The 132,147-nt window shown below is 43.1% G+C and overlaps 2 protein-coding genes and 1 long non-coding RNA gene across 3 annotated transcripts; 1 reads left to right on the top strand and 2 right to left on the bottom strand.

Annotated features, from left to right (window-relative positions):
• Nucleotides 1–25,193: 25,193 nt before the first annotated feature.
• LOC132570508 (uncharacterized) lies at nt 25,194–31,715 on the bottom strand. Its single transcript, XR_009555323.1, has 2 exons — nt 31,525–31,715; nt 25,194–25,555 (listed from the first exon to the last, which is right to left on the bottom strand). It is a non-coding gene; the product is annotated as an uncharacterized LOC132570508 (long non-coding RNA).
• Nucleotides 31,716–32,221: 506 nt separating this feature from the next.
• TMEM215 (transmembrane protein 215) lies at nt 32,222–33,743 on the top strand. Its single transcript, XM_060237169.1, has one exon. The coding sequence runs from the start codon at nt 32,762–32,764 to the stop codon at nt 33,482–33,484; it is 723 nt and encodes a 240-aa protein (XP_060093152.1). The 5' UTR covers nt 32,222–32,761; the 3' UTR covers nt 33,485–33,743.
• A 10,134-nt stretch (nt 33,744–43,877) lies between these two features.
• Nucleotides 43,878–106,761, bottom strand: LOC132570097 (atrial natriuretic peptide receptor 2-like). The gene is made up of 21 exons (XM_060236534.1): nt 106,637–106,761; nt 104,855–104,978; nt 100,767–100,871; nt 98,550–98,652; nt 97,219–97,364; nt 93,879–93,951; nt 91,966–92,122; nt 90,267–90,353; nt 88,444–88,587; nt 86,106–86,227; nt 85,231–85,372; nt 77,452–77,500; nt 68,459–68,560; nt 61,780–61,899; nt 60,713–60,806; nt 57,247–57,334; nt 54,105–54,244; nt 53,314–53,466; nt 51,220–51,318; nt 48,902–48,993; nt 43,878–47,031 (listed from the first exon to the last, which is right to left on the bottom strand). The coding sequence occupies exons 1-21, from the start codon at nt 106,759–106,761 to the stop codon at nt 46,897–46,899; spliced, it is 2,400 nt and encodes a 799-aa protein (XP_060092517.1). The 3' UTR covers nt 43,878–46,896.
• Between the last annotated feature and the right edge of the window lie 25,386 nt (nt 106,762–132,147).

Genomic DNA, 132,147 nt, shown 5'->3' with positions numbered 1-132,147 from the left:
CCTAAGCCTCCTCATCAAATTTATGAAGGGGTTAAATGGAGGACTGGAGAATGATGTTTACTGCCCTGAGCTCTTTGGAGGAAGGGTGGAATAACAATGTAGTAAATAGAGAGGGTTTCTGTGGGGGTACATGCCAGTACTAGGGATGCCAACCTCCAGGTAGGCCTTAGGGATCCCCCAGATCATCTCCAGACTGCAGAGATCAGTCCCCTTGAAGAAAACAGATGCTTTGGAGGATGGACGCCACTGAGGTCCTGGTGTCCCCAGCAATGTTCCCTCTAAGCTGCAGTCTTGTGAGCAAAAATTCTACTTTGTGAGCTACTGGCATTAAAGTTGTGAACTGCTGCATAAATTATTGTGCTCTAGGGTTGGTCATCTTTCATGAGCTAAGACAAAAATGTGTGAGCTGGAGGCTAAAAAACTGTGAGCTAGCTCACACTAACTCAGCTTAGAGGGAACACTGGTCCCTAGGTACCACCCCCAAATCTCCAAAAGTTTCTCAACCTGGATCTGGGAATCCTGTTCCCACAACCCCTGCTGATGGCTAGGGAAGACCTGGCAACCCCAGCCAGTACTGAGTAATGGCACCTTCTGGGAGGACTGTCCCAAGTCCTGAGGGGGAAATTGGTTGAAATCAGTGCAATCTTATATACGAGTACCAGAACACAAAAAAACCTTGAGTAAATAAATATATAAGAACTCTTCTTTGCTATGAGTTAGAATTGCCACCAAATTTTGCCTAAAAGACAGTTTTGCTGTGAATTTGGTAGGAACAACATCTGAGGAATTTTGTGAAAAGTAACAAAAAGAGAGAGAGAGAGAGAGAGAGAGAGACCTTTTAAACTTTAAATTCTTCTTTTGAATTCTAAGTTGCATCCATCGGGTTCCCGGGGGTCTCCCATCTAGTAACGTCTAAGAACTTAAGAAGAGCCATGCTATGTCAGACCAAAGGCCCATTTAGTCCAGCCTTCTGTTCACACACTGACCAACCAGCTGCCACTAGGAAACCCAGAAATAAAAAGACAGCAACAGCATCATCCCGCCTGTGTTCCCCAGTGACTAATTTATGGAAACGTACTATCCCTAGTACAGCAGGGTGTAGATAGCCATCATGATCAGTAGCCACTTACAGCCTAGAACTCCATTAATTTGTCCACTCCCCTTTTAAAGCTTTCCATGTTGGCAGGCATGACCACATCCTGTGGCAGCAAGTTCCACAAATTAACTACACACGTGGTGCATTCACACTACACTAAATAATGCATTTTACATAGATTTTTACTGTGCAAGAATAGCAAAAATCTGGATGTAAAACACATTATTTAGTGTAGTGTGAATGCATCAACTGTGTGAAGAAATATTTCCTTGTGTCTGTCCAGTATTTTCCATCCTTCACCTTCAATGGATGACCTCCTGCTGTGCATAATTTTATAAACCTCCATGTCTCTCCTTACTTGCCTTTTTTCTAGCCTAAACAGCCCAATCTTCATAGGGCAACTGCTCAGGCCCCTGATCATTTTGGTTGCTCTTTTCTGCACTTTAGCTTTAGAAAGATATCATGTACCTTCCAACCATACTCTGGGGCCCCATCAGATTCCCAGGTCAGGCCCTGTTCAGGCACTGAGCGGACCCCATACCTGTGTAGCTTTAGCAAGGTTGTGATAACCTGTGTCTAGGGCTGCTACATCATGCTTAACAAAAATTCTGACATGGTGAAGATCTGCACTTGGTCTCTTAAATGTATGCAAAGCACAGGGCTCTTGCCCTTTTAATACTTGTACAGCATAGGGAATTTCACTTCAGTAGGGTCAAGTTTTCCTCCTTTCTGTGTGAAATGCTACACCTGCCCAATTCCTTGGTTGAAGAGCTACAAAAGGCACAGGAAACTTTGCATCTTGTTACCCTGCTGAAAACGATGACAAAAAACATTCCTGCAATGCTTCATTGAACTCTTCCTGCCTTGTATACAAGACAGATTGTAAGCGCATAACCACTGACATTTACAAAGACTGGTGTTAACTCTTCAATAGCAAGAAGCCTGCGCTTAACAAATTCTGGCTTTGCCTTAACTAGGAGAGAAAGTAAGTTACCATAATTAGGAGACTTAAATAATGCACTGTTTGACAAAAATCACCTAGCCAAGGCCGGCATAAAATAGCAGCACTTGGAAAATTACAGCTTCTTATGAAAGGGAAACTACATAGTTCACAAGGACTGTTTCAGGAGGATCTGAGATATGTACCGGACTGGAGGATGCTGATCTCAGAGCCTAAGGAGAAGAGCAGAGGCCAGAGCTTCCCAAAGGGTGTGAGTCTCACAGCTTCAGCTTTTGAATGGTTGTCAAATGGATGAGTGAGTTCTTCAAAGAGGAGAAAAGAACAAAAAGAAATTCCCAAGGAAGAAGTAGTTCTTCAGTCAATACAAACTATGGAATATATTCCTGAAGGTGAGAGAAATCAAACATTTTCCTGAAGGTGAGAGAAATCAAATATTTGAATGCTCCTCCATGTAAAAGTAAAAAAAAAAAGTGCACATGCCGAACTACTATATCTGTCACTCATTTCTAGATGCTGGTTCTTATCTTTAAGGTGGGGGGGGCAAGGTACCTGAAGGCCTGTCTCCTCCCATACAGTCCAGACCACCTGCTAACATCGTCCTCACAAGCTCTGTTTTCTGTGCCCCTTTCAGAGGTCAGGGTTGGTGCTGAGCTGAGACACAGTCTATTGGTAGGACCTTGCCTGTGGAAAGCTTTATCCTTGTATCTCACCTGGTGCCTAACTAGTATCTTTTAAATGCCAGACTAAAAGGTTTCTTTTTATCCAGGACTTTAAGTAAGAGGGGAATCTTTTAAAATTGCATATACACTCTGCTTTGACTGAACGTTTGATGAGCCTTGTGTTAATCTTGAGTCTTGTTTTATATTATCTTTATGCTTTGCCTGGGTCATTCATATTTGAGATTTAGTGTTGGGTTTTAATACTTTATTCATTGTTAACTATGTTTCTTTTGTTTGTATGCTACCGTGAGCAGGTCCTCTGGAGAGGCATCATGGAAATCTTCTAAATGAAGAAAAAGTTACCCCAGCTTTTTTGTTTGTCATCATATTAGCATTCCAGCTGCTAATATAGAATGCTTGATCATAGTATTTTTTGCCTGTGGCTGTACTGCAATTTTATCTGCTTATATTGTTTCTCTCTTCCTTTTAATCAATGTTTATTTGTTTTTACTTATGTCTGACATACTGGTTTGATGTTTTAAAGTGTTTGTTTTTTATATTATTGTTAGAAGAAAGCACTCTCTTGAAAAATTTTATGCAAAATGTGGCCTATCAATAATCTAAGCAAAAAACTAAACAGACCATCACTGCTATGTCAGCATTATGGTCTCTTAGCCCCTCCCCCTGCAGAATATTTTATGCAAATGAGCCTGCTGACTGCTTATTGTCCCTTACAAGCATTTCCAGCTCCCTCTTAAAATTTCTGCCTTTGCCCAACCAACTGCCCCAAGAAGGATGTATCACAATTCTAAATTACTAACATCATAAAACAAGTCTGTAGGAGCAAGAGAAGGGGGAAGAACCTTCTGTTGGTGTGCTTGGCTCACCTAACACTTGGCTAGAGTTCTCATCTCCAAATCTGGAAACCCCTGCAGACGTGGGAGTGGAGCCTTGGGAGGAGGCATGGTTCAGTGAGCGAAGCAACCTCAGCAGGGTATAATGCCATAATCAATCATTTAAAGCAGGGGTAGCCAAATTTGCTTAACCTAAGAGCCACATAGAATAAACATCAGATGTTTGAGAGCTGCAACATATGAATATTACACACGTGTCTTTATTAAAACTCTTAATACTTTCTTTGCACAGAAAGATAGAATACATATATAAGCACTTAACAATATGACCACGCTAGGAGACTTCTAAAAAAATAACAAAAAAACAAAAGATGGGAATAATAGTCTCTATAAAACCAGCATAAGGAAAGGTTAGGGAATTATTTTTTGGCACCAGTGGGAGAAGGAAACATTCACGTACCATATAAATCACTAACCACTGTTTGCATCATTATATATATCTCTTTGCCTTGATACTAAGGTGAGCAAACACAGCTCCAATAAGAGCTATGAAACTACAGGGTACCCAGCCTGCACCAACCTCTTTAATTCCTTCCCTCCTTCCACTGGCTTCTTCAACTCCAGTGCTCTCTTTCTCACTCTAGATCTCCAGATGACCTCTGTGGCAGAGAAGAGCTTGCAAGACTACCTATTTTCCCCTTCCCCACTGCACACATGGCAGAAATAGTCACCTACCTATGGGTCAGCACTCAGAGGCTGACTGAGGTCCTGATGCTAAGCACGCTTACTTGAGAGCAAGCCAGCATTAAGTTCCTCCTTAACCTCCAGGCCACACAATATGTGTGAAAGAACCACATGTGGCTCCTGAGCCACAATTTAGCCACGCCTGCTCTAAAGCAACCATTTTCTCCAGGGAACTGATCTCTGTCATCTATGGATGTTGTAATTCCAGGTGAAAGCTGGCAACCCTACACCTGGCTCCTCCCTTCTTGAAATTCCTCTCCTCTATCAGTAAGCAGCAGGAGAGGGTAGCATATATTTCTATTTTATACCCCTTGTGGTTTTCTGTTGAAACAGAACAGTAGTGTAGTGGTGCACGTGTAAAGGGAGAATAATTTAATAATTAACATGTTTCTTAAGAATAGTATTATCTAGAATATATTATTTAATGTATCTGTTTATATAATATCTCTCAAGACTAAAAATATCCCCAACAAGTTTGTAGGTATTAGCTTTCTAAACTATCTGACAGTGAGCTGCCTCCATCATCTCTGACTAGGGACCCAGAGACTGGCATTCATTAAATGCTCCCCACAGAGAAGGCTTTTAAAGGCTCTGGATTAAATAAACTTTTAACATAAACTCCACTCTTGAGGCTATACTCTTTCTGTTTAAACTAGAAACTCCAACTGCGATTTCCTCAAGTTAGTCATTCTTTTAATACAGCTTCCTTCAATGTCTTCCTGCACAAATCTCATTTTTTTTGGTGGGGGGGGGTGGAATCCTTTCAATGACTCTATCAGAAGCATGGAACCTCACATTCCCTCAGTTTACCTGTTGCTCTTAAGAAACAAGAAATGTCTGCAGTAAGAGCCATTTGTAAGAGCTATCTGGAAGTCACAGAGCAAAGTTTAAACTGATGCAATCGAACAATAAAACACAAAATTACAGTAGTTGATCTTTGAGCCTAGCTCATGCCTGAGATAATAGTTACTGGTGGGCCTGAAAAGTTTATATTATTGAATCACAGCGTTGGCAGTGCTGATGAAATAATGCAATAAGATGAGGCACACAGAACAAAGAAGAAGAAGCAACAATCCGCTGACTCAGTGGTGACCACCATACTTTTTCAGCCTCCCTGCCAACCCCTGGTTCCATTGAAGGAGCAAAATCCCTATTGGCCTGGCCACATTTTCAAAATTGCATGATTATGTTTGGGGGAGAAATATTAAACTAAAATCAGAACATGTGCAATGTTTATTTATATCTTAGCTTACCCCAGTGGTACAAATCAGATATAATCTGCAGTTGTGGTTTCTTTTAATTAAAGTAAACTTGGAAAGCCAGGACTCACCTTGCAGATGATCACTCAAATCCTAGTTTGCATCAACAAATGCTGGTTCTGCTCTGTAGTCTGGTAAGGTGGTGCCCAGACACAAATCATGACTAAGCCAGCTGTGATTAAAAACCCAACTTCAAATCATGGTTTCAGATCCTGGTTGATGGACCATTACTAACCAGAGAAAATCACACTAAAAGAAACCAAGGTTTTGCATGACCTCTGAACTAAGCTAAGTTCCCATCAGTGGATGCAGTTACGTAAACAGAGGTATATGTACTCTCTGACCCTTTTCATTAAATGTGTATGGTAGCAGACAAGCATATGCTTATGTATGCCTGAGAGGCCCATTTATGTAGCAAATTACTGGATCATGGCAACAAGAACATACTGGGTCATGTCCTATCGTATTATGATAGGTGTTTTTAAAAATATAATCATTTTCTTGCTGAAATTGCTTTATAAAAATAGAAGTCTACAGTAGTTAGGCCTATCTGTGTCAGTACATCCAAAGCTACTGGCTCACCTGTGCGGTACCTTGTGAGACAAGAACATACCTCCTATTATTATATCAAGGTTATAAACCGCAGCATAACTTAACACCACCCTGCCTTGTTCATTTATGAGCACAGAGAGCAATAAAATCTAAGTTCAAGGGATGGGGGTAGACCTGGCTATTACCATTCCTCCTGCCTGAGAACTTACCTGGCTACTGTCAACACAAGATGATTGTCCAAATGGACTTTTGATCTGATCCAGAGAGCCAATTGCATTGTTTCTTAAATAGAACATTCAGGGGTCAAAATAACACTTTAATCAGACACTTCTGAATGTATAGCCTCCTACATATCACAAATGAAATGCTGAGGCTCTTTAGCGGCTCCCCACCCCACCTCATCACAACCCAAGGTCTTCCTACCACCACCATAACATAATGATGACGTTTGTACCCTGTCTGCTGTGCACTGTGTTCATTTACTGTGCAACAGCCTTGACCTCCATTGCTTCAAAAGCAAAGAAGGTGATTATTCTTCTAGCTGAAGATATACTAGGAAAACCTACCTGTCCTACATTGTTATTGGCAGTAACATCAGTCACTGTCAGTTTTGAAGTGGCAGGGCATGATCCAGATCTGTGGACAGAAATTGGTTTACTGTATATATTGTACATTGCAGTTATTACTTATAGAATAAATGTAAATAAATGACTATATCCCTCTCCATATCTAACACGTTTCTTTTAACGTTTCCATAAGACATTTTTGTCCCAATGATAAACAAGGATTGCCAATATACATAAAGCCGCTGTGATTTTTTTTTTTTGTATTTCTGTATTTATGTGTTTGTTAGCACCTGGAAATTAGGGATGTGCATTCGGTTCAGCCAAACCAAATAAACCCCCGAATCGCCCCTTATTCAGAAGTATATGGCACCATATATTCACAGCCATTACACGGGAGTCATATATGGCTCTCCGTATACTTCCAAATCGATATTCTGCACATATGATCCATACGTTTGGAAGAGATAGGCAGGCTTGGACCAAGGATCTTTAATGGCTTGCAAGATGACCTTAGTAATGGGAAGGGCTACAGCTGTTGAACTTTCCTTCTGTATAATGTCAAAGACTATGTCATCAATGACTGGTTGAGGCTGGACCACTGGAAGAGACAAGGAGTTCACCATTCTTTTAATTAGCTCCCCACAGGATTTCAAATCCTCGGAAGGAGAAACTGGAAGATCCTCAGCTATCCTGGATTCCGGTGATGACCCTTCTTGCTGATGACCTGACTTGCCTTCCTCATTGTCGTCGAAAGTCGATGGAGAGGAAGAGGTGCTCTCTGCAGATGGTAAGCCTGGGGCATTTACGGTAATCCTAGTCGAGGAGGTTTGCTCGATGTCGGGAACACTGGAACGTACTGGCTTCCTGACCAACTTCGGGGTTGAAGTTGGCATCGATGAATCCCGTCGACCTGGTGGAGAATGTGCTGAGACTCTGGAGTGGTTCGAGGCCTCAGAACGCTGATCCCAGTCTGGGTTCTGAGGAGGGTACCAAGGGTAGGGTACCCCAAACGGATAAGCCCATGGTCATGGGTCTCAGTTGGGCAGAGGATGCAGACGTCAAAAAGGGTCCAAAGTCTCCCCAAACCTCTCAGGCTGGAGCATCAGCGGCATCTTCGGTGTCAAGTGGTTCCTCGGCTGCAAAACTTCTAAGTCCAATGCCAAACTAGGATCGCCGCCCTCCTTCGAGTCTGCTGACCGTTCTGTAGGATCAACTTCCTGGTCAGAGACAGAAAGGGAGGTGTGCAGAACATCCGTCGGACCCGAGGGGCTCTTAGGTCGAATCAGTGAAGCAAGGATTTTTTCCGGAGGCTCCCCCGAAACGATCACCGGGTCCTTCGGTGGCAGAGAAGGGGTCTGCCGATCTTGGCGCCTCTTCTTCTCCTTCTTATGTTTCCTGGGCTCAGTGGAGTGAGAGTCCCAGACCCCTCTGGCCTTCTTGGCCAGAGTCGATGGTTCTGACTGGGATGCCGAGCCCGCACACTTGTGGGGACGGTCGGCTCCCTGGAGTAGTTGAGTTGGTTGGCTCAATAACGAGGCCAGAACCAATGTCGATGCTGGGGTGGCCATCGAAGTGCTGGTCGACACCGATGTCGACATTTGCGGTGCGAGAGCTGATTTTAACAGCACCGCCGAAAGCCTTGCAGCTTGGTTTTTTCTCGTCTGCTTAGAAAATTTCAAGCAGTGATGACAGGATTCCACCCGGTGACCTTCCCCAAGGCACAGCAAACAAAGAGAATGTCCGTCTGGAGGAGGAATCTTGCTCCTGCACTTCAGGCACCGTTTGAAAAAACCCCAACGATTTTCCATAGACAAGGAATGGTGGCAGGAGGGGGGGGGACCCCGAAGGGTTGCAACAACGAAACTAACAGTCTCTCTCTTTTCAATAACAAGAAACGAAGAAAACGAAGAGAAACCCAGAGAGGCAAAAAAGATAAGTAACTACCGACCAGAGTGACGACGAACGTGTCTATCCGATGCAGCGGTAAGAAGGAATTGATGGGATATTCGCACCCACTGGGTGGGCATGCGCACTGGGACTGTCATGCATGCCCTACCGTGGTCGAGCTGCAAAAAATCCCGGACTTTGGAGTTATCGATCGGGGATCGGTGCTAGCGCTTCATCCCATGAATGTGAAGTACAGAGACCATGAAGAAGATCCAAGCAATCTTGTTTCCCCTTGAGCACAATTTCAGGTAACGAAACATTCATGGGGAAGCTGTTTTGGTACATGAAAAAGCATGCTACAGAGGGAGGGAAGGAGAAGATCATCTGGTTCCCCCTCTGCTGGGGGCCCAGTCAAGATAGGGCACTTACTGCATTTTTAAATGGTCAAATTCTTCTTGAAATGGCATTGGTGACCATGGGGTTGACTCACAGCCACTGTAACATCTAGTTTGGCCCTTAGATCTGGTCTGCATATGCAGCAGAAGAATGAGGTGGCAGAGGGCTGAGACAGGGTAGAAAAGATTGAACCCCCTCAGACTATGGATAACAAGTGACATTTTTCACAGGTCTCTTACATTAACAATTCTTTAAGGGGAAAGTTAACACATCACACACAAAGGACTAGCCTGAAACATTCTTCCTCATGTGACCATTTTTATTTGCATGGGGTTTTGAAAAGAGGGAGTGTTAGAACAGGGACTTTCCCCACTTCATGCTCTACAAAACAGCAGGAGCCAAAGAGGTGGTGGGGGGGGACTGGTGTCGCTTTGATGCCACAACATCACACCCATTGTTCATGCCACAAGTTACTTGTGGGTTGAGGCACTGGTGCAACACCATTCATCATGACTTCCCCCACCACAGTATGGTAAAGCAGGGAAGAGATGGGAGGCAGGATTTATTTAAAAATATCCTTCTTATTGGGTCCTGGAAATGGAGGGGAAAGATCAATCACCACCGTGTAAGTGAGAATGTTAAATGTCTATAGAACAGTTGTTGGCACCATAAAAAATGGCTGCTATGGAAACAGAACCCATCACAAAATGGCTGCCGGAAGGGAACTGCAAAACGGCTAGTGGTTCTAAGCCGTACATCACCATATGACAAAGGCAGCTATTTCTGAATGAGCATTCCCCACCGACCCAAGAACTGAGGCCTCCTGGGCTCCTCTGAAGGTTGTCCACTCCAAGAAGGGGCAAAAGTCCAGAATTGGCACTTTGCTTCAAGGAAGCAAGTGGGCTCCAGGAAGCTCGTTAGTGCACCCCACAAAACTTGGGGGCACTACACTACTATAGAACAAGGACATTTTGTCCAATCCACTTGATACTGGTAGCAATGGAGACTTCCTTTTATAAGAGGTTCAGATCCTGATAATTTCACCCCTACTGAGGTGAGGGAAAATACAGGAGGAAAGGTGTTTCCTATTGAAACCATGACTGATTGCCCACTGACTTTAATACTGATTGGGATTCAGCTGCTACATTTTGAACCAGCCCGGAGACACTTCCAGTGCTCCCAAAGCTGCCAATCTGGACCCAGTCAATAACAGGCATTTTACTGGTTAATATGCTCAGCTAGGATTGAAGAGCCCAACAAATGTATGTTCATGAACAGCACTCCTATTGCTGAAGACTAATTCAACTGAAGACTGGGTTTATGATCACATTAATCCATCCATTCAAGGGTAGAAAGGAGGAAACAAATAGGCTACCATGTTGTGTTGGGTACTGGAATCCATTTGTCAGACACTAAAACAGGCAGTTTAATCTAAATGTCTCTGTGAATATTTTGTGATATCCTTGGCTTGTTTTAACACAGTGAACATTAAAATTACATATGCAAAGGTGAAACTAAACAGCACCATTTTAGAAGAGACAACTCCCGAATGGTTATAGAAAGTACATTGAGATAAACTGATGACAAAAGTGCCTGCCATTCACTGCAGAAAGAGATGCAAACAGGAGCACAACTGTGAAGGGACTAAACCTGCCTCCAGCCACTGGTGACCCCAGTATTGGTTTTCCCCTTTTAATAGCACCATGTACATTCAGTGAGCAACTCTGAGAACCAAGCCAGCCATTCTACCACTGTATATGCACATTCCTGTGCCTGTACATTCCTACTTTCAGGTCTTCCTTGCTAGGGGCCTGGGACTGAAGGCCTTGTCTATACACACAGCAAATTGATGAGAATGAAGTGAAAGACAGGACTGTACCGTTTCACATTGCTGGTAGGTGATCACATTTAGTAATTCATTCCTACATTCGTAACTCTTTATAAACAATGAGCACAGCAGGTTAAAGGTTCTGATGAACTCAAAATCACACACTATTATGGTTCTGATATAAAATGTTTTCTTGGTTTTTGGATCTTACTTTTGGACCAACACAGCTGTAAACAACCTTAATGATACCTGAATTCAGCTGATAAAGAGAGGTACGTGATTAATGTGCCTATAAAAATACAATGTGAGGTAAAATTTCCTAATCTGGCTTCAATTGACTTCTGCAACAGCTTAGATTTATCTCCTGACTAAATATACTGACTTTAAAGGGATTTCGACCCTTACTTTCAAAAAAAGTATTTTGAGTCTCATTGGCTTAGAGAGCTATAAAAGAAATTTGCTGGACATTTTTAATGGAGAGTAATTTCTCAACATGTTCTGTTTTTCTTTCAATGTTTTAAGACACCCCCCCCCCTCAAAAAAAACCCCTTCTAATTGCCTCAAGAGCTTCCAGCTTTTTTAATGCACTGATTCAATTCTTGCTCCCATAGGAAATCTATTTCAATTTTTCCTTGCCTGTCTAACATTTTCACACAGGTATATTTATATGCATGTGTGCTTCAGTCTAATATTTATGGCTGTGCAATGTTTTTAAACAGCAGTAAACCACATTGCCAGCTATTATAAACAGGGACAGCATTAGAGACTTCAGTTTTGCCTCTTACACCAGCTGAAGAGCTAATCCATTAAAGCCATAAATATTTTAGCCTGCAAAAAGTTGCAGAACAAAAGCAGTCCTTCTCTTTTCTCCCATATTATATCAGTCCAGATGTAGTGAAAGTAGTTTCAGTAAAGAGATTATTGGGGAGAACATAGCCTATGTATACGCTGCTGTTTTTCCTCAAATTTAAAATGGTTTGGGTCAGTGCACTTGGTCTGCATCCATGTATATTTTTTGTCTGACCATTTGCTCCAGAGATTCCACAGCCATTTATCAAGGGGGTATTCTGAGGAGACTGGTAATTGCAGACCGCAGACCCACAAAGATATCCACATTCCAAGTCTTCCCATATATCAGGCAACCACAGCAAAAGAACTAGGGGCTTTCTAAATGGTGTGCTTTGATTTGCCTGGGTGACAGGCTATATAGGTCTGGTGAGGGCACTGCATGAACTGGAAGTGTGTCCTAGAACCTTTATTTTTCTGCCTATCTACAGAACTTTTTAACTGCATTCTAAAGAAAGGCCCAAAGCAGTTTACACATCTTTTTAAAAAGAACAAAGACAGCACAAAATGACTAAACTCAGTACGATCCACACCAGCAGAGTGAAAAACAGCAGGATAAAAGATGCTATAAAAGCCAGCCAGCCACATACCCTTTCTAAAGGAGAGGACAAAATGACAGACAACAAAACAGAAACATAACAAAATTAATTCCCATAAACAAGGACATAACAGTACTATTAAAGGAATCCCTGGGCAAATAAAGCTGGTATACTTCCCAGCGGTTAACAGGGATAAAACAAGGCACAGGAGATTTCCAGTTTAACTTGTTTGCCACTGTTTTACCATCTTTGGATCTGACTGCCCAAATCAAATGATTCCACTCACCCAATACCACAGCCCTTTTTTCTAGCTTTTACTAATTATTACAATTCACGCTTAAGCAAGAGTAACACTACAACTGTTTCTTTGCTATTGTATGACCTAAATTGCCTGTATTTTTTTAATGAATTGCCCTCTTAATCACTTTACAATCAGCACCAAACCACTCCTCTCACTTTGTCTGGCCATATGCATCTCTGGTCTGCAAACTGAAGGTACAGTGTTTAAAACATCCTCAACTGTCTACCCAAAGTCAAAAGATTGTTCTTAGGGGTAGAGTAAGTTGAAATTGATATTTTAAATTATCTGGCCTCATGGCCTGTCATTAACTTCACCGCTTCTTTCTCAGTACCATTTTACAGGTCTGAGATTACCACAATTTTGACTTAGCTGATAATAAAAAGCAGATTGATAGCAGGAATGCATAGACATTCCTTCTCAGAACACTGCTCCAAAGTCCTGGTTATTAATAACTTGAAATCTAAAATTCTCCTTTTTAGTAAGAAACAACAGAACATAAAGTCAGCTGCTGGTCACAATATTGATCAGGTTGTGAATTTTAGATATCTGGGAGTAATGTTTCAGGCTAATTTTTCCTCGAAGATCCATCTAAGTTCGGCAATGAGAGCTGCTACTGGTTCAGCTAGAGTCATCACTATATCTATACCTATCTACATCTATACCTGTATCTGTATCTATCTATTTATCTTAATACCATGGGAGGACAGTATGTCCCAGCTGCAATTTGTGCCTTCAATGCTAAGGCTTCTGGACACTTGCCATATGCAGCAGGTGTTTGAATCACAGTAACAGAAAATACTGACTGCCCTTTGTTAAGCTTTTTACACTGCATTTTGGGAGCCCCAAAATGTGTTACCAGCATAGTTTTGAATGCAGAAATTGAAGAAATGTCTTTGGAGGCTAAAGCATCGCAAAAAGCCTATTTACAAGTGATATATAAATCCTTATAAATCCAATTGGGATAAGATAGTGAAGAGTAAATTGTTACACCTAAATACCACAATTTTGATAAAATGTCATTTGAAGGACCTAGACTACAGAAATATAACCACTAGAGCCCACGGAGTGTGTTCTACTTTTAGTATTGGCATTCCCCCTCCGATTAAAATGCCAAGGTATTTTCTTCTGCTAATGCGTACATATAGAAGGGCATTTATGTTAGCACAGTTGAATGTATTGCCACCTCCAGTTGTAATGTGAAGATCTCATGGCATACCATTCCTTGATAGATTAGGTACTGCAGTTCAGATCAAATAGACCATATATACAGGGTTGCTGGTCCAACTCAAAAGATATCTGGGGACTTTGAGGGTGGAGCCAGGTTGTGACAAGCACGGTTGAGTTCTGGCAACCACATTTAAAGGGACAGCATTCCTTTTAAATTCCTTCCTTCTAGGGATGGACATGAACCAAACCACGGATCAGGACTTGTGCTAAAAATGACAGATTGATGGTTCCTTCCAAACTGGTTCATCTGATCCTGCTGCACCTGGGTATTGACAAGGATCCAATGTAGCAAAGAAGCTTGGGAGGAAATGTTCCCTCTAAGCTCCACTGTGTTGTGAACAAAAACTCTATCTCATAAGCAAAAAAGAGAGCTAGCAGCATAAAAGTTGTGAGTGAATCTACATTTGACTATCACATAAATTAGTTTTTTCGATTATTTCCATAACCTTGTCAAAATCTCAGAATGAATTCTTTTAAACTATATTTAAATAATAATTTAAACATTATAAAACAGAACAAAGTCAAATTTCATTACAGAAAATGTCGTCCTCTATGGGGATAGAACAGGCCTCCCTTTCCCTTTCCACTATATTGGTATACCTGGCCTCTGGAGAACAGGTCTACCCACCCCTTTCCACCATATCAATAGATCTGGCCTTGGACCATTGCCCTATGCTAAACCTTAGAAGTACTTTTCTTGGGGGGGGGGGGAGCAGAAATCTTGCAATCTATTTTGGGCTTATTAAAGTGAAATATGACAAATTTACAGGTCAAATATAACAAAGGTGGAACAATCACAGTTAGAACTCTGCCTAACCTAAATGTTATCAATCCACTCAAACTACTTATTTATTCAAATATTTATATCCCACTTTTACTGTGACTCAAGGCAGCTTACAAGTCATACTGAAAAGTATAATAGGGGTGTGCAAAAAAAAAAATCATTTCCCCCTACTTCATTATAGGACCATAATAGACAATAGGCCCCATAGACTATAATGAAGACTCAATTCAGGGGTTTCTGGAGGGCTATTGTTTGAGGTAGAGGCACCAAATTTACAGCACAGCTGCTGGTGCCTCTCTTCAAAAAACACCCCAAGTTTGAAAAAGATTGGATCAGGGGTTCCAATTCTATGGGCCCCAGAATAGGTGCCCCCATCCAGTTTAGAATACTGCCAGATATATATTAACAATCTTTATAACATTAAGAACAAAAGAGGCTACTCTGAGATCTAAGTGGAGGGTAATAAATTGCTTATTGATGATAAAGAAATTCAGATCTTAAAGGATATTCACCCAGATACATCAGCTAAGGCAGGTCACTTTGGTTTTTTGAGAAGTAGAAATATATATTTGGCATATTCCTTTCAAACTTTCAAGCTCAGCAACTCTAAGAAGTTACAGAAAGCCTATCGTGTAAAACCCAATAATGTATCAAAGCTAAATTATTGAGGGTGCACTTCTTTATTATTTGGACTACAGACATTAAATAAAGCAGTAATGAGTTTTTCAAAGTCTTAACACTAAATGTTTTTTTTAATAACAAAGTTTTTATTTCGCAATATATTGAAATTTGCAATATATTAAAATTAGATTTTAACACTAAATGTTAAAGGGTTAAACTCTCCTAATAAAAGACATACTCTAGACTTCTTAGAAATGAACAAATAGGGGGTTTTTTCTCTCCAAAAGACACACATTAAGAAGATATTAGAAGTATTTGGGCTTGATGGGTCTAGGAACAATATAAGCTTTATCTTATATATCTAAAAAGTAAGGTATTATCATCATTTGTAACTCTTGGGTAGATGTGACTGACTCAATTATAGATAAGGTTGGTATATATATTTTGTTAAAATGTTCTGCGTTTGGAGAGATTTATATATTAGTTTGCATTTATGCTCTACGTACATGTCAGACTCGACCCACGCATCTCCAGGAATTTCCCAGCCTGGCACCTATATGTTTAATGGGGCAAGCAGCAGGCTCTAAGGAGGCCATTTCAAACTGGAAAATGGTGCAAACCTCCCACTTCCTTTTAAAAAAAATTGGGAGCTCACTGGTAGACCTCTCAGGGTTGTGTTTGGTTCTTAGCGAATGGCATAAAAAAAAATACACTGTGATGAACAGTCCAGGAGGTACCCTTGATGGTTTTGTAAAACTGATTTGCTGAACTTGTTTGGACCCTGTATGCAAGTACATGTTGCACACTTCCTATGTCCTAAGTCCAGATGTTTCTCATAAAATATCTGCAATAAGCCCTCTGGAAGAGACAAACAGGGGTCCCTTGGCATAAGGATCAAACTGAATTGGATAGCAGCAGAACCGTCTGACTGGCTGGATGCAATTTCCTATAAAGCAGAAGGTTTAGGGCACAACACGTAGATTAGGAATCCCAAGCTCTGCTCATGACCTGAGTTCAATCCCGGTGGAAGCTGGGTTCAGGTAGCCAGCTCAAGTGGGGCCAAAACTGCTTGGGAGAGGTAAGAATTCAAACCCTCCCCCCCATATGCTGTGCCCCACCACCTCCCAGTTTATATAAATTTGGCCCAAACTGAACTGAGGCATGCCATCATCAATGCTAGATGTGCCCCAATCCTTTAAATATTCATACGATCCTGGACTGGGCACAAGAAATTTGGGGGCGGTGGGGGGGAATCTATTAACAATATAATACACAAGAAGCTGCCTTGTGCTGAATCAGATCACCCATCAAGGTCAGTAGTGTGTATTCAGACTGACAGCAGTTCTCCAGGGTCTCAGGCAGGTCTTTCACATTCCCTACTACCTGATCCTTTTAAAACTGGAGATGCCAGTGAATAATAATATGAAATGCTGCCTAGAAAACAGCATCAGCTATCAGGAAAGTATACATGCAGGGACAGTTCCTGGAGCCACAACTCTGAGTACCAATCACCATTCCTGTTCGGCTTTTTGGCAATGCTGTGAAAACGGTCAGTAATGCAAGGAAGAATTCTTCATTGGAACAAATTAGCCCCGTACACAAAAATCCACACAAAGCAGTACCCAACCTTTGTTTTCTGAGAAGAGCTCCAAGAACTGCACAGCCTCCTAAGGCACTGCTTCTCCCCAAGGCCAAGAGTAAGATGAGATCTATTTTTAAAAAGACTCTGTAGTGCCCCAGATTAAGAAGGCATGCAGGAAAAATAGCTCGGGCTCAGGTGGTTTCTTGTGACTCAGCTCTGGTTTTTCAAAAGCCTTTAACCACTATTGTGAAAGTCTAAACTATGCCTGAATATTGTCCAGTTGCTCTTTGCAACACCCACAGGTCCCATTGTTGAGCAGCGCTTGCTCACAGTGGGCATCGGTCCCAAAATTTCTCTCTGTGTGATGTCACAGTGCTGAAATTTTTATCTTAAATGTTTCTAACATCACTGATGTGCTTTAAACAAGCATGTCTCAAGAAGCAAAAGCAAAGCCTCCTCTAGATCTTGGAATAAGTACATGTGGCATTATTCTATCTCCCTTGAACCTAAAATGACTAAATTGGGGCTATCGTACTTTGGTCATGTCACAAAAAGAGAAGACTCACTGGAAAACACAATAAGGCTAGGAAAAGAACAATAGGGCTAGGGGAAAACCCCAACATGAGATGCATTGACTCAATAAAGGAAGCCACAGCCCTCACTTTGTAAGATTTGAGCAAGACTGTAAATGATGTGATGTTCTGGAGGTCATTAATTCATAAAATTGCTGTATGTCAGAAGCAACTTGAGGGCATTCAACACAAAAACAACAAAAATAAAACCTATCAGAGATGGGAGGGCTTTAAAAAATCCAAGGCACCCAACAACATCTTAAGGAGCCAAAGGCTCTTTGAAAGAGCTTTGTTTTACATGCTTCCAATCGGTATGAGGCAATTTGTTCCAGAAGGCTCTTTGGTAATATTGAAGCAACCCCAGAAGAAACCTGAGAGTGTGCAGCAGTGGAATAGACCTTTTGCTGGGAATAACCAGGGCTTTTTTTGTTGCAGGAATTCCTTTGCATGTTAGGCCACATACCCCTGATGTAACCAATCCTCCAAGAGCTTACAGGGCTCTTAGTACACAGCCTATTGTAAGTTCCAGGATTGGCTACATCAGGGGTGTGCGGTGGCCTAATATGCAAAGGAGTTCCTGCTATTTAAAAAAAGCCCTGGGAATAACCAAAAGATATTGCTGCACTGAGCGAAGCTTCCACATGGGCTCATACAGGGAGAGACAATCCCTCAAATATGTAGACCCCAGGGCATGAAAGGCTTTAAAGGTAAGCACCAGCAACTTTAACCTGGCCTCATGTCCACATTGCAACCAATACTTGAGGAATTCTGCATTATTCTGTTTTTGGTTTTTAATGGCCATCCATTTACGTATTTCCTCTTCTCCTCCATTTACATTATTAACATTCACACCCACACTGAAGACGACAAAGATGCAATTCTATCCTTGGGTTTGTCAAGATGTTGCTTTGGGGTGGCACCGTACCAATGCACAGGGGTGAACATGCATATATCCCTGAAACAACACATGAAAGAATTCTTGATGTGCTGACATGATTGCATCAAGATACATTTCTTGGCAGTTTTACCAATGCATGCTTCCCAGAATTAATTTTAGATTGTCCTGGTCAAATCCCCAAATTTTGAGGGCATGGAACATAATGCAACCTATGAAGCACTAAGGAAACAGAATGAGAGAAATCTGATTACACTTACACACACAACCACAAAACCCAAGAGGCACAATCTCACCTTTGCTTTTGATGTGAAAAACAGAAGTTGGTAATAATTGCTGAGACAAGGGCATATGGGATGCCCTGAAATAACACACACAATTTTTACATCCCCACTAGCCTTATATCATATAGGCACCACCAGACAATAAAAGCCACAGGAAGCAAAGCACCCTCACTTATGGTGATTAGTGGAGGGACCATTTGCCATACTGCCAGGAAGAAACAAGATTGATTGCTTTGGGTATCCTGACCACAAAGGCCTTCAAAGGCAAGGGAGTGTCATGAACCTCATTGGTTAGATGTCAGCTGACAAAAAGGATGGGGACTCAGACCCCGTTTTCAGGACAGGTCAAACAGAACACCTCCCAACAAGGGGGGAAAGGGTTAAAACACCCACCTTGCCACCCACCCACTGCAAGCTGCACAAGCAAAAGGGGCTAGGAACTGAAGGGAAAGCTGTGCAACCATCCCAGCTGTCTTGAGCCCATTTCTCAGGGAGAAATAACAAGGTAAAATCAGTAAACAAGGAAATCTAGTTGGTGCTTGTTTGGGGTTCTTAGTTTTTATAACCTCTGTAGCCTTGTTCAGTTATGTATTTCCACTGCCTTTGTGTTCTTAGAAACAGGAGCACTTTCTGGTTATTTTTTTTTCTTTTAAAGATCTCAGACTGTGCCTAAACTGTTCACCCACAGGCCTAGCTGTTAATCAATGCAAACATCAAAACCTAGCTGAAATAGAGGGTTAGTAGGTAGGAAAAGAGAGGGATAATCAGAACTCCACTCTCAGACACAATGAGGGTGCACCCCCTCCACGGGTCTTTTGCCACTTGAAAAATTGCAGCGGCAGAGCTGCAATTGCCCTTGCAGCATTTAAAAATGACTCTGAAATGGCAATGGAGAACTTGTGACATACTCAGGGTGGCTAAGAAAGTGACCATTGAATAGACCAGTTACAACAATTCTGTACAAAAATCAGAACAGATATTAATCATAGGGTAGAGGCTGACTTACACTGTTAGATCACAACACTGCTCTCCTAAGCAGCAATAAAACTTAATATTTAGTAATCAGCATTTAATAACAGTACTAGAACTGCTAGTCTGCCAAGCTCAGTACTGTCTTATCTGGCTGACTGTGGATCTCCAGGGTCTCACACAGAAATCTTCCACATCAACTACTACCAAATCCTTTAAACTGGAGATGCCGGGGACTGAACCTCAGACTTTCTGTATGACAGGCAGGTGTTCAGCTGAGCCATGGCCCCAACTGCTAAAGCTCTCACTTGATGCACTACTTTCCCTCTGCAACTCTTCTCTTCTGGCCACTTTCCCCCTAGCCAGGTTCTGAGATCAATCAAATGGAGAAAAGCAGTAGGATAACAGTTGCAGTAGAAAATGAAGTGGGTGGGGAAACAGATTTGAGTCCAGTAGCACTTTAGAAACCAAGAAGAGTTTCGAGGTGTTAGCATTCAAGAGACAAAGATGCCTTCATCAGACAACAGGGACAAAGAGAGCTTTGACACTTGAAAGCTTACATCCTGGAATCCTTGTTGGTCTCAAAGGTGACACCGGACACATATCTAGCTGTTCTACCGCACACCAACATGGCTACGCTCTGAAACCGTCTGGGTTGGGGAAAACACACCTTGCTCCAACTGCCACTTCTTTCCTGAAAATGCACCCAGATCCACTTCACATGTCAGAGGTGAGGCACAGGTGAGGAATTCCATGCTTGCCACTAAGTAGTTATACCAGTCTGCACCTGCTGAAATCACTCAAAAAGCTCTGCACAGGATTCCACTGTGAGTAGACAAACAAATAAATAATAAATGTCTTGTTCTGACCCACCTTGCAGCCTAGTTTAACTCTCAGCATTATAATGAGGATGGAGGTGATATGAATGGAAACTTTTCAGGCACCCACACTGTACATCAAAAGATTCTAAGGAGCACAATAATAATAAAATATTCTAAGAGACAGGGAAAGGAAATTTGGAAGAAACCTAAATAAAGATGGTTACAAAGACATCAGGACCTACAGCATCAAACATTGCTTTTCTTCACAAGACAGCTACTTCTCCAATCCACAGCAAGGACATCTTTCAGAAAGGGTGATGTTCATCATGGAGGTAACTATGAACAAAAAAAAACAACAACATGCCACAGGAAATGGTCCTAAAGCTGAGGCAGATCATTGAAGCAGTGACTGTTCAAACAGCCAAATGATCCATGAAGTTAGAATCCTCTCACTACACACCAGAACTTCATAGAACATGACTTTCTAACACTACGTAATCACAGAGAACATCACTTCTTTCTCTGCTAGGTGAAATGTACAATCAAGCTTTGATCCTATGCATTTTTATTTAGAAGAAAGTCTCACTGCCATCAAGCTAACTAGGGACAGGATGGCAGATTGAAAATTATTGCCAGAATGGCAATAACTGAGGGAGAGATTTAAAGCACTGCTTAAACTCATGCAAGGGGCTTCTACTAGCCCAGGAGAATTCTTAACTGTTTCTTTGAGCACCTGCTCATCACATAATATTAAAAAGATAAAGGTAAATATATTTCTCCCTCCAACTCCTCCCTCGCTCGGCTAAAGTCTCTCGTTTAAGGTTGCAAACCTAGGCAACATTCTTAGGACTAACAGTGCAATCCTAAACAATTACACCCTTCTAACTCCATTGATTTCACTCTCTTCTGCATTGCACTGTAAATCCCAGTGAACTATGCAGAACTTATTTTCTTTGTAAACAAGCATGGGACACCTATTTCAGTCATGGCCTGTTGGGATATGATCAAGTTCCTTAGCTGATGTCATGAAAGAAGTAATGTTTTTTGTGTATGATAATTCCCAGCTAGTTAGATCAGGACCAATAGAAAAGTCTTCACGTGTCCTTACCTGGACAGCCCAGGCAAGCCCAATCTCAACAGATCCCAGAAGCTAAGCGGGGTCAACTCTGGCAAGTACTTGAATGAGAGACCTTGGAACACCAGGAGTCAGGAGGCAAGGGCAGGCTTTATTCACCACAAATATCCTCCAGGCCCCCAGTAGGGGTCAGTCACCAGAGGTTGCCATGACTTCCAAGTGCGCACACACACACATAAATACAATAGCACCAAAAAAGAGAAAAAAGTCTGCACATATCTCCAACCTGTGCATAGGTGACAATATGCATAATGAGTTGGTATTGCAATTGTCTATGGGCTAATCAATAGATTTGAGGATATCCCAGGGTGGAGGCCAGGAAACTTTCACTGTTCTAACTCTTGCCTGGGACATACTGAGTTACCAGAAATGCTTTGAGTCTCTTATTTTTAATGGGGAAATTAGCTAAGAGACTTGGTAGAGCGAATTAGAAGCGACGGATCTTTACTTCAATGATACGGAGTTCGGGTTTTCAGCAAGAATACTCCAGGTAAGTATATTTTATGTTTACTCAAAAATATGTAATAAAATAGATTCACACACACAAATACACAATACAAGCAATCAAGAAGCTAGGAATGATAGAGGTTATCGATAGAGACTTTAGGGATTGTTGAGAAGGGTAATAGCCACCTGATCCAGAAGAGGAGACATCCTTTTCAGCAGGAAAGTTGGAGAGGGACAAGCACGACCAGCATAGCAAGCCCTATAGACCCAATTACAGGAGTAACGGGGCGGTATGGACTGCAAATGGCGCCCTACAGAATGCACACTGAAATGGATTTCTAGCCCATCTTATAGAGTCCTAAAGGGTGGGAAACTCCTTAGTTACTAAGGAGTCCTTAATGGCCCTTTTGAATAGGTTTTCAGTTAGAAAATAGATTGTGATCTCAAGGTATTCACTAGAATGATGGGCTAGAGTGTGGCCGAATGGTTTGGTACCAGTTTGGGTTGACACTCAGAAAGAAACCTCCTAAGATAGACAAAGACTTTGAGAGACAGGGTGGGTCCAATCGGGGAGAAAAATAGAAGTGGCCGGGTGGGGAGGGCGTGTAGAAAGGACAGGCTATTAATCAATATTGGAGATTAAGGTGTGAGCAATACTTACCAGCAGTCCCCATTGTTACTATGTATCCTGTTTGGGTGGACATGGAGGAACTGGGTGGGGTTGCACTGAGAGGAGGTCTTCAGGGGATGACCAGAACAAACTCTCTGCTGGGTCCACTCCATTTTAGATGGAGTGTTTTCTTGGCCTGTTTCTGATCAGACTCCATTTTGTTTTTCAGAAATAGAAGCCCCACTCTCTCTCTCTAGGTATTGGGGTGCTCAGTGTTAACAGGCAGCACCTCTCAGTATCAATACCTTTTGAAGTCCACATTACTGTTTTCCTACATTTTTCCAAACAAGAAAATAATGTCTGTTCTTGTTGGGAGGGTGGGAGCACATGTTGTGATAACAAAGCATTGAGGTGTTCTTCTAACATACGGCATTCTAGAATAAATGGCCTTTGCTGTTGATGCATAACCTTGAATTCAAGGCTACTCAGGGCTGAATGTGAAAGAAGGGATTTTTTTTCCCTCTGGAGGCAGGTTTTGGCAAGATTCCTTACCAGCAACGTACCACTTACCAAGGCCCTCCCAGTATGTGCTGCCAGAGGGTGAGTGAATGAACCAATGACTGGGAAGTGAAGCTGAGAATGGGTTTAGAAGGAGACTCCTGCAAATGGCTGTAGCAGCTATCTGTAACTGCTGCTGCCATCTCACTTAGACTTCTGACCACATGAAGGATCTAACAAGGTCCTCTGAGTAAAACATGTCACCATTGTTCTACATAGGTCAAAAACATGCTGCAATTTTTGAAAGACCAGAAACCATGTTCTTAAAGCGAGGGGCGGGGGGGAGCCAATGGAATGTGGTTTCTCCACAGATGCTATGGTGTTCAAAAATGTTGGAATCACTCTCATGCACAGCGGCGGGCACAGAACGCTGCTGCCCGGCTGCTACTAGGGCTCCCAAGATGGGAGCACATTCGGCCGGGGCTCCGGGATCTGCACTGGCTGCCAGTAATATTCCGAGTCCAGTACAAGGTGTTGGTCATTACCTTTAAAGCCCTATATGGCCTAGGACCTGCCTACCTTAGGGACCGTCTCTCCCCACACGTTCCCCAGAGAGTACTACGTTCCGGTTCACAAAATCTGCTGGTAGTCCCCGGGCCAAAGGAGGCCCGTCTAAAATCCACCAGGGATCAGGCCTTCTCAACAGCGGCACCTTATTGGTGGAACCAGCTGCCGGAGGAGGTGCGGGCCCTGCGGGACCTAGGGCAGTTCCTCAGGGCCTGTAAGACAGCCCTCTTCCGGCAGGCCTATAACACCTAACTGATAATGAGAACATCCCTGGATGGAACAAAATGCTTTTATAGACCGCTGGTTTTATTTTATCTTGTTTTATTGATTATGGTTTTAATTGTATTTGTAAACGTTTTAAATTGAATTGTATGAACCATTATGTTGTAAGCCGCCCTGAGACACTTCGGTGAGAAGGGCGGGATATAAGTCCATTAAATAAACAAAATAAATAAATAAATAAATAACTGTATTTCTCTTTAGTTCTTTTCAGTTTAGAATGTTGTTTGTATTACTACCCTGTGTTCATTTTTTCATTATTTATGGTTTTCCTATACCGTATCTTCCTCCTCACTGTGCAGTCTAGACTGATGCCAGTCCCTGAATTGCTAACACATCCAGACCTGGAAAGTCTGCTGCCCCAGACAACCTTTCTGATGCATCATGGTGTACCCTATGAAAAGTAGTCATGACATTGAGACTATATTTCCCAGGGTGCACCAAAGTGTAGTGCCTTGAATGAATTAAAAAATGCCTAAGAAGAGTTGGTTTTATAACCCGCTTTTCACTACCTGAAGGAGTCTCACAGAGGCTTACAATTGCCTTCCCTTCTTCTCCCCACAACAGAAACTCTGTGAGGCAGGTGGGGCTAAGAGAACTCTGACAGTGAAGGGGGATCCCTGAATAATTAATGAATACCCCTATAATAATGAATGAAAGCATGTTTCTGCCTTTAAAAAGAGGGTGTCTGATGCAATGTTCCTTAGAAGCACAGACAGCCGTCAGTGGGTGTGGATACACAGATGTGTATTGGATAACACAAAGAGGCTTTACTGAGAAGCTTCTTGCTCGAGCTGATAACGCATAGAGACAGGAGGTATGGAAAAATACTAGAAGGAGAGCAAGGGGGGTGGGGAATGTTGAATCAGATAACTTGTAGAGCCTGCCTGCTAAGCTTGTTTTGTGCTTAAAAAGACGGTCTGAGGATCGGGGGGAGGTTCAGTATTTTTGGAGCTATGATGCTCAACTGGACCCTGCTTATGGTACCAGAAGTAAAATACCTTGTTTCATACCAGTAATGTGTGCAGCTCCGTTATTTTCCTGCTACAACAGGAGTCACCCAGCTGGCTTAGAGACTGATGTTCTTATACTACACTGGCTCTCAGATGTAAAAGTGTTGAGGGGAGGGTAAGATTCTCACCTGCTCACACTATCTTGGCCTAGCAACAGCAGCTTTAGGTGGCACAGTAAAATGGGGGGGGGGGAGATTCTGTACCACCCTCTATCCAACTGGGCAGAGACCACAGGAACAGCAGCAGCCCCTCCTACAGCCCTGACTAGCACAGTTAAGGTGGGAGAAAGAAAACAAGTTAGCTTTTCAGTCATCATTATTCATCTTTCTCCCTCCCTTCCCCGATATCCATGAGCTCTCTAAGAGACAGCCAAGCATCAAAATAAGGAAGTGATACAAATGTAAAAATGAACTAATATTGTTATTCTAAGAAAAGTTCAGAAAATGTTAACATTGATTTTCATTCATTCTCTAGTGATTCATACAACATCTGAATCCACACACACTTTTTCACACACTTTTTACTTGCCACATCAAGAGGCTGCCATATCAAATTTAAAACAGGGAGTAGAAGACCATGAATCTCTTTTTCTTGCTTCAGAGAGTTTTATGGCACTGCTGGCATTTGAGATAAGGGACTCCCATTGTGTTGCTCGTAGCTGTATTCTGGAATAAATAACATTTCTTGAAGACAAGGGTCAGCAACCACAACTTCAGCTTCCTGCCTCTCTCAGTTTCTCAGTGATCTCCCTCGGAAGAAATGCCTGTGAAAATTTAAGAAAGCAAATCTCAAGCACAGTGTGGGGGTGGGGAGAAAAAACAAGCTGGTGCATATGCTTCCCCATATGGCGACCACAGCTAAATAATTCTGCATTCCCCATGTATCACTTTGGCTTACATCTACAGCTTCACACTAAACCCAACCTTTTCCCAAGGTTGTTGCAATTTTCACCATAGATCATGCCCAAGACAAACTGCTCTCAAGAACAGATTCCCCCAGGGGCTAGCTAGTTTCACGGTATATCACAAAGCCAGAAGTACAAAGCGCAATTCCATAAATGAGAGGAACAAAGACCACAGCATATCTCACATTAGAGGCACAGTTCCTGCTAAGAAAGAAAGCCTCCAGAAGCTGCAGGAGAAGCTGATTATGTGAAGTAAACTATGGCTTCAGAACAAAATGTGGCTCAAAACAATCAAACATAGCTCTTTTAAAAATGAAATATTTACGTCAAGTTGTATTGGAGTAGATGGAATGAGAATGTGAAGCGACTGTCAAGCAAAGTCTTTTTTTATAACATTAAAGAGATTCATAGAAATGCTTTAGCAGATTTTTTTTAAAACACCATTTTAGGTGTACAGTGTTCCAGTTAAAGTTTACATAAGCTACACATAGTCCCATCTATGGATACTTAAATCTAGAGCTGTGCTGCGTCCACGGACAGACAAGATTAATCTTTCCAGAAGCCTGAGAAAAGCCCCAGGACTGCAGAAAAACTGGAAATCTTAGCAATAATGGGGGTGTTAAAACACTCCAAAATGACATCTGTAGCTTTAAGCAATAAATGCCCTCAGAGGTGGATATAGGCAACCACAAAATGATACCAGGCAACCACAACAGTTTTGCCAACTTTGGTTTTTGTCAGTAAAAGACAGGGAGCGGGACTTTCCCAGGGCAGTTCCAGCCTTTAGAGAAAGGACTCATTAGGACTAGGCCAGGCAGCAATCACCAGGCAACTTCCTACCACACAACGTCCATGACTCGTGCAGGCCAGCTACTTCCTACTGATCAACAGCAGTCATCCCAAGAAATCCAGTGTGGTATAGTGGCTACAGTTTCAGACTAGGACCTAGGAAAACCCACTCTGCTGTGGAAGCTCTAATCCCCACTCTGTCATGAAGTTTGCTAGGTGACCTTAGGCCAGTCTCACACTCTCCATCTAACATAGCTTTTATTTTAGACTTGAGGAAAACTGTTTCAATGTATTTGGTGATGTGTGCATGCACACAAAAGTTCATACTCAGAATTACATTTTGTTGGTCTTAAAGAACATAAGAGAAGCCATGTTAGATCAGGCCAATGGCCCATCCAGTCCAACACTCTGTGTCACACAGTGGCAAAAAATTTATATATTTATATATATACACACACACACACACACACACACTGTGGCTAATAGCCACTGATGGACCTCTGCTCCATATTTTTATCTAAACCCCTCTTGAAAGTGGCTATGCTTGTGGCCGCCACCACCTCCTGTGGCAGTGAATTCCACATGTTAATCACCCTTTGGGTGAAGAAGTACTTCCTTTTATCCGTTTTAACCTGTCTGCTCAGCAATTTCATCGAATGCCCACGAGTTCTTGTATTGTGAGAAAGGGAGAAAAGTACTTCTTTCTCTACTCTCTCCATCCCATGCATTATCTTGTAAACCTCTATCATGTCACCCCGTAGTCGACGTTTCTCCAAGCTAAAGAGCCCCAAGCGTTTCAACCTTTCTTCATAGGGAAAGTGTTCCAGCCCTTTAATCATTCTAGTTGCCCTTTTCTGGACTTTCTCCAATGCCATAATATCCTTTTTGAGGTGCGGCGACCAGAACTGCACACAGTACTCCAAATGAGACCGCACCATCGATTTATACAGGGGCATTATGACACTGGCTGATTTGTTTTCAATTCCCTTCATAATAATTCCCAGCATGGCGTTGGCCTTTTTTATTGAAAACACACACTGTCTTGACATTTTCAGTGAGTTATCTACTACGACCCAAGATCTCTCTCTTGGTCAGTCTCTGCCAGTTCACACCCCATCAACTTGTATTTGTAGTTGGGATTCTTGGCCCCAATGTGCATTACTTTGCACTTGGCCACATTGAACCGCATCTGCCACATTGACGCCCACTCACCCAGCCTCAACAGATCCCTTTGGAGTTCCTCACAATCCTCTCTGGTTCTCACCACCCTGAACAATTTAGTGTCATCCGCAAACTTGGCCACTTCACTGCTCACTCCCAACTCTAAATCATTTATGAACAAGTTAAAGAGCATGGGACCCAGTACCGAGCCCTGCGGCACCCCACTGCTTACCGTCCTCCACTGCGAAGACTGCCCATTTATACTCACTCTCTGCTTCCTATTACTCAGCCAGTTTTTGATCCACAAGAGGACCTGTCCTTCTACTCCATGACCACTAGATTCAAACTTCATTCTGTTGCTTCAGACCAACATAAACACCTCACAGTATTGTGGCAAGAAAATAAGTGAAGGAGAATAATGTAAAGTGTTTTGGATGTTCATTGTGGAGAAAGGTAAATGAAGTAAGTAAGTAATAAATACAGCTGAAGAATGTAAATGAAGTAAATAATAAATACAGTTGAAGACTAGGGGGCAGAAATAGGTAGCTAGGTTGGTGGATGGGAAGGAAACTACAAAGCTACGAAAGGGGAAGCTATAGGGGCTGACAGGAGGAGGGAAAGAAAAAATAATGTTAGGAGGGGGCACAGGGGCAAGTGATGTGCCCCCCACAAGTCCCTACTGGTTTCCCATGGTGAAGTGGGCCCAGTCAAGCAGAGCCTGCACCTTATAATTTGACCCAACCCAGTTTGGCAACTCATCAAAAACTCCCAAATAATAGAAGTAGCATCTGTCTCTTTAAGAAATGAATCCCTCTGAGATCTCAGTGGCCACTGTCAGGCTTAAAAACAGTCACCACCCTACAACAATTTTTTTAAAGTCCTTAAGCTAGAAGCAACCCCTCAGCCTGAATAAAAAGAAATGTTTGGGCTCGGCACCTGAAAGACAAGCTTAGAAGGAAAAGGCCATTAAAAAGTGAGATGCCACTATTAAAAAAGCCCCATCTCTAGTTACTGCCTACCTCACCTCTGCAGACAACCACACAATTTACCTTCTTTGCTGCCACTGACACCATCAATTTAACACATGATAAAGTTCAGTTGCCCAGACAGCTGCAAAAATAAGGATGCTGGTTCAGGAACTGGGAACCAAATTCAGCCCGGTGCAAAAATATGTGGATGTAATGATGCTGCTTTTAACCCCATGGTCAGCATACTTCCCTGCTTTGCAACAGTTCACGCAAGTCTGGCTGTCTTCCGAAAAACCCCTCAAGCAGCCTATAATATTCATGCATCATTGGACTTTGCTACAAAACAGGCAGGTGTATACATGCATGTTGAGGCTGCAAATCAAAAGATAATTCACATATGTAAAGGGTCCATCACAGGCATCGCACCAAAGATAGACCTTTCACATCTCATTTTGCAGAATTGTTTTTCAGTGCAGGCAGATTCAGAGGCTGATCATTCATATGTGCAAAGAATGTACAGTTAAGCTGCATTACCAGCACTGTTAACCAGCAAGCTGGGTTAACTAACATGCCAGACTGCAGCCTGTTATTGCGAGTGAACAAACATTAGAGGAGCAGACACCCAGTCCTAGCCATGAATACTGACAGCTTATGCTGCTGCCAAATGAGTGACACTGATGGCCTCAATCCATAGGGCCTAATTTAAAGGTGACACTAGGCATGTCTGTAAAAGAACATCAAGGCAGCATGCCACATTAATTGGCATTCCACTGAGAAAATGATATTGGATTTATACACCCTTCACTCTGAATCTAAAGAGTCTCAGGGTGGTTTACAATCTCCTTTACCTTCCTCCCCCACAACAGACACCCCTGAGGTCGCTGGGGCTGAGAGAGCTCTCACAGAAGCTACCCTTTCAAGGACAGCTCTGCAAGAGCCATGGCTGACCCAAGGCCATTCCAGCACCTGCAAGTGGAGGAGTGGGGAATCAAACCCGGTTCTCCCAGATAACAGTCTGCACTCTTAACCACTACACCAAACCTCCTCCCTTACCCATTGAGGCAGATAATCTCCTGACCCCAGCTCTCACTGCCCACTGGAAGGAAAATGAAATATTACTGTTGTCATGGCATCACATCACTACCAGGAAAAAAATATGGTTTTGGCATAGAGTTTGCAGCAACTCCTAGAGTGGAGTGATGTCACTTCCAAATTTTCCTGGAAGTGATGCAACACTGTTCACTGACAGCACCTCCCTCATGTCCCTGCCCTTAGAAGCTCCTGGTTGGCAACCCTACATGACTGACATTTTTAGGTACTGATGCTTATGCGCATGGTTTTAATGTGGTATGCAGCCTACATTTAGGCCAAGGACTCCTAGCATGCCAGAACTGCACATGGAGGTATTATAACCCAATTTAAATATGATTCCTGCCACCCATAACTCCACACAAGTTTTGTTAAAAAAATACACTCCTCACATTACTTTAAAATCAGGCCACTCGCTCATTAGGTGGAAGTTGTTGTCTCAAGATGTGGTGATAAGACTATGGATATTCTACAGCCTCAGAGCCTCCTCCGCCCCCTTAGCCCATAGCCATTGCATTCAGGTTAAAGCTGTCTCCCACAAAGTCCAGGGGCCTGACTCTCCGTCCTCACTAGTAACTTTCTGGGACGAAGGGACAATCATTACAAGAAGTGGGTATAACTAGAGCCAGATGAGAAGAGGAGGAGAAAGGGAGAATGGCATATTTATACCCCCTCCCCTCCCCTCCCGCAGGGAAACCCACCCCACCCTCCTAGCAGCTGCCACAGAAAGAATCACCATCACAAACAACTACTGTATACAGTACCAGTCTTGTCTAGGTTCACATATCAGAATCCCCATCACGCAAAGACATGTAATCAGAGCCACTCACCAGAGTTTATTTCAAATGAACTTGTCCTTGCAAAAGAATTAAATTCTTCATCTGCCCCAAACATTTCATTTAATTTATTTTGGGGAGAGAGAGACCCCTTTGTGGGAGCCATTTGGTGGTGAAGCCTGCTGCACTTTCTCCAAATTCCAAAGTTCAAGTTCAATAAGATTGGGGGGCCCACACCAACCTATCCAGAAAGGCTAAAAACCTATAAATGTCCATTAAGCTGCTATAAAGTCCATTTACTGCTATATTCCAATAAATAAAGATATATTCCAATATATCTTTATTTACGTGACTTATTTATATACTGCCTTTCTCCCCCAATAGTAGCTTACAGCGTTCTATTCTCCATTTTATCCTCACAACACTGTGACGTGGGCTGAGTGTGATTAGCCCAAGGTCACCCAGCAAGCTTCCACTACAGTGCGGATTTGAACCTGGGTCTCCCAGCTCATTTGGCACCATAACCAGTGCAGACATTGGTCTTTTCAACATTTCTTATATGGAAATTGAGAGGAGGATAAAAGCCACAGCAAAAGCAGAACAAAATTAACCTTCCCTACTCAGTCTCTTGTAAATCGAAACCGAGCTCTTCTTGTCCGGGAGGAGGAGGTTCACTGGCTCTCAAGAGGGGGAAAGTGTGTTTTTGCTCTACCAAGGCAAGAGAGAGAAATCTGTGAAATCATGGAGCAGGAACGGATTACTCCCATTCTGCCTAGCACTGGGGAGCGCAACCGAATTCCCACGACCCAGTGCCAATTTACATAGGTTTGGTTCCTCTGACTGCCGCTGGCAAGGGCCAAACGACGAGAACTCCTTGGTTTGTGCTTTGAGGGCTCCCCAGAAGCACCGGCGGGGGGGGGGGGGGGCTATCTCTGAACAGCTGGAAGGAAACAGGATGGCGGAACGTTGAGTATCTTTGTAACTTGCAACTTTCCAAATGGCAAGGCTCTTCCCTTGCCATTCCAACAACTTCTCTCCTACGAACCAATTAAGCCAGGTCGCAACGTCAGCAAGGCCGGAGAGCCTAAGGGCTACGAAAACAGCGCAGACGCTCTAGAAAGGCGGCTGGCGTTGGGCGCCATGTGCGGAGACGGACCAACGGCGCCGCTTTTGAGGAACTACTAGGCGGTAAATTGCTCCGAGGGCGCGAAAGGAAGAAGTCAGAACGAAGTGCGCGCGGCCCCTAGAGGTCACGCAGTAGCGAGCGCGCTCATGCTCGGGGGAAGCCGGTGGTTCCCGCAGCCCGCACACGCATAGGTAGGTACAGACGCGTGGTAAACCAAACACACATACACCTACAAACAGGTTCCTTCTAGTTTGCAGATCCGTACCTGCCTTCTTGCGAGATTTCCAGCCTGTGTCTTCAGAAGCAGAGAGGCGATCCCCCGCGGGATATCCAGTGCTGTCGGCCGGTGCTTATTAGCAGTCTTCGGGAGGGTGGTTCTCGCCTTGCCCCATCCCTCCCATGCACGTTTACTCCAAAGTAAGAGACCCTCCTTAGATTTCCATAGGAAATCTCTGCAGAATGCGCTCAGAATCAGTGCCGTCAAACCCCTGGAGTTGCGAGGGCTTGACTCCTTAGTTCAGGACTCGAGTTTTCACGCCCAGCTCTTGAAGTCTCTGTTCTCTTAAACTCCTCTTTCGACTTGAAGCCCATCCCCCTTTTCAGCGCCGGTGGCCCATGCGCGGTACTCTGTAACTTCCTCGCTGGCTGGCTGCTGGGCAGGTGGCGGTTGCTCTTTTGGCATGCAACTTTGGCCATGGCTTTTAATGGCTCTCCCCGCTCCTGGAGAGCTGGCTTGGGATCCGAAGCAGGGCAGCAGCGGCAGAGAGGCCCACGGGACTTGGCCGTGTAAGACTGCGAGACCAACAAGGCAGCTCGGTTTTGCCAAGCCGGCTTGAGCGGCGCGAAGAGGAGCGCGGCGGCGGCGGCGGCGAGCGGGGAAGGCGAACCTGCCTCGGAGAAGCTGCGGAGCTATGCCGGGGGGGCGCGGGCGAGGCGCGCTCCATTGAGCCGGGGGAGATCGCCGCGAAGGGATGAACTAGAGACGCCCGCTGCAAAATTTTCCTGGACTGGGAGTTCGCTTCTCCTCCCCCCCCCCCCCCCGAACTATCTTTCTCAGGAAAGGGAGCAAGCGTCGCTCATTCTCTCCGACCCCTCCCCCGCCCCTTATTGCTTAGTGAGGCAAAAAGCTCCAATGACCCGACCAGTTTAGCGAGCCATGAGACCCGACGACATCAACCCCCGCACCGGACTCGTGGTGGCTTTGGTCAGCGTCTTCCTCGTGTTTGGCTTTATGTTCACCGTCTCGGGGATCAAGGGGGAGACCCTCGGCGACATCCCTCTGCTGGCCATCGGGCCGGCCATCTGCCTGCCCGGCATCGCGGCCATCGCCCTGACCAGGAAAACCGACGGCTGCACCAAGTGGCCGGAGAGCCGATGTTGCCCCACGGGCCGCTGCTGCTGCCACAAGAGACCCAAAGACAAAGACGCCCTGGAGCTGCTGCGGACCCCTTCCGACCTGGAATCGGGCAAGGGTAGCTGCGATGAACTGGCCAAGGAAGCCTACGCCACCCTCGAGGGGAAAGCCATGCCGGAGGAGGGAGGAAAGTTAGGGGAGGCCGCCGCCGCCGCCCGGGAGGGCAAGAACTTGCTCAGCAAAGTGAACCAGGAGGAGATGCTCAGATACTTGGAAAACTGTTACCCGGAGATGCCTGGGAATGTGTTCGTGGCCGAGGGCGGCCCTTACAGTGCTTTGGACAAGCCGGACTCGCCGGTCTTGGAAGGGGCGACCGCCGGCCCTGATGTGGAGGACAACATGTTCGTCGCTCCCAAAGACAGCGTCATCGTCTGCTCCTACAAGGAGGGCAGCCCTTACGACAGGTACTGCTGTTACATCAACCCCAGCGAGGAAATCTGTTCGGATCACGAGACGATCGTTTGAAAGGACCGCTAGGCGCTTTCTCCCCAGAGAGAGAGAAAGCTATTTCATGTGCCCATGTACTTCTGACAATAATGGACGCTCCCAACTTTCGGCTCTGAAAAAAATATATATCTATTAAGTATTGGCTCGTTTTGCACTGCATGGGACAATCCTCAGCTCTTAACTTTCAAGCCTGGTATGTGACTGAAACGCAAACCTTTTGTGCCTGAAATACTTAATTCCCCCCTCCCCTTAAGTAATAATTAGCATGTTTAAAGAGGATAGGTCCTTTTGCTTTTTTAAAAAAAAAAATGATTAGGACAGTTTGTAGAGTTTGTGCTGCTTTTGGTAGATAATGTTGCAGGAATTGGAGGTGAAAATTCCACAATTCATGACGGTTCATACCATGGCAGACCAGAATTTAGGACTAGACTGCTGGAATTTCGGGACTGGGATGCCAGATGGGTTATTGGCTCTGGGAGAGTGGGTGGAGCAGTAGCCTGGATCAACTTTTGTTTCCCCTGCCCATTTCCCTGTACTATTCAGAAGCCCAGGCAGGCATGATAAGAATCACCAGACAGCACAGGGTTAAACAGACTCAGTTTAATAAAGGCATTCTATCTGTGCACCAGGTTACACCCACCCTTAATTTAATGAAGTCTCATTTTGGGCAGGAGCACACAGTTGCATAGCTCCAGAACCTCTAGATTTTATTGTGCTCTTTCTTTCTTACCCCCCCACCCCAATACTTGCTTTTGGGCTCCACTGCTCAAACCCCCTGTGAGAATTTTGCAGAACTCTTAAGATTTGACAAACTTTCTAATATTTTTCCCTGCAAAAATGGAGAAATAATCAAAACATATAAAGCAGACATAATGGAAATCTTCCTCATGCCACTATGGCTTCATAGGAGATAGAAATTTAAAAAGTATGATGGGAGTAAGGTTTTATTATGATGATTATAATTCAGGAAGCATTTTAAGGTAGATGTTGAGCTTATATAATTTAATATCCCTTCCAGTGATGTGAGAGGTATGTGGCATATGCAAATGAGTTGTGCTAATGAGCTCCGGCACCTCTTTTTCTACAAAATTACTCCTGATTTAAATTGCTTCAAAAACTTCCTCTTTTGTTCTTTTCTGTTTTTTTATGCATCTAGTCCGCTTTAAGTGGCCTGTGCTTAACCCAAGGCAGTCTAAAATACTGGCCTGAATCAAGAAACTGTCCTAACAAACACCCCATTTCAGCTCTCCCCAGCTCCTTGGTCCCAATCCGTATTGCCCCTACTTTGCCCATGTTTGCTTGCAAGTGCCAAATAATTGGTGTGAATTTCCAATCATGGAACTCCATTTCTTGTTGGAAAAGAGAGAGCTTCTGAAGTCTCCCTGTCTCTTGATTTCTGCTAGCAAGGAGAGGAGGTGGGTCACCATTTAGCTTTTTTTTTGGGGGGGGGGGCTGTGTGCTTATGGCTTGTCATTGGGGGGGGGGTGCAGCATGTATTTTTATTTTTTTATTTTTTCGTCATCTTAAAGATCAAGTGGGCAAGCTGAGGCGGCTCAACCTACATCATCCTGCAATAAGGTGGTGGTCAGAACTTGAGAAAACTCAAAGCAAACAGTAAAGGTGCATATTTATCCTCATCTCTTAAGGAATCTACCCATTTTGAAAAGCATTCCATGAATTTGGGATTACAAGTGTTTTTGAAGGTGTTCATATGTTACACCATTTTCGGTGATGGTCTTTCTGGAGGAGAATCCATGTGAGTCTGTCACAGCAGTATCAAGAATTCAAGTTTTTGAACCTTAAAAGCTAACATTTTATTTCCGCATAACCTTTCATGAGGTGCATTTGAGGATGCTGTGGGACTCCATTTTAACCATCACTTTATGCCATCATGTTGATTTGAAGTCCAATGTAACATAGCATTCACAATTTTAAATTTAGAGCAGGGGCTGACTCCATAAAATGGGAAGGGGGCATGGAGTCCATTGTATTCTATGGGACCATAAGATAGAATAGCCCATAAGGGGGCGTCATTTTTTAATTTCGCCCCCCCCCCTCAATAAACATATAGATCCGCTCCTGTTTGTGAACCCACTTCACCAAATGCATGAAGTACATTTACTAGAGGCTTAATGGGCAGCTGAACCTTTTCATTTCTTGGAGGGAAATAATGCCCCATTAAGCATCTAATGAAGGGACAGAACATTCTTTTCGTTCTCCAGGCATTGGGCACCCCCTACCATCAACTTTCCCCTAATCTTCAAAAACAGGCTACCTAGGACGGCATTCAGAGGTGGTTTGAGGTGGTTCATTGCCTGACTCTGTGCCAGAACTTTGGAGGTCTCCCACCCAAATACTAGGCAGGGCTGACCCTGCTTAGCTTCTGAGATCTGATGAGATTGGGCTAGACTTGACTATCTGAGTCATACTTGCCCCTTAACTGATTTTGCATGCCTTATTGCATCCCTGTTCTTCGCAACCTCACTGATTAGAAAATGTAATGTTTTCCAGGGATGCCTAGACCGACATGATTATCAGGACACAGTGAATTTTTTCCCTTGCAATCCACTTTTGGCACCCTCCCATGAGAGATTTAACAGACATATTGGGCAGTGAATGAAATACTGATTCTGCATTCTTTCTCCTTCCTGATAGTTCTCTTGGCCTTTCTTATTTTTAAAGCACCACATGTATAGTTATTAAATGAAAGTACACTTGTCTCCTCCCCCTTTAAAAAGCAGAGCTCTTAAAACATTACTGGTTCTGGGAAGTCTGGGGCATGGTTAATAACATTGCTGGTTCCTGGCCCATCAGAGCCAGGTACAATTTGCTTTTATGATAAACTCACACCAGTTTCCTTTAAACTCAATCCAGGAGAGAAATTTGTATGAGTAATCTACAAACCACGTTTGTAGAGCATGTGCTTCCACAGTATTGCTTGGACTGTGTCTGTATCTCCACAGTGTGTTGAATTTACTGCCACAGGATGTGATGACTGTTAGCATTTTTTGAAAGTATTAGAGAAATCATGAAGGACCAGTGCCTATTAGCTGGCTATTGTGGGACCTTCCATACCTGATACTGAGGAGCTTCAGTTGGGAGGAAAGCTATCATGTCCTGCTTCTAACTTTCCAGGACAATTGGATGGAAACAATGCTGGATATGGTTGTCAGACCCCCAGTGGAGTTGAAGGTCCCCCACCGCTGGGCCCTGCCCCTCAACCACCAATCAGCTGACCACAAAGGGGACCTATCAGTAGAAAGAGGAATGCCCAGGCCTTATTGCCTGCATTGTATAGGAAGTGATGTTATCACACCAGGTGACAGTCTGGTATTTGGGCAAAAAATCTATAGTAGAAGCTGGTTCTACCATAGAGTTTTTGCCGAAATACCAGAGTGCTGTGCAAAAGTTGTTGGCAAGATGAAAGGCCTGGGCCTTTCTCTTCACAAATACCCCCCCCCATCTCATTCCAGTTGCCGGGAGGGACCCTGCAACCTAATGTTAAACTCGATGGACTTTAGTTGATCTTGCAAGATAATAATATTCTTTTAAAGAAACGTTCACTGCACAAATAGAATGGCTAAAGTCAACTTTTACGGTTGAAATACATTGAAAGTGTATTAGTCTTTGTAGGGAATATTCATGTCTTGCATAACTATCATCAAAAAAATTGGGGACACTAAGTGGTGATAATTTGGATCTGAAATTATGATCAGATGTGGTATAATAAAACCATTGGTGTAATCCAACCAAAGTGAAGCGTTTTTTGGCGTTCCATGGATTTCAGTTCCTCTGTTAAATATTTAAATAATAAATGCTTAAATGTTTCCAAGTTGAAAGCAATGGAACTTCAAAATGTTTAAATTTTGGCTGGGCCATACAGCCAGATGTAGTGTAAAAAGTTAAATTTTGGCTGGGCCATACAGCCAGATGTAGTGTAAAAAGTAAAATACAAAGAGCATGGAGGCTGGCATTTTGGCATAATATATGTGACGCATAATTCTTTACCACTCACAATCACCATAACGAAAAGAGGGATTTTGTGATGACACAGCAGAAAAACAGATTGCTTCAGCAAGCCTCACGGAGACTGCAGGGAATGAAACTGCAAATTCCATGTACTTTGCGTTTCTGTCTCATATGTGCAATATACCTGTAATATCCTATTCGAGATTTTATATATGTTACATATTTAATCTATGCAGGAAGCCTTTCAAGGGTTAAAAGCAAAGAACAATATATTCAATAAATTCAGAGTAATTTGTATTTTATCGGTGTCTGTAAAATCTGTCCCACTTGGGATTCTGTAAATGACTACAAAACTCTGATAAGCTGCTTAATTTTAGAAATGTTAATATTGGCTCACAGCTTCCTCAAATATAATTTGTTCTAGATAGGTTAGTTAAACTGCTCCTCGTTCATCCCTACTGAAGAGAAGACTTATGCCAACCTTATGCCAATATTCAGGCTCTTTTGGGGCTGTCTTATTTTTGAAACATCATTAGAGACAGTTCCTTCAAAGGAGATTATCAAAGGGAGAGATGATAGTATTCACCATAGATGTGATTCCCCCCTCCCCTCCCCCAACGTGCTAACCATAAAATAAGTCTTGGCATTTAGGGGGGGAAAGGCATGTAACTTGCATGCGTACAGGGGATATTCCAGAAGAAAAATAAGGCAGATCTCATATAATCATCAAAATATGAGTGCTGGGAGAACTGTTAAAATAATTGGAACAAACCCATACCCTGCAGTGGCTGGATCTTCTATATGTCAGCACTCCCTAACATATATGAGAATATAGTGTGCCACAAAGAGCAAATGAGAACAGACAAGATGGACCTTCTCCCATCATGACAGAGTTCATACGAAGCTGCCTTATAACCATCGGTCCACATAGCTCAGAATTGTCCACATGGATTAGTGGTGAGTTTCCAGGATCTTTCTAAGTATACTTCCTACCTTAGGATCGTTGGTTGGAGGTGCTGGGAATTGAACCTAGGACCTTCTGCATCCAAGGCATCTGCTCATTCACTTAGCCATGGCACCTCAGTAGAAAGAGCTCTGTCTAAACAGACCCCCCAGGAACACATGCAGAGTAAAGACTTTTGATTCTGTGACTATACGGGAAACAGATGTGGTCATATCTTCCATGCAGCCGTTGTTCTCACTAGTACACAGCAGGGTGTAAACAAGGTGTTCATGCATTTTTGTTTTGGTTTGTTTTTTACTTTGTGTAGGTCAAGGGCTATGATGACAGACATAACACACGCCCATTCATTTTTGCACTGGATTACATCATGGTCCCATTGCTGGCTCAGCTCCCCTATCAGGTCAACATATGCCATGAGAAAAATAATCATTCTGACTTAAATACTTAGCAAAGAGAAACACCTCTAAGGCCAACAGTGCTTTTAGTTCTGGTTTAGAGAAAAGTCAAAATATGTCAGTGAAAACATTAGAATCTCCTATTGGAAGAATGACTCAATATATTGGAATCATTTCAGTTAGCAAAGTGGTATCTGGGAAAGAGAATAAATTATTGTCTTTTGAAATCTTAAACATGCTTTGCTGGTCAGCTGCTAGTTGTTTCTGTTCAGTTCAGTAGTTTTGGATCAAAGTGGGCATTCTGAAGAAATTTCTTGAGGGGGGGAAGGCATGAGGCAGGGGAAAAGCAAACATCAACATTATGCTTCTGATGTGCCAGGAAAGACCTGATGTTAAAGTGATTGTCATGACCATTCAGAAGTTTCAAAGGTGCTCATGTGTGTATTCACTTGCCAGCTAGTGGTGTAATTTCAGAATCTTATCAAAATCTGATTCAAGTGTACCAAATACATTAAACCTAGAAGGGTAACAAATCCAATCAGAGATCTTCAGTTTTCACAGGACTCACTTGCTGATGCTGTTTCTGATGCCATAGAGAGATAATGGGCTTAAAAAGGTAGTCCCCTGTGCAAGCACCAGTCGTTTCCAACTCAAGTGATGTCTCATCACGATGTTTTCATGGCAGACTTTTTACAGGGTGGTTTGCCATTGCCTTCCCCAGTCATCTGCACTTCCCCTCCCCCCCAGCAAACCTGGGTACTCATTTTACTGACCTCGGAAAGATGGAAGGCTGAGTCAACCTTGAGCCGGATACGTGAACCCAGCTTCTGCCAAGATTGAACTCAGGTCATGAGCAGAGAGCTCGGACTGCAGTACTGCAGCTTTATCACTATGCGCCACGGGGCCTAGATAATGGGCTAGCAGATACATATATATGGCAGGCATGCCGTGCTCTTCGAGAAGAAAAGTTATCCAGTTTTCCTGTTGTACGACTTTGCCCCAACTGGTGTTTGCACAGAATCCTTGGGAGTGCTGATTGTGCATGAGTGCTGTTCATTTACTTATAAGGTGGGGCTGGGCACATGGGTGTATTTTTTATATTTTAAAAAAACCTGCAGGTGAAGGGAAGGAATGCCAGCTGCACCACTTACTTCACTGTGCTCCATTATTTGGCGCATTTAATTTTCCGCAAGGAAGCTTACCAGCTACTTAATGGATATTGGGAAGATGTTAGGCAAGAGCTTGGGGAAAGTGCTGAAATAAATAAACTTAGCACAGGGCTACGTGTGTGCAGGGTTTATTTCTAAGAACACGAGTGCGCCCACATTTGACCCCTTCTGCTATTTAAATTGCAGGGGGGGGATATTTTGCTTCTCCCATGTTCAAATTGAACCCAGGATTCAGTGGATTGTATCCCACCAGCTTTTGCCAGTGAAACAGCTGGTTGGATCCAACCCTTTTACGTTTCTTGAGCTGAATCCCCCCCCCCCATTAAATGTACACATTTTTAAATGCCCTGTTTGTATTAACTGCATAGGAGTGGGTTTAATATAAAAATGGCATAAAGGCAACAAACAAATAAGGAACACCAGCAACAAGAAATGGGTAGAATGAAAACAACTCACAAGGAACAAAAAGCATATTTGTACATCTCTATTAAAAATGTATATTCCTCCCTTCTAGCATCAGGCCCTTTGGTGACAGGAAACATGAAAAACTGATAAGCACATTGCATGTCCTGCAAGTGACAGTTTTCTTAGACTGTAAAACAATGACCCTTTTCTCCTGGACTCCAATTTGGCAGGGAACATCCCCTGGGTGAAGAAGAGTATAATCCCAGTGAATTTCATCCCAATTGGTTGAGTGGCTACTTAGAAATAAACTGTATTTTCAACAGACTGTATAATAGGTAATTTAGTCTGTTTGCCTGAAATTTGGCAGGGATGATTCCCTCAGGTGATGGGAATGATCCTTTGGAAAACGATCGCAGTGGAGTAACGGAAGTTACTGTTTTTCTCAAATCAATTTAATCTGAAAGTTCAACGTGATGCTATTAAAGAATCCAAACAAAATGATCAGCACAGAAAATGAATAAAATCCAAATAAAACAATTGTGTACATTCCTAGTGCTGATTGCTGGGATTCAGTGCAGTGATTACGCATATCCAATGCAAGTAAATAAAAACTCTCCAGGGGGAGGGGGGAAATCAGGCTACTTAACAGTCACTCCCTTAGTCACAGCTAAGAGTTGTCTTCAGGGGACCAGGAGTTGTTCCTGTTTGTTAATGACTGGCAGTGTGCCACAATGTGTGCCTTCCAACAGCTGCATATCATTTTCAATGCAAATAACTGACCAATTCTGCATTTAGTGCTTCCCTACCTTCTGTGTGGGGCTCCTCAAGGAGGCTCTTCACCCCACCTCTGGATCCTACATTGGCATCTCTGGAGCGGGGCCGAGTGTTCTGTGCTTGCTCCCTGCCCCACACAAACTCGAGAGCCAAGAATGAGACCGGGACAAAGGTTGATGTGTGTTACAAACAGGGATGGGCACGAAACCGGGAAAATGCAGTTCGGTTCATAATGTGCCCCATTCACAAACCATGGACTGTCAAAAATCGTTAGCTGCCTCGTGAACCAGTTCATGTAGATTGCCCTACTGGAATGCTAGAGACATCAAATTTGCAGGGGATCTCTGGCTGACTCCTTTCTGCCCCCCAAGTTTGGTAAGGATTTGGTTTATGGGGTCCAAGATACAGCTCCTGAAGCAAGGTGCCCCCAAGGAAGTGCTTTCTAATGATCTAAGCCAGTAGAAAGTGTTTGGACAGACTTTTCCCAGAGCTGCCACACAGACTAAACCAAATGAAACTCTTGGAGGACTGGCTACATCAGGGGTGTGTGCCTAATATACAAAGGAGCTCCTGATAGAATTCCACCCCTGGGCAGCATAATTTCTCAATGCAGAAAACATCCAGATGTTAATACATCAGAACCACTTGAGATTGTCAAGCTAAGGGTTCATCCCGATGGAGGCATGAAGACATGCCCCTGCCACAGTAGCCACAGGCCCCAACCCTCTTCCTCCCTTTCCCACTGTCATGCAGCCCAGACCCCCACCCCTCCTTCCTCTTACTTTCCGCAGCAAGCCATGATGTACTGTGCTGGGCAGCTCAGGAGGGAAATAGGGAAAACCTCTTTAAAGAGCTTAATGGCATGCAACAGTAAGCTGCCCTGCACCATTTGGAAAGCAGAACTTAGCTCCACCCCCTCCCCATAGTGAATGTGGGAAGAGCATCCCCATGGGCGTTCCATCTGCAGTCACCTCACAGTTGTTTTTTGAACAGAATCAAAAGGAGGTTTGTTTTTAACCTGGTTAAAAGGGAAAGCCCCAGGAACACCATGAGCTGTGCTCAAACTAGAGAGCCAGTTCAATATAGTGGCTAAGAGTCTGATCTGGAGAACCAGAACTCCTCTACATGCAGCTGCTGGTATGACCTTGAGTCAGCCACAAGTTCTCAGCAGAGCTGTTCTCTCAAGAGCAGTTCTCAAAAGAGCTCTCTCAACCCCACCTACCTCACAGGATGTCTGTTGTGGGGAGAGGAAGGGAAGGAGATTGTAAACTGCTCTGAGTGAAGGGTGGGGTATAAATCCAACTCCTCTTTCTCTTCAAAATAAGCATGATCTGTGGACATAATGCAGGAACTCCTGCTCTCTGTGTGAGAAATGCTAAAGATTAAGGGGTAAGAGGTGACAAGAAAGTACCAACCTTATCTTGTCATGAAGCTTACTGGGTAATCTTGGTTAGTCACTATCTTTCAGATCTGCTTTCAGAGCCAAACAGTGATGGGAAGAGAATGGATGTTCTGCCCAAAGCTCTTTGAAGGAAAGGTTGACACTTGCCTAGTACCTAACTCTACTCTGCTTCAGACACTAGGCCAAAAAATTTCTTTTCACCCAAGCTTTTAGTTAGGGGTTTGACCTTCCAGTTGTTCTTACAATTTGCTTTTAGTCTGAGGACTGCTTTGAGAATTGCTGATGTTGCCAAATATTTTGTTTCTGGGTTTGTATGCCATTTTCATCCTCAGGGGGGGGGGGGGGGCTTTACTGGCTGGGATTTCAGTGGTTGTGGATTTAAATGATTATGTTTAAATTGTTTTACCTTGTTTTATATTGTGATCCACTTTGACCAGCTGTATAAAGTGGAAGCATATAAATGTTTGAAATAAATAAATAGGCAGGATAAAAACCACATTCCTCTATAGTAAACTCAGCATGGATCATCTCTTGCTTCATGCCAGGTTCATCTAAGAAGATTCCTATCATACCAGGAAGCTGACAGCACAGAAGCTCTCTTCATGTCCTCTGAAAGAGCATGCCATATCTTCTGTGACTCTGTTCATGTGGTATTTGCAATCCCTGATTGTAGAAAGCTGGACGAAGTCTCTAGTGAAACAAAGCTTTGGAGATTCAGGCTTGAATCACACACACTAAATAATGCACCTTCAATCCACATTCAATGCATTTTCCAACTGGATTTGCCAGTTCACACTGTAAAATCCACAGAAAGTGGATTGAAAGTGCATTATTTAGTGTGTGTGATCGCAGCCACGGACAGTTTTGTCTGTCATTTGTGCTCTGTCAGGTAGACATTTTATCTATAGACAGGAAAGTGTCCTCTGAATACTGCATCCTCTCTTAATGCTCTGCTTGTGAGCGTCCCTGAAGCATCTGGCTGGGCAAAGCAGGAAAATCAGGAATCAGAATACTGGACTAGATGGTCTTTCATCTAATCCAGCAGGATTCTTTTTATTGACCTGATAGCAAACTGCCACTGATGGAGCTTGAATAAGATCCCACCACAGTGGTGAATTCATGTGCTTTGTAACATAAGAAATTATTCGTCATAACAAGTGCTTTTGAATGAAAGAGCAGCTACCATCTATGAATGAAAGAGAGCTCGTGACAACCAGTAAGCACACAGCTATTGTTCTGAATTCCACAATGACTCAGAATGTTTTTGAGATTCTCTGTGAAAGGAGAATTCTGTTCTTTATGTAGCTAAAGGGATGCATCACTGAGGTGAATCTAGTAGGCAGTGCAAGGAACCTTTATGGTTATGCAAACACATGAACTTTCTACAAAATTCTATTTCTTTTTCTCTGTATCTTCACACTTTACATAGTGGTTACATAGCTCCTTCATACATTACACAATTCTGCCAGAGCTGATATTCTTGAGTGTTGGTTTCAGACTGAGAGATCTTTTCAGCACTTTCAGTATTCTCAGCACAACAGAGCTAGAGAATCACTCCATCTTTGATTCCACCATGAGCCAGTTCCTCAACAGGAAGTCATCTCAAGCTTTGCCAGTAGTTTCCATACATAGCCCCACTTTGCTCTTTAATTCAGAAACAACGTAAAGTGTTTGTGTAATTAACAATAACCCCCAAACAACAAATAGGCTGCCACATTTTACACTAATTGTTCTTTCCACATTTTACATATTTCATTTATTTAAAACATTGATATGCTATCTTTCTACTCGGCTTAGGGTCCCCAGGGCAGCACACAATCAAAATTTAAACAGCATTTAAAATAAGCAGATATAAAATATTTAAATAGTTAACTAAAATAGTTAACTAAAACTAAAAACCCATAAGCACCATAATTAAAACCCATAAGCACACAGACTCACAAACAGGGAAAGAGGGACAAAGTTAATGAGGGAATGCCAAAGGTAACAACAACAACAACAAAAAGTCTTCACTTGCTGATCTAAGATAGAGGGAGACAAATGAATCTTTCTGGGGAGCCAGTTCCAGAGTTTTTGCACAACAAATGAGAAGGCCTTTTCTCAGGTTGCTACTGTTTGATTGTGGGAGCACCCAAAGCAGAGCCTCTGAAGATGATCACGATAGTCTGATAGGTTCCTATGGGAGCAGGTAGTCCTGAAGAAGCCTACTCTAGACCCAGGACGGGTGAACAACTCTTGCATAATCTGAAATGGACAGTTCTTGAACAAAGCAATTGAACAGTGTCTGGTCATATATAGGGCTTTAAAGGTTTGCTTTAAAAGCACCTTGAATTGGCCTCAGAAGCAAATTGGGAGCCAATGTAGATGGAATAAGACTGGACTGATATGGTCCCTACAATCATTCCAGTCAGTATTCTGGGTGCAGCATTCTGTACTTACTGTAACTTCCATACAATCTTCAAGGGCAAGCCACACAGAGTACATGGCAGTAGTCTAATCTAGGTGTTACTAGGACATGCATCATAGTGGCAAGGCCACTACTGCCACCTGTTTATCCAATTGGGCCAATTCCAAGGGGCTAAGCAGCAGTCTCCCAGCACCACACTCAGAAACCTAGCTTCAGCATAAGACCAAAATCACTGCAAAATGTTCACTCCCAGTCCCAACCCTGAATGGCAGACCAGAAGCATAACATGATTAACGGTAGGTATCAAGAGCCATTAAGAAGTCTAGGAGACTCAAAAGGGTCACACTCTCCCTGCTCATCTCCTGACACAGGTCATCCACCAGGGCAAGCAAGGGCAGGCGTTTCAGTCTCATAATGCCTGAATCCAGACTGGAATGGATTGAGAATCTGCTTCATTCAGGAATCGTTGAAGCTGGCCAGACACTGTTTGTTCAATTGCCTTGTTCAAGAATGGTACATTTGAGATTAGGCAATAGTTATTCAACTCTCCTGGATCTAGAGTAGGTTTCTTTAAGAGTATGCACACTATTGCCTGCTTAAAGGCAGGGTGAACACCCCCTCTCTCAAAGATGCATTTTCTGCCTTCCTAGACCCAGTCCACCAGTCCCCACTCCATGCACACTTAAGCAGCCCAAGAAGTACCCAAATCGTACAAGCAGATAGTAGGCCTCAAGCTTCCAAGAATCCTGTCCACATCCTCAGATTGAATAAGCTAAAAGATATCCCACACAGCTGAACGAGTCAGCACTCTGAGACCATCTGATCCTGTCACTGCTAACAGAGAGTTCAAATCAGAATGGATGCAGGAGAATTTATCCACAAACTGTTGAGCCAAACAGTTATAGTGAGATGCAGAACAGTCTACCTTCTCCCATAGGCCCCTGATCAATCAGAAAAAATCCCATAGGTCTACACTGTGTGTATGTAATAGTGTTGGGAAAATAGTGTTTCTTTGCTGCCATGGAGTTCTGTACTGCAACTTGTTAGATTTGTCATGAGTCTTTCTCCACCATTATTCTAGCTGTCTCACTTGTCTTTTCATCATCCAAGTGGACTTTAAAGGCATTAAAGTAACCCAGCTGTAAGGTTAGAAAACCATGGATTTGTATAGCCAAGCTGGGTGAATCCAAAGGGAAAGAGTGGATGCATCAGCTATAGTTGTTAAAAGGTGCTTTGAGCAACACTGCTAAAGAGTCTTTCAGATTACAGGTTTGAATTCTCCTAACTCTCTGCTTTTTCTAAGAGTTTATAACAGTTTACTTCGTCTAGGGTTAACAAATTACCTACCTGAAGGAAATCAGCTTTAGCAGTCACCATCACCACCATCTTATCTGAATGGAGTTTCAGCTTTTTTTTTTTTATCTTAGCCACTTGAACCACAACATCAAGACACTGTTTCAGGACAGCAGCATCTGGGTGCTCAGACATACAGACCTGGATGTCATCAGCATATTGATAATACCCACCCTCACATTTTCTAATAATCTTATTTAATACCACTATATCAATATATCTAATTCTCAACATGGCCCCATCTGTGGATACTTAAATTGAGAGACTGAGGCCATAGACAATGCCAATCTTTTAACCAACCTGAGAAAAGTGCTAGGTTGGCAAAAAAATCTGAATTAAAAAAAATACAATAGAGGTTAACCTTACAGGACCTGTACATTTTAGAAATGAATGCCCTCTTCAGTGGTCACTGTGTTGTTACTAAGTAATGACAACAATATTGCCAGCCTTCAAGCCTTGGTTTCTACCAATAAAAGGCAGGGGGAAGGGGAAGGGGCATTTCTGGCCTCTTTTGGCATTTGAGTGAAGACTCACTGGGGCCAAGCCCAGCAAAAGCCACTGGCAGGCCCAGATCCTTTATGGTGGGTTTGTTCTACACAGTTCCAGGGATGAGATGGAAAGCATTTTGGTTAGAGGACCAAGAAGCTATGGAAGGACTTAGAGTTTTTTGTTGAATGGCACCAGTCTTCTTGCATTCCAGCCAATAGGTGATCATGTCACCTTTCCCCTAAAAAGAGAAACAGAATGCATATCAATAGTGACTACAAGTTTCCCTCAAGAATATTCTCTCTGTATGTCAGCTCTACAAAGTAATGGCTGCTTTAGTGTCACTATTTTAACATCATTAGCTGCAAGCTTGGTTTGGCAGAGTAATCAACCAAAATGGCAGTTTAACAAGTAAGGATTGCAAGTTAAGGACCAAAAAGATATCCCAATGATATTTGAGTTCTTGTGTGTGGCTGTGACAGAAAAGGTAAAAGGAAACATCAAAAGGAATAGAAGCTGTCCTTTGCTGCTTGCACTTCCTTTGTTTCAAAAGATATAACAAAATTACAGTGAAGACTGATCAACGAAAAGGCAAGTGGGAAATCAACTAAAACTTCCTTAATCTGCTGCTCTGGCTGGAACCAATTTTATTTGGTTTATTTTTTGCCCTCCCTTCCTCCAAGGAACTCACAGTGGTGCACATGGTTTTTCATAGTTCGATGTTATCCCCACAACAACCATATAAGGTAGGTTGCTTGCAATCAGAGAAAATGATTGGCAAAGGTTACCAATTAAATTTCAGGGCAAGTAGGGATTAATTATTTATTCAGAGGATTTATATTCTGCCACTCTGGAAAACTACCCAAAGTAGCTCACAAAGTAAAAACAATATAATCAACCATAAAAACCATAAGAATGACCTACAGCAAAAACAAGTTGGGGCTTAAAACTAAATGTTCAACAATCAATCCAGAAGAAGGCCATTAAAAAAACACACCAAAATGATGATGGAACTGTTTTGACAGAACACTCTTTCTACCCCTGAGCAGACCTTGGATTCAGCAGGAGCTCAAAGGAGCGCAGCTCCTGAACCTTTCTAAGGGTTCTCTCTCTTCCTCCCCACTTTGTCCATTGAACAGTAGGTGCAGCTCCATAACAATTCCTGGATGAGCTCCACTACCTATTTTTCTACAAAACGACCCCTGCACCGGAGTATAAATAAATGTTTTGGCCCCAAACCTGGCACCAAAATAACTGTAAAATAGGCACCAGATGTGCCTCAAGAGAGAGAGGTATTCCACAGGTAAGACACCACCACTGAACAGCCCCTGTCTCAGGTTACTACCTGCCTCACCTCTGCAGTCATGGGTACTGTTTCAGGCAGGGGTGTCAAACCTACAGCCCATGGACCAGAACTAGCCTGATCACTGTCTGAGACAGTGATGCTCTGTATTTTTGGTACTTGGGGGGGCAACAGTGGGAGGGCTTCAGGAGTTCTGGCATCACTGGGTTTTGGCTACTATGGCACTTGGGTTTTGGCCACTGTGTGACACAGAGTGTAGGACTGGATGAGCCATTGGCCTGATTCAATATGGTTTCTCTTATGTTCTTAAGGACAGTATTGTCTACTCTGGCTAGCAGCAGCTTTCCATGGTCTCATGCAAAGGTCTTTCACATGATTTACTGAATGATCCTTTTAAGTGGAGATTTTGAGGTCTGAGTGGATACAGTAGTGCTGGATCCATTTACACCTGCCTGGCACCCTAAACATTAACATTAAATCGTTAACATTAAACATTTCTCCCCTATACATTTTTTTAACCATCCAGCTTGAAGAAAGTTATAGAGAACTCAAAGCTTGCACAGTGTGTTGTACAATTTCCATTGGTCTTAATAGTAGGTATTACATGGATTTGTTTTCAGCAGTCATTAACCCAAGTTCTAGTTGTAGTAGAAATGCTGCTTAAGGAAGAATCCCAAACCAAGTGCTATATTTATGACTGAGATAAATGCTGGCATTTCAGGGGTTAGAATGGAAGCCTCCCAGGGGATTGTGGCTCATTTCCCCCCACCCCTCAGGAAAGCCTGAACACAAACACTCCCATATTTACTTTGACTTGCAAATTCCCTCGGCACACCAATATGTACTCTCCAATCTGTTCCAGCAGCTGGTATGTAGTTGAACTACATTGTATTTTCAGAGCTGAAGGGGAAAAGAGACAAAAAATTTTGAAAGATGCTATACTGCCCACCTCACAAGTCTGTATCCATTTTAAAAAGATACTCTAATCACAGAGAGTGACCACTTCGCTTGCCTCAGAAACAGTGTTGTAACACAGAGTACCCCTTCATGTGCTTACTGCTACAGCCCTGCCCATTGATCTCACAGAGGAGCCCCAAGATTTCTTCAGTGTCTTTTTGAGGCCTCTCAGAACATGCATATACAGCTATCAACAAAGTGTCCATACCATATCTCTCCAGCTATATCCTTGCTCCTTAGAGCTGATGACAAGTTAACCTTTCCATCTACCAGTGAAGACTCTTCCATGCAGTTTCCCTTAAAGCTGACAACTTTTCTACCTGCCCTCCTCCTCTTATTTTAGCAGCAGCCTAGCATGGAGAAAATGATAGAGCATAGCATCGTTTCTGAGTTTCAAGCTGCTGTTTAAACACAAGAGGAGGACAACCAAAAAAGTGGGGCAATGGCCATGATCCACCAAGAAGTTCTCCTGTGCATTCCACTGAAATTAATGGCAATTGTGCAAGATGATGGTACTTCTAATGGGACTTGAGCAGGAGCAGACTAGGCCCAATATTTTAATATTCTTCTCTGAAGTTCTTCCTGCTTCTGTGGGAATAGATGTTGGTTTGAATATGGTAAGGATGGCCAGCTGCCTACCCACAAACCCATTCCTGCCTCCATCCCTGAGCTACCTGTGACCTGCAAGATACCTGACAGGAGTCTCTATAAGCAGAAAATGAGAGGTGACTACTTGAAGTACTACTTACCACCATGTGAGGTGGCACTTGGCTTTTGACCTGTCAGAACAATTCACTGCCATTAATTTCAGTATCATTTAGGAAACAGCAGTGGCTGAATCAAAAGCAGCAAGAGAGAGGTATGCTGTGGCAAGCAGCCCTATGCCAGAAAATGGGAGATTGCCCTAAAGACCCCTGAACCATTGAAAAGGTTTCTCACTCTCCCATTTTCCATTGGGATGAGCACAGTGTAATCAAGTGAAAAGCAGTATTGCAGGAATACGAGTTACACTTTAGAGTCACAGGGGATGGAGCCAATGGTGCATTTCTGAGAGTGCGAGAACTTCCACCCATGGAATGGCTTCCCCTTTCCATGACTGCACCAAATAGTCCTCCAGGGAGCCGTGAAAGTCCCTGCAGCTTCAGAAACATGGTGTTGTTGAATCCAACCCATCCCATTGAATTTAATAACAATAAGGGAACTGGTAATTTGTGGGTTTGCCTTGTTGTGGAGCGAGGCTTAGAAGCTGCTGTACAAGATGTTTTAGTATTTGGTTTTACACTGAAGTTGTTTCAAGCCATTCCCTTTTCAAGGAGTACAAGGGCTGAGCAGCCATTATAGCCATGGGAGAATTTCCTGGGGGACCAAAGGCCTGCCCCCCTCCTTGGCCCATCCAACCCAGAATAAAAGGGCCATACGCAGTCTGGGGAAAGCAGCTGTCAGCCCTTTCAAGCTGCACCTGGCCCAGGGAAGGAGGCTTTCAGCCTGAACAAGGCATACCCATCTCACAAGAGATGCAAAGCATGCATATGGCCATGCCCAGACCTGGTAGAGTTGTGGGAGGTGCCTAGCCAAGCTGTGTGAAGTGTGGGATTGGCTGGCCCCTTCTCCCTCCCTCCTTTTGAGGGAGCGGGGCCCTCGTCCAGAAGTGGAGAATGAAGAATATATTTGATTAAACTGAAAATCATTGCTGTGAACCAAGGGGACAGTAAGCACCATCCAAAGAAAGCAAGAAATCCTATTCAATACTGTGGATCACAAAGAAGCTTATATGAATATGTTTCAAATACGGTATATTATCCTCAAGGATGCAGTTATGAGTGGAAGCTTGCATTTGGACCAGCTAGGTTGAACAACGCTGGTGGACTCAAAAGAGCAAATAACATGAAGATTTTTATTCAACCCTCCTGGCACTGCCTTACACTGGAGAAGAAAAGGGAGCAGCAAGTACATTATTCCCAGCAGTGCCTGAGACCACCAGCTGAAAGCCTAACTGGGGAGCAATCTGGTCTCCTCACAGCATGAAAAATATCATCACCCTTTAAAGCTCTAAAAATATTTCTACAGCATTTCTGAGATCTTTCCTATAATTGAATAAGAACTGGCATTGATGTCTTGACATTATAGTGAATCTATAAAACATGGTGATCTGTTCAGCAATGCCGTTACCTTCACTGGTAGACTCCATCCTGGAGGCAGTGTTGACGGTATCCCCAAATAAGCAGTAACGTGGCATTTTCATTCCCACCACACCAGCCACAACTGGCCCTGGGCAATGACAAACAGTTCAAAAATTTTTGAACGCAAGGATTGTTTATTGCAATTCATCACAATGTTGAATAAAATGACAGCTGTAGAGTGCGGGATATTGTCTAGTGAGAGGGTTCTCTGCATTAAAAAAAGAAAGAAAGATGATTTGCTTATTTCCCAATGGCCATCGAAAGCAGCATACACATCATTCTCCTCTCCTCTGTTTTATCTTCATGACAACCCTGTGAGATAGGTTAAGTTGAGAGTATGTGATTGGCCCAAGGTCACTCACCAAGCTTCCATGGCAGAGTGGGGATTTGAACCTGGATTTCCCAGCTCCTAGTCTTTAACCATGAAGAAAGATTGGAAAGGGTAAGAGGAAGAGTAAGGCCAGAGGATGGCAACATTTGGCATACGAGGGATACATATGTAGTGGAGGGAAAGACCCTCCTATATAGAAAGTGTCACCTCTGCATTGGCAAGCTATGTTTCTGTGCCTGAATCAGTTACATCTATTTCTTTCCAAAGCAATAATGTTGCCAACATTATGTTGGTCATTCCAAATGCAATTTTTGTACTGGAAGTAATTTCTATGCTTTAATTTCTATGCTTTAATTTCTATGCATTTCTATGCCTTGTGTTCCAGCTGTTAGCAGAGGGATCTGTTTTTACTGTCCTGTTTGACCTATAAATCTGGGCCACATACAGCCCATTAAAATCCTTCTGTCCCCCACATCCCCAAGCATGCACCAATAGCTGGGCTAATAGCCTAGCTGAAGGATAGAGTGAAGGAGCTATCATTGTAACCAGCAGCACAGAGAAAAGTTTATTGGCTCAGTTCTAGTTCCTGGGAGGTACTATTTTACTACTCCCCCCGCCAAAAAAAAATCCTTTAAACTTGATGTTCAAAAGCTGTCAAACCATGGAAGTGTCCCATCTGCAGAAGGAAACATTGTACTTTGCAAGTCAATTTTTAAAACTTGTCTTTTTGAGTTTTTTGAGAACACAAAATGTTAATATGCTAACATGTTAATTTCTGTTGTCAAATACTGATGGTTTCTAAAATGATTACATACGTTTCTTTAAAATCCTAAATGTTAAAAAAAATGGTGCTGACCACAGAATATAAGGAAGGCAGCAAGGCCTCTGGCAAACATTCATCCCACAACTCCCTGCCTTCAGTATGACAGCTAGGACTGCAATATGAATGCGTAGCGGACAAAGCAAGTGGCAACAGAAACCGGGGCAGAAGATCTGTTAATGGGTATCTTTCAGTCCATCATGAGAGGTGTTTCAACCAGAATGTTTTGTCAGCAATAGGAGTGCTTATGCAAAGCATCAGCACACACAAACACTTATAGGTGAATGGGAGACTTCTGTTTCAGTCACTGCAAGAATGCATAGACTAGCACAGGGGTGGCCAACGGTAGCTCTCCAGATGTTTTTGCCTACAACTCCCATCAGCCCCAGTCATTGGCCATGCTGGCTGGGGCTGATGGGAGTTGTAGGCAAAAAACATCTGGAGAGCTACCGTGGGCCACTTCTGGACTAGCAACATCAGAATGTGAGACAGAGTTGCCAAAAGAACATTAATGCCAACCCTTCTCATAATAGGAAGTTCTTAAGTTAGGTACTTCCTGTTGAACTTCCTGCTCCCCCCATCCAGGATGATATCTGGATACATCCTATGAGTTCAGGAATCCACCCTACTCTGATTCCTAATGAGTTAATCTCTAATGATAAAAAAAATCTAGGCAAATTGGAAATTTATCTAGGAATACTGGCCTAGATCAGGGCTTTTTTTTTTGAGCAGGAACTCACAGGAACACAGTTCCGACTGACTTGCTGTCAGGGGTTTGGGCCTAATATGCAAATAAGTTCCTATTGGGCTTTTTTCTGCAAAAAAAACCCTGTGTGAAACAACAGCATTCCACCTTTACAAGGTCAACACTTCATTACAGGCATTGGCCAGCTACCATCACGGCACCTCAACAGTTCTGCTGACGTTTGTACCTGAGTGTATTCCTGCTCTGATCTTTAGTTGCATACTGGGCTTGTGCGGAATTCTGAATGTCATGCACACTGAGACAAGGTCTAGAGCCATACTGGCAACTTCACTAGCATGACGGATTCCATTTTCCTTGGGCACTCCCGACACAACCATATCTAAAAAAAATTAAGGGAATAAATCAGTTTGATTATTGCAGCTACTACTCATGCACCAACTTTATTACTAGCCAGAAAGCCAACTGCAGTAATTAACTTGTAGATGATTGCACTGGAGCAGCTACCTGTGGAGTAATGAGTTTTAATGTAACAAAGCAGCCATGTGGACAGTCAACCCTGGCAGAGGGGGGAAAGATAGGCACCTGTGTCGTGCCAGTCTTAGAGGGGCTAACAACAGCTTGAGCTCCCTCCATCAGAAGAAATTCCATTGGATCCAATCTATTACATGAGCAAGTCTAGTAACTGAAGCCACTTCTATCAAACTCCATTAGACAGATATATGCTGGGCTAAGACATTGTGGTTTGCCTCATGTCACCAAGTTAAATTTGTGACTGGTAAGAACTGAACCAAGCATCTCCCAGCTCATATACTGAATAAACAGCCTACCCTAAAAAGGTCACTGGACAAAGATTATATTTAACCAGAAAAGTGTCAAATTTATCAAGCAGAGTTTGAAGTTCATTTACTGGTTTGGATGCTCATTTTGGGGGGGGGGGGGGGGGTGTCTTTCATCTTTCATTTTGAGTTTTACAAACAAAAACTTGGTTCATTGGAAGGGCTGATCTTAAGCACTCACAAGCATCTCCTATAGTTTCCACCTTGTAGACATCGTAGTTGTCTATGATTTCATCGAAGGCAGTGTAGAGCTTGTTTAGGAAGTCGACCACTTGGTAAGGTGTACTAGTGCTAGAAAGCTGAGTGAAGCCAACAATATCACTGGAAAGGAAGAAAGAACGAACTTAATAATAAAATGGCTAAGGAATTTTTTTTTAACATGTTTTAAAATACCAGCACACATTTTCTTTTTAATGACACATTTCAAAAACTGTGTTGAGCAATCCCCATCCATCCAAAAAACAAATCCTCAAACGATTCCCTACAAGGATTATTTAATTATTTTGAACCATCCAAATGGTGGATTACACAATTATAAGGATGTGACCCTGAACACATAGCACCCAGTATAGCCTTAGCTTAAGTATTAATGGCAGGGCATCTGCTTGGCTAATAATGAGCTGTGGAGGGTGAAATTTGTTTTGCTGCATAATATGCAGTATATTACATAGAACCCTGGGAATATCAGATTTAATTTAAAATAGTTCACCATTACATGGGAAAGGGGAGAGCGCTAAATGCAGTTACTGCTTGCAAATATAGTTGTAAACTTTAATCAGATTAATTGGTATTTTACTCATTGTGCAATTATCTGCAGAGTTAAGATTTACTACACTCCAAGCCTGTTGAAAGAAAGGAGTAGGACAGCAGTGTTAGCCCACAAAAACCTTACTTGATTAATTGGCAATAGCCATTTTCAATTAATAGGCCACAATTAATGGCAAATTTTAATGAGCTTTTAAAGCCTATTTTAGTTCCAGTGTGTTCCTGCAACAGGGAATGAAATTGTGTGTTCTTTTCTAACAGTGATGGTTTTTGCTTATTAAATTGTAAGTTCTGACACTCCCTTCAATGTCCCCCAAACTACCAGTTTTGCCCTTGCTCTAGCACCTGCTCGGCGGGATGCAGGCAAGAGCTCCAATAGCCACACAGAGCTCCCCCCACTTAGAAAGGCTTTCCCACTCATTTCAGTGGCAGAGGTAGAAGAGGAAATCACTTAGGAGGCTTAGTTGGACAGATACTCAGAAGGAGTATCCAGGGATCTTAGTGATTTTCTTAAAATTCTTTGATACGCATTTGTTGACATAACATAAAGAGCTGTCTGATTCCAAGAAGAGCACTGAATCAATTCAACTTCATTTATAAGGGGAGTTCATAACCTCTTATCTATATGTTAGAGTTACATCTGTTGGGCATATAAATCTCCCGATGTTGTCCATCCTGTCTTCAGAACCATCTGTAGGCAAGGAGATGTAAGCATAAATCACTAGACATTAATCTGCAGAATTTTAATGAGCTTGCTTGCTGGATCTGGAAACATGCAATTTAGACTAATTCTAAATGATGGTCCCTCTCAAACAGAAAAAAGGATCAATTTTTAAATGTATCGCTGTTAACGCACAATTATTTCTCTAGAGTAATAAGAGCAATTTCTCCCTTATTGTTAATGTGATGTTTGCTCCCATTCAGCTTCAGTAGCTTTATAACTATACAAAGGCAGGAATGTATCCTACAAATGAAAAAAAGAAATCAGGTTGCTTCATTTTCCCAGCTCCTAATTGCAGCAAGGTCAAGGGACTGGTGAAATTGACTAGCTCTCATCCAGTCTAGTTAATTTGCTCCTAAGGGAACTTGTCAATTCCCCCTCCTCGGCACAGAGAGGGCAAATGTGGATATATTCTCTAATGCAGTGAATAAATAAACAATAAACATACATTTTCCTAAGTGTACTAGATACTGTAGACAGAGGGAAATTGCATTACTGTAAACTGAGAGAAATTGCATTACACATCACATGCACTCATGAGAATCACTCCAAAATGTGCACCTATCTGTAGCAGCCCTGTTGCATGCCAGACTTCTAGAGCAGGAGTGTCAAACTTAAGACCTCGGCTATCCAGGGCTCTTATGCACCTGCAAGCAACTGGTGAAAGGGAGGGAAGAGGAGGTTTGTTTGTCTTAATGGCCATTTTTAAATATTTCTCAATTTTAATTATGTCATAATACTTTTATCATGTTTTTGCAGATAGTTCTTATGTATAGATATTTTTTGTTTAGGATTTTAGCTTTTGCCATCAAATCCATCCATCCATCCATCCATCCATCCATCCATCCATCCATCCATCCATCCATCCATCCAGGGAGTGGAGTCATTCCAATTGTGGCTTCAGCACAGTAGGATAATCTCATCTGCAGAACCTCTTCACTTCAGAGACATGGCTCGGCCCAACAAAGTGCCTATGTCAGATCCGGCCCTCATACCAAGCGAGTTTGACACCTGTTATAGAGGCTTGTTTCAGCTTTTCCAGGACTTGTTTCAGCTTTTCCAAAACTGCTTTTTGGCGATTTACGTTTGAGCGGCTTTTGCGATGGGAGTTTCCGGCGCAAAAGGCTGCTCCGCGGCATTTAGTGCGAAATCCACGCAGATCCTGCGCGGTGAAGAGGGGGGTCGCGCCGGCTGGAGGTGAGTGTGAAAACGACCGCTGTGTAATACAATCTATTTGCATAGCCAGGTTTGGAAGGACACAAAAATGAATATGTATATCAGAGTCCCCAGCATAGTGCTTTTTTTTTTTTTTTTTTGCACCATGGCACTTGCCAAGAGTTTTTAGAAACTGGCAGGGCCAGTGGGGAGGGCGCCTTGGTGGGGAGGGCGGGATATAAATAAAATGAAATGAAAAAGTTTTTGCCCATGCAGGTTTTTTAAAAGTTGCTTCAGCAACATTGCCACCACAGCACAAGGATCTTCACTGCATAACTGTGTGTTCAAATGCAAGGAAATAGCTGTAAAGAATACATTCCTTTTAAAAGACATCCTGTAAAACTGTGTTTCTGCCCATAATGTTAAAGAGTTACAATTAGTTATTAACTGTAATTATCACTCCCTGACATTTTGTGTGAGTCTGTCTCCTGTGGCAGCCATTCCATACACACCATCCAGTGTCAGTATTCCAAAGGTACCCTCAGGCTTAAAAAGGCAGGGGACTCCTGATGTATACCACAGGAATTGACATTGCAGCACCGAGGAAACATGTCCATGCCTGAAAAAACTCTAATCTGTACACAGGCTAAGCAGTTTGAATTGATGTTTTGCTCCCACTTACCTAAAAAAGATGGTAGCATTTGTATAACTCTGAGCTTGTGATCGTTTCCCTTGCCTTAAGTCATCTGCTACCTCTTTTGGCAACATGCCTGTTTGGTGTAATAAACAAAATCATTGTCATCATTGTATCAGTAAAATCCATGTGTACATTAAGTGTTTTCACAGGGCCAGACTAGACATGACAGCATCCTCATGGCCACCACAAGGATGCTGCTGCCATTTAAAAAATCATCAAGGGCCTGCAGCAAGATGGCCCGTGGCTCTAATTATTACACAAATGAAAGAAGAATTTTGAGAAAAGGTCAGTGTGTATTTTTTGTGTGATATCAAAATGACCTTCATATGAACTACTCACAATCTGACATAATAATGAAGATCTTGACTGAAAGCAAACCCCTACATGGAGGGGATGAACATCTCACATAGACATTCAAATAAAGACCAATCAAACATTTTTTTGGGGGGGGAAGTCTCTTCGTAAGTGTCCAAAAATACGAATCCATGAAGTGTTCCATGTGATCCAGCCACACCACTCTGGCGACAGTGGTGTGGCCAGATCACATGGGACACTTCATGAATTTGAAGTAGCACGAGTAGCAGAAGAAGAGGAGGAGAAGGAGATTGGATTTATACCTTACCCTTCACTCAGAGTCTTAGAGCAGCTTACAATCTCCCTCCCTTCTCCCCACAATGGACACCCTGTGAGGTAGGTGGGGCTGAGAGAGCTCTCAGATAACTGCTCTTGAGAGAACAGCTCTGCTGAGATCTTGTGCTGAGATCAAGGTCATACCAGCAGCTGCATGTGGAGGAGTGGGGAATCAAACCCGGTTCTCCCAAATCAGATTCCATGCACTTAACCAGCACATCAAACTGCCTCCCTGTTTTGGTACTTGAAAAGGTGCAGGGAAAATAAGAGCACCACGCTGCAGGCCCAATCTGCAGCATTTAAAAATGACTTTAAAATGGCAGCCACAAGGATGTTGTCATGTCTAGTTTTGCCCATAGCAAAGATGTTATATACTGAGTTAGACTACTGCTGCCTTCTGCTGACTCACTATCTATCAAAGTCACTGTTGACTAGCCTGACTGGCAGCCACTTTCCAGGGTCTTAGGCAGAGGTCTTTCATATCACCTACTGCCAGATTTGTTTAGCTGGCAATGATAAGGACTGAACCTGGGAATTTCTGCATGCATAGCAAATGTTCTACCCTATGCCAGTGAAATCAATATATGCAACCAAAACCTGCAGTAAAATACAAGATTTTTTTTTAAAAAAGAACACTTCACTGTTATCAAAACAGCCAATGTAAATTTACATCAGGGTCCATGATCTAGCACTCTGTGTTTACTGTTATTTTATCGATCTGGAATCTCCCATATAATGCAAACACCTGCTTAGACTTATAGTTCTACCCTGAATACCAATGTGCCAAAGAAAGTGAATTCTGGCTCCTGACATTCATACCCATTTACAGGGCTTTTTTTTGTTTTAAAAGCACAGCAGGAACTCATTTGCATATTAGGCCACACCCCTGATGTCACCATTATTTGGCACAAGGTTTTTTGTAGAGAAATCCCAGCAGGAACTCATTTACGTATTAGGCTGCACACCCAAAGCCAAGCCAACCAGAACTGTGTTCCTGCTCAAAAAAAAAAGCCCTGCCCATTTCCATAATATCCTATAATATTTATTTCCATAATACCCTACAACATCTCTCTTATGTTTTACCTCTTATCTTTACTATCTCCTGCTGTGATCCATTGACCTGGCTCTTAAACTAGAGGTTTCTGAAGAGACAGCGTATTTTGAGCTTTATATTTGCAAGCATTTGCAGCTAGCCTTCTCACAGAATAAGTAACCAACATAGAAGCCTCAAAAACAACTCTGAATGGTTTGCATGGCTCTCTCCTGTCTGCCCAGACCTATTTATTTATTTATTAAAGTATATGCTGCATCTCTAATAGACAAGCAAGACAGCTTCCAATAATAACAGCAGAATGACAACAATTACTGTTGTAAGATGGCTGTCCCATCATTTTGAATAGGCTTGTCATAAGAGACTGGAACTGGAGCTTATAAAAAAGAATTTTATGTTCCTAAAGAGCTGTCAGTATTTTTTCAGTGGAGTTTAGTTTTTGGGCAATGGCTGTGATCAAGTTCCCAGCATAATATGGAGGAGATGTTCCTGCAGCTAAGTGGAGGCAGCAGTTGTATGTGTACGGGAGGAAACAGCTGTTTGGGTTTCAAAAGACCAAGGAAACAGATAGCTGAAAGTTGGTTGAAGCATCTTGGGAAGCAGGAACTCTCTGACAGGAAGTAGGAGGAGGACTGTTGACCTCTCCCAAGGGATTCATAGGGATGTTAAATATCAAGGGGGATGAAATTTCTAGTGGAATTCCATAGCATAGATATCATGACGTAGAACAGGGGTGGCCAAACTTGCTTAATGTAAGAGTCAGATGTTTGAGAGAAGGAAGGAGGGGGAGGTGTAAAGAAAGCAACTTTAAATGCATTATCCAAGCTACCTGCTGGCTTGGTGGAGTGATTTAAAAAGATAAATGCCATCTCAAAGCTGGTGAAGTGGAGGCTTGAAGAGCCACAGAATATGTGTGAAAGAGCCACATGTGGCTCCCAAGCAACAGTTTGGCCACCCCTGATATAGAACATTAGTTTCCCTTTCTCAGATCAGCCTGCTAGGTATCATTTTAACTAATGCAGTTCTTCAAGATGACCCAGAAGAACACTAAAGTTGGTGGTCATGAAGGCTGTTGAGAGATCTAAGATAATCAGCAGGATTATTGCCTATTGATAAAAGTCTTCCATCCAGACATCCAAGGTAGTTCCAGGTCAAACCTAGCCAGCAATCAAACTTAAATGCCTTTAGATACTCTGCTTCACACAAGAATGTATGGAACTGAGCTGCTAACCCATGCTCAAGCCCTCAAAAGTGATATTAGTGACCAATTGATAGCTGAAAGAATCATCAGGGTCCATGAAGAAATTCTTTAGAAGTGGTCTCACAACTGCCTCCTTCAAGGTAATTGGAATTATTTCCTCTTTCCAGAAGGAATTTACTATCTCCTAAATCCAGTCTGCCATTCCCTAGATTACAAATGGCAGGCCTCCTGGTATCTGAAAACAATCCAAACTGAAAGCATTTGGATGGAAAATTACAAGAATGTGATAAAAAGAACATGGTGTACATAGTTTGGTTACATGTGGTCAAAAGCAAGAAATGCAATAGCTGATATTTAATTGGCGATCCTTTCAAGCATCATGCCACAATAGTAATTGAGGCAGAAATAATGTTTGTCAAAAATTGATAAAATCAGAATGGAAGCACTCAGTATGATAAAGTTTTAAGACCCACTCATGTATACTAAAATCTCTCTTTAGCCAAACCTCATTTTAGCAGCTTCCACTCATAACATGGTACCCAACATTCTCACTGGTATTGATCACTTACTGTATAACAAATGGTCCGTCTTCTGCTTTTCATGCACTAAGTCCTGTGTCCTTTCTGTGACCAACACTTCCAAATGTTTGCTGTATTTCTCCATCTAGGGAGACAAACAAATACGTCTCTGAGGGACTTCTGTGAGGATGTTCTGGGAGATAAAATCAGCTTTGAATCCTCAGTCCCCTCTGTCTCACATGACTGTCAGAATTTTGGAGAAAAGCTTGTGCAAATGTTTTGCACAGCTGTGACTTTACAGAAAAAATTTTGGCCATCACAAACCACACTATTTCAAGTACCTGCATCATGATAAGCATATGAGCCATTATGCCCAGCAGGTTTCATGGTATAGTCTTCCAAATCCTAATCTGACACTCTGATCACTACATCATATTGGATCTCAAGCACAATACACTACAATACAATAGGAGTTGCAGGAAGGGGAGAACAATTTAGAAATCTCCCCAAATTTCCCCCTTCTCTAAGATTTCAGGAATCTGAAAGAGCCAGTTCTGTCTCCCTTTCTTTTAATTTACCCTTGACATGATGTCCTTCTTGGAACATTTAGTTCTTATCAAGGTATTTTCCTTTTGATTTATGAAATCATATTTTTCTTAATGTACAGGCAGCTGCCTCATACTGAGTCTGACTTAGTTTATCAAGGTCAATATTACCTACTTCAACAGGCAGTAGCTCTCTGGAGTTTCAAGTGGAAGTCTTTTACCTCACCTACTGCCTGAGATCTTTCAACTGGAGATGCTGGGGACTGAACCTGGAACCTTCTACATGCAAAGCAGATGTCCCACCACTGAGCCATGCTCACTCTTCATGTATACTTGTGGAGTCTCCTGAATAAATAGAGGCCCATCGCTTCCTGGTTTTGCTGTTGTTATGACTGGCACGAGGGTCAACAGCTTCATTATTCCCATTAAAACATCTCCTATGTCCACTTTCTTTACAACCCTCTTGTTTTCATTTCCAATGAAATGTTTTTGCATGTTTCAAGCCTCCCCAAAGGCCATTCTGTGGATTTTATAGGTGTTTAGTTAGACCAGAAACTATCCCATGAATCTTACCATTGTCATCATCATGTCCACTGGGCTTACTTTGTTTGGATTCATCTTATACAACAACTTCTTAACTTGCTCAAAAGTCAGCCTTTGTGCCGGGTTGCTTTTTTTACACCTCCTGATCAGCTGGAAGAAGGAAAACAACACAAGATGGTAAGTCACCTGTCTGGCTCAATGTAATGAGGGGTTGCCTCATGCTAACTCTAACCACAAGCTGCCAAAGGAGACCCAACACTTCATCAAATGTGTGGTTTTCATCTGAATCCACTTCTCCAACACAGCTTAAAAACAGGTCAAGATATTGTCTAAGCAATTCAAAGTCGTTGACTGATGAAGTGTGCCTGCACACAAAAGCTTACCCTCAATAAAACTTTGTTGGTCTTAAAGATGCCATTAGACTCTAACTTTGTTCTATTGCTTCAGACCAACACAGCTACCCACCTGAATTTATTTGCCCCATAGGGTTGCCTGGCCACCAGCAGGGGGTGGGGGTCAAGGCAGGATTGCCAGCTCCATATTGGGGAACTCCTGGAGATTTAGGGGTGGAGTCTGTGAAGGACTGTGACCTGGGTGGGGTATAATGCCATAGAGTCCACCCTCCACAGCATCCATTTGCTACTGGGGAATTGATCTCTATAGTCTGGAGATAAACTGTAATTCTAGGGGATCCCCAGCTCCCACTTGGGTGCTAGCATCCCCATCCATTGTGGAAAAATATGATGTAATTCATGCAACCCACCCCCCTGCCCCGGCACAAACAAAACTCCCACTTAGACCCAAAGACCATTGTTGGTCCACATATATGTCATTTTATTTTTTATCAAACCTTCTGTTTTGGAAGTTCATTCATATCATTATATTTTTATTATTAGCCTCATCAAAAAGTAAGCTAATAGTAAATAAGAGATTTGCCTGACATCAAAGTTATCTTAGTCTTCAGAAATATCATGCATATTTTGGCTTAAAAATAATGATTTAGCTTAGTTTAAACCGGTAAGGGGGGATGTGGAATGGTGCAGCGTAGCCCAGTCTCATCAGATCTTGGAAGCGAAGCAGGGTCAGTACTTGGAAAGGAAACCTACAAGGAAGGCTCTGCAGATGACGGCCATGGTAAGCCACCTCTGCTTCTCACTTGTATTGAAAACCCTGTTATCTGTGAAAACCATAAGTTGTCTGTGATTTGGTTGCACTTTACAAAAAAAAAAACCTGGTAAGGAATTAATTGACACTTAAATTGACATTAGGCATTTTTTAGGCAGATGTAGAAATTACATGACATGCACTGTTTCATTCATTTTGTTCCCCCGAAGGCATTATATCTTAATTTGGGCAAAAAAGAGTTTATACACTAGCAGGCAATTTATAAATTACACCAAACTTTCAAGGCAGTTATATCTATGGTAATCACACACGTGAAGTAAAGCGGAAATAAGGGGATAGGATGGGCTTCATACTGAAGGCAGTGGATTACAGCTTCAAATGTTCTACCACATAAAAAAAAAAAAGTACCTCCATATAAGCAGCAAATTGTAGCAATGCAGGGGGGAATGTTCTGCCCCTTCTTTTTGCTTGTTTGTGTTGCCTTTCTAATTGCAGAAGGTTTAATACTAGAAAGCATCCCCAAACTGGTATGGAATTAATTGAAATTGCACAACCACAATCACAGGAGATGATATCCAGATTTAGGGTCGCCCAGTCTGCGTTGGAAAATACCAGGAGACTTTGGGGGTTGATACAGGGTAGGGCAGGTTTGGGAAGGGGAGGAGCCTCAGTATAGCACAATGCCATTGAGTCCACCCTTCAAAGAACCATACTCTCCAGGGGAGCTGATCTCTGCCAGCAGGAAATCTCTAGGGCTATTTTTTAAACAGGAACAAACAGGAACGCAGCTCCAGCTGGCTCTGTGTCAGGAGTGTGGCCTAACATGCAAATTAATTCCTGCTGCACTTTTTCTACAAAACAGCCCTGTGTGAAACAATGGTGATATCAGGGGTGTGGCCTGATGTGCAAATGAGTTCCTGTTGTGCTCTTTCTACAACCCCCCTTCCCAGAGATCCCCATGTCCCACCTGGAGGCTGGCAACCCTATCAGGACATTCTCTGTAAACCTCCCTATCCCAACCACAGGAGGCCTGTGAAACTTAACACTTTCTCATCATCTTGGAACAGAATATTTACTCTGGTGTATATACAGTATATTTTATTTTTTAATTTTTTTAGCTATTTATTGTATGTCTCTTCCATTGTAAGCCACCCTGAGCCCCGCTGCAAGGGAGGGTGGCCTAAAAATCTAAATAAATAAATAAAGTGATCCTCCACCTTCAGCATGAAGTGTTACAGTCCATTTTACCAGCCTCATTCCCATGCAGGTTAGGATGAGATGGAGATAGGGTGGCCAGACCGTCCCGGGAGCCCGGGAATGTCCCGGTTCTGGCCACCCAATCCCGCCTCCCGGGCTGCCTATACCGGGACCATTAAAGGTCCCGGTTTAGCCAGCCCCGGAGGCGGTGGGCCGCGGGCGCCGGCGGGGAAGGCGGGGAGTGAGGGAGGGAGCGTCCCTGCGCCTGCGCAGGGCCCCTGCGCACGCGCAGGGACGCTCCCTCCCTCACTCGCCGCCTTCCCCGCCCGCGCGCGGGGCCCGGCGGCGGTGGTGGAGGCCTCTCCGTGGCCTCCACTGGTCGCTGGAAGCCCTCCAGAGACTCTGGAGGGCCTCCAGCGACCAGCGGAGGCCGCGGGGACGCCGCGGAGCACCCGGCGCTGGTCCCGGAAGGCCTTCCAGAGCCTCTGGAAGGCCTTCCGGGACCAGCGCCGACCAGCGAAGGCGTCCCCGCGGCCTCCGCTGGTCCCTGGAGGCCCTCCAGAGTCTCTGGAGGGCCTCCAGGGACCAGCGGAGGCCGCGGGGACGCCGCGGAGCACCCGGTGCTGGTCCCGGAAGGCCTTCCAGAGACTCTGGAAGGCCTTCCGGGACCAGCGCCGACCAGCGAAGGCGTCCCCGCGGCCTCCGCTGGTCCCTGGAGGCCCTCCAGAGTCCCTGGAGGGCCTCCAGGGACCAGCGGAGGCCGCGGGGACGCCGCGGAGCACCCGGCGCTGGTCCCGGAAGGCCTTCCAGAGACTCTGGAAGGCCTTCCGGGACCAGCGCCGACCAGCGAAGGCGTCCCCGCGGCCTCCGCTGGTCCCTGGAGGCCCTCCAGAGTCCCTGGAGGGCCTCCAGGGACCAGTGGAGGCCGCGGGGACGCCGCGGAGCACCCGGCGCTGGTCCCGGAAGGCCTTCCAGAGACTCTGGAAGGCCTTCCGGGACCAGCGCCGACCAGCGAAGGCGTCCCCGCGGCCTCCGCTGGTCCCTGGAGGCCCTCCAGAGTCTCTGGAGGGCCTCCAGGGACCAGCGGAGGCCGCGGAGAGGCCGCAGAGCAGCCGGCGCTGGTCCCTGGAGGCCTCCAGAGGCCAGCGCCGGTAGCGGAGAGGCCCGGCGCTGGTCCCTGGAGGCCTCCAGAGGCCAGCGCCGGCAGCTCCCTCCCTCCCTCGCCGCGAGGCCGCTGCTGCAGGACTCGCCGCCGCCGCCGCTGGACTCTACGCCGCCCTGGAAACAGGTAAGGGGGCCGAAAGCGGGGGGGGCGGCCTTCCTTCCCTCACTCCCTTCCCTTCCTTCCTTCCCTTCCTTCCTTCCCTCCCTCCTCCCTTTCTTCCTTCCTTCCTTCCCTCCCTTCCTTCCCTCACTCCCTTCCCTTCCTTCCCTCCCTTCCTTCCTTCCCTCCCTCCCCCCTTCCTTCCTTCCTTCCCTCCCTCCCCCCTTCCTTCCCTCCCTCCCTCCCCCTTCCTTCCTTCCTTCCTTCCTTCCTTCCTTCCTTCCTTCCTTCCTTCCTTCCTTCCTTCCTTCCTTCCTTCCTTCCTTCCTTCCTTCCTTCCTTCCTTTTCTTCTATTTTTAGCCTGCCCTTCCCAGGGCAGCCTGTCGGTCACTTCCGGGTTCCTGTCCTGCATCTCGACCTGTGTTATTAGTGACAGGCTGCTTCGGCGTGCCGCTGCGCCGGCCCCCTGGGCCCCACAACGATGGGACCGATGCCACAGGGACGGGCTCGAAACACTCTATAACCCCTCAAAAGAACAGCAGTCTAGCTCGCTTCCCCCGAGCCCTGCCGCCATAAGCCTCAAGGGGGCTCATTTTGCAGCATCTCCCGGCGGGAGGGTGGCACCCGCACGGGACACATATCAAATGAAAGAGGGGGCGCAGGGCTATCAGAAACAGCCGGCGGAGGGAGTCGGGAGACCACCCCACTGGGGGATCCACACCCCGAAAGTGATGAAGGTGGCGCAGATAGAGCCAACAGAGCAAACAGGACAAAATAAATAGGCTGCATTATGCAGCACAGTTGAGAAAGTGCCTTATCCCATATACTGATGAAGTATATACAGGATTTCAGAACAAAATTGTTTCCGGCGGTGATATTTGGGGGATTTTTGGGGATGTCACAGGAAGTGCTGTGAAGTCACTTCCTGTTTCCGGCAGTGGCATTTGGGGGAAATGATGTCATTTGGGGGAAATGATGTCACATGAAGTGATGTCACTTCCCATTTCCGGCAGGTGACGCGGGGAAATGATGTCACAGGAAGTGATGTCACTTCCTGTTTCCTGTGGTGGCATGACGTCACCGGAAGTGCCGTCACCGGAAGTGACGTCACTTCCTGTTTCCGGCGGCGGCCGCGCCCCGCGCGCGCGCGCACCCCTACCTCCCCCCCCCCCAACGTGTCCCTGGCTGGCCTTCAGACATTATGGTCACCCTAGATGGAGACTAAACCCATCTGCCATAGATCTGTTATTTCCAGGTTGCTAAACCAGTAAGGATTAACCCTGAATTATTGGAGGAGATAGATGAACACAAAATCTCTCCCAGACATATATTCTGACTGCTGGCAGCTACTTTTCAAATGCAAAAATGAAGGAGTCACAGCTATTAAATATGCTCATGGAGCTGACAGTTTATAACTATAGGAAGTCATAAACCACCAGTGACTGCATATTAAAAACATCATTTACTGCAGTTCCATTTGTATGAGACAAGCTGAAATTTCAGTTTGTCAGAACATGATTTTTTTAAAAGGTTATTAAAACTATACACTATTTTGTGGTGCCCTGGATATGAATTGCTCCCTCTCTTTAAACTAACCCACAGAGGAACCACAATTAATAGTGTTGCCAACTGTTTTACTAGCTTCTGCTCCTGTTCTTTTGAGAGCAGCTTGTTTGTCAGAGATTAACAAATGACAATACTAATCTCTGTGTGGAAATGACTTCTCATCCCACAGATACTCTTGAAAAATCTCTGAATTCTTTCAGAAAAGTCCTTTTGCTAAAAGTTAATTTTGACTTTTAACAAGGATTACTAGAAAGAAATTGCACAATGAAACAGGATCACAAGAGGTGATTCCAGATTCTGTCCTTCCTGGAACAAGAAAGGGTATACCAGAATCTCCTGGAAACTGCTAACCTCACAATAAAAAAAAGTTAGTGGTTGGATGAAAAAATGAAAGTGGAAGCAATAACCTTCTCAAACAGAAGGAATTTAAATCTGGCTTCTGCAGTCTGAGATGAAGAAGACAAAAGGTTTATATTAGCAATCCTATGAGGATGAATGAAGGAGAAAAAGAATCTATAACAAGGAACCTTTCTTTTTGTAACCTAAGAATGAGGGGCAGAATGGTGTGTATAGTTCTTCCTTTGCTTGGTTGCTGTAAATATGAACTGTCTTCTCAATTTTTCTCTCATGCACTGTGCAGTTTGGCTTTTTTTAATCCAGCCAATTTGAGTTTATGTTATTATTTTCCCCAATAAATTCCCATCAGGTTCCATGCTTCCAGATTAAATGAGGAAAGAATGGACCCACCCACCGCCATCCATATTATGTATTTACCTAAAAGATTTATATCCTAACTCTCAACCCTAAGGTTTTAAGGGGCAGCTATATGGTATCTCAGCTATAATGCCTGGAATTGGATTTCTGCAGAGCATCAAGGGAGAGAGAAGCCGAAAGGAAACATCAAGCAAAGTCACTGACAATTTAGAAGAATCAACCAATGGGTATCCCCTGACCTCTACTGGTAAAAATGAAGAGAAGCAGTCTGACCTTTAAGAAGAAAAGACTGGATGTATACCCCGCCCCTCACCTTGAGTCTCAGAGCTTCCCCTTCCCATGATAGATTCTGTGAGGTATGTGGGGCTCAGAGAGCTCTTTTGAGAATGGCTCTTGAGAGAACAGCTCTGAAAGAACTTGTGACTGACCCAAACTTGCACCACCAGCTGTAAGTGGAGGAATAGGGAATCAAACCCACTTCTCCCAGATTAAAGTCCGCACTCTTAACTACTAGACCAAACTGGCTCCATTGTTGTCTATTAGTGAGGGAGTGGGCAGGAGAAAGGAATTTTTACTCACTAAGAACTAGTAGATTGGGGCCTTATTGTACCTGGAACTTTCCTTGTGAGTCCAATGAATGCTCAATAGATCTCATTCTACCACAATCTGAACATTATACAATGTTGTTGATTTCTGCAAAGGAAATATTTATTATATGCACAATAAATTGTATTTATTTTGGGGTCAATTTGCAACTCTAAAAATGCCTGCGCTTCAAATCTTTTATTTCAGGAAAATTATGCACTCATAGGGGACTAAAAATACGTCAACGTTTGGTTTACCTCTACATATTCTGTAGCACATGGACAGGCATTCTCAGATTTTTCTGATATTAATTCTGCCAAAGTGGGACACTGGGAATATTCTGCTGAATATGCTTCATCCTTCTGGAAAAAATATATATATTAATGGGGCATAGTCACAATGGCACAATACATAAGAACAGGTGCATGCTCTCAATACATCACCTTTCAAATCAGATTCCATGTGCATGGGAAGAATATATTTAAGAATTTGCCCTTTCTCTCATCAATGGCTTTGTTTAAAATTTACAACAGGGGACATTCATATATCTATTGAAGATAGCAAAAATCAGTATTATCCAACAAAGCAATAAATGGCACATCTCCAGACATCCTATCAGCCTCTGAACTCAGCCTGAGATTAATCCATTTTTATGATCTTTGGGACCTCCCAAATTCACACAAAAAGATCAATCCAAAAAGAACGAATGACTCTTCAGGGGTCTGTTTTTATGTCAAGGTTAAATGTGTATATCTGTTGAGTAAAACTCACGGTTCAGTAGAGAAACATAATTGTTTGTGAACAATCCAGGCAGTCTTAAGCGCTTTGGACTTCTCAAGACCACAGATACAAGATGATAATCCAGTTCCTTGAGTATGTAAACAGGCACAGAGCCCAGCAAAACCACCCCAGAATGGACTCAAAGAAGACTTTACAAAGAAGACTTTACAACTATAACAAAGAAGACTTTACTATGTACATTTGAGCTGTCAAACGTAAATATCTTTTGTATTCAGACTTTGCTGTCCCACATTCTCTCCCTGAGCTACTCTACAGGAAAGGTGTGAGGGTAAAAGGAGGAGAGGAAAGGAGAATTATGTAAGCTTCTTTGGGTACCCATTGGGGAGAAAGGTAGGTTATGAATGAAGTAAATAAACTGTAGCCTCTTGGGCAATGTGTGTTCCAATCTTCAATTTTTTGGAAATGTTTTAACAATTTTAAACAATGTTAGAAGGGATGAGTAGACAAAACAGTTATATTTTGTATAACAAAGTTTTTATTTTGCAAAATATTGAAAAATATTCTACTATCAGAATTTAAATATAGTTCATCAATACATTACACATTTTCCCACCCATCCCACCCTCCAAATTGTGACCTCCGCCGGTATACAAAACAAATCAAAAACCTTTTAAAAGTAAAAATTCACATATATAGAATCTTAACTAAAAGTTATCATTCACTTAACTTTATCTTAACTCCAATATAACTACTATTCTTATTCCTTTACTTAATACTTTCAACTTAATCATCAATATTACACATTTAATCAAATAGCCATAATCTATTCTCCTTTGCACTTTAAAAATTCAATTAATACTTGCTAAACATTAAATATAGATTTCGTAGTCATTAAATCATCACTAAAAATTATTCAAATCTTAATCTTATCTTAACTCACATAAACTTACTATATGAACTCAGCTACTTATATTTCATTACTAAAACAATACTCAGTAATCACAGTCCTTTTTCTCTTTTAAAGTTTAATTAATATTATCAAAAACCACTAGATGGCTCTTCACCTTCCATTGTATCTCCACATAGTTTTGGAATTTATTCCAGTCTTCTTTGAATTTGTCCAGGTTACAGTCTTTTAAGATTCTAGTAAGTTTGTCCATTTCACTCCAATTAAGAACCTTTAAGATCCAGTCCCATTTTTCTGGTATTTTATCTTGCTTCCACATTTGCGCATACAATGTCCTTGCAGCTGAAAGCAAATACCACAACAATGTCCTGTCTTGCTTCGGAAAGCTTTCCATTTGTAATTCCCATGAGAAAGACATCCGGTGCTCTCTTAATATTATAGCCCAAGATTTTCGAAATCTCTTGTTGAATCATTAGCCAAAATTGTTTCACCTTTTCGCAAGTCCACCACATATGGTAGAAAGAACCTTCATGTTTTTTACATTTCCAACACCTATCTGAAGCTTGATTGTTCATTTTTGCTAGTTTTTTAGGTGTCATATACCACCTATACAGCATCTTAAAACAGTTCTCTTTTATATTATAACACGAAATTTTCATAGAGTTCTTCCATAGGTGTTCCCACGTCTCTATTTGTATTTCTTTATTAAAGTTTATTGCCCATTTAATCATTTGAGGTTTCACAACCTCCTCTTCTGTAGACCATTTAAATAGCAACTTATAAGTCCCTAAAATCAATTTTTCATTTTCACCCAACAGCATTTTTTCCATTTCCGTTTTTTCAAATCTTATGCCTGTACTTCTAATATCTTTTCCCACCAAGCTTTTAATCTGAAGCAATTGAAACCAATCAAATTTTCCTTGCAATTCTTCAGCCAATTTCATTTCTACTTTACCTCCTTGAAATTTTAGTTGTTCATATGATACGCATTTCTCTTCTTGTGGACTTTGAGACAATTTTATAACTTCAGTCGGCACTATCCTAAGTGGTATTCTCTCATCATTATATTTATTATATTTTTTCCATGTATTCAACAAGTTCCTCCTTATATAATGGTGTGAGAAAAAACCATCCATCTTCTCTTTCCCGTAATACATATATGCATGCCAACCAAAAATATTTTCTTGCCCTTCTAAAGCCAATAATTTTTATTGATCAAAGTCATCCAATCCTTAATCCATACCAACATACTGCATCATGATATAGCATTAAATCAGGTAATTGGAAGTCACCTCTTTCTTTTGCATCCGTCAGGATTTTCATCTTAATTCTTGGTTTCTTGCCTGCCCATATAAATTCTGAGATCTTTCTTTGCCAACAATTAAATTGTTTCTTATCTCTCACAATTGGAATGATTTGAAAAAGAAACATAATTCTTGGTAAAACATTCATTTTAATAGCAGATATCCTCCCCAACATAGATAAGTTCAATTTATTCCATTTTAGCATATCTTCTTCAATCTTATGCCAAAGTTTTTCATAATTATTCTTATATAAATCAATATTTCTCATCGTAATTTCTACACCTAAGTATTTTACTTTTGAAGCCACAACCTGTAACATTTTGTAGCTCTTTCTGTTTGCCTGATGACAAGTTCTTAGTAAGGATTTTTGATTTTTCTTTGTTAATATGAAAGCCTGCTAACTCACCATACTCTTTAATTTTCTTTAACAACAATGGTGTCACTTGCAATGGATTTTCATTGATAAACATCACATCATCCACAAAGGCCCTGTATTTATATGAAAAACCTTTCAACTTCAAATCCTCAATCTCATTATCATCATCAATTTGAGCCAACAAGACCTCTAGGGTCATTATAATCAACAAGGAAGATAGAGGGCAGCCTTGTCTTGTGCCTTTGCTAATCTTCATCTGCTCAGTCAAGTCAGCATTCACACAAAGTTCAGCTTGTTGTTCTATGTATATTGCCTTTATCATCCTTATAAAGTCATCTCCCAATTTGATTGTTTCCATCACAGCAAACATAAAGTCCCAGTTAAGATTGTCAAAAGCTTTTTCTGCATCAGCAAAAAATAAAGCCAACTCTTTTTCTGGATGCTTATCATAATATTCTACAATATCTATTACAGTTCTGATATTGTCTCTTATTTGTGGGGTTGCCAAGTCCAATTTAAGAAATATCTGGGGACTTTGGGGGTGGAGCCAGGAGACTTTGGGGGTGGAGCCAGGAGCAAGGAAGTGACATCACTTCCAAGTCAAAGGTCAAGTGATGTCACTTCCTGAGCTTCACTCCTCTATATCACTTCCAGCACACTGCATCAAACCCCACCTCTAAAACCCTTCATGGGGGTTTAGGAATCCTAATTTCTACATCACTTAAATTGAATGTGTCCATCTAAAAAATTCAAACCCATGGGCAATGGCTATCCTCCTACACTTCAAAATGGGGTCTCTTCTAATAACAAATGTATATATCCCTCCCCAGCAAAAATGATCAGATATAGCAAGGTGCTGTAATTAATCTGAATTTTTTATTGAAGAACTTTTATTAGATACTCCAGCACACCTGATTCTAAAGGGGGGGGGAGAGAGGGACTTTAGTGCTAGACTCAATTCAAATGATAAGATTCTAATTGACAAATTTGGATGAAAGCTTGCTAAATAATGTCACAATTCAAAACAGATATGGGCTTCCCTCTTAAACAGTGGAAGCCATTCCCAACCTAGTAAGACTTAGTTACTGCTGTCTTCTCAGGTCAAACACAATTACAAGCCTAAATAGCTCTATCATACCTCTGGTAATTCTGTGGTCAGGTATTTCTCAGTTGCATTCTCTTTGCCACAAAAAAGAATTTGTAGCTCTTTATGCTTCAGGAACTTGGCAATTTGGAAGCTTAAGATAATTCACAGCAGAGAAAATTCTTATATGCACACTAGAGCATATTATGTCCTCCTCTATGTCTAGCAATTGGGAGTGGAGGTTTGCATATATCACCCCTACCAAAAATCCTAATAAGCAGCTCTGGTTACCATCATGTAATAGAATAGCTCTAGGGTTGCCAGGACCTGTCACTGACCAGAGGCAGGAGTAGGGTTGCCAGCTCCAGGTTGGGGTATTCCTGGAGACTTGGAGGTGGAGCCTGGGGAGGACACGGAACTTAGTGGATTACAATGCTCCCAAAGTCCACCCTCCAAAGCATCCATTTTCTCCAGCAGAAATTGACTTTGTAATCTGGAGATATGCCATAATTCCAGGAAATACTTTCAAGTATCAGTTATTCATCTTTTCATTTAGTGGGATTAGAAAAGAACACAATATCAAAACAATATCTGCAGTACTGCATTTAGAACACCTGAGACTCAGAAGCAATGTTCCCTCTAAACTGTGGGGTCATGTGAGCAAAAAATCTACTTTGTAAGCTATTGGCATTGAAGTCATGAGCTCCTGCATAAATTAATTTCATGTGGGGCCATTTTTCCTGAGCTAAGACCAAAATGTGTGAGCTGGAAACTAAAAACTGAACTAGCTCACACTAACTCAGCTTAGAGGAAACATTGCTCAAAAATATGTTTAAAAGTCATCTAGAACCAACATATTCATAATGCAATAAACTATATTGCTTCCTTTTCACAAAAAATACAATTCCTGTCAAACTATCTCATCTTTACCTGGAAAATCCCTCCCCACAGTCGTTATAGGATTGGTTTGTTTGGTGTGTTTGTTGTGATAAAAAACCTGCTATATCTTAAGGGGGGGGGGAAGGAGAGCAGGATAATTAACTCAGCTAAACAATGCTAGCAAATAAAAATAGGTTAGTTTTAACACCCATTTTCTCAAGTGAAAATGACTTCTGTAATCTGCAAATCAATTGAATAAGTATGCTTGCACATGAAAAAATATACCTTGAATTAAACTTTGTTGGTCTTAAAGTTGCCACTGGGTTCAAAGTTTTAGCAAGGTTTTAAAAATTAAGACAAATTTCTTCAGAATGTTCCAGACACCCGGGCCAGCATATACCAAAGTTAAGCTGAACATGGGGTAGCCAAAGGCAATAAAAGCAGAGGAGGCAATAAATCAGATAAGACAATGAAAAAATAAACAGTCTCCACAAGAACACAAGGCTGGGACTGCGCTTAGCCAGCCTGGCTGAGAAGCACATAAAACGAAAACTTAAGCACTCTAAACCGATACCTTAAATCATTTAAAATCAAGCTTTAGAAAGCACCTTAGTCGCAGAGCAAAACAGCGTCAGAAGACTACTCCTTGCCTGCACACACATCCACTGCACTTCCTGTTCTGGAAGAGAGGCTTTTCTTCTTAAAGGCAAAACAACCCCAAAAGTTCTCAATAAGTATTCTACTGCAAAGTTCTGCAGAAGTTGCTGCTGACAGGTTGAGGGCAAGGCAGTTTATCAGTTCATGCATCATTCAAAATCTCATCAAGAACACCTCATGCCTTTCTGTTCTGCAGTGAAGGCACAGGGCAGGTTTGTGTGACGAGAAAATGTTTGCTAGATCTCCCTCTCTCTGTGCCTGGAAGGAATGTTTATTTACACACCAACCACCTCTACAAATCTTCCTTACTAACAGGACAGGACACACACACCCCCTCCCTTCCCTTCTTTTTCGGCTCTTGCTTAGCATGCCTGGGTGAGGACTGGACTCCAGTGCCGAGCCTTCGGTGGGTGCAGGGAATCAGGCAGGCTCTCTCTGGGAGAGTGGCATGAAGTTCCCCCCCTCCCCCCGCTTCTGGACTTTTGGAGACCGGGGGAGGAGGCTATAAATTCTGGAGTCCCCCGCCAGGGCGGGGGGGTTGGGAAGCCTACTTATTTGCCTTCTGGGGAGAAAACCTGCTTGTTCCTATTGAATAGAAATGTTCAAATGCTGTTTGAGTCATTCCTCTAGAATTCTAGCAAAAATCTTATAGTTGTTGTTCAATAGTGAGATTGTTTTTTACATTCATGGAATCTCTAATCTTTCTGCCAATGAGGAGGCTCTTGCCCTTGTAGCTCTTAATCCCAACTTCTGGTCAGACATTACTGGCTGCCCATTGCAAATAATGGGATTCAAATTGATCTCACCAATCCACAATCTGATAGTTGCATTTAATAGATTTCCAGCAAGCCCAAAATTGTTGTCCTCAGAGCTCCCTGGCTCGAGAAATTAATTTTCAAAGTTTTTAAATTTCCAAAATGGCAGTCGCAATATTTCCAAGCCTCACTTTTTCAAAACTTTTCCTTTCCCCCTAGGGCTTATTTTTCATTTCCAAATATATAGTCCAGATTGTTTCTCCTTTTGGGGATGATTTATGTTAATTATGAGTATTATTACAGTCCAGTTTCACTGTATTTTATAAAAAAACCTTTGACCCTTCTGTAATGGCCTCCGATGTTTCTCTATGGTTTCTGATTCTTGAAAATACCCAGATGTTTAGAAGTTCCTCTTTCTCTCAGCAATTACTTCCTGACTCTCTGGCAATGAAGTCCCGTACTCACTGGTTATAAATCTCATGATATTTGAAGCACACGTCACTTCCTGCTTTGTAATAAGAGACTGCAGTTGTTTTGGCTGGGGGTTTTTCCAGAAGCCACAGGAATTTTCAACAGCAAGTATTTATTTGCATTTTTCTACTTTCCCTTAATTCCAAAAGTTCCACTTTCACCCCTTCCACTTCTCTTTAATTTCATACTGTAGCCAATAGTTCTGGATCTTAAAACTTTTTTTAAAAAGAGTCCTAAATTAGTCCTGAAGTGAAAGATAAGAATCTTTTACCTTAACGACGTTAATCATTAATTATACCGTCCACTCAGTCTTCTGATGTTATTATAGTCCATAGGAAGCTGGAACCTTGATGAATTTATGTCAACTCAATGACTCCAGAGATTCTTTGTAGACGATGGAATGCAAACTCTCATCGGAAAAGACCTCTCCTGGAATCTCTCGCCAGCCAAAGTGAATCCCCTCGAATGATTTATGCACGTCCTAGGCAGATTCCTTTGCTGGAAAATGTAGGCAGCAGGCATTAAATGTCTTTTATGCCCAAAACAAAGATCTCAGTCTGTTTCTCTTAAGAGAAACAGGTCAGCTCATCATGCTCCAACTCCGGAAGTCAAAGCAGTTATATTTTGAAGAGTCTGAGCACGTTACAGAAAGGGTCCATTCTTCTCCATCAAAGCTCAGAAGCTGAAATAGATTCAACATCTCATTTTGGGCATTTGTTCTGGTCTAGCTGACCAATTTTAGCATGCACTGTTCAAAACACATCTGGCAGCAGCCATAGTCCATTTGTGCAGGCAAATCTGCTGCCATGACCATGTGATTTTCTCACCCACTGAACATGCTAGATGAGATGAGGTGTGAATTCCAGTGAGTCCTACTCCATAACAGCCTCAGAGGATACAGCCCCATCCATAACATGCTGGCTAACTAAGTGCCAACCTCCAGAGCAGGGAATCTTATTAACTTCCTCAAACAATATTTAATCCAAGCCTCCAGTCATAAAGGAAAGCATCCCAAAGGCCTATGTCACCTCATACAAAAGCCCCTTCCCCTACAGAAAGGCCTTTGGCAGGGGGCCAGGTTGCCTATTACAACATGGCCCTCATAGGCCTTTGAGGCTTCAATCTCCAAACCACCTTAGTTCTGCTTGTCTCAGGCAGCCTGACTGGGAGCTCCAGACAACCACCCAGCTCTTTCTTTGCCACCCAACTGGCCTCAGATGTACTGATCTAGACTCTTTTATCCTTTTGGCCACCCAACCTCAGCTTGCTTCCTGCCTACCAAAGTCACACCTGGTTTTCAGCTATCCCCTCCCAGCTGAGCATGTTAGGACTGGAGCAGGCCTTGGTGTATCCACAAAAAAATTCAAGATCACATTGGGGTACACAAGCTGGCCTCCTTGAGCAGCTCTAGAATACCCCACACTGTATGGGAAAACTCACTGTGGGTATGGCCACCGGTTAATGAAATCATCTGCCAGACACAACTGGAAGAAGCACTATGAGCCATTAAAATGGCTGGAGGATGTCTCTGGACTGCTCCAGAAAGTTTGAAGTATAGCTGCACCAGATGTCATTGGGGTTGGGGGCATTTTCAGAATAGGCTGCCACAATAAACCCAAGTATCTTTATAGATCTGATTAAACTAACCCATAAGCAGACTCTTATTGGTGTCATCCATCTCCCCAACACCTTCAAAGGGTATAACTGTCTTCCTAACTCCACTGGAGATCAATTCACATTATTGGCCCAGATTCAGCCTTGAAAGACGAGGGCCTTCTATTATAAACTCTTGTTATCTGAACACTCTTCATATTAAGATAAGATTCAGATCTCTGCCCAGACCATTCTTTTCTCCAGCATGCAGTAGAAACTCTTCAAACCTCCACTGCCAAGTGGTGACTTCTCTCCAGGCCAAAACCACCCACTTACACTGAGCAGTAAACCACCACAGGCAAAGGAGAAATCAGCCACCAAGAGCTTAATGACTGTGTGAATCAGGCCAATGCCCCAGCAGAACATGCCCTTCAACAGGAGAAAGATCAAAATTAGTTGAGGGTCAGTCCCCACAACTCTTACCAGTGTAGGGTCAGTTCTTGTTCCGATTTCTAGTAAAATGATGGCAAAGCTGCAAAGATTGGAAACAAATCATTGTTGAAGAAATGAATTGCAAATACATCTATTTGCTTACAGTAGGACTTAGCTGCAATTAACTAGACTGGAGTTGATCTCTTTAGCTTCATGATGGGTTTGTTGAATGAACATCGGTGATTTATAAGAATGAATCATGATTTTTATCTCTTCCAGTTATTCTGGCACCAATTGAATACGTCCATCCCTGTGCTTCTCTGCTCATAACTGAATCAATCTTTGCTAAAGGACCCATTCATTATTAAGCACCTTGCTATGGCCAGTGGTTAACACACAAGTTATATTCTTCCTAGCCTAAACCTTCAAAAATGGATCAGTGTGTTGCTTATTGTTTATTTATTTAGAAATGTATATGTAGCCTCTCCAGCAACTTGCTCAAGGTAGTTCATACGGTTAAAAAATTAATAAAGTTATAAAAATGTGAGACTTATCAACAATGAGTTACAAAAAAAAGCTGGGGCACCAAAACAGCATAAACAACATTCAGAAACTTCAAATGATAGAAAATAGTCCTCTAGGCTGAAGCAGGCCATAAAAACAGCTTAACAAATTGAAACCCCTCAGTTAACTGCTTAGGTTATAAGAAATGTTTGGCTTGCTACCTAAAGGATAGTATGGTAAGTGCCACATAAGCCTAAAGGAGGGGAGTATTTCACAAGTGAGGCGCAACCACCCTAAAAATTCTCTCTCAGCATGCCATCCCACACACCTTAGCGGAGGGTGGGGCAGATGGCAGGGATTGGGAAGAGGTAATTGTTCTGCTCCAGGGCTTTTTTCCTGGGGGAACATAGCAAAACCAAATGCTCAGAACAAAAAATTAAAAGTTCATGAGAGGCATCTTTGTGTTTCTCCTTCATTTCCCTCTTAAAAATTCTGGCACCTCTTTTTCCAGAAAAAAAGCCCTGTTTTGCTCCATATACTTATTAGCGTAAATTGCCCAACTAGCCCAGAACTGTCAGAGCTTGGAAACTATTTGTCACGGCTGGGGCCGGGTCAGACAAAGTCCAGAGGCAGTCCGAGGTCTGTAGCCAGTAAGCAGGAGGGTCCGAGGCGCCAAATCCGAATCACTGTAGAAGTATCGTAGGTCTGAGGTCCAGAAGCCGAGGTCAGGGAGTCCAGAAGTCCAAAGCCAAAGTCAGGGAGTCAGGAACCAAAGTCAAGCCGGCGTGGATGCTAGAATGTCAGGGAGATGACTAGTTGCTTCCACAAAGCTTCCTCCCAAAGCCCACAGCTATATAGCCCTCTGCTGGCTGTTGCCCGTTTGGGCTAATTGCTGGCTCAGGGAGGCAGCCAGGATCCTGTTACCACTCAAGCATCCTTGCTCTTAGAAGGGCCAGAATCCTCTCAGAACTCAGGGCTCAGGGAGCGTCTTGCTTGTGAGCGTGCCGCCCTCCTCCGATCCCTGAGGTCCTGCCGGAGGCGGTCACGCACACGAGCCACCCGAGAGGGCGAGGCAGGGGGGCTGGGATCTTCTCCAGCAGGAGGCAGGGGCACTGGTGCAGGTGGCAGGGGCACAGTTTCCTCATCAGACTCAACTTCCTCTGAAAGGTCCCCAGCACCCATGACACTATCCCCCCCCCAGGGCCCCCCTCCGTCGAGGGACCTGGAAGGTCGGGGTGGTCGTTGTGGAACTGGTGCACCAAGTCCGGGGCATGAAGATTGTCCTCGGGCTCCCAAGACCGGTCTTCTGGGCCGTATCCCTCCCAGTCCACCAGGTACTGGAGGCCTCCACGATGGTACCGGAGTCCAGGATCTGGCGCACCTCATATTCTTCCTCGTCATCCACCAACACTGGTGGTGGCGGCGGTGGGGAAGGAGTCCGAGCTGGGTCAGGGGGTGCAGCCGGAACAAGGAGGGAGCGATGAAACACGGGGTGAATGCGGAGGTGGGGTGGCAACTGGAGCCTGAAGGCGACGGGGTTTATTTGTTCAACGACGGGGTAGGGTCCAATGAACCGTGCATCCAGCTTGTGAGACCGACCAGGCCGGCGCAGGTAGCGAGTTGAGAGCCACACCTGATCCCCCGGCTGCACTGGAGGGCCTTCTTGCCTCTTTCGGTCCGCAGCCCGTTTATATGCCTCCTTGGCTTGCTGTAGCTGCTCTCGGAGCAAGTCTTGGCTGGCACGGAGTTCTTGCAGGTAGGCATCGACGGCGGGGACATTCGTGGGTGGTAGGATCGCTGGGAAGAACCGAGGGTGGTACCCGTAGGTTGCAGCAAACGGGGTCATTTGGGTGGATGCATGGACCGCGTTGTTGTATGCAAACTCCGCTAGGGGCAATAGAGTGGTCCAGTCATCCTGCTGGTAACAGGTGTAACAGCGGAGATATTGCTCTAGCGTGGCATTGGTGCGCTCTGTCTGGCCATCTGTCTGTGGGTGGTAGGCTGAGGACAGGTGCACTCGAGTACCCAGGCTGGAATGGAGGGCTTGCCAGAACCGAGAGGAGAACTGAGGGCCCCGATCGGAGATCAGATGGGCTGGGAGTCCATGCAGACGAAAGATGTGTTGCAGGTAAAGCTGGGCCGTCTCCTGAGCTGTGGGGAGTTTCGGGCACGGAACGAAGTGGGCCATCTTGGTAAATAGGTCGACGACCACCCAGATACAAGTCTGACCCTTGGAGCGTGGAAGTTCCGTGATGAAGACCATCGAGATGGTATCCCAGGGTCCTGAAGATGTGGGCAAGGGCTGCAGCAACCCTGAGGGTTTGGCTGGGATGTCTTTGGCCCGTCGGCAGACGTCACAGGAGCTGACATAGCGGGCAACATCAGCGCGAACTCGTGGCCACCAGAATTCCCTTGTCAGCAAGTGGGTGGTCTTATGCTGTCCAAAGTGCCCGGCGGGTAACGAGTCGTGGGTCAGGCGTAGCACTTCTGCCCGCAAGGGCCCGGGCGGCACATAGAGGCGTTCGCGGTGTAGCAAGAGGCCGCCTTGAGTCGTGAACTCCCCTGTTGGGTCATCTTGGAGAGCCTGGAGGTGTTGCTGGACCCAGGGATCATTGGCCTGGCTAGCCCGAATGTCCTCCACGAGTGCTGGTGAAGTGGAGGTGGCTGCAAATACTGAGGGCGGCAGGATTGGAGCAGCGGGCGCGGTCTCAGTTGAGGCAGGGGCGTATTCTGGTTTCCGGGAGAGCGCGTCTGCTTTCCGGTTCTGGGTATGGGGGATGTAGGAGATCCGGAAGTCGAAGCGAGAGAAGAATAGGGACCACCGGATCTGGCGCTGGTTGAGACGGCGGGTGGTCTGGAGGTGTTCCAAGTTCCGGTGATCGGTGAGCACTTGAACAGGGTGGCGAGCCCCTTCGAGGTAATGTCGCCAAACCTCAAACGCCGCCTTGATCGCGAGCAACTCCCTCTCCCAGATGGTATAGTTCCTCTCTGCAGCAGTGAGCTGCCGCGAGTAATAGGCGCAGGGCTGGAGTGGCTGGGACGGCTCCTCGCGCTGGGACAGCACTGCTCCCAGGGCCACGTTGGAGGCATCAGCTTCCACCGTAAAGGGAAGCTGGGGGTCGGGGTATCTCAGGAGTGGCCCGGTGGCAAAGCGAGTCTTCAGGGTGGAGAAGGCGTTATCGGCCTCTGGGGACCAGTGGAAGGGTTCTTTGGGGCGGAGTAGTTGAGTCAGGGGTGTGGTCAGGGATGCGTAGGCCGGGATGAATTGCCGATAGTAGTTGGCAAAACCGAGGAACCGCTGCAGGTCTTTGCGATTCTGAGGAGCCTGCCAGGTCAGGACCGCTTCTACTTTTTTCGGGTCCATGAGGATCCCCTGCGGTGACACAATGTGCCCAAGGAACTCGACGGAGCGCAGGTCGAAGTCGCACTTCTCCAGCTTGGCGTAGAGACCATGGGCTCGTAGGCGCTGCAGGACCTGGCGGACGTGCTCGGCGTGCTGGGCAGGATTGCGGGAGTAAATTAGGATGTCATCCAGGTATACGATCGCGAAGCGGTCGAGCAGGTCCCGGAATATGTCATTCATGAACCTCTGGAAGACAGCGGGGGCGTTGGTCAGTCCGAAGGGCATTACCAGGTGCTCGTACTGCCCGTATCGGGTCCCAAACGCGGTCTTCCATTCGTCTCCGGGCCGTATGCGCACCAAATTGTACGCTCCACGGAGGTCCAGCTTGGTGTAGATTTGGGCCCCCTTTAGGCGATCCAAGAGTTCAGGGATCAGTGGTAGAGGGTACCGGTCGCGGATGGTGATCTTGTTCAGGGCCCGGTAGTCATTGCACAGCCGGAGCTCCCCACTTTTCTTCTTCACGAAGAGCACTGGAGCAGATAGGGGAGAGGTTGAGGGTCGGATGAATCCGCGTTTCAGGTTCTTGTCCAGGAAGTCTCGCAGAGCTGCCAACTCCGGCTCCGACATTGGGTACAGACGCCCCACCGGGAGTGGTGCCCCAGGTACCAAATCAATGGCACAGTCGTAGGGCCGGTGAGGGGGAAGCTGATCAGCTCCTGTCTCTTCGAAGACATCAGCAAAGTCCACATACTTCTGAGGGAGCTGAGGACCACCACTCGGGATGCCGGCTGCTAGAGTGGTGGGAGGAGTCAGATGGGGGCATGGGTCTCGGAAGCGTAGTTCCTGCTGGGCCCAGTCCACGATGGGGTTGTGCAGCTTCAGCCAGGAAAGGCCTAGAATCAGCGGGAAGCGAGGCATGCGGGCGACATCAAACCGCAGCTGTTCTTGGTGCTGCTGGACGTGGAAGGTGATGGGACAGGTCTCCTGGGTGACGGGGCCAGAACGGAGGAGGCGCCCGTCAATAGCCTCCACCAGCGACGGAATCCCTTTTGTCTGCACAGGGATCTGGTGCTGCTTCACAAAGGCGGCATCTATAAAACAGTGGGCCGCTCCCGAGTCCAGCATGGCATACACGAACAGCCAGCGTTCGTCAGGCAGACGGAGTTTGACTGGTAGCAGGAATGGCCCTGGGGTATCAGCCCGCTGTTCGGAGGACCCAGCTAGTCGCCCCAGGCTGGGGGGTCCACTTACGCCTGGAGCTGCCCTTTTGGCGGCGGTGGCAGCGAAGGTCCAGGTATCCGATGCTTAGCAGGGCAGCCAGAGGCATAGTGGCCTGCCGTGCCGCAGTAGAGGCACAGATTCTGCGTGCGGCGTCTGGTCTTTTCCTCTGGGGTCAGGCGGGGTCGAGCAGCTCCAAGCTGCATAGGCTCATCCTTGGTGCTGGTACTAGCTGGGGACGGGCGAGGAGCCAGGTAGCACGGCGCAGGGAGCTGGCGCCCTCTGGTCTTGGCTTGGCGGCGACTTTCCAGGCGGCCATCGATGCGGAGGCAGAGGGTGATAAGTTCTTGGAGCGTGGGTGGCTGCTCCACCCTGGCCAGTTCATCCAGGACCTCCTCTGCCAACCCCTCAGTAAACTGGTCCATCTGGGCAGCCTCATTCCACGCCAAGTCCTGGGTCAGGAGCTTGAATTCAGTGGCATATTGAGCCACCGAGGAGTTGCCTTGTTTCAGTGCCCTGATCTTCCGGTTGGCTGTGGCTGCTTGGACTGGGTTTGAGAAAGCAGCAGACAGGTGGGCCTCAAACCCCTGGTAATCAGTCAGTAGGGGAGAGGACGCGACCAGCAAGGGTGTGGCCCATTTGGCCGCCTGCCCCTTTAACAGACTGATGACGAAACACACCTTGGTTTTGTCATTGAGGAAGTCCCGTGCTCTCAGTTCAAAGTACAGCCGACACTGTGCTAGGAAGGCAGGAAATTCTTCCACGGCACCCCCAAATCTGTCAGGTGGGGGAACTGGGCACTTGGCTGGAGCACTGGCCACAGGTTGTTGCTGCAAGTGCACTACTGCCTGTGTTAGCTGCTGTACCTGGGCTTGGAGCGCAGCCAGTAGTTCTGTGGTTTCACTTGCTTCAGCATCCATCCTGTGGAGTGGGTGTTTGTCGGTGGAAGCAATCTGTCACGGCTGGGGCCGGGTCAGACAAAGTCCAGAGGCAGTCCGAGGTCTGTAGCCAGTAAGCAGGAGGGTCCGAGGCGCCAAATCCGAATCACTGTAGAAGTATCGTAGGTCTGAGGTCCAGAAGCCGAGGTCAGGGAGTCCAGAAGTCCAAAGCCAAAGTCAGGGAGTCAGGAACCAAAGTCAAGCCGGCGTGGATGCTAGAATGTCAGGGAGATGACTAGTTGCTTCCACAAAGCTTCCTCCCAAAGCCCACAGCTATATAGCCCTCTGCTGGCTGTTGCCCGTTTGGGCTAATTGCTGGCTCAGGGAGGCAGCCAGGATCCTGTTACCACTCAAGCATCCTTGCTCTTAGAAGGGCCAGAATCCTCTCAGAACTCAGGGCTCAGGGAGCGTCTTGCTTGTGAGCGTGCCGCCCTCCTCCGATCCCTGAGGTCCTGCCGGAGGCGGTCACGCACACGAGCCACCCGAGAGGGCGAGGCAGGGGGGCTGGGATCTTCTCCAGCAGGAGGCAGGGGCACTGGTGCAGGTGGCAGGGGCACAGTTTCCTCATCAGACTCAACTTCCTCTGAAAGGTCCCCAGCACCCATGACACTATTCAGGGTCAGCCATGATCAGTATTTGTATGGGAGACAACCAAGGAAGACCAGAGTTGCCATGCAGAGGAAGATAGTGGCAAACCACATCTGTTTCTCTCTTGCCTAGAAAATCCTATGGGGTTGCTGGAAGCTGGCTGTGACTTGATGGTATTTTTTACACAGACAATCTGGTAAGGAATTAACAGACAGTGAAGGTGACATAAGGCATTTTTGAAGCAGATGTAGAAATGCCACATAAAACATGCACTGTTTCATTTTCCCCCCCAAAAGGCATTCTCTTAATTTGGGTAGGGGAAAGAGTTTATACACTTGCAGGTAGTTAATAAATTAAACTGAACTTTCATGAGGTATATCTTCATGGGGTCATCATAACCCAGTTGCAACTTGTCACTTTATTATTAGAACAAAATTGGAGTCCAGTAGCACCTTTGAGACCGACAAAGTTGGTCTAATTTTGTTCTGTTGATCCAGGCCAATACAATTACCCACCTGGATTTATTTATTATTATATATTCACGAGTACAAATTAGCTTTTGGTATGGTAGAAGGACCCAAGATTGTAGGGCCTGACCCATCAAAACTATCTATTTTCACACAGCCAACGAGGCACTTCAGAAAAAATACTAAAGAATATTTGTATCTGTTATCATTTGTTTACAAAAGGTATATACAGGGGAGGAATTCTAGCAGGAGCCTTGTAAGCTCTTGGAGGATTGGCTACATCAGGGGTGTGTAGCCTAATATACAAAGGAGCTCCTGCTAGAATTCCACCCCTGGCTATATACACCATTTTGTCGCCAAAGACCACTGAACAGACCTTCTCATTTAAGGTTCAGTATGCCATGTGCTTGTGCTCCTTTAATTAGCTAGAGGTTGTTAGAGAATTGCCTGCCATGGCCAATACTCCCTCTAAGCTATGGAGTCTTGTGAGCAAAAATTCTACTGTGTGAGCTACTGGCATTAAAGTTGTGAGCTACTGCATAAATTAGTTTGCTCTGGGGCCATTTTTCCTGAGCTAAGACAAAAATGTGTGAACCGGAGGCTAAAAACTGTGAGCTACTTCACTCTAACTCAACTTAGAGGGAACAATGGCCATGGCACAAGTCTGCAATCCATGTTACCTGATCTGTGATTTATTGTTCTTAGATTCTGTCATAAAGTAACTGCTGAAATTGCAGTAAAACAGGACTGCAGGAGATAGTGGTAACATCACCTGTAGACATCCACAGCTGGAGTTAGCTCAAAATTTGGTGCCAACTGAGCCTCTGGAGGCAGAAAGATCTGTGCAAAGTGCTGGTGATAAGAACTGGAAGCTGCCAATGAATCCTCTTTTCTGAATGTCCACAACCCATAATCTGCCATGAAGAGGAGGAAATGCACAAAGAATCAGACACTATCACTGTATCATTTTGAAGGTTGTGCCAGTAAAGTGGCACACTCCCAAGAAACTTTTAAAACTGCTGCCTAATTTTTATATTTTCTTACTTTAATTATTTTAATTGTATATTGTTTTTTATTGTCAGCATAACCCACCTTGCGTCTGGTCTTGAAGAAAGGCAAGCTTAAATGCTCTAAATAAATAAGTGATAGTGCTGAAATGAATTTGATGCTGAAGTTAATGTGACCTCAACATTTCCATGAGTTCGATCTGCCAGGAATGTTTCATTTTAAAAGAAGTATACTGAGTGTTCATGAAAAGGCCACAACAGAGATCATTTATATATAACACAATAATAAAAGTTAGGTGTGTCCTGAAAACAACAACCAACCAAAAGGCCTATTCTATTAATCCTGAAGAAAATTTAGGATTTTCCAGATTCTAGCCTGACACTTTGGCTTTTACCTAACCTAACTCACACAATGGTGGTTATGAGGATATGGGAATGGGAAAATGTATATACTGCCCTGAGGTGTTTGGAAGGATAGAATAAAACATATGGATAGAGAGAGAATCCAATGATGATGTGCAATCCAATGTCCATAACTTTATAATGTGCATGGTGGATCATAAAGTGGAGAACAGTTATCTAAGGCAATATTTGTTCTTATTTTTTCCAATATTTGTTCTCATTTTTCTTTGCTGCTTACCTGTAATCTTACAAACCCAACGGTCATCAATGACACAGTTTCTGGACTTCAACCGCCCAAGAAAAATCCTGTGCTGGTGAAGATATGCCATTCCCTGGGCAACATCAGTAGCAAAAGAAAATCTGAAGAGAAATTGTGTTAAAGTTAACTCACTTGTGAACTGCAAGCATGGATTAAAACTTTAAACATATTTCAGAACAAAAATCACAATGGCTTTGGTGATGTCTGTGTAAAGAAGGCTTCCATTCCCAAGCCTCCCAGATAGGGCTCTTCCACCTGGCTAGAGCTATTTACTGCACACGGAAGGAAACTCAAATGATATATGGTCCTTCTTTATTCAAATAATTCCCAGAACCAAGTGAGGGAAGGGAGGAACGTCAAACCAAGGATACTTAGTCCAGAAAATTTCACAATAGTTAGCACCGTAACAATTCCAAGCCTTCAGCAGAGTCCTCGCTCCAGTTTACAAGGAGAGTTTTAATCAAAATAAAACAAATTGCAGATATCTTACAGGTGCCAGCTGCAACAAAAGCATTGTCTCATCTCCCCCAAATTCTACTCCCATTCTGAGGGCTTGGCTCTCCAGCTTCTGCGCTGCCTATTAGGCTACCTCAGGCTTAATTTACTGCAGCTGTCAACTCCATCCTACAAGGATAGAGATTAACCCCCTGCAGGTTCAAAGAGGAGGAATCTTAAAGGCTTGCTACTGCCATTACACCATTCTTTGTCCTTTACAGTCTGACCATAACATTAAGACTTGAGACACTGTGCTGTGATGGTCAGAGAGCTGAACTAGGACTGAAAAGATCCAGGTTCAAATCTCACTCAGACCTGAAGCTCACTGGGCCAGTCACACTTTCTTAGCCGGGATATTTTCTACAGGATATGGGGAAGAAACAAGGCTTAGTAATAGCAATGGCAATAGCCACAACCATTTCTGGGGCCTCAGGCTATGGCCAGTGCAATCCTATACATACTTACCTGGACTGATTACATTTCAGTGAACCTGCATAGCATTACATCAGTAATTTTAAAATATATGTCACACAGAGGCTCTGCCCCTATTCTTCCCATCTGGGAATCTGATTATATCAATATTGTTTACAAAATATAATCTGCATTACAGTACGTTTATCTACCTTATGCCATTTGACTGTAATTAAAATCCCATATTCATCTGAAAATGCCATCTGGTGAAATTACATATACAATTTTCCATCTGAAAGCCAATGAGTTTTTTCTACAAAGAAAAACTAATGGAAGACCATTTTGCCCTTCATTTCTCCTTTACTGCTTTAAACCTTAAGGTACTTTTGTAAGATGTACCTTGTCCCAAACACATCTATTTTCTTGTAATTATTAGCAATGTATTGGATTTTAAAAACAAACTTGCCAGATGATATAATATCAATGTATAGTTAATAGTTTTCTTTTTCCTCTACAATATAAACACTAGATTTTGATCTGATTGTTAAAAAACAAATAGCAGCCCTTGGAGGTGAAGCAAAATTGGTTAAAACAAGAAAACATCCCAACCATATTTCCCCCCAAAACAAACAACCACTTTTGTTTCCTGTTTCTCAACCTATCCTGGTCCAACCCAACTTTATTTCGCCTCTGATCTTACATAATTCTGCATCAAATAGTGTATATCCGAGGTAGCAAAATGTATCAGGTAAGAATGTCGCATCATATACTTCCCTAACTAAACTTTTTAACAAAAGAGGGAGAAATAGATCGCAGCACTTCCAGTTAGTAAATAAACATCTTCTGCAACATCTAATTTGAGCTCCTTTAAATGATGTTTACCATGGAAGGCCAGGGGGCATTTTGGAGAAAAAGAGGTGCTCAGGCTCATTAGCACACATCATTTGCATGACTCATTTGCATATGCCACACATCCCTGACTTCACCAGAAAGTGTACTAAATTATATCAGTCAAACATCTATCAGAATTCTTATTGAATTATAATTATCATAATAAAACCTTAATCCCATAATACTTTTAAAATTACTTTCTCCTGCGTGGCCACAGTGGCATGATGAAGATTTCCATCTGTCTATTTTATATGTTTTGGTTATTCTCCCTTTTTTTGTGGGGAAAAATATGAGAAAGTTTGTCAAATCTAAAAGCTCAGCAAAATTCTCACAGGAGGTTTGAACAATGGAGTCCACAAACAAGTATATGGGCGGAGGGGAGTAAGTAAGAAAGAGCACAATAAAATGTAGAGGTTCTGGAGCTCTACTCCTGTGAGCTCCTGCCCAAAATGAGGTCTAGAAGGAACCCTAGAGGAAAGGAAGCCTGTACAGACTTCCACCTTTATCATCTTTTCCTCACCTGAATCCCCAGTTTAAAGGGATGTCTTCATTGAGCAGTACATCACTCAAACTTCCTTTTGGACAGTACTCAGTTATTATGGCAATATTAGGCACTTCAATACAGCCTCCAATAAATTTACAGAGGTTGGGGTGGTCTAGTTCTCTGTAAGAAATAAAATAAAACAGGAATTACAGCCTATTATCTATTCTAAGAGCCTAATCTAGATAAATAGAGTGCTCCAATCATATGACATTTTCTCAGCAATACAATCCTGAACAATGGGAGCTTGCCGCAACAGAAGTATTTCCTCGGGGGCGGGCATCCAGATTAATCTCCACAATAAATCAGCAGCCACTGAACATCAGAAAGGGGTTCCTTTTGTGAAAAATCCACAAAGGTGCTGTAAGTGGATAAAGATATACTGTATGCCCTCATTGGAGCCTTCATTAGATTAGGGAACACAATACCTAATCCACAAAGAGAGGTGCAGTCTAGTAGGGGGACAGAATGAAAAAGCAAAGTATGCTGGGACAAGACTGGAAATGGAATAAGAATGTTATCACTGCCAAAGCAGCCTTCATCCCCCATATTTATAAGTATAGTCTTTTATTTTGAAGTATGGGGGGAAAAGATGATGTGTTTTCTCCTGAATGGATGGAGAATTTCTATCAAAGAAGATGTTTCACAGAAGACAGCCTGTGGAGCAGTGAGAGGGGCAGTTGCCAGAATAGCGGCCATCTTCCGGTGTGGGCCTTTATCCACAGTGTTTATGGGATTTCTGCTGCTGCTGCTGTGAGAAAAAGTTGTGGAGAAGAAAGACTTTTTCAAACATCTAGACTTTCCTGGAGTTCATGAATTAGAGGCCAGAGACAAAAGAGACTGACTTGTCCTTGACTTTGAGACTAGTCACTATGGCTGGGTCCAGACTGGCAGTTTAAGCCACCCTGGGGACGGCAGGCAAGCAGATCTAAAAAAATGCGTCCAAACGTGCACGTCTGCCTGCCCTCCCTGTCCCGTGTTCACCCCATCCTGGCCTGGACAGCCACCTCAGAAAGGTACCACTTCCAAAGCCGTACCTAATATCTGAGGCAGCTCTGAAGTGCCCTGGGAGTGCCTGGGGAGTGGCAAATGGGCACATGAGCACTCTGGATGCTCCTCCAGCGTACATGCAGCCCATCCCTGTTCTGGGAGCAGGCTGCGCACCGTCTGAACACTTCCGGGTGTTCCTATTTCTGCCAGTTCATTTCCTGGTCGGCTTCCTGAGTCACTTTCCTGAGCTCTTGGTGCGGACTGAGCCAATGTTTCATTTATAATGTTTCATTATAAATGTTGCCTTATTGAAAACTTCCATTTCTTTTTAAGCCTTGCTTTTCTTACCTTTAAATAAAAGCTATGCGTGTAAGTGCAGTTCAGGTGCAAGAGGTTCTGATTCAACTATGGAAATGGAATTAACTTCTAATGGTCAAGATTAAAGATTTATTCAGCGTTCTAAACTGAGCACCCTTTCCTTTACATAATGTTCACCACTGTGCCATAACTAACAAAAGAGGTTTGGGTTTTTCAGGATGTGGTTGGAACAGTTTTATACCATTCTAACATTCTGTTATAAAAACATAAACCACAGCATGCCCTTCAAAAGAAATCTAGGAAGTTTGCCCATATATCTCAGAACTTAGCACACAGGCTGACATTGAACTTCAGCACTTCAGGGCTATAAAGGAAGTATGATCTGCTTTACATTTTGAAGCAAAAGGAAAGAAAATACAAACAGCACGCTTCTGATCTCACTTTTATTTGGAGGATATCCAGAGAGGCATTCCAGATCTATTTTTGTAACTTACCTTACTTGTTTGACTTCTTTGCGTACAGCCTTGGTGAGAGTAAATGTCTTATTCATTATTTTCTTGATAGCAACCATTCTACCATCACTGGAAGGAAACAAAGATGCCAATATCACTATCAACAATCCAAAATCTTGTTTCCATAGTGTGGATGAGAATATTTGCAGGATCCACTCAGAACCAGCTGGTCCCCTGGGAGAGCAATGAGAAGAAACTACATAATACACCCTGGCCACAGGATTCTCCAACTAGTTCAGCAGTCTTTACCTCAGCCCTTCTATCTTATAGAGATGGAGAGCCAGTTTGGTGTGTATGTGGACTCACATCCCCCACATGCAACTGCTGGAGTGACCTTGGATGAGCCATAACTCTCTCAGAGCTGTTCTGCTCAAGAGCAGTTATTGGAGAACTCTCTGAGCCCCACCTACCTCACAGGGTGTCTATTGTGGGGAGGGGGAGGGAAAGGAGACTGTAAGCCACTCTGAGATTCCTTCAGGTAGTGAAGGGCATGGGTATAATTTCAATCTCCTTCTCTTCTTCTTCTGTCTTTAATCTGTGGGAACTTTTGGAATTCTGAGAAGTATTCCACAAAATAGCTGTCACGGAAAGAGGGGCCAATCACAAAATGGCTGCCGTAAAAGGCAGTTACAAAATGTTAGGAGGTTTCAGGCCAAGCATCCTCTTATGATAGAGGAAACTGTTTCCAAACAGATGTTTCTTACAGAGAATGCTCCTGGATCTTTTAAGTCACTTTCTGTACCAGTGTGGTAAAGGATAGTTAGAGCAGGTTGTTTCTTTTTGGAAAGGAATGTTTTGGGGAAGAAACAAATCGGAAACACAATGGTGGGTGTTGTATTGGGGATCACTGATGTATCCTGTGAAGCTAGTTATTGTCAATCAAAGGCTGTTAATTTCAGGAAGAAGAAAGATATCTAGGAGCCAGTGGCAAGGTTCAACAGGTGGATATATGGAGACTGTATTAAGCACATGGCAAATACAGTCATCCTTTTGTCAAGTGTTACGTGTGGTATGCACACAACCAACTGGTATACCATCCATTTCAAACGGAGAGGAGAATTATACCACTCCTGCACTTCCCACAGAGAAAATCAAATTATCTCCCTGTGAAAATATATGCTAGAGTAGCTTTATTGTCATCCTACCAAATGGGAATGAAAATTTTACCATACACCAGGGGAGGGACAGTAACTCAAAGGCAGAGCACATTGATTTGCCTGCCAGTGATCTCATGTTCATTTCTCAAATGGTAAAGATCTTTCTCTGCCTACATGCCAGTTGGAGTAGACAATATTGAACTATACAGACCTGTGGTTTGTCTTAGTTGACTTCACGTGCAGATGCATGGTAAAACAAGTACTGGAAAGAAATAGCGAATTTGCCATCTCTGTATGGTCTTACAGTCCCAGCCCAAAATGCCAATATGTCCCCTTTTTTTCTGATGAAAACCGGAATTATGTCTGTGTTTATGCATGCACATGTGTCTGTGAGTGTTCCAGATAGTAGGCACACATGTATTAAGAACAGAGTAGGCCAGAAAAAAATAAGTAGTGAACACAGTTCCAGCTGCAACTGTATGGAATTGATAGGCCTCCTATGTGGAATCATGCATGCAATACCACTATTTTGTGCTAGGTAAGCTGCAGTAGAAGAGAGTCAAATTATTGCAAAAGGCACATACTATATCCCAGTCTGTGTGAAATGGTTCATCTTGGATACGTTGGGTGCTGCTGAACAGGAGCTCACTGCTGTGATGCAGCTGGTGTTGGAGATGCTGGGAGCAGCATGTGGCACACTCAAGGCACTCCCCATTGCAGTCCTTGTCCTGGGTTCATGATCTTTATTAAAGAAACCAGAAAAAGTGGCAGTTAGCTGTATGGGCACTCTGAGAAGAGTACTGACAAGGGATTACAACCCGGAAACCAGAGTCTGATATCTTTCTACTGGACATGTATTGATCTACAGATGGATGGCTCACCAGAGCTGGATGGATGGACAGATGGCCCACTATCGAGCTGAATGCATGACACGCAGACAGATTTATAACAATGGGGCTCCCCTGAAATTTTTGAAGAGCCTTCTGATTTGCACAACTCACTTATTCTGAATTATTTTGATAGTATGCTTTCAATATAGCTCATAAGTGTTTATTTTACTGTATCTGGGTTCTTTCCTCCATATACTAGGCACTCTCTCATATCAGTACATATCCTTAGAATAATATAATCTCATCAATGAATATTTGTGATTTGGGGGGCATTTTAGAAATATACTGCCTACCTTCTGTTTTGCGTTCTTACTGTGCAGCTCTGCTCCTAGGTTTTTTGTTTATTGTTGTTGTTTTGTTTGTGTGTGTCATGGTTGCAGACATCTATTTATCATTTTAATTAATAAAGCAATTTTCTCTTTTCATTCCTTATCCTCTGAATGCTATGACTGCTTAATTTATAACTCTCTATTTGGGAGTTTTTCTTTTACAGGATCCAGGCTGAATACTATTTTGTTGGATCTTGTTAGTTTTCAGAATAACTCATTTGTTAGTTTGCTATCTTTCATTCAGGCCAGCAAAGTATCATATCCTGAGCAAAACAAAAACAAACCAATATTCTGCAATAATAAAAAGAAATGAAATCAGCTTTAGAACTACAAGTGGCAGTAGTATATTATGTTATATACTCTTGCTTGACTAAACTCATACTGAAAATGATATATTATGTTTAAAGCTGATGTATACTATTTTCTGCACCATCTTAGAAAGACAGAGCAGCAAGTCTAAAGGCAGCTCTAGAGGACTTGTCCAAGTGACAACTTAATCCATAACTGGTGTACTGGGGGGGGGTAGTCTGATATCCCATATGGTTGCCAACCTCCAGGTGAGGCCTAGAGCTCTCCCACTATTCCAATTGATACCCAGGCAACAGTTCCCCTGGAGAAAATGGCAGCTTTGGAGAGCATACCCTAAAGAGGTCCCTCACCTTCCCTGCCTCTAAAATCTCCAGGCATTTCCCAACTCAGAGTTAGCAACTCTATCCCCACCCCCTGGCACCATCAGAAAAAAGCAGGAAATGGGAAAGTTGCATTCTGTGAGTTTTGTTTCACTATAATTCTTTGAACTTAGCTGTATGCATAAACATGGACATAGACGTAGACAAGTGAAGAGCCCTGGTCAGCATGCTTTTTAAAGAACAAAAGCCCAATTTCAGGTTGAGTTGGGTTGAAGAACCAGCAGCATTGGCACCAACCACTTAACTTGTTGCCACACAAAGTAGGCTAGTGAACTTTATCTTTCCCAATGTGAACAGCAAATGACAGTCTGACAAACAGAGCATGTGACTGTGCATCTTGTTTTCTTATCCCAGCATCTTGGCTGATGCATAGTGAAAGTGATCAGCTGAGGTGTATTAAGAAGGGACTGCCAACATTTTAAGAATAGACTGCCAACTTTAAAATGCTTTTGTCAGCTTGGGAGAAACCATCTCAGGTGCACAATAGAAGAAACAAAAGGATCAGATGGGAATTCCCTGAAGAGCAGATTCGACCCAAAGGTCACTGGCTGCCTATTTCTGATCTAGAGCTATGAGGTCATTTACAAACCTTGTTTGATGAAATTGAAATCTATAATCCAGCTTTCATCCCAAAACATCTTTTGCTTCTGATATTGGAACCACTAAAGAAAACATAAATGCAACCAAAGAATAAGTCCATTGACTTCATTAATATTAATGCATAAAAGAAGTTGCATGGCACATAGCTAAATGCATGCCATGTTTTAAAAAGTCTAAATGACATGTATTTGCGTATACATGGTCATGTTTTAGAGCTCCTCATATCCAACAGGAATATCTTTAACACTTACATCTTGATTATTTACCACAGGCCTAACTACACATTACATTTTCACTGGGGATATCCTCAGGTTGGGGTGGAGGCATATTCTACAGTTGCATATTTTCCAGGCATATGTGAGCTCAGTTCTGGGATCACAGTGTTCAGTGAGGGCTTAGACATGCCCCCCATTTCCTTCAGTTTCCCAACCTGGTATGACATTTACCCTAGTGGGGGGGGGGCTGCATATGTACTGATAAGCTACACATTGTTTCCAAGGTCAGATAAGTACAGCCAACTGGGGCTTTTTCTGATTGAGAAAATGGTTAATGGAGAAGGTCTAACTCCCTCTATCAGAGATCTCACCTCCTGTGCACCTGGAAAGAACAGAACTTCAGAACATCCCTTTTCACCTGTTCCAGAGATATTCCCTGGAAAAATACCGTAATAACATGTAGTTAGATATTTAGAGTCAAAGAGATCCTGATCTAAACTTCCTGTAGATTAAAATAAAGGCTGAATTCACCTGTCAGTCAACTGATTTAAGACTCAATTATCTTGATTACCTGAGGTTATCATCCAACAACAGGCAGAAGTGACTATGATTTGTGTAGCTAAATTTTTGGTGGCTGTAGTGAAATCACATTGTAGCTCAGGGGAATCTTTAGGCTTCCCTTTTAGTGTGTGATGGGTCACCATTTATGACTTCATGCAAGTAGTAATTAAGAAGAAGTTAATATGACTTAAAGTGAACTGGATACCTGTGTCAGACAAAATGACCTCAATAGCACAACCAAATGGTGAGCTCTGACAGAACCAATCAACATGGTAACCCCAATGCCCTACCTATAGCGCTTAACAGACAATGAATATAGGAGAATGTTTACTCTTATGAGGTGGGACATTCTCCCTTCAGCGGTGGTGAAGGGGAGATACAACAAGGTGCCATTCCAAGAACAATGTATGTCCCTGCTGCAATGATGGTATCAAAACTCTAGTCCATGTCATATTTGACCGTGAGGCTTATAATGATCATCGAGAAGTACTTCCATTTTCCATGGCCATACCTTTTACCAGTAGACAAAAATTGCACCTCCTTAAGAATTTTCTTAGCGACAGGAACCCTGAAGTTACATACAAATTAGCAAAATTTGGCTGGCTTGCCACAAGAATAAGGAAAACTCTAATGATTCAATCAGGAAGTGGCTAAACACCTTTGCCAATCCGTTTGCTGTAACTGCCATGTTTTGTTATATTTGCAGTTTTATAACAGTATTTTATGCCTTTTATGTATGATTTTATGGACAATCAGTTTTAATTTTGTATGATTTTACTGCTTTAAATGCTGGTTTAGGCAGTGAATAAGCAATTTATTTATTTCACTATTGGAAAAATACACATATCAGATCTTTTTGTCTACCCAGGAAGTGGCTCCATTCTGAGCATGACTCTACCACTGGTCACTGATATCAGTAAAGGGATCCCTTTGAACTATTTCATGGCACAAATATCACTACTCCAATTCACATACAGTGCAACTAACTACACTAACCCCTAATTTGCCCCTCACAACCACAATCTGAGGACTGGTACCAATTATGGCATTATGCTAGTTAAAAAAATTAAAAATTGGGAATGTAGTACTGTACTCCCTGTACTCCCTAGAAACTGCAAGTAAGATGAGAAATAATGCTCACTATAAAATATATCATAAAAATGTATTTCTATTCTGTTCAAATTGGGGGGAAAAAATCACACCTAAATAGGCTCCTAGAAAAATCAAGGGTGTGATAAAGAATTGTCATCAATGTCATTTGGAACTGCAGTGTATAACTGGTAACAATTGTACCTGCTCTGTAATGAAGAGGTTAATTGCTTTAACACACTGCTTTTATTAGTTTAATCCTATTGCTTTATAAATTTTAATCCTATTGATTGTATTGTTCGATTATGTTGTAATCTGCCCCGAGCTCACTCACAGAGTAGAGTGAAATATAGATTTCTTAAAATAAAATTGACAGGTAAGGGACTACCCATTAAGACTGTACTCCATAGTGTAAGCAAAGGAAGGGAGGGAGGGAGGAACATAGGTAGAAGAAGAAGATATTGGATTTATATCCTGCCCTATACTCTGAATCTCAGAGTCTCAAACAGTCACAATCTCCTTTACCTTCCCCCCCCCCCACCACACAACAGACACCCTGTGAGGTAGGTGGGGCTGAGAGAGCTCTTACAGCAGCTGCCCTTTCAAGGACAACTCCTACAAGAGCTAAGGCTGACCCAAGGCCATTCCAGCAGCTGCAAGTGGAGGAGTGGGGAATCAAACCCGGTTCTCCCAGATAAGAGTCCGTGCACTTCACCACTACACCAAACTTGCTAGGTAGACTTTAATTCTCTCTCTTCCTTATTTTAAAAGACTGTACATCCAGATAAGGACGTGCAAGTTTTTTTTAAAAAAATATAACTTCTTTGCACATGTGGGATGCAATATGTCAGAGATTAAACGGTATGCAAAGAAGGTGGAGAGACAAGTTGTACAGAGTGGTCTAGGGGCAGAATAAGAAAAATGAGAAGGGATGAAAGAAAAAAAAAGGTAATGGCATAGGAATTATTATTATTATTAGACTGCAGATTTAGATTTATACCCTGCCCTTGTCCCTGAATCAGAGACTTAGAGTGGCTTACAATCTCCTATATCTTCTCCCCCCACAACTGACACCCTGTGAGGTGGGTGGGGCTGAGAGGGCTCTCATAGCAGCTGCCCTTTCAAGGACAGCTCCTAAAAGAGCTATGGCTGACCCAAGGCCATTCCAGCAGGTGCAAGTGGAGGAGTGGGGAATCAAACCCGGTTCTCTCAGATAAGAGTCCGCACACTGCACCAAACTGACTCTTGGTCCCACCCCCACCCAAACAGCTTTCCGTCTGACTCACGAAATGACATGTGACTGATTTTATAATCTTGCCATATGTTGATTACATTCACAAACTAAATTATCACACCATCAAAACAAAGTTAACTAGAATGTATTATTTCCACATTGTATGATAAAACCAAGGTTACATAGGGAAGGAAAGAGAGGGCAGGAGAGAGATTCTACTTGACACTTACCACAATGGTCAGAATGAAACCAGAACAGACTAGACATATTGGCAAGGCAATTGCTATCCTGGCATCAGTTGTCAAAGGACATTCACCGCAGTCAGCTGGACATGTGGAACAGCCCTCATTGTCCTCACAAACATCATCTCCGCAGACTAAACACAATGGGAAATAACTGTCAAAATCAATAACCCAAGAGACAGCAACCCAGAATGAGGCCTGACTTTGTGTATGTTATGGCCACCACTGTGGGGATGTGAAGGAGCTGCAGCTGAGGGGGAAAGGAAGCAGAGCAGATTTTTTAAACTTATGCATTATCCTTTTGTGGGAGCCTTGTATGTTCTAACAGAATAATATATTCACTGCAGATTGTTATGAAGTTTATGAAATTAATCTGACAAAGACGATACAAATGTCAGCAACACCTAGAAGCCATGTCTGACTCCTCTTTATACTAGACTCCCCTGTGGACGTCTCTTAATAAGATAGCTTTCATCTTAAATGATTTTCCATCACTACAGACTTTTGATTGGACTTATGATGTTTTGAGTGATTTTTCACCATTGGGTTCATTCACACTACACTACAGTTGTGTTTTGCAACTGGATTTTTGCTATTCTTACACTGTAAAAATCCAGTTGCAGAACACATTATTTGGTGTAGTGTGAATTCACCCATTGTGATTCATATATGTTTACAACCATTGCTTGAGAGTCACTTAGGTGACCCAGATAAACTCTTTTTATTCTCTTGATTGGGTCCTGTATCATTGATTGTGTACCTTTAACAACCTTATGCGGTTGATGAATTTGTATGGTTGCAGTTTGTTTATAAAATAATCACAGCAGGCAGATGCATATCACTTTATTGCTGAGTTAGCATCTATTCCATGGATTTTATTCCTTTGTGTTTACTGTAGGTATCTGTGGTTCTCTATTGCTGAATATAACAGTAACTGAAGGAATCGTCTCCACAGCCATCATCCCTCAGACTAGATTTCAAGAAAATGAGAGCACCCTGGTCTTCCTAGAATTCAGTTTGGTGAGAGCCAGTTTGCTGTAGTGGTTAAGTGTGTGGACTCTTCTGGGAGAACCAGGTTTGATTTTGCACTCCTCCACTTGCACCTTGAAAGGGCGCTTATGTGACAGCTCTCTCAGCACCACCTATCTCACAGAGTGTCTGTTGTGGGGGAGGAAGACAAAGGAGATTATGAGCCGCTCTGAGACTGATTCAGAAAAGAGGGTGGGGTATAAATCCAATATCATCTTCTTCTTCCTTTCTAGCAATATGACAACACATATTCTGTCAGACCATCCACTTGAGTGTGTTTTGTATCATACCTACTGCAGGGAGCACTGTCGTCTGGGCTTCCAAAGCTGCCTGCATTCTCCCAACTCTGATGTGTGCAATGAGAGAAGTCACGCCCACATGTACCAGAACTACCTACAAAATAAGCAAAAGAAAGAAAGAAAGAATGAATGACATAAGAACTGCGCAACTGAATCAGGCCAAAGACCCAATAACACAACTGCAGAGTTTGGGAAAATATTTTTGCCTTTCTGAAGGTACAGTTTTGGACTCAAAATTCAAACTGGGACAACAGTTGACAGTCCAGCAAACAAAGGTTGGACCCAAAATTCAAAACAGGACAACAGTCAACAGTCCAGCAAACAAATGTTGCTATCATGTGTACGCCTTACCAATAGATCACTTTTTTAATATATATTCTATAAACATACCAGTGGGCCTTGAGCTTGTTTGGAGGTTCAAGCAGTGGAGTGCAGCAATCTTATACCCTTGACTGAAGAACTGCATACCTCTTCTATTTGGGATGGTTGTCCTCTTCTGCAGAGCATGCAGCTTCAGAAGGGAAGCACATGGAGCAGTGAAGGATGTAGGGAACACCCACCTAGCTAGCCAGATTAGCCAAATCAACCCTGTCAGTCAGTGGGATAACAAATGTTGCAGCCTGACATCTCATACATATATATACTGATGCTGTAAGTGAATTGAAGGAACTGGAAGCTACAACAAACTGTGCATGTGCAGTGCTCTGTAGAAAATGAAGAATTTGCATTAGGATTCCTTTATAACCTAGAGGAGGAGAACTGCAGAATCACCTCTAGCTCCATAGTGATGTGATCAGAGACAGGATCCCTTGCATGATGTGAACTTACACACTCAAGCTAAACTGAAGAAAAAATAATGAAATTAAGATAGCATCCACACATCATTGGATCACTAACACAAAACTGGATTGACTTGTCTGTTGTGAGCAAGAGTCCCCTAATTTCAGTTATATACAGACATCGTAATCACCCGTTTGGCTGCCAAGGTGCCTGGAGATTCAACTCACACACGTCTGCTGTGAAACATGGGTTTTATCTACCATTTTCTAAGAATGTGAATACTAACAGCCTCAGTGTTACAACAGCACTCTATATCTCTGGAAGAGTGCTAGCCAGAAGTACAGATGAGTTTCCAGCTGCTCCATGCGTGCACCATCTCGGCCGTTGCAATGGAAGAAGTCGTGCCGCCAGGAACTGTCCGGACAAGTGGTTTCCAGCCTTGTCCAGAAAAGCCATGTTGGTAGGCTAACATCATCAGTGACCATCTTCCTGCAGTGCCAGACTCCATGACAGAGAAACATACTCAACAGCTGTTTCAAACATCTACATAAGGCAATCAAGCTTAGCTTAGGTGTGGATCCTGCCAGACCACCCAAGTCTTTGTCAAATGGAACTTTAGACAATGGACGGTGCTAGGCAGAAGAGCAGAAAAGGAAGACCAGCTTCACCCAGAGCCAGAGTTCTTTGTGTAGATCAGGTGTCACCTTAGGTACCAATTTGACCCTCTATTGTCACCTTAGCTTGTTGAATTACTTCCACCCATACCTCCACCCATGCCTTGCCCTAACTGTCATTCTGGAGCCTCCTCTTTTCCTGAGGTAATACACCATGCGACACCGCGTCATGCCCCATCTGATCCCATGTCATAATCCTCTACCCTCCTACCCCCTAAGGGCTTAAGGAAGACCTTATAAACTCTGACCCTACACCCCACATGTGTGCATCTGACAGTACCACATACCCCGCTGTTAGATATGCACCCGATACCTGATCAGTTGAGGGTCCATCCCACATCTCCTTTTTTGTTGCCATTGGAGCCTTCCTTGAAGACTATGATAGGTAATTATTACCCTGTTTGTCAACCCTTGCATTTACCCCTGTCTATTTCAACCCTTTTTTATTAGGCCTGTATGCATGTTGTATGATTTTATACTCTTGTATGTTTGCCTTTATTTTATAATAAAACCCCTTAATGATTAGATCATATTGCCTCTTTATTGGGTAACTTCCAAAGAAGACGCCTTCTGTATAAACAGGTTTTAGATCTTGCTAAAAAGTTGATTGCCCACCACTCTAAATTCCCCAAAACCCTGTTTTTAGGGCAATTTGCCTAACACTGTGCAGGAAAATCTATTTGCAAACAATTACTCTAGTCCAATGCTCTCTTGATGCAACCTAATTGTGTGATAAGAAGTCATCTTTCTGTACCTTGGTAGTCCAGTTTGTCTGTGACATTTTGCCTGCAGTAGAAATCGTGTGAGTGAATATTTGCCCATCATCTGGAATCCATGGACCGCAAATTCTACCTTTGCCCTTTGACAAACAGATTAAAATGAAATGTTGCAGCTTCAGTTTCCAGTACAGTCTTCTTTACCTGGTCTTGTAGCAGTAATAACTGCAAACAAGCGCCAAATCTTGCATAATATGAATAATGAAAAGCACATGTAATTTAGCCTTCATGCATTTCAAGACATGTCATAGCTTATATGCTGGAAATCTTGCTGGTTTTTATTGGGCTATTGGACTCAAATCTTACTCTGCCTAGAAAGGTACTGTTCTTTATTTAAAATATTCCTCAACTACCTTTTCCCTCAAACATGGACAAAGATGCTCACAAATGTTTAAAAACAATATTAGCACAAAACTGAAAACAATAAAAAATACAATTTCAGAAAATAAAAATGATAAAATGTAAAACAAGAATTAAATCACCAGCCTCTGTAATTTCAGTTCTTCTTGAAATGTACTTTTTTTTTTTGCTTATTCCAATTTCTTTGTTTATCCCACCTTTCTTCCAAGGAGTTCTCCCCTCCTCCATTGTGCTCTGACAACCACCCTGTGAGGTAGGTTAGGCTAAGACAAAGTATTGGCAAACTAAGTTGCTTTGCTAAATATGGATTTGAACTCAGGTCCCCAGATTCTAGTCTGCTTCTAACCACTACTCAATACTGGCTCTCTAAACAACCCAGGAAGGGAAATTGTTCCATATACTCCTTATAGGAAGGAGACTTCACAGCTCTTTCTTTTAGAACAGTCAGGAATCATTGGGTGTTTTTACATTCAGTTTGATCCAGAGTTTTAGAGTCTTCAAATTGCCTGCCACTGTTCCACTTTAATTATTTTCCTTTTACATTTAAGCATTTCAATCTGGGGGAGGGTGTCTCTGATCAGAGGGCAGCCAGAATACCAGTGCTTAGTTAAATGTATACGATTGCTTGGAAATCGTGTCAACACTGCAAAAACAATACAAATTTAAATCACTAGATGAGGCAAGCAATAATATGTAAAAATTTCAAGTGCTGTCAGTTCTCATGCAAATTACTGCACCTTGTGGCGGCTTTTGGAGGAGTCTTTTAAAATGCATGAAAACTTCTACAATACAAGTTTGAAATGCCTGTAGAGAAAAGACCAGATCAAAAATAGTGTGCAGAAAAACATTGCAGAAGCAGCTCCAAAACTCATCTCACCGAAACAATTGTAGATGGTTCAGGCAGCAATGATGCAAAACAGTTGTGAGAACGTTAGGTAATGTAAAAGGTGAGTTTCCAATGCGGTGATAGAGTCACAAACTGTCAGTGTAAAAACACCTATTATCAATGCAGCAGAGTGCTCAAGGCATTTCAGTGCAGCAAAGCTTTGGTACTGAGTGTGCTAGCAGACTTACAAAGTTACACAGAGCCAGTAGTCAGATTCAAAACTAATAAGAACTCTTTATTATATGGAACTCTGTTCTAGGCAATAGAGAGAGATAGAATCTAATCTAGCTACCTAGGATGGGAGTGGATGCAGGGGAGTATGCCCTGCATCCATTGTTCAAAAATGGAGACAAGCGTGCTCCTTCTTTGTGTGAGTGTGTGAAAGACTGTGAGAGAGAGGTGTCCCAGAGAATGGCATTCTGCTTCAAAGGGACAGGATAAGATAACAGGAAGGAAGGATACTCTGTGTGTCTTGACCTCTCTATCTGACTAAATCTATGGTGAGCTCCTGAAGTCTGAGTCAAGAGACAGTGCACAGTCCTTCATTTTTCTAACACCAAAGATGTTCAATGTTTTGAAAGTGATTCCAGTTCCATAAACTTTTTTTTTTAACTTGAGAGAGTCAGTTTTGAGTACACATTTTACAGGTTCTCACTTCCCAGCAAGCTGTAACAAAAAGGATTATACCCACAATCTTGCAATAAAATACACACTACTAAGTTCTTAGGGGGTTATTCAAAAATGGCTTATTTCTGATAACTAATTTCAGGTGTTCCCACAACATTGCCCCAATGAAAGTGGCTTTTTCAGGCTAACAGAAAAATCTTGGGAAAAATAGACAGGGTATAAATATCTCTTACTTAGCAGAGCAGCATTCTTGCAATAAAAGAGCATTCCCTATCTCAAAGCCACATTCCTTTTAGCCTTTATATATAGTTCCATCTGAGCAAAGAAGCATGAAACATTTGAACCAAAATGAAACTTTAATCACTGATGGCTAAACACATTTCCTTTTGATTTACTCACAGATCACCCCATTCCCCAGAAGAAAAGCAAGGATTTATAAATCTGCAAACTACGAATTATTTTCCTCCCTGTTACAGTTTACATAATACCTCTGACTGTTAAAAGCACTTCACACATCAGCAGTCAAACTCATATACTATAGGCCAGTATTATTACTGTCCATACTACAGTTTGGGATGTGGTGCTGAGGAAACCATGGCTTCTCTAAGGTCCCCAAGTGAGTATATGGCTAAAGTGAGATCTGAACACCTCAGAGCTTACAGTCTAAACTAGGGTTGCCACGTCTGTGTTGGAAAATACCTGGAGACTTTGGGAGTGGATCCAGGAGAGGGCAGGTTTGGGGAGGGGAGGGGCCTCAGCATGGTACAACACCATAGAGTCCACTCTTCAAAGCATCCATTTTCTCCAGGGGAACAATACAAACCAGCTTTGGTGTAAGTAATACAGAAACAGACTATGCACTGAAAAAATACAGTAATATGTAAATTTTCTATCTTGAAGCTCTAAAAAAATATATTTATCATGTCCTTTTACAATGTATCACACACATATCTCAGAGCCGGGTGCACCACTTTCAAGAGATTGCATTGATCTATGCATAAGAAAGTGATCTGCGGCTCTGTTAGAAATGGTTTGTATGAGAGACTGAGCAGAAGAAGAGCACCAAAACTGCCTTAAGTTCTGGAAGAGGCAAGTTCTCTTTCTCTCTTCGTGTGCACTTTTGTTGATATTCCTCAAGGTGCATGGCTCTGGATCAACATTGATTAAGATGCTACTTTGGACATTGTCATTGAAATTTACAAAGGAGTAGAGCACGAGGTCTTAAGTAGATGTTGCCTGTATGAACCTTGGAATGTGGCTATTGTAAGTGTTATACAGTCATATGTGTGATACATTGTAAAAGGACTTGATAAATATATATTTTTAGTGCTTCAAGATAGAAAATTTGTATATTACTGTATTTTTTCAGTGCACAGTCCATTTCTGTATTTCCTGCAGGGGAGCTGATCTCTGCTAGCTGGAGATCAGTTGTAAAAGCAGGAGATCTCCAGGCCCCACCTGGAGGCTGGCAATCCTAGTAAATCTCTAAGCAGGTGTGAGAAGAGTATTGCAGGTATACCAAGTAAAGAATAGGTGGATGGGATGCTGTCCAACCTTGGTCAGAAAACCTCTAGCAAGGAAAGAGCCCTCCTAGTCAGCTGGTTCCATCACTAAGCTGCTCTTACTGTTAGGAAGTTTCTCCTAACATTCAACTCAACTCTACCCTCCTACAATGTAATCTCATTAGAACTAGCCTTGCCTTCTAGAAAAGTGAAGAACTGCTTCCATCCAAACCAAGTGCTACAGGTTAAGCAGAAATCAAATATCAATAAAACCAATAAGCAAATAAAATCAGTAGTGCCAACTAGGGTAAGCTAAGAGGTCAAGACTAAATGCCACCCTGGAAAGGAATGTTTTCACACACACAATCTTTGGAAGCTTTGAAGGGCCAACACTGGGAAGGAAGTGGCTGAGAAGGTCCACCTGTGGGTTCTGACCAACAGAAGTTCAACTCTCACCAGTCTCTTCTGGAGAGCACTATTTTTCTATCTCCACATCTGGACAGGTTGATAGGGGAGGAGATGGTCCTTCATGTATTGCATCTGTTATTTCCCTCACATATTTCCCTTCCCTTCTATGTAAAGCCAGCTATTGTTCCCCCAAGCTTTGGCAGTTTCTGCATCTGAGGTTAGGTTATGATTTCTTCTAGTTCTTAATGCCTCTAGACTTCCTCTAGTTTCCACCCATACTAACCATGAAAGCCAACGGACAGGAGTGAATGTTTGCATGATGGACACAGCAGTTCTCCCCGTTAGCATCCTTCCAATTGAGAGGGCATTCCTGTTCCTCGCAGAACGTCTTAGCAGCAGCTGCATCACTTAAAGAGAATGAGTTCAAAGGCAGACAATTACTTTGAAATCAATATGCTTTCCTTAATTAATTTTTAAAACATCTTGGCAATAGCAGAACTAAACAAGAATAGATTGCACAGCCCCTTTCCTAAAGACTGTACTATCCCTGTCTGTTTGGTTTGTTTAGAAGGCTACCTCCTAAACCCCACAGTGCTATAGAGTTAGGGATACCAGCCTTAAGGCAGGACCTGGAGCTCTGCCATGGACTGCCCTGGAATAGCAGGGGAGGAGCTCATTGGGGAAGAGGAGAACAGCCCATTCCCAAGCTTCACTTTTGCAAACCCTATGAGGCTGGAATCTCAGTATCTTCCCAAAGGGACCCTGAGCCAGCCTGGAGGTCCTAGTACAGACCTGCTGATGACCAGACCCACCACAGTCTCCTGAAGCCCCCCCCCCAGGAGTATTGGAGACAAAGGACTAAGCCCAGCAGTGCACACCTAGCAGCCTACGACCTCTCCTCTCCTAAGGAACTCCTTGTGAATAGAGGACTTGACTCTGCTTGTAGGGAAAAGCATAATGTGGGAATGAGTGGTACCCAGAGGGAAAACCAATATAAGGCTACAAGAAAACTAGGGTTCCCATGTTGGAAAATATGTGGAGACTTTGGGAGAGGATCTGAGAGAGGGCAGGGTTTGGGGAGCGGAGGGAAGGGGAAGGCAGGGGCTCAGCATGATACAATGCCATAGAGTCTGCCCTTCAAAGCAAGCTATTTTCCCCAGGAGAGTTGATCTCTGCCAGCTGGAGATTAGTTATAAAAGCAGGAGTTCTCCAGGCCCTGCCTGGAGGTTGCAGCCCTAAAGGAAGCTGCAACTGGTGTGGGATCAACTTGTCTGCAGTCTTGTTGGCTACCTCATCAGTTGCCTGATCCTTGGACTGCCTTTGGAATTTTACAACCTCATCAATAGCCAGTGTGAGTTAATGCTGGGGATGTGAACAATGTACATTCTCAGGCAGCCAATTATCTATGCCTTTGTGTGAATAGGCACAATTATCCATTCTGTGGCCAAATCTGATTAGCTGGGTGATGATATCACTGTTCCTAGGAAGAAGGGCTTTTCAGATCCACAATGATGCCATAGCTAAAGAAGTCACTTCAGCCTGAATATTGGAATTTGGCACATTTGTGAACAGAGTGCCTGAATGTGTGTTAGATATAGCATCCATGGTTGCCAAACTCCAGGTGGGGGCTGGAGTTCTTTCAGAGACACAACTGATCTCCAATGACAGAGAAAATGGCAGCTTTGGAGGACAGGCTCTATAACATCACATCCCTGCAGAGCTCTGTCCCCAAATCCTGTCTTTTCCAGGTTTCAACCCAGGAATTTGTCAGCCTGGAGTGGGCTGCCCTAGTAATGCTTCCTTCCTTTCATTTTCACTCTGTCCACTCCCCCCCTCATAAAAAAGACCCCCCCCCCCAAAAAAAATTGTGAAATCTAGTCCAGGCTGGTTTTTCCAACCCTAATAAATAGTTCCCCCCCACCCTGGTCTCATTATTTTGTGTATGTTGGAGGGGGATCTTCCATCACCTCCATTCTTATAGTATTGGGAGTAGCAAATTTTTATTCTGAAGTGCTGCTTGAACACACACAGACTCTCATATAAACCGTTGTATGAAAAGGTGTACCTGTGGGAGAGGATTCCATTCTCCACAGCATATTTGTAAAAGTAATCTGCTGCAAAGACCGAATAAATGACATCAAAGAACTCCCCACTGATTACTTTTTCTGGTGGTCTCAGGACCCAAGCCATTTCTAGGCCTGGAAAGCAAGCAAAACTATGTCAACGTGGCCCAGCTTTCTACCCCAAGGATGACCTATGTAGGTTCAGGCCAGCAAATTCTTATTTTAGCATGACACATTTGGTAGTTTTTTAGATTCAAGGATACTGTGTGTTGTTATTGCCCTCAAAAGGGGATGAGAGAGTCAAAGAACCTGCTTAGTGAGCCTACCAAAAATTTGACTTTTGAGTATGGTTTTCTACCTTTTCAATAAGCTGCTAAAAAGTTTAAGGAAAACTTTGGGCATCCTCATATGATCTGTTGACAGAAGGGCAATATTAAAACTGGAGCTTTGATAACTGCTTTTTTAGAAAAAATCTCAGCTGCTGTTGTATATTGAAGCTTTTGACTCTTATGGATCCTGTGGACAACAATCCAATGGTGCTGTTGGTTCTGTATTGTTAATATTGCTCTGGATGCAAGCTTCAACAGTACATTAATGGCTCACTATAGAGAAATTGAGTAATTAAAGAGCTATGCACAAAATTTCCCTCCCTGATTTATAGACAGGAGTGTGCATATTCTGCAGTTTTGCAGTTTTGTTTTGTTTGTTTGTTTTTAAAATTCTGCAAGAAGGTGGCCAACATTTTTGCAAGAAGTGATGAATGTGCATAATTGGCAAGGGGGGGGGGGGGCGGGGAGACAAAGTGCCTTGTAAAATATGGACTGTGCTGAAGCTGAACTCCAGGGTTAGGGGTAGATCGGGAGTAGCCCAAGAAATAGCCAGACTTGGTCAGACAAACCACTGTTGCAGACCCTGATCTGGAGAGCCCAGGCTAGCCCAGTCTTGTCAGATCTCAGAAGCTAAGCAGGGTCAGCCTTGCCTAGTATTTGGAAGAGTCAAGGAATACTAGAGGCTGGCAAAGGCAAACATCTGTTGCCTTAAAAACAAGTCTAGCTTGCTACCTAGTGGTGCAAAATGCTAAAAGAGCTAGAACTTCAGGCTGCCAGACAATCTCAGCATCTCCTGGCTATACCACACACAACGCCATACAATAATAATAATAACCAGTGCTGCAAAACCTGCTCAGCTCAGACCTGGCCAGCAGCACCAAAAACGAGTTTCAACTGTGGTGCAAGGGAAGGCAACAGGTCGACCAATGCCCACTGCTGACACCACAGGTCAGATGAGTGACCCTGAAGCTCTGGCACAGTAATGCTTAGATGGCTTGTGGATGTGTTACACTGTAAGAAATCTACCCTGTTCCACTGCCCTCCAAGGCACACAAATATTAGTTAAGCAATTTGCACAGGAAAAGCTGGGTCGTAGTCATCAAGTGATTAGTATGTGTGAGCCAACTATAGGGCAGGTGTAGAAGGATGTAAGACACCACTGTTGAAGTCTGCATATCATAACTTCCGCTGCAAATCTCAACCCAGTTTGCAAGCAAAATGCTCATGTGGTTTGGCCCATACTTAATTCATTGGGAGCCTTGAACCTCAGGCTTTTTTTGTAGAAAAAGCCCAGCAGGAACTCATTTGCATATTAGGCCACACACCCTGACACCAGGCCAGCCGGAACTGTGTCCCTGTGCGTTCCTGCTAAAAAGAAAAAGAAAAGCCCTGTTGAACCTCATTTCATTTGCTTTTCCACTGATGGACTAACACAAGAACACTTATGGCTTTGCATGAGTTATAATTTTACCCAAATTCTTTTTAACTCTATGCTTTCAACAAATGAAATGTAGCTGCAGAAAGATGAAAGCAACGTGCTGTTTTCATACTGTTCACAATCAGTAATTCAAGTTTTGAAGGTATCAGCTGTTCATGAACTGAGGTCTTGCCTTTTTTTTTTTTTTTGCTAAATCATTACAATTGCTGAATAGTCGGAAAGATCAAAGCATGAAAATGTAACTACAGAAGCTCTCAGGATTAGCTTGAGTGTCAACTGAATGCAGTCTGGTTTGGGATGTTGTAAAACCTGAATATAACATTGTAACATGTAATGTCTATTGCCAGAATTGCTCGGGGAGCTGCACGCACTTTAGTTATTATAATGACAAAAGGACTATTTTACAAAGCTAAAATCCATCTTCTTTTAAAACTGATGGAAAAGTGCAGCAGAAACTGGTGCCTCATTGTCTGAGAGACCAGAAATATAATATACAAGGTCTCCATTAAACAGAAAAAAAGGTTGCAGGTAGCCCTGTGTATATATTCTAATGACAGCATGTATACATGCATGTATGCACGTAATTTGTTTCTAATTAAAAAGTCAATGTATGTTCAATCTGCAAATAAAACTGGAACCAGTACTTAGATAACTTGCGCATTCAGCTGTACCTGTGTTCAATTTGCTACAAAATCAAGTTACAATGAACACATGTACCATGTACACTTGATTTTTTTTCATAGATGTGTGGAGTCTTATGGATCCTGTGGACCAGTGTTTTCCATCTGCAGGGTCGTGACCCGGTACTGGGCCACGGAAGCCTCACTACCGGGTCACAAGAAAAGCCAAAGCTAGCCCCGCCCCCAGCAAAGCTAACCCCGCTCCATCTCTGTGTTGTGCAGAGAGGAGCTGGGCTGCCTCTCCTTCCTTCTCCTCCTCTCCCAATGTTTGAGAGAAAAGGTGGCATCCATTGGCACTTTAGACCCATGAAGTGTTCTTCAGGGTATGAGCTTTCATGTGCCTTGCAGTATGTTCTTTTGGGGAGATTTCCCTGGGAGGCCTGGACAGCAAAAAAGGGTGTGTGTGTTTTTTCAGCCAGGAGGGGCAGGGAGTGGGCATTCCAGTAGCTGGTTTTTTTTTTTTTTACCAAATGACCCCTGGGCAGAATTTTTGCTGGTTGGGGTCATCTGATGGTGAGGAAGGCTTTTTTTTTCTTTGCCCCTCCCTTCTTTCTTTCCCTGCAAGTGATGCTCTGTCTGTATTCTTGGTGCTGGGGGGTGGGGGAAGCAACAGTAGGAGGGCATGTAGTGCCCTGGCCCCACTGGTGGACATTCTGGTGCTTTTGGGGAATTGTATGAGGGAATTTTGGATTGGATAGTTCACTGGCCTGATCCAACATGGCTCCTCTTATGTTTATGTTCTTTCTTTTCCTTTCTTTCCATTTCATTCTTTCCCTTTCTTTCTCTTTTTCTTTCTTTCCTTCCATTTTTGCTGGAAGATTCATGGGGTCATGATAGATCATCAACTGACGTATTACAATGCCATTCTAAGCGGAGTTACACCCTTCTAAGCTCATTAACATCAATGGACTTTTATGGGTGCAACTCTGCTTAGAATAGCACTATTTGCTTTTGTGATCAATTGATCATGTCTATCCATCTTGTGTGTGATGCTTTGGAAGGTGTGAGCACCTTTAGATTTGGTTTCCTCCACTAAAGAGCATCTGGAAGATTGCTGTTGTTGTGAGATATTCACATTATATCTAGCTAGTTTAACTGTCCACAATTGTGTCCACCTTGGTTAATTCTTGCTTTCCTTTTTACTCTTACCTGGCAACGCTTGGAACAACACACAGCTTAACTGCAATGCTGAGTGGAGTGCATTGGAAGCATTATTGGAATCAATGGGACTAGCTCAGCAGAGATTTTGTTTCAGATTGTGCAATAATATTTGTTTTCATTCTATTTGGATAAATGGTCTCTTGTTTCTAACAGTTATCTGAGAAGAGCTCCACATTTTAGATAGGTTTTTCCTACATTTAAAATGTGAATAGCACAGAAATGCTTGCAAACACTGAAGCACATGTGGTCAGGAAGCCACAGTCCAATCTAGGTGTTTAAGGAGGTATTCAATCTAGGCATTCATGTTGAATGCACAGAACACTTGAACCAGAGAGGCATACATGCAACAAATACGACTGCCATGTGAAGCGTGCAGCCACTCTGCAGCAGATCATGGACTTGTGAAAAGTCAGAACTGCACGAGAGGTCAACAGATCATGGACTTATGAAAGATCAGAACATTTCCTGTTCATTTTTATGTTGCCAAGGAGAAATTCCTGGTAAACTATGTCAGGTACCTGCAATCCTTTTTTAAATGTCTTTTCTGTGGACTACTTCACTGCCAGGCAAGCCTCTGCACTAAAGTTCCTGCATGAGTGCTGATGATTTTCCTTGGCTTGCCTTTCTTTCCAGTCTATCGTTCCAGCACAAAGGAAAGATGCACTCACCTCCACAATCCACCATGTTAAATTCATCTGGTTTCTCCAGAGGCCAGCAATCATAATCAGTGTTGTCCAAATCATGCCAGCCCTCTGCTAAAACAGCCTGCCACAAAGAAACATACAGGAGCTCTTGTATATAGGAATATGCTTCATTTGCTTCTTACATATGCTTTAAAAATGACAGGAGAGATTCTGCTTCCCTATTGATCATTGTGGAACACAGACCACATTCCAGAGCATCCCACAGGCACAGAAAGCAAAGAATCATTTCAACTTGAGTTGGGGTAGAAGGAAGTTTTGATATGAGGTTTTGATTTAGAACATCTGATTGTCACAAACCACATGCTATTCAGTGATAGTTCATGAGGATCCCGTTGCAGTTGACATGACGGAGGTGAGGAGTGGAATCATGGAGTTGACGAAAATGGTGCTTGCCTTGGACCTGGCCAACATTGACCAAAACCAAAACCATTGCCTCTTTCTGCAGGCCACTGGCTGAAGAAGAAGATATTGGATTTATATCCCACCCTTCACTCAGAGTCTCAGAGAGGCTTACAATCTACTTTTAATTCCTCCCCCCACAATAGACACCCTGTCAGGTAGGTGGGGCTAAGAGAGCTCTGAGAGAACTACTTTTAAGGGAACAGCTCTGAGAGAACTTGTGACTGACCCAAAGTTGTACCAGCAGCTGTATGTGGAGGAGTGGAGAATCAAACCTGGTTCTCCCAGATTAGTCCATGCTCTTAACCACTTCACCAAACTGGCTCCCTGAGAGTAAGGCAATCCCTGGCAGCCATATCAGCATCTCAGGGCTCATCTTGAACCTAGCTGGAGCCAGAACAGGTTCAGGAGGCCAATGAGGAATGAAGCCACCACTGCTAGTGAAGAGGAAGCTGAGCCCCAGGAGGCTTTTTGAGCATAAATAATGAAGATAAATAAAAATAAACACTGTTCTTGACTTGGATCACCGCCACCAAACCAGTCTGTTTCTCCTCCTTGCAGTTGAACTGTTTGTTCATTAACTGCCTATTCAGTAAAATGGCTTGAAGTTTCCCATTTGCCAGTTTCCTCTTCATTAAACAAATGTTATGATTAATTCTGTAATTTGATTAATGCATGGTCTGTTAGAAACTGTGGAACAGTCCACAACCCTCACTGCTTATGAGATACGAGATATGAACACAACAGAAGAGTGTCCAAAACAGAAGTGGATATAAGAACAAATTTCTTCAGTTTAATGTGATAGGTATATGCCAAAATTCTAAAATGTACCAAAAAGAGAAAGACTTAGCAGACATTTACATTACAACATCTTCAGCAACAGGTGGATTGTGAAAATGGAGCATCCTCTCTTACAATATGTATTGTGTGAGAGAGAAGGAGGGAGAGAAAATATATCAAAATAGATCAATACAGGGGAAAGTCCCCCGTACTGCATTTGCTCTCGTTTTACTTACTTTATGGTTGCTCCTGTGGATGGCATTGGAAATAGCAATGTGGACTTTGCAGTAATACAATATTTTTTATTGGTTTATTAACAACGGTAACAAGAATTTTATTGTCTGCTAATTTGTACTACAAAGAAGATATTGCTACATTCATATGTAGTTATTTTATTAACCAGAGCTGTTTTATGAATTGTTCCTTACTGCTACTACCACTTTGGTCAAAAACTAGTCACTAAAATTTAGTATTTTCCCTTCAAATCCTCACTCAGATCTTTAGGACCTAAAAGACCTTAACCATAGTTAGTTGTCATGAGTATTATTCTCCTTTAACATCCCATGTACTTTATGGGACTTATAAAATTTGTCATCACTATATGATTCAGATTTCAGATGCATAAAGTTTTATCCTGCCCCAATGTCACTTATTTTTTATAGAATAGTTTGCTGTCAGAATTATCATATGTATATGTTGTTATTATAGAGGACAATAATAAAAATCAAAGTGAAGATTACCTACCAGTAAACTGAGAAAGGTTTGGAGCTCAGGACCAAGTGATGCGACAGCTCCCATTGTCCCGTAACAGACAAGCAAGTATCTGTTGCTGAAGGAGCCAGATTTCCTCCCTGGGCTGCTCTCTTTGCCTTTCCAGCTGCATCAGCTGCAGTTCTTCCTCCCCCCAATATCTTTCCTTGCGTAGAATGTGAACTTCACACTGAGTGAAGAAGCTTTGCTTCCTCCTCTCCCCCTGTGACCAATGACCGTATGCACTCCCTTTCAGCTCATTGTCTGAATTAAGCTTGTTGATCATAAGGTGGGGAACACAGATGGCTCCTCTTGCTCATAGTTCTTAAATCTACCTTTTAAAAAAATGTTTAGGATTCTTAGCATCCCTCATTGAAAAATCTCGGCAGTGTAGGAGAAATGATGCATTGAATGAATTTCACAAAGATGAATAAGAACAATGGTGAACGATTTTTCACACAAAAAACCCATTTATATGATACCAGTTTCAGGTTCAAATTGTATTAATAGCAGTAAATGGAGTGATGCAGTTTAAACTCGTAATTTAAGTGCAGCTCTGGTTTTCAGCATGACCAACATTTGTGAACACACTTAACTACATCAGACTTATAAACAAACTCTGACAACGCAACAAAGAATTCCATTGGGAAACCTACAAATTGCCCTAGCTGACCAATGCAAGGTCTTTCTCCCAGTACTATTGCTGTAACCCTAACAGCTATAGCTGCTTCCAGTTCCCCACATATCAGAACAAGGGGACAATGTATCCCTTTGGACTGGCACTGAGCCTTCTGTATTCCATCATCTACACTGCTGTGCATCAGCAGAAGAGAACATAATTGGCTTCTCAATCTCATTTATCAAAATGGCCCAGGAGATAGCTATCATGTTTGAATAATCAGAATTTTTCCACATTCCTTTGAAGTGTGATAATTTCTTTTAAACATAGCAATAGTAAACCTATATTTTGAGCAATCAAAAATGTTCTCCAAACGCTAGTCTTGACAAGTTGCCCATCTCCTACTTCCAATGGCTCCCCATCCCCCACCTACTGTTGTGGGAGAAGAAAACAGAGGGATAATGTTGTGGATGTGGCAATGTCACTTCCAGTCACCTTATCTGTGACTCTTTAGGAATTCCCTCAATCCTCCCCTATAGAAATTCCCCCAGTCTCTATGATCCTTATTATATGGTCTTTACCACATAATCTCTATAGTCTTTACCATAGAGATTGGGGAAATCTCTACAGCATCGAGCAATGTGGTGTCATCATGCCTCAGTATTCACTTGGTTGTGGTCACCACAGTGCATAATGCTCCCTCTTGCCATGCCCTGTTCCCAAACACTGCCAGGATTGTTAACTACTGGCCTGGCAACCCTAACAGGTGCTAATCTGGGGACTGGAACAACATGACCTCCAATGGCATCCATCCATAGAGGACATGTGGTCAGGTGTATGACATCACTGGAGCTATGGAATGAGAGGCATAATGAAAGAGGTCCTCAAAAGACAGACTAACATGATATGCTGCTTTCCCAAAATGTACATGACATAATCTGAAGGCAGTATCCTGCCCAGAGGTCATTAGTTGGCTCACTCTATTATCCTTTCACTGTTTCCCTCTAGAAGTATTTTATGGAAAGTATGTGGAAACATAATAACTCTTTGAAGTGAGGTGAGAGATAAGTATTTGCCTCGAGTTCACCCAAGGACTCTTTTCACTAAGTGGAATTTAGAACTTGGATCTCCCAGTCCTAGAAGCTACATCTCTCTCTTCCTTCCTCTTTCCCTTCCCCTCCCTCTTTCTGCCTCCTGCATGTGCTAGAAAGTTGGATCTAGTTGTGATTTCTCAGACTGTGTAAAGTAATTCAGATTTTACTGTGTAACATCTCTGTAATTCACAGTTACATGTAGTTGTTTTATAGATACCTTGCAAATTTGAAGTGAAGTAGCTCTAAGACACCCAGGCTAGAAACTTTAAAGGCAGAAGGTATAGTTTCTCAGGTCACTGTGTTAGCAGTTATCCCTCTCTTTCCTAGAGTGCCATTTATGCAGTCTTTTAAACTCTTTTAAAACTTGCAGCCACCTAACTTGCTCCATTCTGGGTCCACACATCAGCAAAGAATGCTTACCAAAACAAAGTTGTCAATCACAGCCACTTGCAACAGGACACAGTATAAAATGTATATTTTGATAACTGCATTTTGAACACAACATGCCACATTCTGATAAAAGAATATATATGTGATGAAATAACTTCAGGCACTGCTAAGGAAAGGGAGAAAGTCCTATAAATGAATTGTTCTTTTACTCCCCTCTAGTGGTTGGAGACAAAAGCAGCAAAAGAGAAGCCTTTCAGAATAGGAGGGGGTCCCCAACCTTTTTGAGCCTTGCCAACATCCAGGGGATGCCTGGAGATCTCCTGGAATTATAACAGGTTTCCAGGCAACAGAGATCAGTTCACCTGGATAAAATTGCCACTTTGAAAGGTGGACTCTATGGCATTATACTCCATTGACGTCTCTCTCCTCCCCAAATCCCATCTTTCTCAGGTTCCACCCCCAAAATCTCTAGGTATTTCCCAGTCCAGTCCTACTCTGGGCATCTTTGGAATTCTCACACAATGGGGTAGGTGCAGCCACAAAATGGCTGCCACAAAGTGTCTGCTGCAGGAAGTGGAGTCAACCACAAAATGGCTGCCAGAGTTTACCTTCCAGTCACAGAGCTCCTTGTGCTGTGGTACCAAGGTAACATTTTTAAAAATCTGCACAGCCAATCAAATCTTCAATGTCCAATCAGAATCCTTGCTGAGCAAAAGCCCCACTCAGCCCCACTATCTAAAATCAATTGGTACGTACCAGGAAAGGTGTTGGCGGGTGCCATAGTGTCCATGAGCACTATGCTGCGGGCCCCTTCACTATAGAATCAATGGCTTGCTTGCATCAGGAAATAGAGCTTATGAAGAGGCAGTCATCAAGATGGAAGGGGAATTGAACATCCAGCCACTATTGTGGTTAAGGAATCTCTACCTTTAAAGCTTATCTGTTCAATACTACTGTTCTGATCAAGAGAATATAATTTTTTTCTAGATTTGTTACGGTATATGGAGACACAGTTTGGTTTGGTGGTTAAGAGCAGCAGACTCTAATCTGGGAGAACTAGGTGTGATTCCCTGCTCCTCCACATGCAGTCAGCTGGATGACCTTGGGTCAGTCACAATTCTCTCAGAACTGTTCCCTCAAGAGCAGTTCTCAAAAGAGCTCTCTCAGTCCCACCTACCTCATAGGGTATCTGTTGTGAGGAGAAAGAGGGAAAGGAGACTGTAAGTTGCTCTAAGACTCCAAGTGAATGGTGGGGTATAAATCCAGTCTCTTCTTCTATATATGTACCCCAGACCTAAATTAAATTTCTTGATTGGAGCTCTGAATGATGAAGAAGCTGGTAGATGTAGTTATGCCCTTACACCTTTCTAAAGGTTCCATCCCACTTCAACATTCTTACAGTGACAGAAATCTGGACTAGGCAGTCTGAGCATTCTAATGCCAATTAAAGAGTGCAAAATATGTCTGTGGATGCTCCATATGTGCTTTGAAAGATCTGACATCTTGGTTTAGTAGTTGATGAATGTTTGATGGCAGTTTGAGTCAACTGTAGCAGATGGAACTGAGCATTTAATCAAGCATGCAAATAGTACATGGTTTCCATCAAAGAAAAAGAGCTGACAGGCACTTACCCAGCACAAAAATATACCCCTCTTCCCCTTGAAAAGTCTTGTAAAATAGTCCTTTTTTGTGTGTGTGAAGGAAATGGATTTCACTAAACTTTTCACTAAAGATGTTTAAAGTTTGATTTGTATTTTTTTCTGAAATTAAAACTTCAGAAAGTTCTCTTGAATTATGAAGTACACAGACAGTAGCTATCTCCATAACTGGGTTTACCTCAATGTTTCTCACAGCATGGCTTTTTCCCCCTCCTGTTAGATTTGGCAGAATTCTGAGCAAAGATTATTTGTTGAATAAATTATTCATCAACTAAGTCATCATCTGTAATTTTGATGCCTTTTCTATGCAGGACACCCATACATTTTTAAAATAACCTTGGTTTTGAGAGTTCATTTTATGAAATGCATTTTTATTCTGCTTTTAACTGATTCCATCATAAATAAGGATTTGTGAAAAGTTGACACCCGGATTCCACTTATGTCATATAGATAAGGCAGGAGGTGAAATTCCCTCCCTTTTCCATGTTTTCTTCAGATATGTTTGGGCTTGAGAAGTGTTGTATTCTGTCTCAATATGCCAAGTAACTGAATAGTCTGCCTTCCTCAGTGAAATTTTTAAATGTAGGGTTGCCAGGTCTTACCTGGCTTCAGATGGGGGATTGCGATGATGTCACCTGGAAGTGACATCATTGCACTGGGCACATTGCATGCATAATGTTCTAGCAATCGGGTAAAAACCCTTTGGCACCTGATTGCTAGAGTGCCACACGTGCAATGTGCCTGGCATGATAATGGCACTTCCGGGTGACATCATCATGCCAGGCATGTAGTGGCACACCAGAGCTCCCCCCCCCCATTGGCCCATTATGGGACAGCAGTTGGAGGCCCTGAAATCGGGGGAAACCCTGCCCATGCCTGGAACTTGGGAAGTCTACACCCCTGGTCTAATCATCAGTACAGTATACTTTATCCAATGCACACTTGTTGCCTGAGCTGCTTTACAATAAAGCCTTATTTCCCTGAAATATTTTTTCAAAGGGTGAATAATCGACTTCCCTGTGTTTCAAACAATTCGAGATTATTCCTGAGAAACACCTGATGTTTCTGGGTTGTTTTTTTTTAAAGCAATCACAGGAAATGCTCTTAAAATGCATCTTTTTGCCATTTAAATTTGCACACAAGGATCTTAGAGCTAAATTATTATTTCTCCCTTCCCTCCCATGCACCCTAATTTATTTTTAGTGTTTATCCAACATTGACCAGCAGATGGCAGAAAATGTCCTAAACAGCACTTTGAATTGCTATGGAGGACAAAAAATTACCTCAGGTTGTTTTATCATTTTTTTCTCCCCTTTATTACCAGACCAAATTTATTTGTTTTTGACATAATAGTCAGTAACTGTCACTGATCTTTCTGAGAGAACTAAGGGCTAACCTAAGAGAACTAAGGGATGCATACTAAATCTCAAAAACCTAAAACAGCCTCCAGAGGCTACATGGGAGAGTTGGAGTTGATGGGTGGTGAAGGAGTAATTAACTCTTTCACTGTCCAGAAATGAATTCCAAACTTCCAGCATTTGGGAGTGAGTGGAACCTACAGCATTGCCTTCTGTTTTTAGTTTCCTGGGATGTAAAATGTACCTGACAGGGATACCAGCCAGCCAGAAGAGTTAGCACAGCTTCTTTCCAAATAAGATAATCCTTTCTGGTATTCTCTGCACTGTATTCCCATTTTATGTAAATCATTACAGTATCTCATTGGATTCACTAGGATTTTCTGGTTCTATTGAAAGATGGCTACTGGGTTTGCATGAGCTGATTCCTTCTCTGGGGCTACATCAGCTAGGCAGTGGAGTCATATGCACATGCTGTAAGTAAGAGCAGTGGGGAGCAGCCCAGAGGCTCACCTTTTGTCTATGTTATTTATTGATCAGTTTAAAGCATTTTTATGCTGCCTTTCAATCCAAATAGGGTCTTCAAGGTGGTAGCTCCACCCGGCCACTCCACACATGATAAGGTGCCTGCAGTACAGCAAAGGGACAAAAACTTTGCACACATTGGCTGGCAGGGCTAAAAGGCAAGGAAAACAGAGAAGCCCAGACTTCAGCCCCATCCAGCCACAGGATAAGCATAAAACATATTAATCAAAGAGCCAGAGTGACATAGTGGCTCAGAGTGTCGAACAAGATCTGAGAAACCCAGATTCAAATCACCACCACTCTTGCATGGAAGCTGACTGGGTGACCTTCAGCTGGTCACACACAGGTTTGATGTAAAAATAAAATGGAAGAAGGGGGAATGATGTAAGCCTCTTTGAGCAGCCACTGGGGAGAAAGGTGGGAGATGAATGAAGTAAATAAATAACAAATAAACTGGCTGCATCCATGCACAGTTGGATATTGCACTATTATAGAATATAGCAATCATTCAAAAGTGGATTATGCTGTGTGGACAAGTCAATGCTTGCTACAGGGTAATACTTACACAGTATTTAATGATGCAGTCTGTGATAATAAAGAACAAATGACACAAGGACTCAAGAAACGTGAGAGAAATCTGTGAAGACAAAGTCAGATCTTTCTATGCAAAACAGAATTACTGATTCAGGATTTGAAATTTTTTCAGAAGTCTTTATTGCATTTTAAAGCACTGCAGTTGTTGGAGGGAACTATACATTTGTGGCTGTGTTCACTTACATGGAAAGCAGGTAGGATTAACGGGCTCTAAAACTGCATATTTTTGACTAGGTGCACCCATTGGCTATTGCCTAAATGTGATTAGAGCAACCACTCTGATGTAGTATAAACAGGACCGGCCCTGCCACTAGGCAAACTAGGCAATTGCCTAGGGCGCTGGCCTTTTGGGAGTGCCGAATTGGGTGCTCCCCATGTGACTTGGTGATGTTATCAGTGCAGGCAGGGGGTTCCAGAAGTTAGCCTTGCCTAGAATGTCAGACAGTCAAGGGCCAGTACTGAGCATAAACCATAAGGGCTTTTTCCAGATGTCACCAGCACATAAGGATTTGTTTCTGACTAGCATGAATCCAGTTTCTTGCTGTGCTCATGTATGCCCTTGCCCACCCCACCCACCTTTGGACACAGAACACAACTGAAGGCTTCCTGGTACTGGAAGCCCTGAATCAAACTTTTGATTTGTTGCGATGTCTGAATGCAGGCAAACTAGAATGTATTTCTTCTCCCCAAAACAAGATTCTGGCTTTAATGAAAGTTTTTACTGTTTAATGTGTATTTTTTTTGTTGCTATTTTAATAATCCATTCTTTTTTCTTTATTTTGCTATTAGGTCCTGTGTCAACTTTCTTGGTTATCTGGTTCTACCAAGTTGAAGTTTTTCTCCCATCTTTTTGTCTTGATTTTACTGTCTGCATTCACACAGAACTGCAAATTAGAGTTTGAGTCAAAGGCTTTCAAAACCAGGAAATCTTTCTTTGCACTATGCCCAAGGAAAGGAGAGAGGGTGTGTGCAAGCATATCTACAAGCCATTTTTGTGTCCATCATGAACAGAGGTTAGTCACGATGTCTGAATGCAGCATATAGAATAATTTTAGTGGCATTTGCATTCCCAGTGAAAGTCTAGCACAGGCAAAAATTCCCCTTAGAATCAGACTGAAAGATTAAGGTTTTTGAATGAGAAATTTAGAAAGCAATCTTAAGCAAACCTACTCTGAATTCTACTACAGTCTATTCAATGGGGCTTACTCCCAAGAAAGTGTGCTTAGGATTTCACTGTAAATCTATTCACTAAAAGAAATGGACAAGAAACCCAGAAATGAGAGAAACTGGAGGCAGGCAGGAGAAAAATGCACCCCCTCAACCAATCTAGGCTACTGTTGTCTGACATATCATGCCAAGGAAAACAGAGATAATTCCTATGAAGATTTTTCTCTGAAAAAAAAAATAAAGTCCAATGATTTGCATGATGATCCCTGGAGATTTTTTTCAAATACTGCTACTTCAAAGAATAAGCAAGAAAAATGTGACTGAAAACAATGTAGAATAAGAAAGAGGGGTATGGAATAATGAAAAATATGTTTCTTCAGTGCAAAACACAAGATAAGCAATCCCAGATGTGCCTATGAGAAATGTAACATGATCAAAAGTCTGATAGGTCTCTCAAATGACCCCAAAACATTTCAATCATCCCCCCCTTCTACCTGCACCATTAATTAGCTCTTTTGCAATATTTTTCTGAGTCTCATTTTAAAAAAAAGGTGTATTATTGGGTAAAACAGAAGTTGTAAACCTTTTTCTTAACATTAGCCCAAAGTCTCTGTAAACTGTGAAATTGCCGAGGTAGCAAGCCCACTGTTTTGCAAAGCAGAATCTTTCAGATTTTGCTCTGATAACTTTCCCATTCATCAAAAAACACACACACCAAATGTCTCATTATTGAACCAGCCAGCAAGGCACTAAGAAATAGAAAATACCTCCCAAGTTTATTTTTGCTTATTTTGAAAATAAGGACAATAAATTCTAATATTTCGCTGATGCAAGCAGGGGGAGGGGGGACTTAGGGAGCAAATCCATGCACCAATGTTTATGAAATTTTCATACTAGTTCAATGCAAAGTTCTCTGCAGTATAAACATTCCAAAAGAATGGGTTTCAGACATATGAAATCCAGTCAAGCAGGCAGAAAGGTGGCTCTGATCCAAAAGGACACGTGCAGAGCAGCCTGAACTATGTTTGTGAAGTCTTTCTTTTAAAAAACTGAAGCCTTAGCAATCAACTAGTGGGTGGGGAAAAGATGATGAGCAGAGTTGAGTGACAGGAAATCTGTTTGTCAAGTAAGGATAATATGTTGGATCAGAAAGGGAAGTGTGAGCCCAGTACCTGTTTGCACTTTGGGTTCTCTGTCCATCTGGGTACTAGGATTGCTAGCACTGACTTGGGAAGCTTCTGGAGATTTGTGGGCAATGCCTAGGGATGGTAGAATCTGGGAAGAGGAGGGAGTGAAGTAGGAATGTGATGTCACTCTAGGACTTCAGTTTCTCCTAGATGCTACAGCATACCAATTATTTTGCCATAAATTCCACTAACTCAAACTCTTATTTCCTTCAGGAAAACAGATCTCCATAGTCTAGAGATCAGTTGTACATCTGGAAGAAACTCAGGCTACACCTTGGGGCTGGTAACAGCACAAGGTATGATACACATGGAAGCCTGATTCTATGTGTATGCGGCCACCAGCTGGATCAAGGAAACAGGGTTTCAGCAGAGAACATTATGTGCACCTAAACAATATGACATACATGATACTATAAGCATGTTTACCTGGAAGTAAAGCCCAAGCTACAGATGGTATAAGATCAGTGTGCATAAGGAGAGGGAAAGTGTGCTTTAAAACATTATATGACAGACATTACAGAGCAGTGGTTAGAGACTCAGGCTGAGATTTGGGAGTTGTTGTTCGACTCTTTGTGACCCCATGGACATAGCTACGCCAGTCTGCTCAAATTCGTGTTTGTTACATCAGTAACACTGTCCAGCCATCTCATCTTTTGCCATCCCCTTCTTCTTTTGCCTTCTGTCTTTCCTAGCATCAGGATCTTCTCCAGGGAGTGCTCTCTTCTCATTTGGTGGCCTAAGTATTTGAGCTTCAGCTTCAGCATCTGACCTTCCAGGGAACAGTCTGGGTTGATTTCCCTTAGGACTGACTGGTTTAATCTTCTTGCAGTCCAAGGGACTCTCAAGAGTCTTCTCCAGCACCACAGCTCAAAAGCATCTATTCTTCTGCGCTCGGCCTTCCTTATGGTCCAGCTCTCACAGCCATACATTACTACTGGGAATACCATCGCTTTAACTATACGGACTTTTGTTGGCAGGGTGATGTCTCTACTTTTTATTATACTGCCCAGGTTCGCCATAGCTGTCCTCCCAAGGAGCAAACGTCTTTTAATTTCATGGCTACAGTCACCATCTGCAGTGATCTTGGAACCCAGAAATGTGAAGTCTGTCACTACTTCCATGTCTTCCCCTTATATTTGCCAAGGTTTTATGGGGCCAGATGCCATGATCTTAGTTTTTTGATGTTGAGTTTTAAGCCTACTTTTGTGCTCTCCTCTTTCACCCTCAACAAGAGATTCTTTAGGTCCTCTTCATTTTCTGCCATTAGAGTAGTGCCATCTGCATATCTGAGGTTGATGTTTTTACCGGCAATCTTAATTCCGGCTTGTGCTTCTTCCAGGCCAGCATTCTGCATGATGTACTCTGCATGATGTTCTCTGCATATAAATTAAATAAGCAGGGTGACAATATACATCCTTGGCGAACTCCTTTTCCTATTCTAAACCAATCAGTTGTTCCATATCCCATTCTGACAGTTGCTTCTTGACCCTTGTACAGGTTTCTCAGGAGACATGTGAGGTGGTCTGGTACTCCCATCTCTTTAAGGACTTTCCACAGTTTGTTGTGATCCACACAATCAAAGGTTTTAGTATAGTCAGTGAAGCAGAAATAGACGTTTTTCTGATATTCCCGTGCTTTCTCCATAATCCATCGAATGTTGGCAATTTGATCTCTAGTTTCTCTACCTCTCCGAAACCCAGCTTGAACTTCTGGTAGTTCCCGATCTACATACTGCTGAAGCCTAGCTTGTAGGATTTTTAACATGACCTTGCTGGCATGTGAAATGAGTGCAATGGTACGATAGTTTGACATTCCTTGGCATTATCCTTCTTTGGGATTGGAATATAAACCGATCTTTTCCAATCCTGTGGCCACTGTTGTGTTTTCCAAATTTGTTGACATAATGTATGCATCACTTTAACAGCATCATCTTTTAGAACTTTGAATAGCTCAACTGGGATACCATCATCTCTGCTTGCTTTGTTGTTAGTAATGCTTTCTAAAGTCCATTTGACTTCACTCTCCAGGATGTCTGGCTCAAGGTCATCGATTTCACTGTCATGGTTGTCCGGGACATTGAGATCCTTCTTGTATAATTCTTCTGTGTATTCTTGCCACCTCTTCCTGATTTCTTCTGCTTCTGTTAGGTCCCTACCATTTTTGTCCTTTATCATGGCCATCTTTGCATGAAACATTCCCTTGATTTCTCCAATTTTCTTGAATAGATCTCTTGTCCTTCCCATTCTATTATTTTCCTCTACTGCTTTGCATTGTTCCTTATCTCTCCTTGCTGTTCTCTGAAAATTCGCATTCAGTTGGGTGAATTTTTCCTTTTCACTTTGCTTTTTGCTTTCCTTCTTTCCTCAGCTATTTGTAAATCCTCATCAGACAGCCACTTTAATTTCTTGCATTTATTTTTCTTTGGGATGGTGCTGATTGCTGTCTTCTGTACAATGTCACGAACCTCTGTCCACAGTTCTTCAAGCACTCTGTCTATCAACTCTAGTTCCTTAAACCTATTCTTCACCTCCACTGTATATTCATAAGGGATGTAATCAAGGTCAAATCTGAATGGCCTAATGACTTTCCAAGTTTTCTTCAGTTTAAGCCTGAATTTTGCAATGAGTAGCTCATGATCTGAGCTGCAGTAAGCTCCATGTCTTGTTTTTGCTGACTGTAAGAAGCTTCTCCATCTTTGACTGCAGAGTATATAATCAATCTGATTTCTGTGTTGCCCATCAGATGATGTCCACATGTAGAGCCGCCTTTTAGGTTGCTGGAAGAGGGTGTTCGCTATGACCAGCTTGTTCTCTTGACAAAACTCTATTAGCCTTTGCCCGGCTTCATTTTGTTCTCCAAGGCCAAACTTGTCAGTTGTTCCAGTCACCTTTTGACTTCCTACTTTGGCATTCCAGTCCCCTATGATGAGGAGGGCATCTTTTTTTGGTGTTAATTCTAGAAGGTGTTGTAGATCTTCATAGAACTGGTCCACTTCAGCCTCTTCTGCATCAGTGGTTGGGGCGCAGACTTGGATTACTATGATATTGAATGGTTTGCCTTGGATATGGACCGAGATCATTCTGTCATTTTTGAGATTGTATCCCATTACTGCCTTCCTCACTCTCGTTAACTATAAAGGCCACACCATTTCTTCTACAGGACTCTTGCCCACAATAATAGATGTAGTGATCCTCTGAGTTAAATTCACCCATTCCTGTCCATTTTAGTTCACTGATTCCCAAGATGTTGATGTTCAGTCTTGCCATCTCTTGTTTGACTTCATCCAGCTTACCTTGATTCATAGATCTTACATTCCACGTTCCAATGCAGTATTGTTCTTTGCAGCATCGGACTGTTCTTTCACCATCAGACACATCCACAGCTGAGCGTCCTTTTGGCTTTGACCCAGCCGCTTCACTCTTTCTGTGGTTACTTGAATGCTCTTCCCCAGTAGCATATTGGGCACGTTCTGACCTGAGGGGCTCATCTTCCAGCGCCATATCTTTTAGCTTTTTGTTTCTGTTCATGGGGTTTTCTTGGCAAGGATACTGGAGTGGTTTGCCATTTCCTTCTCCAGTGGATCACATTTAGTCTAGATTCTCAGCTGTGGCCTGTCCATCTTGGGTGGCCCTGCATGGCATAGCCCACAGCCTCATTGAACTGCACAAGCCCTCTCACCACGACAAGGCAGCAATCCATGAGACCCTTGTTCAAAATCCCCATGTAGCCATGCTGCTCACAGGGTGATGTTGGATAAACATTCTCTCTCTCTGCCTAACCTACCTCACAGGATTGTTATGAAGCTAAACAGGGGAGGGGGAGCCATGCTCACAGCCCTGAGTTCTCCAAGAAGATCAGGATAAAAATAGGATCGCTAGATAGAGGGGGAGGGGCTACTGAACTCCTGCACAAGTATTCCTTATCCTTTACACCCAGCTCTTTCCCCAGTGCTCTTCCTCCAAACAAAGCCAAGCTCAGTGAGAAAGGGAAAATTACCTTAAGTAGTTAGTCAGCAGGATAAGAGACTGCAGTTAAGGGTTCAACATCCTTTGCCCCTTCCCTTTTTTTCTACTGTAAATCACATGCTTCTCTTCTGTAATGGGGGGGAAACCCATGTTTAAACACATGGGTCTATTGTTGTCATATGCAGTCTTGCTGTAAGAATGGGATCTCATGTGGCTTGCTTCATTTTGAGGCCACACTACTATGAGTGGAGATGCTCTTATAGGGGCAGAGTGAGAGGGTAGATCTTTCAGCAACCAGAATGGAGTCAGTGGCTGACACGGTCTTTCCCCCTAGAGATTAAATACAACACACAAAAGGCAGCAATCCGAAGACCTTTCCTATGAGTAGTAAACCCCACTGAATGAAATAGGACTTATGTCTGAGCAGGGCTTTTTTTGTAGCAGGAACTCCTTTGCATATTAGGCCACACACCCCTGATGTAGCCAATCCTCCAAGGGCTTACAGCAGTGGCCCCCAACCTTTTTGGCACCAGGGACCAGTTTTGTGGAAGACAATTTTTCCACAGACCGGTGGAGGTAGGGATGCTGGGGGTTTTGCTGTCCCAGGCTGCCCCCATGTCCACACCCTGTCCCTGCCCCCCATGGGGGTCTTTAAATAAGGAGTAGGTGAAGGTCTCTGCCTCACTCCATGGCCCAGTTGCTAACAGGCCACGGACCGGTACCAGTCCATGGCCCAGGGGTTGGGGACCCCTGGCTTACAGGGCTCTTAGTACAGGGCCTACTGTAAGCTCCTGGAGGATTGGCTACATCAGGGGGTGTAGCCTAATATGCAAAGGAGTTCCTGCTACAAAAAAAGCCCTGCTTCTGAGTAAACCTGCTTAGGCTTGCTTTCATTGTGTACTTGCTTGAAATCTGTTGGCAGAGTAATTAATACAGCAATTGTGTGCAACTTGGTTAAACAGTAGATAAAGATTTGTTTAGGAACCAAACAGAAGAGACAGAGATAGGTTCCAGTGTTCCTAACAGCATCTCTAGCAGAGAGAAAGTGTAGGCTGAAGTGTAGAACTTCCCAGAAGGAGGAGGAAAGTGCCCTAGGAGTAGCAATCTGGAGAAACACACAAGGAATGACCCTTAACAGAAGAGAACATGCTGACCTCACTATCCTATCTAATTGTATTCTTGCTGCCCCCTGCAGGGTCTTCTTCTCTTCATCTTCGTACTCCAGACATTGCCTTCTCCAGCAAAATCAATGGGGCTTATTTATGCCTAACTGGAAGTGCAAAACAAATAATTCCAAACTTCAAATGCAAGTAGACATTCATTTGTCTAACTCCTTGTACTGCTTCTAAAGCATGGCTCTTTGGGGCAGACAGAATGTCTATGCATCCTTCATAATGTCGTTTTAATGCCATGTGATAAAAAGCACTGCTAAACTTTTCAATACATTTCTTCAAAACAACAAGCTTTGTGGACTGCTGAAACATCTACACTTTTGGAAACCATGTAAGATGCATGTCAAAGAAAACTCCAGTCCCTAAATTGCGTATAAATGGCATGCTAATCAGGCTGATGCAACACAAAAGCTTTCCAAATCCACGATTTAAGAAAATCAGACTCAAATCTTTTGAGTCACCAGTTCCTACAGGCCAAATAAACCCATTGGAAAAACTCTGAAGGCCCAATGTATACAAAGATCACATATTAATTTTAATATGGTTTTGTTTTCATTTGATTTTGGTTTCAGAATAAGTGTCTAGACAACATAAAGTGAAGCCAGGCTTGGCAGTAATGAGACACAGAGCTATGTGGATGGAATGGCAGAAAACAGCTTTGTTCCTATCAAAACAGAGCTTGTTTTTGTAACAGGAACTACTTTGCATATTAGGCCACACTCCCTGATGTAGCTAATCCTCCTGGGGCTTACAGTAGGCCCTGTACTAAGAGCCCTGTAAGCTTCAGGAGCCTAACATGCAAAGGACTTCCTGCTACAAAAAAAAAGCCTCAGAGTATATTCTGTTCATAAAGGTTTGGTGGCCCTACAGTTTACAGTTCAGAATTTTGCTGTTGGAGATGTAGAGGATCAAGTTTCCGCTATTCCTAGGGTTTACTAAACAATGCCCCCACACATACATTTATTAGGGAGTAAGCGTTATGTAGTGCTGCTTTTTCAGCAGTTCCTTTATGTCACCTTTGTAGCAGTTTTTAACACTGACATCCTCACAAATGGTTGACACTAAAACAGGCATTTTCTGCCGACTCACATATGAGCATTTTTCAGCAAGGTACCAGCCTGCAGGTGGGGCCTGGAGTTCTCTCAGAATTATAACTGATCTCCAGACTATGGAGGTGAGTTCCCCTGAAGGAATAGCAGCTTCAGAGGGCAGATTCTATGGCCTTACATTCCCAGTGAGCTTCCTCTCCTCCTCAGAGAGCCAGTTTGGTATAGTGGTTAAGTGCATGGACTCTTATCTGGGAGAACCGGGTCCCTACTCCTCCACACACAACTGCTGGAGTGGTCTTGGGTCAGTCATAACTCTGTCAGAGCTGTTCCTCTCAAGAACAGTTTCTGTCAGAGCTCTCTCAGCCCCACCTACCTCACAGGGTGTCTGTTGTGGGGAAGGAGGCGGAAAGGAGATAGTAAGCTGCTCTGAGACTCTTTAGGGTAGTGAAGGGGGGTATAAATCCTCCTCCTCTTCCTCTTCGGACACCTCCCTCACAAGGCACATCTCCGTGAAGCAAAGTTGGCAAAACTGTGATAAGGGATAGCATATGTATGCTTTCTCTGCCATCCCAGTATGAATTGGGCTCTGAATACACACATCTGACTAATGGAGCCAGGTTTCCTCCTACAGACCTCCCAGTATTGCCCCCCCCTTCCCCACTGCATCTTAAAAGGCTGGCAGGGGGTGAATGAAGGGGGCTTGTCAGCATTGCACCAATGTGCATTTTTTGACATAAAAACAGAAGTAAAGTAATCATATCAGAGCAACACTAAGATTCACCCAAACCTGTGTCAAATGTCAGAAATATAGAAATCGGGTTCCATTGAAGCAGTTGATTGAACTGAGGAAGATATATTGAAAAGTCCTTGATTTATATCCAGAAAAGATGTCTTGGCTGGATTTTTTCCACTGCTGACCCTCTCATCTAAACTTGGAAGCTTACAGACTCCTATAAACTTGTTTTTTGTTGGGGAAACAGAAGTGTATCTATATGTACTCATATGTAATCTCTGGTACCTGTGAGCACTGTTTGTTACTTGTATATATTTCTGGGTTGTATGCTATCAACGTGTTTTCTGTCTCAGTAATTTTTGCAATAATAGCATTTGTATGATATGAATTGAGTGATGGCTATTAATTAGCTGCCCCCCCCCATCTTTACCAGGGGTTATTTTGTAGAAAAATAGGTGGTGGAGCTCATCCAGGGATTGTTATGCAGCTGCACATATTATTCAATGGACAAGGAGGCGGGACTCTCAGAAGGAGGAGGTGGAACTCTCAGAAAGGTTCAGGAGCTGTGTTCCTGTGAGCTCCCTCTGAATCTGAGGCCTAGTCTTTACACTGATTTATGCTAAGCTCCCTCTCGCTTTCTCAGAGTTATCCAGTCTGGCTGCCAGCTGCAGTTCACACTGTGCCATCAGACTCAAACTTCACCCAAGGACTACCATGTCATCAGGCTCACAAATGAAGTTTTAGGTATACAGCCTCAGCTTTTGCACAGACATTGTAGACAAGTTTTTTTTTTTTGGGGGGGGGGGGTTGTTAATAGTTTAAGCCACAAATGTGCTGTGCTGGTCCCATAGCACAATATACCGCAACTGTCTGTTTTGAGCCAAGACAGTTCTGATTTTCTGGTATCTAACAAAGGGAGCTTTCACTCTTGGAATCTCATAGCCCCCAAAGCTTGGTCTTTCCTTCTGGAATCAAATCTACCTGGTGAATCAGTGTCCCAGTTTAGCCCCCTATTTTTGTCCTTTAGAATGCCTTATTGAAATTGTGTCAGGGTAGGTAGAGTTATCATTCTTCAAGATTCAGCTCCCTTTCCGCAGGTCTCTGATGTTAAATCTTCTGCAGGTGGGGGCGGGGTGGGGGAATATTCTCATGTCCACGGCCTCAAAGCACCCAGCAATTTTATACACTGAAACTGCTAGAGTATATTGGGAACACTTGGTAATGTCTTATAGGACAATTATGTCTCTCTAGTGTACTTTAAACCAAATTAATAATTTCATTTTGTGGTTTGACTACCATTCCAGGTCCCTCTGCTGACCTTTCATCCTGTGTCCAGTTTGTTACATAAACCAATAATGGAACAATAGTAATGTGGCAATCCTAGTAATGTGGCAGTTGCTCTGTAGATGGCACTGTTGCTCTTGGCGTATGTCCTGGAATCCTGGTGTGGAGTCCACATTTATTTAAACTCTTGTAAGCAGATGGCTTGCTGTTAATATGATGGTTTTAAAAGCAACTGGGAGGTAGTAGTCTACAGCTTAGGGTTATTTCCTATGGCCAAAAAGATAGACATATTCAGCCTTACTTTTAAGTCACCGAGAAACGAAGAGCCAAATCTTCTTTCCAATAAACTAATTGAATATAAAGTGGTGGGTATCCAACATGGACTACAAAACATCTCAACCACAAGAACTATTGGTGAGTACGGAACAGGTACTATGAAATCTCCAATGCTGCAAGAATCCCAGTATGTCTCTCTTACAGTGTACACTTCAAGTTCTACCATCAGGCAACATTTAAATTAACTGATGGAAATAGCCAGAGGTCATTTTGTAGGAAAATAAGTGGTGGAGCTCATCCAGGGATTGTCATGCAGCTGCACCTACTATTCAATAGACAAGGTGGGAAGGAGGAGGTGGCACTCTCAGAAAGGTTCAGGAGCTGTGTGCTCCTGTGAGCTCCCCACTGATTCCAAGGTCTAGAAATAGCTATATGTCTGCTATTAAATACTGCCACATCTTCTTATCTTGATTTTTAATTTTTTTTCCATTTTAAAATTATTTTAAACTTGGCATGTTAATTCTACTGATAACATTACTTCTCTGCTTGATACCATTAGGTTTTGTTTTTGTTTTTTTGTTGAATTGTGTTGCACAATGCAGAATGTTTTTCCATATCTTATTTTTAGCAACTCATTTGTTCATCTACATCTGCTCTGGATTATATTGTTCCCCAGTGGAGGCAAAAGATATTTCTGGACATTGCCCAGATTGAAAATATTCAGTGAACCTAATTTTTCATACATAAGGAGAATCCCAAGACATCAAAGCAGACAGCTCTGACTTCCCATGTCACTGACCTTCTGTACTCTGGAGAGGATTTAAAAAGTTAAAACAAGTCTTTCTCTTGTCCTTCTGCAGATTCTCTCAGAAAATTCAATCTTGTTGCAAATACTCTGGGTCAGTTATACAGTGGAGGGAACAAAATTGATAGTTTTACCAAAACAAAATAGAACAACCCCATTTACTAAAATAAGGTTGACTTCACATGGCAAATGTTCTCCACTTTGTTTTCATCATCATTGGGGATGCAGAGGCTTGTGCATTGGTGATGAGAGTTTACTGTGCATGTTCCTTCATCCTTTTTTCCTCTAGTTTTCCCAGCAAAACATGTTCTGTAGTGACTTCATATTTCCTCTCAGTTGGATTGTCAACCTCCAGGTGAGGATCTTCCAGAATTAGAGCTGATTTCAAGATCGGTTCCCCTGGAGAAAATGGCTGCTGTGGAGGATGGACTCTATGCATTATACCCTCCTGAGTTCTCTCCCTTCCCAAACCCTGTCTTCCCCAAGTTCCACCCAACCCCAGAATTGGCAGCCTGGCCGGGGGTGGGTGGGGGAGATATGAAAAGGGCACCTGTGGGGGGCTGACAATAGGAAAATGGCACTGGGTTGGGTGGGACCCTTGTAGTCCAGATGGCACAATTCTGTGCTGGGATATAGTCATTCCCAAGTGGCTGCCCTGAGCCACTTTGGTGGGAAGGGCGGGATATAAATTGAAATAAACTTAAACTTAAAAGGTCAAAGTAAATCAGGTTTGGGAAGGAGTGGGCTGAGAGCAGGGAAAACTTGGAACTGCTGTATGATGTCATGTGAGAGCTCTCAGCAAGTGTACTAGTTTGTTAGTCAAGTCATAGACAAACTTCCATGTGTGGAAGCAGCCATATAAAAATTTGCTGCAGGGCAGCTTCTATTTATTATGTGGAAGTTACATTGGAAGCTGCTTTGGCTGCATAAAGGAAGGACAGTGTTGTACATAGATACGGTCAAAGTGAACTGTGTACTATTTACTTCCTGTACTATAATAGAGGCTTTCCTATACTCATCCAGAACTGTAAGGCATATCGCGTCAGCAGACTGGCAGTCTGTATTCATATTGTGATTTTTTTAGTATGTTTGTGAGAAGAGATGGCAGCAGAATATAATACAATGGGACTCTGCCACCTGCAATTCTGAGGAGACTATTTAGTGCTAAAAAGCTTCATAAACAAACTATCGCTGAGTGTCATTCATCCTTTGAAAGGACAATAAATATATCTCATCATGGCCAAATACACTAGGGGGTACTGTTCAATCATGAAATATTTACAGCAGCCTGTCTCTTTCTATCTTTGCCAGGTTCCAAGCTGTGTCTAGCACAGACATTCCTGTCAGAGTTTTAGCATACAAAGTAACTGATTATAAGAATAACAAGGATTTCGAAAGA

The sequence above is a fragment of the Heteronotia binoei genome, chromosome 4, assembly GCF_032191835.1.
Source record: "Heteronotia binoei isolate CCM8104 ecotype False Entrance Well chromosome 4, APGP_CSIRO_Hbin_v1, whole genome shotgun sequence".
In the NCBI taxonomy this organism is placed as follows: domain Eukaryota; kingdom Metazoa; phylum Chordata; class Lepidosauria; order Squamata; family Gekkonidae; genus Heteronotia; species Heteronotia binoei.
This window is presented reverse-complemented; position numbering and strand designations above follow the sequence as displayed.

What these genes read in the sequence shown, in the direction of transcription:
- LOC132570097 (XM_060236534.1), bottom strand. Translation starts at nt 106,761, where the DNA reads ATGGCTTGGGTCCTGAGACCACCAGAAAAAGTAATCAGTGGGGAGTTC. An exon ending in TGGACATGATGATGACAATG is followed by an intron (nt 60,807 to 61,779) that starts GTAAGATTCATG and finishes TTGTCTCCCTAG; the next exon opens with ATGGAGAAATACAGCAAACA. An exon ending in AATGCTACCATCTTTTTTAG is followed by an intron (nt 54,245 to 57,246) that starts GTAAGTGGGAGC and finishes CTTCCTTTCCAG; the next exon opens with TGATATTGTTGGCTTCACTC.
- TMEM215 (XM_060237169.1), top strand. Translation starts at nt 32,762, where the DNA reads ATGAGACCCGACGACATCAACCCCCGCACCGGACTCGTGGTGGCTTTG.